Source organism: Eptatretus burgeri, chromosome 6 (genome assembly GCF_056783735.1).
Source record: "Eptatretus burgeri isolate ZD-2024b chromosome 6, Ebu_testis_v1, whole genome shotgun sequence".
In the NCBI taxonomy this organism is placed as follows: Eukaryota; Metazoa; Chordata; class Myxini; order Myxiniformes; family Myxinidae; genus Eptatretus; species Eptatretus burgeri.
Window position 1 is genome coordinate 38409869 of NC_140966.1, and position 140000 is coordinate 38549868.

At 43.8% G+C, this 140000-nt stretch overlaps 2 protein-coding genes and 1 pseudogene across 2 annotated transcripts in view; 1 reads left to right on the forward strand and 2 right to left on the reverse strand.

Annotated features, from left to right (window-relative positions):
• Positions 1-1597: 1597 nt before the first annotated feature.
• On the reverse strand, positions 1598-71012 carry P4HB (prolyl 4-hydroxylase subunit beta). Its single transcript, XM_085884624.1, has 11 exons — positions 70554-71012; positions 69208-69414; positions 43935-44068; positions 43689-43829; positions 34609-34713; positions 28837-28962; positions 28456-28656; positions 10768-10888; positions 4425-4606; positions 4227-4313; positions 1598-2434 (listed from the first exon to the last, which is right to left on the reverse strand). Exons 1-11 carry the CDS (start codon positions 70711-70713, stop codon positions 2348-2350), a joined length of 1551 nt encoding a protein of 516 aa, XP_085740750.1. The 5' UTR covers positions 70714-71012; the 3' UTR covers positions 1598-2347.
• Positions 71013-97045: 26033 nt separating this feature from the next.
• Positions 97046-99112, forward strand: LOC147024579 (uncharacterized; annotated as a pseudogene).
• Positions 99113-102973: 3861 nt separating this feature from the next.
• The window catches only part of LOC147024580 (uncharacterized), a 239846-nt gene continuing 202819 nt past the window's right edge, over positions 102974-140000 (reverse strand). Inside the window, exons 5-6 of the mRNA XM_085884625.1 lie at positions 126075-126388; positions 102974-105944 (exon numbers count right to left, since the gene is read on the reverse strand). Coding sequence (XP_085740751.1) covers positions 105117-105944; positions 126075-126388 — 1142 coding nt within the window. The 3' untranslated portion in view covers positions 102974-105116. The remainder of the gene's footprint in view (positions 105945-126074; positions 126389-140000) is intronic.

Here is a 140000-nt window from a genome sequence, read left to right on the forward strand (position 1 = left end):
CGTTATTGCCAAGATCCTGAAGCTTCAAATTCCAACCTCTTTCAATTGAACACCAGACAGGCCAAAAACCTTCACAAGAGCATAGGTTGATATGATGCAAACATATCTCTAACTCCTCCAGCAGATCCCATGAGGTGTGACTAATTGGAGGTTATTAGTGTAATGTGAAAAGAGAGAGAAAACAAAGAATACTATCGTACTCGTGGTAATAGGAGATGGAATGGTCACACTTTCTCAGAGAGAAAGGTGTAGAAAATCACTATAAGCCAAGTGTTTGTTTCATGTACATGATAGGACACGAGCGACTCAAATTCCAGTTTGCAGTATTTTGTTTGAGAAACCTCATTTTTGAATTTGCAATGGTCTTACATTTCTCGTTGTACCAGGGCAGGTGGGTAGAGCAATCAGGGACCAGGCTGATAGGTGGAGAAAACGCCGCTAATGTTTTGTGCGGACCGAGCCAGAAAAAAACATTTTGTACTTCAAAGGTTTGCCAACAATTGCAGCAAGTTTCAGGTGCAAGTCCTTGGCCAGCTGCATTTATGCTTGAGATTCCTCACGTACAATTCTACATCTGAAGTGTCATTCAGAATTAGGGCAGATAGAGAGAGGGAAAGAATCCACAATCGAAAATCATTGCCGAGATGATTTTCACCAAGGGTTTTTCTTAATCCTCTGTTCAATGGGAAAATCAGTTATAAAGTAATGCAGCATTACATTTGAGCTGTTACACCTCAATGTTTCGCAGGTTACGTGCCACACTCAGTGATATCTAAGCCAAACACCATGTTGACTTGCATCCTTTTCTGCCTGATCCATTTGATAAGGTCACGTCATCACCACCACTACTAGTAACTCCAGTCCCCCCCCCACCACACTCCATTCCCCCAATTGAGATACATTTGACAACAAAAAAAACAAGGCAAAAGAAGATAAGCCAAGAGTGAAGTCTATGGTCCGCATTTGTAAATCCTCACGCTTCCCACTGAGAGCAAAGTTGAAAGATGGGAAAATTTCCATGAGGATGACATATCAAATTTTGAGTTCAATCTTTCTTCCCTTTTGACCCGTGTGACCCCAAGTCCCTACTACCCCCCCCTACTACCGGGGGTCAAATCCAAAACTACTACTACTACTACGTCGACTCAGGCCTATAGGGCCAGCATCAGGCACTTCTCCAAAAACTCCATACATATTCCATGCATCCTCCCAATGTTGATGCCATATACAAAGTCTCATTAAAAAAATGTTTTAAATGTGCCTGTAATTGCATTTTTTTGTTATTTGATTGTCGGACTCCACCCCAAGGAGCAGGGACTAAAAGGATACTGCTCTCACACATTCTTGCCATGTAGTAATCACAACCACCAAGTTTGATCAACTTCTGCACAATCGATTAGGAGACAACGTGACGGACAGGAGCCGATCACAATATTCCCCTGTTTTTCCCAAAAGGCATGGGGATAACTATCAGACATAAGGGGTTATGGAGCTAAGACCAGGCCATCTTGTAATGGACAAATGCAGAGCACAATTATGATCAATCATCATCAGCAATCCCATAAAACTGCAATGAAAAACCAGGACGTGTCAAAAATTCATTATTTTTTTTTTAATCAAAAGACTTGTACATCCTTTTCTCTTTCCCTTTTTTTGCTCCTTTGAGACAGAAAAAAAACAAACAAAAAAAAAACAGGCAACAATGACGCTTCTCGCATTTTATCCCAAATGTAGGTGGGGGAAAGTGGGAGGAAGGAGGGGGGGTGGGGGGATTTTGAAGACAACCAAAGATCAGACAGAAAGAGGAGGTTGAAGGAGAAAAAGAAAACAGGAGGTGGGAAAACCAGAAGAAAAGAGAAAAGCAAAGAAATATATATATTTGGTGAAGTGAAGACAGAAACGAAAACACTGCAGCGAAAACGACAATGACCACAATCTTGTTTCCTCGACGAGTTGCTCCCTTAGCCACGAAGCTTCACAGTCGACTATCCAATTGGAATAAAATAAAGTAAAAACACGATCACCATTAGAGAGGGAAATTCCTCACCAGAGCATGGAAGCGACCACATTCTGAAGTTGGCCAAGACCGAGTGGCAGCGACATTCAACCTGGAGGCCTCATGAGCTCATCTACACTTTGTCATTACGAGACAATGTACATGCGGTACAGCCGTGTGTGGGACGCAGGGATGAAGAAAATAGAGAAAGACCACGGTTGGAAAAGAAAATAGAACTGAAAGCATGATTGTTAGCACAGGAAGTGGGTGGGGTGGGGGAAGGGGAGGATGTGGAGGGTGGGGCAAATAAAGGAGGAGGGGAGGTAGGATTTGTCGAAGGTGGTTAGGGACTTAGAGCTCGTCCCTTTGGTGATCATCTTCTTTGTCCGAATCACTATCATCAGTGCCATCTTCTGTCTCATCCACGTCCTCCAGCTCCTGCAGGAGAATGGGTGACAGATTAAGAGGTTGCCAACCCCAAGCTTTACCAGTGGAAGCATGGAAGCAACAACTTTAAGTTTGGGCAATTGGAGGCCGACAAAAGCCCAATAAAAATCAGCTGTGCACACCTTCCCTTCACACCACACCCACATACATACATACTTTTACTCTTATGCATTAACTGAAAATGTTTTGGGAGGAGGGAAGTGGGATGGGGGAGGGAGGTAAAAGCCAAACATAAATCCTCACTACCATGTGACCTAAGTTGCAAAGCATGCAACCAAATACGGGTCAAGCAAAAGCCACAGTGGCCAGGCATATATTTCATTTCACACACCCCCTGACAGCCCCTTTGCTCCCTACCCCCAATAGCTAAACCATGGAGAATGTGAGAGGGTAGGCCAAAGGGAACTGCACCAACAAGAGAAAAAGAATAAACACATCAGGTAGTATCCCGGGGGAGGTGGGTGGAGGGAGAGACCATGGGCGTGGAGAGTACAAAACACACCGAGTGCGAGTTAGTTGGTCGAGACCATGATGCCAAAGTGTAATCGACCTGAAAGTCACTTGACAACATCTTGCTTTCAGCCACAGCTTCTCACCTTTGCGAAATCTTTCTCCCATATCAACTATAGTAAGTATGAGCAAGCTCCATTACCAGAAAGCAAGGCTTGAGACAAAACATCCTCTGAAATTCTTTCTCCACTGCAGTTTCAAGGAACCAAACAACCACGATCACAAATTGTAGGGTTGTATCGATATGCCTCCAAACACCTTGATTTTTGCAATCCCACTCATCAATCATGTTGGTACTTCTACCAGCAACGGTTACAGGAGACCTTGTTAATACAGCATGACACATCACACCTGACAAAACATTACATCTACCTGTGTTAGCTGTCATGACTCAAAGTGGACAAACACCATCCAAGGTTTATTACCTCCCTCTGCCACAGAAGGTGGACTGAGGTTATGTTTCCAACTATCTGTCTGTCTGTCTGTGAGTAGGATATCTCAAAAAGTTGACAGATTCAGACGAAATTTGGTGGACAGGTTGGCTACGTGGCAAGGACGAATCGATAAGATTTGGATCTGGATACAATAATTTTTAATTGATTCTTCCCCATTGAGAGATTGCGCCAAAAACGATATATAGCATGACATTTCAAAAAAGTTGGGTACGAGTTATGACAAAAACTTAGTGGATGAGTGGGTAAGTGACAAGACCAGGCCAATTTGATTTTGGTTCAGGTCCAGATCCAGATCTAGATCCGGCCTCTCAGTGGGATACAAAACGTCAACTGTTCAGCCTGGCGGAGGTATGTGCGCTAGCGAGTGACGTGGCAGTTCAATTTGTGAGAAACACGAGCTTTTGAGTCATGCAGGAACACGTTGGCAAGTTGAATACCATCCCATGACATGTACCATATGTCGCATGTGACAGAAAAGGATTTTTTTTTTTCACCAAGAAGCTGTATTCTATTTAACTGCATGTCTGTACCTTTAGTCAGTGGGTAAACATGATCAGCCAATTGGAGAGGGGAGGGGAGGAAGGAAAGGAGGTAGAATGCGACTACATGGGAGTTAAGTGGGCAGACACATTGTTGTGAAGATATGCAGGCTATTTTGCAGAAAACAAAAATTATACACAGCCCAAAGAGATATGTTCTATACACTGTGTTGGCCAGCATAATACAACTTTTCGAAAAAGAGAAACATTTACACAAGACGGGAAATACTCAAGATAGATTTAAATTTTTCATTCTACATTCGAGAGCTGTGGACAGACCTCATCAGCATCGGCTCCCTCCTGGCCCCCACTATCCAAGAACCGGATGAATGCATCAAACGTCCTCTCCCCGTTATAGTCGATGACCTGAGAAAATGGGCAGTGGCTTAAAATAGTCTTGGGATATGAACACATGTTTGTTGAAACCAAACGGTGTTAACAACTATGCAACAGAAGAAGCAAATTATGTGACAGTACCTTGCGGTCCACTCCAGCTGGGAAGAACTTGAGCGTTGGGAAGCTTTGAATCTTGATCGCCTCCAGTTCATTGGCGGTGGCATCAACCTTCGTTATAACAATATCTTTGTGGTCCTTGTAGTGTGTGCCCAGCTCGTCCCATATAGGTGCCAGCTGCTTGCAGTGTCCACACCATGGTGCATCTGCACATAATACAATTAGACAAGATAAATAAACCTAAACAAATAAATGCACATCAGAAAGGAATACAAATATTCAATGAAAGTGCCAGCCAGACCAAAAAGTAAGATTTCTCTCCCTTGTACCCAAACCTGGGATCCTCTTGTACCCAAACCTGGGATCCACACTACACCATAAAGAAATTGTAACAATTTCGATGTTGCAAACCTCAATGTGTGCGAATCAGGCAATCAAGTAAAATTTCAGGTTGTCGGAGGTTGCATTTGGGACGAATAAATTTAGGAACTAGAATGACAGTCTTCGACTTTGCGACTTCGACAGATATGCTTCGGTCCACATAATTACATCCTTTTACATACCTGTACCAAGTTTAATTTAAATCACTGAATCCATATTAAAAACATTAAATAATTCTGGCTGCCAGACAATGCCACCAATAAGGTTCACACTTAAAACATATATTCCCCATGACTACAAGATCATAATTGTGAAGTTTCACGTCAATTGATGAAGCGGTTCAACATAATTTTTCAAGATTTTCACTCAATCCAATATGGCTGTCAGACCATGTGACCTATTCATTATTTGTGAACATCCTGGTATTCCCAAGGCTTGGGGAATGGGGAATATGTGGGTGAAGTTTCCCCTCGATCTGTCTAGCCATTCTGGAGAAGATGATTTTTAAAGGTTTGGTCTTCAAAACAAAAAACATAGCTGCCAAACCATGTGACCGATGACATGATAATAATCATTAAAGTATTCAACATGAGTAGTCACACCGATGTTGAAAAGTTTGTATCAATCGGATAAGCGATTGCAGAAAAAAAACCAGAAAATTAGCACGAACGGATGTACGTATGGACAACCTGAAAACATAACGCCTCTGGCGACTTCGTCAGCAGAGGCATAAAAACTATAAGGGCACTCACTCTTCGACGTCACCTCCACCCACATTATTATTACATCATTATAATACTTGCACCACGTTTTATTTAAATTTCTTCAGCTGTTATCAAATATCACATTTTTACCTGACATGACCCTTTGACCTCTTGTCCCCATAGTCTAACCAGTTCATGTATACATCATTATACATACCTGTACCAAGTTTGACTTGGATTCCTTCAGCCGTCCTTAAGTTATCGCGGAAACAAAAACCTATCACGGACTCAAACCTTTGACCGCTTGATGCCGCCATATAATCAGTTCATCTTTGTATCTTACTGTATACTTCTACCTACTTTGGGCAAAATCCCATCACTGGTTCACAAATCAGCACGGAAACTATTTTTTACCCAACATGACCTCTGATCTTCAATGACGTCATCAATCCCCCCCCCCCATACAATTTAGCCCGAGATGACAATCAAACATTTTCATTCTGATCAGATAAAGTGTTTGACATACAATCATGACATCATAACAAAGCCACCCATGACAACACAAAAAAAAAAAAAACTTGTTTCCCATGGGGAGAACTTCACATGTGCAAAGTTTCAATTTTTTTTTTCAAATTAGGCAGTTTCAGAGATAGAGGTTCAAAGTTTTTCAACATAGTAGTTTTTTTTTTCAACTTTTTTTTCCCACATGACCTATGACATCATAATAAAGACCAATTACTGCACCGTAGTCCGAAAAAGGAAGCCAGACATAACACACACACACACACACACACACACACACACACACACACACACACACACACACACACACACACACACACACACACACACACACACACACACACACACACACACACACACACACAAAGGCTATATTATTCGCACTGACGGTGAAAATTTGGTGTGAATCGGACAAGCAGTTGAAGAGAAAACAGAAAATTAGCATGGACAGACGCAAGAAACCACTAAATGCCTATTCCACTCTTTGCAATTCCTGAAGAAATCTAGGGTAGCACTTCCAATACACCGTTACGGATCTGGGCCAAAGGTAAAATTGGGGATACATGAGAATAGTTATTTCATAATACAGGTTAGCGCAACTGAGGGGTAGTTCCTGTGAAGGATAGAATGTGTCAAGCATGTGTTTTCGAAAGAGTTCCTGGATATTCGGGTTTGTGGGGAAAGTCGTGGTTCATGGGAAGCTGGTGCAATGGGAACGTGGTTGGTACTGGCATGCAAGGTGCAGCATGGAGAAGCCTCTCACCAGTCTGCTGTACCCAAATAATGACAGGACCCACATCACGTGCGTGAGTATTGCTGCGCGGAACAGGTTTCTTCGTCTCATCATCTCTTTTCTCTGTCCCACGTTGTCTGAGTGAATGATTAAGGCGTACGTGTTAAGGCCATCATGGTACCAGGGACACATTGTTTGATTTATTTATTACCATCTGCGATCGCCGCTGGGTGGCTGTGTTCTTCCTCCACATTTTTCCCTGTAATAAATCCCTCTTTTTGACAACTTATGTGGTGATCAGGAGTGGGCGTTCCACATTGGGGGCTCCATAGGACTTAGTGAGAATTGGTTTGTTAATCTGTTAGATGGGTCCCAGGCAAAAATACTACAGTTAGAACTATAGTATAACTGGAGTTGTACTCTCATATACTATAGTTGGTAACAGGTCCGACTGCAGTAATCTGCAGAGAATTACTGCAGGAAAGGAATGCTATTTTTGCCTGGTGTAGCTGGGGTCCGTACTCAAGCGCCCCAACGCAGAACGCTGGCGAGCTTCGCTCGGCTATCTTGTCTACGTCGCGTCGCAGTTATGTTTGGTGACAATGATTCACCCTAAATGTGGAGATATTTTCGTCTCATACCCGCGAACAATATCGCACAACTAATAACACCATCATTACTTGACAGTGCCGAAAATGTAATCAGTTTTGTATCGGCATCAGATACAAGAAAATAAAAGAAAAATTCCTTGCTTGACTGAGGATTCAAGTAATCATGCAGACAAGACAGCCAGAGGTAAAAACATCCTGTAAGATGTCTTACAAAAAAAAAATAATAATAATAATGCTTTCAGCAAAACTATGAGGTCCCTTGTCATATCTGCCTTTGTTCTACACTGGGCTGTTCTAGTCTTCTGTCTGATTGTGTTGGTTTACTTGGTGCTCAAAGAAAGCTACAAAGCTTACCCTGGATAATATTGTTACGGATTTGGAAACCTTGTGCACACAGACAGCCAGAGTCCCCATAGTTCAGTTATTTCAATAAGTATGTGTTTATAGTTAGACTCCATTCCCTATGTCTAATGGGAATTTCGTGTGTGCATTACGAGTCATTTTATAGTTAGGTTTTTACATCGACAACAACAACATCAAAAACAACTACAACAACGCCACCGTCCCTCCCTCATTCAACCCGGTCGCCATTGCCCACGTGTTTTTGGCTGAAGGCGTGGGCGGAGCCTCCATCGCTTCAGATCGAGGCTCCGCTCCAAGGAAGGGCATGGACCGTTTCCTCCAGCCAATCAGCGGAGGAGCGAGCACCACACGCGTGCCCCAACCAATCGGGAGGCTGACCATGAGTCGTCCGATAACCCCTCGTCCAATCAGGAGGTGAGGAGCGAGAAAAGAAACCCCTCCCACTTCGAGAGAGAAAGACGAGAGGACGGCAGACAGGAGTGTTCGTGGCGATTGCAGCGCGGTCTGTGGTCATGGTTGAGCGGTCTGCAGTCCTGGTGGCGATTGCGGTGCGGTCTGTGGTTGTTGAGCGGTCTGCAGTCCTGGTGGCGATTGCGGTGCGGTCTGTGGTTGTTGTTGAGCGGTCTGCAGTCGTGGGGCTGACAACGCCAAGGTCGTGGGTTCGAGTCCCACCGTGGTGGTTTGCGGTCAGTGTAACCGCACGAGGCGGGACAGGTACCCCAGCCCAGCTCTACCAAAGATCCACGGGGTCCAGTTTCTTGTGTGAGTGAGTGAGAGTGAGTGAGTGAGTGAGTGAGTGTGACTGAGTGTGAGTGTGTCCGTGGGCCCAGTCTAAGTAGAATTGTATAAGTGTTTTCCCTTCCTTGTAAATTACATTTCCTTATTCGGATAACTCTGCTCTTTGTGTGCTCCCCCCTCCCTGATTATTGTTATAAATAAACCCCCTGTTAAATGTTTCAGTTCGTTGTTCGTGTTTTCTTTCATTGGCCGAGCAAGGTGCGCATTGAGAAATAGTAAGGCCGCTCGGGCCGGTAAATTGTTCATTTGGACTGATGGATCTTGGTAATCCCCGCTCGGTTTACACCCGGTAAACGGTCCGTTCCACCCAAGGTCCGTCAAGGGTGTGGTTTTCCCCGGTAGTTGAACGACGTGGGTATTTAGGTATATTGGAATTAGGCAATTAAACCTACCCCACGCCGTCAAAATATTGGCGACCACGGTCCGCTAAGGGACCTGTGAACTCTCGGACTTATCCAAGAGTCACGACCTAAATTCCAGGTGTTGTTGGGAGACGACTCCACTGCTCCACCTAGTGGTCGTTTATCGCCACCGACCCCTGGCCCACAACAATATAACTATCTTTGGTAAACTTACAATTCAGTCGAAACAACTAAATTCTCTCAAATTATTGAGGAGCAAGTAAGAAGTAACTTGTGTAAGTGGGATCAGCCAATCAGCCCTTCGATTTAGTCCAAACGTTTTTACTCCTTTAAACGTTAATCCAAATGTTTTTAGAACTCCTGTAAAAGTTCAGAAAACTGTTGATATCGTGCCATTACATCTGAGCATACACAGGATGCAATGTTAAAGTGTGATGGCCAAATCAGGGAAGATAACATTTGCAGTGAACCATGGTCTTCCTTACAATTAAAAGTAGCACAAGTTTGCAGTACAAAATACTCCTTCAGTTGGTGCAAGGCAGTACTCAATGGAAAGCAGAGTGGAGGGGCTTTAACTGCCCGGCAAGTTACAAAGAAATGCCAGGATCGGCCTCGAGGAAATACGAGTGAAAAATGCTTTCACGGTGTCACTACGAGAAAGACAGACGGTGCTGCAAAATTGAAACAATGGAAGAGTCATTTCCATTAGGTCATGAAATCTGACATTGGAAATCTTATCCACTAACACTAGACGAGTAGTATGGGGTGGGGACAGAGATGAAGTCAGGCTTAAATTTGTGTGCAGTCACATGCAGGGGAAGAGGGGGGGGGGTGGTCCAAAAAATAGGTCAGATAAGGTTTTCAGGAGAAAAAAAAAATACCCAGGGTTGGTGCTGAATGGTGGATGCCAAATTTGGTGTTCCTTCCTATCTAGAACTGGATCAGGGCCGAGTGGGCTTGCAATGCAAGATGGTGGCATGTGTGTGTGCTTCATGCAGCAAGGATGCGGCATCAGGCTGGTGATTGGCTCTCCAGCGGGCCCTGACAACCATCTTGTGATTGGTAAAGGTAAGCGGCTCTGTAAGCCAAGCCTATATGGGCTCTGGCACCCCCAGTATGCACACACGCGCGCGCACGCACGCACGCACGCACGCACGCACGCACACACACACACACACACACACACACACACACACACACACACACACACACACACACACACACACACACACACACACACACACACACACACACACACACACACACACACACACACACACACACACACACACAACGTCCAGGATTGGTTGTGGCCACTCCCCAAGGTTATCGTGCTTGAACAGCACCTCAGAGGAGGCAAGTTGTAGACCTGAATCAGGATGTGGTGCTCATAAAATATTCTTATTCGTTAAGAGCATGAGCACACCTACCACATTTTGATAAAGCCATTTCGGTCCATTGGCCGTTTTCTGTGGGATCCAAATTGGATCTAACAAATTAATTGGATGAATAACCAACATAGTGGCTGACTGTGTTCAGTCATGAGGTGGTGGTGGTGGTACAATTCACTCGACATTCAACTTGTTAGTTTGGCTATCCACAAAATGACTGTTTCAGTGTTTTACAACTTCGCATCCAACTGGCTTGTAGTTGTGATGAAGACCTGTGAACACAATGCTATGCATTAAGTTTTTACCCTTTAAATTTAAACTTCACCCCCTCTCCCTTAAAACAAAAATCCATATCCAAAGAAAATTTCCAAATATATCATTTATAGCTGGAGTCATCAATCACAAATTGCTTTAGGATAGTGACTAAGTGGCCCCAGTCCGACCGAACAAAGGGACACCAAACTCTCGGCCAAAAAAAAAAAAAATCCCACAGGCAACGTACAGAACTCCACAAAGACGTTCTTGGTTTCATCGAAGACAACTTCCTCAAAGTTCTTCCCAACAACCACCTTGACTGGGTTGCTGTTCCAGTCGTCAGGAATCTCTTGGGTCATCAGGTGAGGCTGAAGGGCCAGGGGTAGGGGTGCAAAGTGATAGATAGTGATAAATCCATTCATATACAACTGTAAATTAATTCCAGTTTCACAATATTACCACAAAGGATGAACCAAGCCAACTCGAGGTGGTTGTAGATAAGTGTATCCTTATGCATCCATGCAATGTCTTGGGAGTGGCAATAACGTACGGCTTGAAAGATTCCATTTTTTTTCTTTCTTTACAAGATCGAAGAACAACAGGGTTGGTCCCAGGACATAACCTTGACCTTGACAGACACCAGCATGTCCATGTAGCACATTGGAGAGAACTCCATCCCAAGTTACCAGTTGCTTGCAAGTTCTCAGGCAATCTGAAAGCCAGTCTAGAATGGAAAAATACCTGCTGCTTCTTTCCCTGTTGACTGGACACCCTCAAACTCAAACCTGACACTGCACACCTCCTGTTGCATTTGATGGTTTGGAATGCTGCTCTGATTTCCAAAATGCCAGCTAATCATATCAAAGTTTCCTTCCTAGACTTACTATTATAATTCCTATGAACTGGGAAGGAATGGGTTACTTTGGATTGCGCCATCTCCCATGCACTGCCGCTTGATACTGGTGTCCATAAAGGTGAGGTTCTGGGACAAACGCTGTTCTTTTTTACAGATCAATGACCTGTCTGTCCCTGGGAAAATCCAATGCGTCGCTTGGCAGACGATGCCAATAACAGAGCCCCTCACTCCTCCCACCAAGCAGGTTGCAGCAGCATTCATCTTTGTAGATTTGAGAAAAGAAGCAACTAATCATTTACCTGGACCGTATCTGTTAATACAAGAGAGACAATCTCACTTTCTCCTTTCAAAAGGATTGGCTGGCAATTCTCCCAAGTTATTCAAGTGGTCAGCCTCGGGGAAAAGTACAGTCATGAGGGTGCCTGGACGTCACTTGTAGCAACAACTTATTTTTGGAAGATTAACTATCCAAACTGGCCGCCACCTTGGAATTCTCTGCAGGTCCAAGCCTTCCCTTTGCTATTCTCAGCTTACAACGGGATACAAGGTCTTCATCCAAAGTGTCATTTAAAATGGAGTATGCAAAGCCAATGATTTTCTTAAAAAAAAAAAAACAAAGCCTTTTCAGTTTCTAAAAACAAGCAAAAAAAAAAAACAAATTCCATTTTGTTTAACAATGGAAAAAGCAGCTCATGTATTTGTGAACTTGCATTGGGAATGATTCCCCCCCTCCCCCTCAAGTTTCCACACTCAAAACCCACCAGGATGCCCCTGGGTGGTGTATTTTGCCACCAGGGTGACAAGAAATGAGGGGAATAATAAAAAAAATTTTAATAATAAAGGGCAGGTCGGAGAAACGTGGAAACCAGATCCATCGGATGCAGCACTTGAAACCAAATTAATGTTGGTTATGACGAATATGTATGTACATTAAAATAAACACACCAGGGTTAACAAAAAAAAAGAAAGAAAAAAATAACATGTTTTTGATGATCATTTATGGCAACAATCTCATCTGCATTTCGACGATTGAAAAAAGTTTGTTCAAAGTTGCACACACGCGCATGTGACATCTGCCATTTTATTTTCACCGGAGATCGTATTCAAATTTCACTTTGACAGAGCTCTGCAGATTATCAGATGGAATTTTATTCAGCATCTCGTGCCAACAATAAAGATCGAGATTCACAGCGCTACTCATCTGAAGCAGCTGTGATTGACGCGCGTGGGGCACGAGCTGTGCTGTCAGATTCAGTTTCCTGTTTCTTTCAAGCCACTGATTCTGTGAATTGTGTCCATTTTCTACGATCGTGGAAAATCACTAGCCCTAAATATGGAACCTACACCCTAACATCTCTGCACAACCACAAATCCTTTAGGTCACATGGCTCTGCTGCTTCCCATAGAATGTAAGGCCCATGTCGTTAGGCGAAGAAAAAGAAAGAAAGAAAAATCTCTCGTTTTCGGTTTCCAGACCAAACTCGATTTTAGAAGAATCACCCACAGGGTTGGTGCTGAAATGTATATTTATTTTTAGTCAGTTACTTCGCTGCAGCACATTCAAAATGGCAGCAGTCACAACAGTGTCATGCTTGGTGTTGGTGAAAGATGTCTTCAGGACAGAATAAAATGAGAGTCTATGACTATTTTAGAGCTTTGCCACATTGTGCATACACTTATTCGGTCCTGTGTGAGTCACACCTTCAGACATCTTCCTTGTATGAGGTGTCCAAAAACCAATGTGTAATGTCGTGTGGATCCACATCGATCCGTTTAGTATATTTTTCTCTTTCAATCTAGTTTCTAAAAGTAGAAGGCTCTCATCCAAATCAGAGCCTGGGATATCAGACATGGGGGGGGGGGGGAATAAAACCTTGTGCTCCAATAAATGCTTTAAAACAGACACAAGCACATTCTGATGTCACCAAAATTTACCAGGTGCATGTGGGATACTAACCACGTTGCATGCAATATATATATATATATATATATATATATATATATATATATATATATATATATATATATATATATATATATATATATATATATATATATATATACATATATATATATATATATATATATATATATATACATATATATATATATATATATATATATATATACATATATATATATATATATATATACATATATATATATATACATATATATATATATACATATATATATATATATATACATATATATATATATATATATATATATACATATATATATATATATATACATATATATATAATATATATATATATACATATATATATATACATATATATATAATATATATATATATACATATATATATATATAAATATATATATATATATATATATATATATATATATATATATATATATATATATATATATATATATATACATATATATATATATATATACATATATATATATATATACACATATATATATATATATACATATATATATATATATATACATATATATATACATATATATATATATATACATATATATACATATATATATATATATACATATATATATATATATATATATATATATATATATATATATATATATATATATATATATATATATATATATATACATATTTTTTTTAAACAAAGTTGTGTCCATTGAATGACCACACGAGATATAATTTACGGAGTGTGTGCGTTTGTTTGCTACAAACCTTTCCACCGCTGGATGGATAGAGTTGAAAATTGTTGGTTGTACTTGGGGTGTTACTGGTAAGGTTTTAGATGGTAGAATAAATTCATAGCCACCCATGTCTGTGGAGTGGAGAGCATGCAAATTCCCTCTCTGTAAAAGTGTATTGGGCAGTGCCTCTCCCAGAGTGAGCAGGTACTTTGAGAATGCTGACATGGCAAATTCCCAACTCATAAATATCACCTGAACGAGACACCTTCATGAGAGAAGGATCTTTGAAAAATAATTTTAGTTTTAAAATTTAACCCTTTGAACCCTGAGCTCCTTGGACTTTCAGCTCCTCCACCCTGGGCTTCCTGGAGAAAAATCTGGCCGCTCGGATAGATGGAGGATTGAATAGCGGCTGGTAAAACGGTTGCTAGGTTTCAAAAAAATCTCCTACTGACCCTATTTTGTTGCGGCTGGTAACCAGAAACAATTTCTTTTTTTTGGCCTCAGCATATTGATACAGGAGACCGAGTCTCACAGTTTGCCTCTTGCTCACCGCAGGCAGGTTTGTGGCCATGCAGTTATTTTTACCAACTCTATTCTGGTCTTACTCATACTATACTTCCAAAGCTCTCTGCACAACTACGAATCCTCAAAGTCACATATATTCTGTAAGAAAGCCTTAGCTTGTTAACCTCCCCAAATACAAACTTTCGCCCCCTCCTTTCATTCATTCCCCTCTTTTCACATTTGGAATGGTCTTCCTGAGTCTCGCGCTCTTCTCTACGTCAACCTCAAGATTTAAAGTCTGTTGCCCATAGATTTCCTGTTCCTCATGGTCTTCCCATTTCTACATGAGCTTTACGATACCCACTGAAACCCATTCCCACCGTTCACCCACGATTTCTTCTCTTGTGCTAATGAAGGCATTGCAGATCATTGAGTGCACAGTAAACCTGTCTGCTGGCATTAATTACTGGTGGACATTAAAGATCCATTTGGGTCTTTCGATGAAGAGTGCACAAGTTAATGCCAGCACACTCTGGTAAAATTCCAAATTTATATCCTGGCTAAATTACAACTCTGCTCCAACTTCTTGTGTTCTGGGGGCAAGCAACTCCCCACTCCGAGGATAAATCATAACAGCCAACCCTCAATCAAATGTACATGACGATTAGGCTTGGTTGATTCTTAAAATTTGAGAACAGATTCTGATTCTTCACCAAAATCTAATCAATTCGTCCTTGCCACACAGGCAACCTGATCAACTGGTTTCATGCGAAACCGTCAATAACCTTTTGAGATATCCTGCATAGGGCCCTGTCACACCTTGACGTTTTAGCCAGCGTATGGCAACGTAACAAAATGTATGCAAAACGCTGGCATACAGTGAACTTTTTTTTTCTTCAGTTTTGGGCGTATTCATAACGAGTTCGACGTATGAATAACGTATTAGTAACGTACACAGATCGTTTCGATAACTTATACCAACGAATGCTTAGCGTGTTGTCAGCGTTCACAACTTATGCCCAACGATAGTCTAACTTATGCATAGCGTGGCAGCATATCGCCGACGATCACGTGGCGTAGCCTATTAAAAGGCTGCCGCTCGACGATTTAAATCATAACCGCACTAGAAATCGAAGTGTCAACATCACCGTCATGCCGTCACACCTTGACGTTTTAGCCAGCGTATGCCAACGTATGAAAAATTTGCCGAATACGCTGGCACATGTCGAATACGTTATGGGTAAGTTTTGTATACGTTAAGAGCACGCTGAAGCACGCTGGCATACGTCGTAGTATGCTGAGCTCGTCGACAAATTTTAAACATGCTCAAAATTTGTCGACGTATGCCAGCATATGACGCACACGTTCCGCATACGCTGGCCATAAGTTGTAGGCACGTTATGCGATCGTTGACACACGTCGACACACATTACTTGTAAGTTACTCATAAGTCGAAACACGTCGAGGTAATGTTTAGCGTACTCGAAACTTATTTCTAACCTATGAGTAACGTGCTTTGAACCTATATGTAACGTATCTCCAATGCATATTGACGTATTTTATTGACATCTTCCGGACGACCACAGAACTTACTGAACATGTTTCTTACTTACAGCTACCGTATAATAGGATATTGGTATATAAAAATGGGCTTCACAGGAGGAACCCGTCAGTGTTTCAGACTCTATGTTGAGTAGATGTCCATGTCAGTAGTATCAGTAGTAGTACTAGGTGAGCATGTCAGTAGTAGTAGTAGTATAGTAGTAGTAGGTGAGCGTGATGGGGAGGGTGTGGGTGATGATGGATCCTCCTTGCGTCCGCGTCCACGGCCACGGCCAGGAGACTTCTTTGCAGCATTCTTCAAAATTTTCTTCGGCATTTTTTTTTTTAATGTTTTTCTACGCTGAACTAATGATGTTTTTTTCAGTTTTGGGCGTATTCATAACGAGTTGGACGTATGCATAACGTATTAGTAACGTACACAGAACGTTTCGACAACATATAGATAACTTATACCAACGAATGCTTAGCGTGTTCTCGGCGTTCACAACGTATGCCCAACGATAGTCTAACGTATGCATAGCGTGCAGCAGCGTATCGCTGACGATCACATGGCGTAGGCTATGAATAGGCTGCCGCTCGACTATTAAAATGGACGCTGCCGCTCGACGATTTTAATCATAACCAAGATCGACATCGAAGCGTCAACATCATCGTCATGCCGAAGAAAACTTCAAAGAATGCTGCCAAGAGGTCTCCTGGCCGTGGCCGTGGACGCAAGGAGGATCCATCATCACCCACACCCTCCCCTACTACTACAACTGACACGCTCACCTACTACTACGACTGATATGGACATCTACTCAACATGGAGTCTGGAACACTGACAGGTTCCTCCTGTGAAGCCCATTTTTATATACCTATTCCCCTAAACGCTGCCAATACGCCATTATACGGTAGCTGTAAGTTAGAAACACGTTCAGTAAGGTCTGTGGTCGTACGGAAGACGTCAATATGCGTTGGAGATACGTTACACATAGGTTCAAAGCACGTTACTCATAGGTTAGAAATAAATTCCGGGTACGCTAAACATTACCTCGACGTGTTTCGACTTATGAGTAACTTACAAGTAACGTGTGTCGACATGTGTCAACGATAGCATAACGTACCTACAACTTATGGCCAGCGTATGCGGAACGTGTGAGTCATATGCCGAGCACGTTGGAAAATTTTGAGCATGCTTAAAATTTGTCGACGAGCTCGGCGTACTACGACGTATGCCAGCGTGCTTCAGCGTGCTCTTAACGAATACAAAACTTACCCATAACGTATTTGACGTGTGCCAGCGTTTTAGACAAATTTTTCATACGTCGGCATACGCTGGCTAAATCCTCAAGGTGTGACAGGGTCTATACAGACAAAGAGGGGTGAAAAACACAACCTCCATCTATCTTTGGTGGCAGAGGGAATATCGAGAAATAAATTAAGTGTAAAATTTATGTTCATGAGTAAACAAAATTATTGGCATGATTTATATTATATCAATCAGGCCAAATAAGTAAAAGTTGCTTCAAATTAATCCAAACCTCCAGTAAAATTGCAATTTTCTCAATCAGATTAAAAATAAATAATTGAACCCAGTTTACCAGGGCAGTGCATAAGGCAACTGACTGCTCCTCCATCGCTCCCGACTTTTCTTCTTCCATTTCCTGTTCATAAAAATGCCACGATATCTTTTCTGTTAAGAATTATGATGGTTTTGGAATTTCACATCCTCTGTACAGTACAGTACATTTACAATGGGCTAATGCTGTCTGTCAGATCCTGGAAGGAGAAGGCCGACGACCGACACACGAGAACTGTACGTCATGTCCATTTCTTCACAACTTGAACAAACTGGATGCAGAAAAATGGACTTGTCTTTGTCTGGTTTGTAAAGAATGACAGGAGCTTTTGATATAATTTGCTGAACCAATGAACCGATTCTCGATGGATGAGGTGAAATTAGGAAATGGAGGAATTGAGTCTCATTGAGACTAGGCACCGTGACAAGTGGGTAATCGGCTCTGTCGATGTTCAGGTTTGATTCCCGGTTCTGATTGAGGGAATCTTTTCCAACTGGGTTATCAATTATTTCGCCCAAGCCAAATGAGGATACAAACAAGTAACGCTACATTCAAAGCACATCGCCCCCATGCCAAATAAATAAATAACAAATCCTACGGTGCCCGACAATGCCACCTTGCAGCACATGGAGTAGGAATTGTGAGGGGGCGCTGTATAATAATTGATCGATTAATTGCATAATTAAAATGAATAAATAATAATCGTAAAATAATTGACCTCTTAATCAATTGGCTAATAGTATACCTAAACCACCACCGTTTCATCCGAATCTGTAACTTTCAGAAAATCAAGTAATTAATCAAAAAAATTAATTGATTAATCGATAAATCAAAAATACTGTTACGAATCTGGAAAACATGTGCACTCAACATTCAGGTCCCAAAGTTAGTTATGCCGGTAAGTACGTGTGGAGTCAGGACCCCGTCCCTTTGTTTAGCGGGAGGATTAAATGTGTGCGTTGTGACGTCTTTAGTTAGGTTTTACATCCAACGAGCCATCCCAAACCTCCCCATCACGCTCCATCACCACCCGCTGGCTGCTCGTACCTCGACTTGCCGAGAGGGGGGCCTCAGGCCCTCCCGAGGTTCCGGTCCTCGGGCCCCACAAACGATAGTTTTTGTACGGTGGGCCTTTCAGGGCAGACCCTCTTCCTCTGCGTGAGCGAGGCCATGTGGAGAATATGGGGTCTCCGAACAGGGGCCCCGGTAGGGTGCGGCCGTAGGCCAATGAGGGATGGACAGCGAGATGATTCTCGCCAAGGCCCCTCCCCATGTGGGAGGAGATACAGGGTGTCCCAAAAAAAATACAACTTTTCATCTGCAAAGAGGATGGTCATAACATATACTTTTTAAAAAGATATATGGCTGGATAGAAAGCTGAAAGGTTGAAGTTTATTGTACCAATGCCAAAATTGCCACCAAAATTTAAATTTTGGAATAGAATCGTCGTTTTTTAGACTACATGTTCGACGTAGGCTCCACATTGTCCGATCACTGCCTGCAAACGCGTTGTCATGTTCTCCATCACTTTGGGAAACGTTTCCTGAGGAATGTTCTGGATTTCTCGGTGGATGTTTTGCTTCAGCTGATCAAGAGTCTGAGGCCTAGGGTTTCCATAGATCCTGCCCTTGAGATAGCCCCACAAGAAGAAGTCTGGAGGAGTAAGGTCAGGGGAATACGGTGGCCACTCAACATCTTCGTAGAGGGAGATAAAGCGGCCCTCAAAATGTTGGTTGAGAAAACGCCTTGTTTCCCTGGCTGTATGGGGCGGTGCCCCATCTTGCTGGAACCACTGGGTTCTCATCTGGATCGGGTTGTTTCTCCTACGGGCCTGAGTACGTAGCTCAGGCAGATAGAATTCCTGAATCATTTCGTGATAGTTCCTCTGGTTTACCGTGCAAGTGCGTCCCTGGTCATATTCAAAGAAGTATGGACCAAACAACCGTCACGTGGTGACTTTGAGAACAGATCGAGGCACGAGTTCAGTTGATGCATTACCAGGATTTTCAGTTCCCCAGTACCGAAAGTTTTGCTTGTTTACTTCCCCGGACAAGTGAGCATGGCATTCGTCCATCATGTGAAGTTTTTTGAGGAAGTCTGCATCTTCCTCCAACTTTCCTGAGAACCAATTTGCAGTCTTGTCATTTGCATTTCTGTTTGAATTTTGTATGGAAAGGCATGAATGTCTTGGTGAAGGATCCTCTGAACGGTGCTCTTATGAATGTTTGTCTCGGCAGAAAGTTGTCGAATCGATTTTTTTTGGACTCTGAACGACCGCCTGTCTCACCATTTCCACATTTTCTTCACTACGACCTGTCCTCTTCCGACCACTATGACCCTTGTGAAGGTCACAGATGGTTCCCACGTTGGTAAACTTTGTGATGGTGCACTTTATGTCCGAAAGTTTGGTGCATGGCGCAAGTGGATACCGAAATGTCTCGAGAAAAGACGTTGCACCTGCATGACACTTTTCGTCTGGTGCCAAAGTTCAACAATTTTCGTCCGTTGTTGTACGGTCAGTCTTGGCATTTTTCTGGCGCTTGCTTGGTATCAAAATAAGCTTCAGGGTCTCTGCAACAAGAAATGAAGCATTAGTGACAAAATTACTGCTTTTTTAGGGTCAAACGAAGCATTTTAAAAGTTGTATATTTTTTGGGGGCACCCTATAAACCCCGAGTAGACTCGGTTGTCGTTGTCGTTGGCGCTGGAAGATCTGGAGTACTTGAGTGGTTACAAGTTGGTTGACTGTGGTTGGGCTGGAGAGAGTAAACCAGCCTGTTTGTAGAGCCTTGGTGGGTCCCGTCCACGACCCTGATATCCGGCCCGGAGCTCCGATTGCTCCACGCGGCTGCCGCCACGAGCACGAGCTGCCCACACGTGTGGCTGGGACCTTCGACAACCCACAAGTGCCCATCCGAACTCTGACCCCCAGCTCGTCTCTCTCATCGGCTGGAGGGTCCAATAAAAACTCCGGGGTTTCTTTTCTTTTTGTGTGTGTGACTGCATGGGGGCCTGTCTATAAGTAGAATTGAGTGAGTGCTTTGAATCATTGTAAATTCCTGCTCTGCATATTCGCTTCAAGTCTTTCCTCCTTGTCTTTTATTGTAAATAAATTATTAGAAATGTTCCCAGCTCGTTTCCGTCCTTTCTTTATTTGGTCCGGGTCTGAGTTCAGACGGGGTTTCATCCACGATAATCCGTTAATCCGAGCCGGCACGGCTTTGGCAGTTTCCGCTCGGCTGCAACCGAACCAGAGTTGGTAGTCCGTAGTTGGAATTCTACCGCAGTCGGTAGAGTGACCCGGTTCGAGAAAGACGTGCCGAGGGCATGAATCCCCAGTAGCCAAGACTGCGTGGTTATTTAGGTATATTGGGATCGAGACAATTACCCCTACGCCACGCGGTTGAGATATTGGCGTTTCACGGTTGATTAATCGACCCGCCGGCTCCGGAGTTATCCAGAGCGACGGCCAATAATTCCGGGGAGACGGCGTAAACTTCCCCACCGAGTGGTCATTCTCGCCACCGACCCCTGGCCCACAACAATACTCTTTATAGCCAAATCACTTGTTCACCGTCATGTCAAAATATCAGCTTCTTCGCTCAAAAGGTGCCCAAATATTGCCAGGAAGAGAAATAAAATAAATAACTAATAAATCAATAATACGATAATTGTATATGGAAAAATTACAGGCCCAGATCCGGACTTGAAACCAAGTCTTCTGGCAAACCGTACCAGTGTTCTGCCATCTGAATTATCTGGGCAACCTACCAGCTGGGCAACGGAATTCTTCCACATATACAAGTGCCACTCTTTCCCCCACTGCTTGTTTTAACTTTACAAACACCTTGGTTCAACGTGGCACCACTGCTGCATGTTCAGCGGTAAACATTGAGGAACGTATCATACACCATTTCACATATCTGACAAAATGTTTGATGGTAATTTAAGTAAAAAATAAAAACAAGCAAGCACGTAATCAGCTGATGTCTGTAAAGAAATTATGAATTAAGTTGGAGGAGTGAGAAAAATCAATGTTGAAGTCAAAAGTTTTCCCTCCCATAAAGGACTCCCCATCCCCTCTTTCCGATCCTTCTATTTTCTTCAGATCACTGCTCCCTTTATAGCCACTCTTCCCTCCCTCTTCTGTTTTTCAAAATCCTCTATTTAACTTCTCTCTCCCTCCACTCCATGTGCAACATAATACACGAGAGTTCATAGAACACCTTATCCCACGCAGGCTTGAGAAACAAGGACATGGGCAGGGTCGATGAGCGGAAAATTCCATTGGTCATGATGATGTTAAATGCTGTAATATTTTGTCCAAGTACTGCTAAACGGAAGGGTTTTAAAAGTGCCAATGAGATGATTTGTGTTCTCCATTGTTCAAGTATATAATTCAATTGAAATAAAATAAAGATTTTAAAAGTTATAGAAAAAAAAAAAATTCCAGAAGTTTGCCACCATTGATGTAGTGTCTTTGACACCACCTTATTGAATATGTTACATTAGCTCTTCGTGCCCATTTGTGTTCTTCACAACATCCTCAAAAACAGTAAGTTTCCTGTTTGGAATGATTTTCAATTTTGTTTAACTGTCACATAATAAATAAAATTGACATAATAAAAAAAGGCAGACAGAATGAAATAATAAAACACCCAAGCGGGTTTGACCGTCAGCTTGGATACAAAACGTGATGCAACCGAGTGTTAAATCAACCTTAGCGACTACTTAAAGCGAAACAGAATTAAAATTGAATTTAAAATAAATGCATGAAGCCGCTCGAAGCAAAAATCTCCATATTCTAGGAATAATTCCCAACATCATTATAAAATTATAAAACCCGCGTTTATGGCCGTGAAATAAATACTCCAAGTGTGTGCATTTAATGGCTATATCCAGGACAGAGCTGGACCCCAACTAAAAAGGACCCTCGGGCCACCGAGAAGCTCAATCACTCGCTGCCTGCACGTCTGCACGGCGTCACGTGACCAGCCAGCTCGCCGTTGGATGACATGCCCTAACAAAATCTTAAAACATCCGTTTTTCACCGGAATTATTTCAGATACTTGTACAGCACATCCCCAAACCATCTAAAATATAAACATTAATCTCACAGACGCTACGAATAAGCAGTCCCTCAGGAGGACAGGTTACGAGGTGAAGCAGTGAACAGAAAGCATGTGGTGTCCCTTCCAGAGTCTCACGGTTATTTGAATTGAATATATTTATTTTCCTCATGAAAAGTGTATTTCTGAGCAGATTTGCACGAAAATTATCTTCATTAAATGTGTAGCTACACCAGACGGTCCCAAAAGTGAAAACAGAAATCAACTAGAACTTAAGACACCCTCGTTATATGGCATGGAAATGGATTGCAGCCCATGGAAACTACCCGTCGCTGCAATGCATTCCACACAGACCGAGGATATAAACATTCAATTTTCACAAAACTTGATGCAACCGAGTGTTAACCTTAGCGACTATGAAAAGTGAAAACAGAATTGAAATTGAACTTAAAATAACTGCGCGAAGCCGTGTTGAAGTCAGCGGACCTTGTGTTGCCCAATAAACAAGGCCAGATGACAGAGGTAACGAGAAACTAGTTGGTCAAATTATATCTTCTTAATAATCCCTATGAAACCCATTATGCATTATAGCCGTCCGACCAATCGGTCATTTTGCACTTGACGCTGTAACCTTGACCCCGAGGCGAAAATGCGAAAAAGGGCTCAGATGATCTGTAGAGAGCAACTAGTATTATCATGGTGTCAAGTTAGAACTCAATCGGCCGAGACGTCTAGAAGGAGATAGAAAAATTAAAATTGTTGACAGACGGACAGACAGAGACATCGAACGGCTATATTAGGTCAGCGAGCTGACCTAAAAATTATCTAACTCCTCTCTACACATGTACGATCGGGCCGAATTCAGAGCCAAAGTACTGTAAAACTACGGGTTTGTTTTCTGTCTCGTGTTCAAAATATAACATTCAATTGAAAATCAAGTTGCTCCTTGATCAAAAACCGAGGTTTGGAGATGGACAGAAAGGCCCACAAAGTGACCCAATTGCTTAACCCCACTTTTCACGTCGTGTGTGCAGGGTAATAAATAGCCATTCCTGACATTAAAGGTACAGCATGGACTTCAAACAATACAATTCCCACAACCAATTACCAGCAATCATAAAGATAATGGAGGATGAACCTCCGATATCACAACGCTACATTTGTTGCAAAAGTACAAAGCATCTTAAACCAAAAAAAAAAGGCAGGCACAGTTGGTTATAGTCACATATGCGTGCTATAAAGAGGTGAACTCCAGAGCAAAGATGATGGAAATGGAAAGTGAGAATCTCAGCTGTTGGGACGAGGCAGCTGAAGGATACAGTCTGCCATGTGTGGGCTGACAGTAAATGATGCAACAGCTATTATCGCAATCTGTAGCAAATGGCGCACACCCACTCCCTGCACATCTGTCTATTTCGACCATATTCCCTCCTAAACACATCAATGGAGATTTCACTTGATCTCCAATCTACTCTGTAGGCAAGTCACTTTGCTTCTGCAGTATATCCTCATTCCAGTCTTTTAAATATTGCAATAAAAATGCATGCCAATCCACATTACAGACGAGCAAGTCAAAGCAACCAAAGGTTACCCAATGTATTCTTGTAAGCAGAATAAAAAACACCTCGTGCAGTACAACCAGCTTTTACAAGCACAACTTGCTACAATCACAAATATTTATATATTGAAACGAGATTTTTTTTTTGAGGGAGGTTATCATCATTTAAAAACTTTAATCACTGCTCAGAGCATCGTGGTAGTCTCTGAAAGAAGCAAATATTAAACTGCCGCATAACCAGCTCCTCCTGAACCTTATTTTTTATGTTCAATTAGTCTGTCTACACTTTTCTTCAACTGCTGTTCCTTTTCAAATTCATCCATTTTTTACATTCCTCTATCAACTTGCATACTGCCTCATTCTTCATATTTTCCTCCTTCGTGATTGCTTGTTCCTCACTGCCTTGTTTTTCCACGATGTCTCAGCTGTTTGTATTTGTTTCTGCATGCCAAAGGGGGTTGCATGATTTCATTTCTCTTTTTAAACATTCAGTCTCCACTTCTTTCCACAAAACTTCTGAGTTATATTAATGTTTGGCTAATTCTGGATGTTGTTGTCTTTCACAATCCCAAGACTCTCCTGCTCTTCTTCTATTTCCTTATTGACTTGCACACAATTTTTCTCTATCTCCTCCACCTGTACCAGTGCCTCATATATTTTGTTTTCCAGTTCCCTTTTTCAAACTTCTGTTCAAATTCCCATTCTAGTTTCAAAGGGGTTCCCCCCATTTGTTGCCCTCGCCAAAGGAGAGGGTATTGCATTTGGGTCCGTTTGTTTGTCTGTCTGTCTGTGTTTATCCACACAGAACTTTTGTATTTTTCTCTGCAACCGCTTGGCGGATTGAGACAAAATTTTCAACATTGGTGTGACGACTCATGCAGAATGTTTTCATGATAATTATGACGGCATCGGTCATTTGATTTGGCAGCCATATTGTTTAAAAAAAAATAATCTTCTCTGAAGTGGATGAACAAATCGAGGCGAAACTTTACACGTATGACCACCTGTCCATGAGGAACAAAAGGTACACACATGTATCATATCATTGGGTCACATGGTTTGGCAACCATATTGGATTTACCCAAAAAACATATTAAAAAAAAAAAAACTTCTCCAGAATGGCTGGACAAATTGAGGAGAAACTTCACACAAGTGTTCCCCAAACCATTGGTGTACAAGTTCGTTGAGGAATAATTGATAGGTCACAATGTTTGGCAGCCATATTGGATTGAAGAAAAATATTAAATAATGGTTTTCTCTGGAACTGCTTAAATTAAAGTGAAACTTCACATTTATGATCTCATGGTGATAGGTAATACACATTTTAAATTTCAACTTGATCAGACACATGGGCTGGCAACCAGACTTATTTAATTTTTTGATTTGGGTTTTATTTGTTTTTATTTATTTATTTATTTATTTATTGAATAAGGCTCACTTGGCTGTGCCTGGATGGGTTTGAGAGTAGAGGAGTCGCAGCTGAATTGCAAATCCTATCCAGGTTCCTCCTGATGACTCCATCTTTGTTTTTTTTTTCTTGTTTGGGTTTCTTCTGATTACTCAAATGCAGGACTGTACCTATTAAATAATGAATAATAATAAGCCGGTAGGCGACGAGGGATCAGCTAGGATCGAAGCGCTGGATACAATGCTTTTCATTCTGACCGATCCACCGACGAAGAATCATTGCCAAGACGTATTGGTTCACATACAATTGTTCCTCTGCCTGGCAAGATTTTTCCTATTGCGTATTTTGCCAACTGGCACTCCTCAGAGTGGAGATGGAGGAAAGTGTAAATGACCAAAAAAAAAATGTTCAACCAACCATGTTCTATCACCATGCCAAGACGCCTTCGTTTACATCTAACCGTTTCGCCTTCATGATATTAATTTATAAGGGACAAGTATTGAAAATGGTGAACGTAGGTCGAGAAAAAGTATTTTTTCGAATTTTGTGTATTTCAGCCCTGACACCCTTGGTGATCGAATCTGGAAAAATGCTGCGGTTCAATTTTGTAGTAGATATTAAACTCTATCCATACACCGAATTTGAACGTTCCGCCATCGACTGTTTCCGAGGTCAAGGTCACTTAACATATTCCCTGGTTCACCACCTTTCCGCATTCGGAGGGCTGCCATTCGGAAACTATGAGAGATAGAGGAACGTTATGCTGTCGCGATAACTAGATGGGGATGCAAGGAATAGGCACGAGTTGGTCCGGTCGCTCTACCTATCATAGAAGCCACGCTACGTCAGTTACCGTTTGGGTTCTTAAAACGCGGTTTTTCAGCCGCTGCATAGCAATGGGTGGTTACTTAGCAACGAAACTCAAACGCGCACACTCCCAGTCCATATGGCACCTGTTCGCCAAGTTTCATCGAAATCGGTTTGCTGGTTAACCTCCGCCATCGAAGATGGACGGAGGTTACTGTTTTCACCCCTGTCTGTTTCTTTGTTTGTTTGTTTGTGAACAGTATTACGGAAAAACTCCTGGACGGATTTTGACGAAACTTGGTGGGGGGATTAGGTATGGTCCAAGGATTATGCCATTAGATTTTGGACTTGTTCCAAAGTCCAATATGGCCGCTATGGCGGCCATTTTGAAAAAATATTTGAATTTTTGTTTTTGCATTTCTACATGTTTTAAGTGATTTCCAACCCCCCCCAAAAAATAATTTGTTCGAGAAAAAAACCCAGAAATTTTGCACCTTTTTTTTCAAAAAATTGATTTTTTTTTTTGGGGCATTTCTACATGCGCGTCGATCTAGTTTAGTTTATTCAATCGTGGTTCAGTAGAGTCTGATCCGTTTTGACCTACAATGAATAGGATATCAGGTTCACTGAAGTGACCCAGCAGTATTGGCGGAGGAGGTTTTGCACTCTACCGAGTGCTCCCCCTCAAGTTTGTGCTGTGGAGCCTCGCGTTGCAGACACACACACACACACACACACACACACACACACACACACACACACACACACACACACACACACACACACACACACACACACACACACACACACACACACACACACACACACACACACACAATAACGGATATCTAGCGAATCCCAATAAACGTCATGGGTCAGGGTCAGGTGTTCGATCAAAGCGGGACGTCTTGGTACCCGGTCATCACTGCCAGCAGTTAATAAAGTGGCACTTGTAATTATGTAACACACCAGTACACAAATGCCACACAAAATACACCACACAAAAGCAGTCCTGGTGAGGGTCTGCAATTGTTCTTTTTCTTGTTTGAACTGCAGCCATGCCAAATCCCTGCCCGTTTTGATATCAATGTAAATTCCTCCATGGAAGCCACTGCTTCACCCACTTGCTGGTCGTGGAACAGCTGGCTTACGACAGCTGCAACATCAGAATAATCTGGCCTCAAATCATCGAACATCCCTCTGACTTCATGACACTCCTGTTCTGTCCAATAGGAGTGTGCGAATAAGTGCCCTTGACCTTCATACCAATCATTACCTGCTGTCAGCTCATCATATCCCCTGTTGGTGCCATTCAAGAAGCCCTCCTGCTATGCACCAAAATAATTAAAAAAAACATTTTTACTCGTGCCACACACCTGCTGCTCCTTTTATTTTGGTCACATTCGTCCTCCGTGTGCTTTCAACATATAATAATTTTTTTTTTAAACGATTACCCCGATCAATAAAATAATGTCACCAAATGCCACTCAATTTGGAATTTAAATTTCGTCTCCTCAAACTCTCTTATACAGGTTTATTGAATTGTATTGTTAACCCACCCCTCAAATCCCTCCACTCAACCACGTCCCTCATCCCCTCTTCTTTCCACGTGCATCCAGCTCCCTCGTCCCTTTCCGTGTTTCAAGATCCCTCATCATCCCCACCCCATGCGTCATCCCCTTGACATTTGTCCACCCACATCAGTTTTAATTTGCTCTTCCACGAGCCTCTCGACTGCAAAGAAAATAAATATCTATACAAATAAGGAGTGCATTGCTCTATTGATCGACATAAAGCGTTGGCATGGGGGGAAAAAAGTGATCAAAAACAAAAATCAATACAAATCACACATTGATACACACTCAAAAATATGTTGCAGAATAATGTGGGTAATGGAAGGAGGCATGGATTTTTCAGGTGTGTTGCCATAGATTACCTTGAGCTTCCCATCAAGGAAGTCCTGACAGAAGGAACGAATGTTTTCTGTGCTGAGCTCCTCTTGCTCCATGCGGTACTTGGTCATGTCCTCTTCCAGCGTGATGAGCCGAAGTGCAGGGCATTCCTCCTGTTTAAGGCCAAAGAACTCCAGGATGCGCAGATTCTCTTCACTGTCCACATCAATATAAATGAACAGGATCTTGGAAGAGAGGTATTGTGGGGGAAAAAAAAAAGAATTAAAAATAAAATAAAAAAAAATAAAGGAAAGGTTTGTGGAGCAACCTTGTACAGTATATAAATTGCAAAAGATGTCAGAAGTGTTCTGAGGTGATGGGTCAAACAGAAGAAGATAATGACATCATGCATCTTAAAAAAGTACCTTCCCCTTGTAATCTGTGGCTGCTGCCTTGAACTGATCAAGTCTCTCCTGAAACTCAATGGAGGATTTGCTCACAAACAACAATATGTGATTCTTGATACTGCCACCAAAAACCTTGGGTGCTGACTGAAGGGAATGAGGGAGAAAACAAAAACATGAGGCAACTATGGGTTTCAACATCAAGCTAGATTAAAATAAATTAATAAAAATAATGATATATACAGATATGTATATGTATATGCCTGGTGTTGGCTTAATGGTTAGGGTGGTGAGCTTGGGTGATGTGTGTGTGTGTGTGTGTGTGTACACACACACACACACACACACACACACACACACACACACACACACACACACACACACACACACACACACACACACACACAGTGATGAGCCAAAACATGATGACCACTGACAGATGAAGTGAATAACATTATCTTGTTACAATGGCACCTGTCAAGCGGTGGAATATATTAGGCAGCAAGTGAACGGTCAGTTCTTGAAGTTGATGTGTTGGATGCAGGAGAAATGGGCAGGAGTAAAGACCTGAGCGTCTTTGACAAGGGACAAATTGTTATGGCCAGACGACTGGGTCAGAGCATCTCTGGAACAGCAAGGCTTGTGGGGTGCTCCCGGTCAGCAGTGGTAAGTAACTACCGACAGTGGTCCGAGGAGGGACAAACCACAAACCGGCGACAGGGTGTTTGGTGCCCAAGGCTCATCGTTGTGAGAGGGCAACGAAGGCTATCCCGTCTGGTCCGAACCGACAGAAGGTCGACTGTGGCACAAGTCAGAAAATTTTAATGGTGGTCACGGGAGGGATGTGTCACAATCCACAGTGCATCGCACCCTGCTGCATATAGGGCTGCGTAGCCACAGACCGGTAAGAGTGCCCATGATGACCCCTGTCCACCGTCGAAAGCGCCTACAATGGGCACACGGGCGTTGGAAGAAGGTCGCCTGGTCCAATAAGTCCCGTTTTCTTTCATATCATGTGGATGGCCGGGGACGTGTGTGCCGTTTACCTGGGGAAGTGATGGCACCAGGATGCACTGTGGGAATACGACAAGCCGGTGGAGGGAGTGTGATGCGCTGGGCAATGTTCTGCTGGGAAACCCTGGGTCTGGCCATTCATGTGGATGTCAATTTGACACGTGTCACCTCCCTAAACATCATTGCAGACCAGGTACACCACCAGTGTGACCACTCATTTTCATAAATGCTAAGGTGAGCCAATGAAAAAAGCAAAGAATTCACAAGGTTTCGGAAAAGCGATGATAATAGAAAACCTATACGCCAAGAAAACCTATAGAAAACCAAGACGCCAAGGTGAACAACGAATAGCCAAGATCTTGTGAAAAAAGCCAAGGAGTGGTCACACTGTACACCCCTTCATGGCAATAGTATTCCCTGATGGCAGTGGCCTCTTTCAGCAGGATAATGCACCCTGCCACACTGAACACATTGTTCGGGAATAGTTTGAGGAACATGAAGTGCTCACGGTGTTGCTCTGGCCTTCGAATTCTCCAGATCTCAATCCGATTGAGCATCTGTGGGATGTGCTGGACCGACAAGTCCGATCCACAGCGGCTTCATCTCGCAACTTACAGGACTTGAAGGATCTGCTGCTTATGTTTTGGTGCCAGATACCACAGGACACCTTCAGGGGTCTTGTAGAGTCCAAGCCTCGGCGGGTCAGCGCTGTTTTGGCAGCACACGGAGGACCAACAGCATATTAGGCAGGTGGTCATAATGTTTTGGCTCATGTGTGTGTGTGTGTGTGTGTGTGTGTGTGTGTGTGTGTGTGTGTGTGTGTGTGTGTGTGTGTGTGTGTGTGTGTGTGTGTGTGTGTGTGTGTGTGTGTGTGTGTGTGTGTGTTAAATATATATATATACATACATATTATAAATACATACACTCCTCCCATGCTCTTCTCGCTGAAGAAAATAGCAAATAAACTTGCTCTCCAAATAAACAAATAAACTTTCTTTCAAAGAAACTTGCTCTCCCTCATGCACAGATTTATCCCCTCTCGTGTTCAGTTGTCTTACCCTTCCTCCCGCCCTTGGTTTACTGAAGCTTGTGGCGAGGCAGTTGTCCTGAAACAACTTGCCTTTGCCTCATGGAAAGCAAACCCAACTGAGGGCAATCTCAGTTCTTTCCACAAAGCTCGGAACAAGTGTGTATCTACCCTCAGGAGAGCCAGAAAACAACATCTTTCTCATCTCAAGTCTGAACTCTCAAACCTCTCTCCCTCCTCAAAATCCTGGTGGCGTTTAATCAAATCTGTTTCTGGTGTATGTTCCCCCTCCATCCCCTCCCTTACCTCAAATGGCCGCACTGCTGATTCCACACGTGATAAAGCTGAATGTCTAAACTCGGTGTTTGCAGCTAAATCTTGTGTCCTAAACCCATCACTATCTCTACCCACTTTACCCAGTCGCACCCAACTGTCCCTGGACTCTGTATCCTTTTCTCCTGACAAGGTGGAGAGCTTGCTTTCAAACCTCGAGTCAGATTCTGCAACCGGTCCAGACGGCATCAGCCCACGTGTCCTCAAAGCCTGCTCTTCTGCTCTTGCTCACCCTCTCTCTGTTCTATTCACCCTCTCATTTGCCCAAGGTCATCTGCCATCTGCTTGGAAATCTGCTAACATCACTGCCCTGCATAAAAAAGGTGCAAAAACAGATCCCTGTAACTACAGACCAATCAGCCTTCTCCCAATCATAAGCAAGGTGATGGAATCCATCATCGCCTCAGATATGAAATCCTTCCTCTTCTCCAATGGCTTGATTTCCAATCATCAATTTGGTTTCAGACCAGGTCACTCTACCCTGGATATGCTGCTTTTGCTCTCCCATCAATGGATGGAGGTCCTCAATGCCAGACAGGAAATCCGAGCCGTATCTCTGGACATATCACGTGCTTTTGACACAGTCTGGCACCCTGCCCTACTCACCAAACTCTCTTCCCATGGTATTCAAGGCCATCTCCACTCATGGCTCGCAGACTTCCTCTCCTGTCGCAGTCAACGTGTGGCCCTAAATGGAGTTCTTTCATCCCCTCTTCCTGTGCAGGCTGGAGTTCCTCAAGGTAGCGTTCTGGGCCCTGTTCTTTTTCTGGTTTTCATCAATGATCTCTCGGACTCTCTGGAAAATCCTCTATTTCTCTTTGCCGACGACTCCACCCTCTGCCGTACCATCTGTCATCCCTCAGACCGGCAAGCAGCAGCTTCTTCACTCACTGCAGATCTGGATAAAATCACAAACTGGTCCAACACGTGGAACATGTCTTTCAATCCAGACAAATCTCACACTCTCACCATGTCTCTTCGAAAGGACCGTTTACAAAACCCCCCCATCCACTTTCTCAACAATCCTCTGGAAGAAGTCTTTTCTTTCAAGCTTCTAGGTCTCACTATCTGCCATGACCTTTCCTGGGAAAGTCACATTTCCAACCTCGCCTCAAAAGCCTGTCACCGACTGGGAATCCTCCGTCGTGCTAAGTCCTTCCTCGGCCCTCTTGAGCTCCAGACCACTTACAAAGCTTTTGTCCGTAGCCTGATGGAGTACTGCTCTCCCCTCTGGGCTGGTGCGCCTGCCTCCCACCTTTCTCGGCTTCACGCTGTCGAAACCAGGGCATTTAAGATCATCGGCATCTCCCGCAATGAAGCTGAGTCTTTGGGCCTCTCACTCAATCACCGCAGGTTGGTCGGTGGTCTTTCTGTCTTCTACCGACTCCTCTCCAGCCTTGCCCCCCCTGCTCTCTCTGCGATTTGTCCCCACCACATTTCCACAGGGCACTCAAGGTCCGCCAACAACCCCCTTCTGGTAAAACTACCAAAATCACGAATCACTGCTCATCTTCACTCCTTCATTCCTCTTTTTTCCCGCCTTTGGAATAAACTTCCTCACTCTATTCTTTCCCATTCTTCCCTCCAGGCTTTCAAAACAGCTGTTCACCACCACCTCTTATCTTCCCCCATCCAAATCCTCGATCTTTTCTACCCCCGATAATCCACCCAAGCCCACTTCCTTCATTTCTCCTGCTTTCCTTCCTGAAAGTCCCTGAAATGTCTATCTTCTCTTCGCCATGTTCCCCGTCCCATCCCCATCCCTCTCCCTTTCACAGTTCACCTAATGTGTCTGTTCCCCACTGTTTTGTCCCTTCCACTCCCGCCCCTCTTGTCTCATGCCTCCTTGCTGTGAGTTGTGTGTTAGCTCTCATACGAGCCTCGACCAAGGTATACAAAAAAAAAAAAAAAAAAAAAATTAAGCAACCATGAAAGGCAACACAAGGTAAGCTGTGTAGACATTCACAAATAGTACATACTGTATATGCTGTGGAGGAGATTGGGACCATACTCTGTGCAGAGTGTTGGTGCTGCTTAAGCAGTCTCCTTGACTATTGGGCACAATCCTGGACGGGTCGCCACTCCGACAGTATACCAGCATGCTGGCACTCATTTTGCCAACCTCGGAAGGATGACAGGTCGAGTTAACCCCACCTGGTATCAATTCAACAGCTGAGTGGGATTTTAACTCAGGACCCAAGGATCCAAAGCCCACCACCCTAACCATTAAGCCAACACCAGGCATATACGTTGTGGAGGAACTCAGGGAAGGGTTTTAAACAGCGGAGGGCTTACCTTGAGTAGCCTTTCATGGTTGCTTTATGCATCTTTCTTTGGCGAGAAAAGCATGGGAGGAGTTGATTCATTTATTTAATGCTATCCACCCAACTTTAATTGATTAGGTGAGAGCGATTTGGTTATTCCCTCCATTCACAAGTAACATGGTAGTGGGTTATTTATTTTTATTAATTATACAAACACACATGAGAAGTGCTCATTCCCAAGTGTGAGGCAGATTTGACTAATGAGATGTTACAATTCAACAAAATGATACCAAAAATACTTTAATGACAAGTAATTACCATACATCATGGTAGAGAATAAAATTTGTCTGAATCTGAGGGGGAAAAGGTGAAGAGAATCAACTAACGAAATAAATGACAGCAACAAATCTCTTCTAGGACCAATTTTTGTTTGCTACACAAACATAACGATGTTTTAACAGAAAATAAAGACAGATCATAGATGCAACACCATTTCACACATTTTCAAAGCAAACTCAATCTAAATAATTCTTGGTTTTACTATTTAAAAATTAATTTCTAAAGAAATTCAAATTTTTGAAATGCAGTTAGACTTCAGGGCCTGAGCAGATCTCAGCTACTGTACCAAACCAGTTCAGCTATTTATATCATTGTGAGCAAATCTGGGGCTCAGTGGGGCTTAACCAGGAACGTTGGAAGTCGAAAAGGGAAAGCAGTGGATGGGTGGGGGGGGGAAGAGGGTTGAACTGTTGGCAGGAAGATTAAAACAAGTGGCTGAGAGATTCAACAATCTGAGAATTCTGCTATGGCCATGCTAAGCAACTCCAGTCAACATCAGGCCCACAATTCCCAGGATAGCCCAGTGGTGTTAGCCTGAGTTGGGTTTGGATTTACCTGTTGCTAGGGAGCTATTTTGGTTATCATATTGTTAGTTCCAGTTACAATCATGGCAAAACACAAGTTAATCCAACCTATATTTACAATATTATCATTGTATTCGATTATCACTTTAAATACTCCTGCCTCAAGGTCATGATGGTTATGTTGTCATCTTCTAGATGGGGGAGAGACAGGAAGGATCTAAAGACAAGTTAATGAAGAGCTGTGGTAACATGTGATAATTGTTTGGACCAGGTAAGAGTTGAGAAAACATACCTGTTCTGTGAACTCAATGACAAGAGGCAGCTCATTGGCTCTGACAAAGTTCTGCAGCTCATCCCTTTGCATCGGGCCAGAATACACACTCTGCCCTTCGTCAAACTGCAAAGAGAAACAAATAGAATCAACAGGTAAAGCAATTTGTTGTTGGTCTTGTCAGTAAGCTGTTACCAATACAATAAGTACAAAGAGCAATCAGAGATTACAGAAACGGTTCAGATGGATTGTAAGGAATTTCTGGCCTCTCAAATAAAACTCCCCTAACTGGAGTTACTCCCCCGAAAAAAATTTTCGCCAAGTAATAATGCACAAGACCAACCGGTATACTTGAAAAATCTTCGATTTTCGCAAGTAACAAAGATAAGACAAACAACAAAAGGGAGAGAGTACAAAACCTCTGGTCACTTTAGATGGCAGAGGTAATAAAATACATAAACGAGAAACTCAAGTTCTTGACAGCCAACTTGTAATGAAAAAGTAGGGCAGGTCAGCCAGGGCAGTGCTGCTGATTGATGACGTGAATGTCTCAAATCATCCAAGATGGTCCAAGCTCTGTCAGGAGGGCAGTGATTCAGATGCGAGGTCCGGCTAGAATCTAGATAGTTTGAATGTGGGATCAAAATGGGGGGGGGGAGGAGGGGTCAAAGTGGTGGAGATGATGCAGAGGAGTTCGGAAGTGTTGTGTGTAGGAGGAGACCATATGGAGAGGTGACAGGGCGAGGAGGTTGGTAGGAGGATTATAAGCTGTTGCACATGGGTGGGGATGGAAGGAGTAACGGTGTGGGAATAATAGTATCAGAAGAAATCAGCAAGCAGGTGGTCAGAGTGGAAAGGAGGGAGGGATGGATAGTTATGGCATGGGTAGTGATACAGAGGCAAATAGTGTGTGTGTGTGTTATGTCGGTATATGGGCCACAAATGGGAAGGACTGGGGCAGAGAAGCAGGAATTCAGGGATGCACTGGAGAGGATGATGGGAATGGTTGAGCTGGAGGTGATGCTGTGGATTGCGGGGGACTTTAACATGCATGTGGGAGTAGCAGAGCACAGCGAAGAGGAATGTGTTGGTCCATTTGGGTGGGGAACAAGGAAGAGAGGGTCAAGAGCTGGTGGAACCTTGTGGCAAGTAATGGGATGACAATAGCCAATTCATTCTTTCAAAAGCATAGAAGCCATACCTTTAGGAGTGGCCAAAATAGAACAGAATTGGATTCGGTGGTGGTAAGGAAGCCACAGTTGTGGAAGGTTAAGGATTGTAAGGCAGTGGCAGGAGAGCATGTTACCACCAAGCACAAGTCTGTGGTGTTTGTGGTACGGATGAAGAAAAAGAGTGTTTAAGAGCAGGGGTTGGAAGATTATTAGGTGGGGGAGTGGAGGGGAAATGTTCTCAGAGTACAAGGAGAGGTTGAGGACTAGGTATGAGCAACTTAATGAAGAAGTGGAAGGTTTGGAGGAGGAATGGAAGAAGTACAGAAAGGCATTTAGGGGAATTGCAGAAGTTTTGTGTGGAAGGATGTCAGGAAAGGGTGCATCGGCGAGGGATAGAAACCAGGTATGGTGGAGAGAGGAGGTCGCGAAGTCAGTTGATGAAAAGCAGGACGTTTGGAAGAGGATAGAGACGATCAAGGATAGGGGGAGACAGCCGGATGCAGGGTTGCTGCACCTGTATGGGCAGAAGAAAGCAGCAAGAAGAGCTGTGGATAAGGGGAGGAATGGTATGGAAAAGGATGGCGTGAGGAAGATGATGTATAAATTGGATCATGACAGGGAGGAGGATGGTGAGGACATGAGGGGGGTGGGGCAGTGATCAAGGATGGTGGCGGAAGGCTAGTGACAGGGAGGCGGGCAGTATTGAAGGTGTGGAAAGGATATTTCAAAGAGCTGTTGAACTGAGAAGAAAGCAACAGCGAGCTGGCGCTCCCGTATTCGGTAGAGGGGGAAGTGGAGTTGGCGGAGATCACAGAGGAAGAAATGCGGACGGCATTGAAAAGGATGAGGGGAAGAGCGCCAGGCATTAATGAGGTGTGTACAGAGATAATTGTAGCGGAAGAAGTCAGAGTCAGTTGGATGAAGAGGCTGTTCAATATATGTATGAGCGAGGGGTCAATTCTGGAGGATTGGAAGACAGGGTTAATTGCGCCGATATGGAAGGGGAAGGGCAATGTTAAAGATGTGGGGGGGATCCAAGAGCATTACACTCCGAAGTCATGTAATGAAAGTGCTGGAGAGGATTCTGGATGGGAGTATAAAGAAGGAGTGTAGAGATCAGAGAAGAGCAGCAAGGGTTTGGAAAGGGTCAGGGGACGACGGATGTGAAGTTCGTCCTGAGACAGTTGGTGGAGAGAGGTTGGAGGTGCAAGGTGAGATGGCATGACAGGATAGCTTACAGGTTTGTGCAGTTTCATCTGGGTATGAATCTCGATGCAGTTAGCAAGCTTAACCTTGTGCTTCAAATGCAGGGCAAGGCGTTAATGTGTGCGCCGTCCATTGGATACACGTTGAGCCAGAGGACCCGTCTGCCAGAACTTGTCACTGATGGACATTAAAGATCGCATGGTGCCGTTTGTGACAAGCAGGCAAGTTGTGCATCGCAAGCACCCAAAATAAATTCCAAAAATCATACCCTGACAAATGGGAAATGCAAGGTCAAATCACCAAACATAACCTTTGCCAAGAGATTGCTTCAGCAGAACCAAAGTTGCATCAAGTATGGTGCAGCGATGATTATACTTTATGTGTATAAATGTGCAAATAAAGCAACCATTTTTAACATTCTTGGTGTGTAATGTATACAAATCACAGTGGATCCCATCTGGAGAGACCCCTGGAATGAGGGACCACTTCATTAATTGCACCGATGTATTCTCCTTTGACAATCACCTGAAAAGAGTGACGACGTGTTAATTGTGAGGGACAGCCACAAAATCTGGTCAATGCTATGACCAGTGACAACAAAATGGTCAATTTCACGACAGCAGGTTTTGGTAAACCTGCTTGCCAGAGGACAAGTATAAAAGGATGCCAGCCAGCTATAATCAAAAATAGGACCACACATCCTGAAACTCACCTGAATCATGAGCAACATTCACTCAAACTGCCCGCAGACCACCTCAGAGCCCGAGTTATTTTAAATGCTGTGAACAAAATTTTGGTACATCAAGGTTGTGATCAAGTTGCATTGAAAGAGTGTGTGTAGTTTCAGAGAAGAGAACAAATACCTATTTTGAGAGATCAACACCCCACACCTCCCCCCTTTATTAGTCAATAAACTTTGGGACATCATGGATGATGAAGGTTGTGGTCAAGTTTCATCGAAGCCGTGTGTGTTGTTTCAGAGAGGAGGAACCAAAACCGATTTTTTTTGGGGGGGTGGGGTCAAACACTGCCCCGTAAAACCCCTTAATGAGTGCAGATTTTGATGCAGTCAACACACTTTGGGATGTCATTAGTGATGAAGGTTGCAGTCAACTTTCATCAAAATTGTGTCTGTAGTTTCAGAAAAGAGAACAAATACCTATTTGGGGGGGGGGGAGTCAACCCTCTCCCATCAAACCCTTTATGAAGCGCAGATTTTGCTGCAATTGATACACTTTGGTACATCATTGATGATGAAGGTTGTGGTCAAGTTTCATTGAAATTGTGTGTGCAGTTTCGGAGAAAAGAGCAAATACATATTTTTGGGGATCAAACTCGCCCCCCCCCACAACCCCTTCAATGAGTGCAGATTTTGAGACAGTCAATACACCTTCGTTAGGTGTCAGGTATGAGGCTTGTTGCCAAATTTCATCAAAATCGTGCGTTTTCTTCAAGCAATAATGTCTGAACTGACTGAATGACTGACTCACTCACTCACTCACTCACTCCCCGACGGACATTGCTCGATCGCACAAGCTCATCTGACAAAAGCCCAGGTGAGCTCAAAACACCTCTGCCAGATGGGCAAGTCATTTGTTGTGACGAGCAATACCAGATCCCTCTGGGAGTGAGAGGATTTGTTTGCAGAATTGACATAGTTTCACACCCTCAATACCGCCTCCTTCAGGCAGGGGTCAGTCGCAAAACCACTTGCACTATTCCATGGGTGCAGGTGAAAATTGTTGGTCATCTCCCCAAACTCAAAAGGGGAGGGAAGATTTATTTAATGCCCATGACCTGACCCTGGGTACCACAAACACGAGTACAAAATTTAATGGTTCATTTTACGATGGTACCATTTTTATTATTCTACAACAGCAGGAAACACGACATTAAAACACGAGGTTCTGCTTCTTTATCACACAACGGATGGATGGACAAGTAAGGTCAGGTCAGTTATGGGAGCATGTGCCGGAGCAGTGCGCTGCTGCATCCACTTTGTGCCAGGACTCCAAGGGCCTCCGTCTGGCCATCTCCCGGGGAGATACATGCCTGACCCAACCCCATCTCTTCAAGATGCTGATCAATCTGCTGCAACGACGAGGTACGTGGTCAACCCATTGGCCACCTCCACTAACGAGGATCCCTCACTGAGAGAATCTTGTGAGCAGGATCAGCATCAGGAAAACGAGCCACATGTCCACAGAGCTGCAGCTGACAATCACAGACTGTACAGGAAACAAATCTCATTTGAGTCTCTTTCAGAAACCGCTCGTTGGACACAAAATCCAACCAGCGATAGCCATAGCCAAGGATTCTCCGAAGAGAACTGATACCAAAGGAATTAAATCTCCATCTCAGGTCCCTGGTCAGAGTCCAAGTCTCACAATCCGTGGAGCAAGACTGGAAGCACCAAGGACCTAAAGACTCAGACTTTCTCGGCCTCTTGCACAGGTACTGATAGCGCCACACCCCGTGATCCAGTGAAATACAGATGTCTATTGACCGCTGGCTCACAGCCAGCAGAGACGTGAATATCATTGCCAAGGAAAGTGAATCTCTCCATGACCTCAACATCCTCACCACAAACAGGTACAGACAAGATAGCAGCATCCAAGATGTCATTGAAAGCCTGGATTTAGTTTTGACTCAGGAAACCCGTAATCCCAGCGGCTCAGACTCCTCATTCAGCACATCGAGAGCCCCGAAAAAGATATCCAGAGTCTCCGCAAAGATGAATGCAACAACTGCGAAATCAAGTTCAGAGATCTTGACATTCCCAAACGATGCACCACAGCTTGATCTGGCCCACATCCTCCATACAAGTGCTGAAAAGTGTGGGGTGCAGTGCACACCCATGACGAACTCCAGTATCAACTGGAAATAAGTCAGAGATGGTATCACCACATCTCACAGTACTCTCAGTTCCAGAGTAAAGATCAGACATCAGATTGATCAGTTTTGGTGGTACCCCACGAAGACTAACAATCCTCCAGAGGGCATCCTCATTCACTGACTCAAATGTTTTGCAGCAGAGATCAACATAGGCTGCAAGCAGCCCCTGCCAAAACTCTCGTCTGCGTTTGATGAGGACCAGAAAGGCAAGGATACAGTCCAATCGTTGACCTCTTTGGTGCAAAGCATGACTGCTCTGGGTGCTGGTGCTCAAGCAGATGGTGGCGAACTCTCCCAAGAATTATCAGAGCAAAGACCTTGCCCGGCACTCAGAGGAGCATCACCCCTCGGTAGACGTCGCAGTCATGGCGATCACACTTCCCTTTCCAGAGAGGGACAACAAGGTCCTTCTTCCAGTCAGTTGGGATGATGCTTGTGTGCCAGGCAGAGCACAAATTGCACACAACGACATGAGTACAGCATTTCCATCAGCCTTGCGATATTCAGCATTGATGCCACAGACCCCAGGAGCTTTACCCCTTTTAACAGCAGCCTGTGTTTCCACAAACGAAGGTGGACCACAATTGATTGGTGGGTCAGCAATTTGGATAGTAACAGCCCTGCCATCCAACTCAACAGCTGGTGGATCAGCCTGGTGAAGCCGTTCAAAGTAACCAGCCTGGCGGGCCTTCACTTTAAACTCCTCTGTCAAGAGGACTCCCCACCACCCTCCGCTCTAACTGCAGTACACCGAGGGACAGGCTTGGGGGAACTAATATGCACAAATTCCCCTGCAAGCAAGATGACAATCACTTGACCACAGGTGATGCTCTATCCCCTCACAGATTCCTCGCACATAGGCCTCCTTGTCCACCCTCAGCACACGTACAGTTTTACGCTTCAACTCACTGAACAGCTCAGCTCTGCCATTAAGCCTGACCCTGCGACTCTGGGCAATGGTATCCAGTGTCCTTGAGAGAAAATTCTTCTTTGCTCTTCGGTGAGTTCCAAGATATCCATCGGCAACATCAAGTATGGTGGTCTTGAAGGCACACCACAACTCTTCAGGATTCCCCCAAACTCCCACTCAGCCTGCTTGCAAACTTCTCAGCTACCCTCTCATCCTTGAGCTTGCAACATCCAGCCTAGGCTGGGATGGTACCATTCTCCCGGATTTACGCTGCAACTTCAGAATCACTTCCACAAGCCTGTGGTCGGTATTGAGGAATTGAGCACTCCGGTGGTCTCTGCAGTTCTGAATCATACTCCAGCGACCACATGGTCAATCTCCTTTGCCACACCAACGTTGGAATACCAAATTCAGCAAAGAGCCTGTGGGCACTGAAGCCATGAACCAGCCACCTTAAGTCCATGACTTCTTGCAAAGTCAAGGAGGTTAGTGCTTTTCTGGTTCACATTTCCAGACTCATGGGGACCAACACACGTCTCATAACCATCCCTATCAATTCCAGTTGGTGCATAGAAATTTTGCAAGATTAGAAAAGTATCTCGCCTGGGGCACTGATCAACCACAGACTCGAGCGTGGCATAAAATGCGTCCTTCACGGTGAGATCACTCGCCTCAGTCGAAGCAGAAAACAGAAATTAAACAAAGAAAAGGTACAAATTTGTTTTGGTGCAGGCTTTTCCAGAATACAGTATGAATTACTAGCAACACTAAAATTTGGCTTTATGCTCTCAATTTATTTCACCCAATATTTCTTCAGACCAAACATTTTGTTGACATTGCTTTTCCCATTAATCAGAGCAGGATTTTGGAACATATTTAGGGTGCCTGCGATAGATAACTTGCTGACTTGTCACGAACGGCACCGCAATCTTTAATGTCCACCGATGACAAGTTCTGACAGACGGGTCCTCCGGCTCAACATGTATCCAATGGACGATGTACACATTGATACATTGCCCTGGATGAGAGAGCAATATATTGTATATTATAAAAACTGAAACAAACGTTAGAGTTATTATGCAATGAGTAACACAGATGTATCACAATAAAGCGTATGGCGTCGAGTGTCTCTCCAACGAAAGACCACTTGTTGAGAGACCAACTTGGGTTTGGCACTTGGGAGCAACAGCTTGCATACTGGATTTGAATGGTTATTGAAAGAAACTTGCTTTGATTTTTGCAAAACGATGCAAGCATTTGGAATCCAGTCATGCTCCATTGAGCGATTGGAGAGAAAAGGAACGAGACAATAGAATCTGATGCAAATGCAGATGCCTCTGCCCACGTTAGATGGCAACCCATAACAGTGGGTTGACATCACAATTAAAGGTCACATGAGAGTGCATGCAAGACAGATAAGTAGAAGAGAAAACATCAGATGCTTCTAACTGGAGTTTTGATCTGCAAAATAATTTTTTAAGGGCACATGATCTTTGACCTGTTGAACCCAAATTCAATCGGTTCATCTTTGTATTGCAGCCAAAACTTGTGCCAAGTTCAGTCAAAATCCCTTTGGTGGTTCAGAAGTTGTAGTAACAAAGATTTTCAATTAATGGTAGCATGACCATTGACCTCTGGAACCCAGAATCTAATTGGTTGATCTTTGTATTGCAGTTCATACTTTTGCCAAGTTTGATTGGAATCCTTTTATCGGTTCACAAGTTATCGCGGTAACGAAAGTCTGTTACGCACGCAGAGACGGATGGACAATCCAAAAACATTCTGACCAATTATGATTTTGTCAATTTGTATGATCTTCAGAATGGATCTATTCTCGTTGGCAAGACGATTTTGGAAGAAGGATTTTAGTTGGATATATTTATGCAGGATGGTAGCATGCTTTCCAAAAGAGACATTTTGTCTGGATTCATTTATAGTGTCAAATTTATTCACACAAAACGGCCCTGCATTTCAGAGCTCGGAATCCTTTGGAGAGTGGTGCAAATTCAGCTGATCAAACTTCTTCCCCATTCTTTTGGACACTAAATAATCAACGAATACTTGACAATAGCAAGCCTTTGTGTGACCAAATGCACCACGAGGAGGTTTCAACGTATTGACATTACCTGAAACAGGTCAGATGATGGGTGTGTGGATATGGCACAAGCATTATGGGCCTTTACAACCACTGCAATTACCTTGTGGCAAGGCCTTAATAAGGAAATGGTTCGAAAGAATTATTACATCCACCACTGAAGGTGCACGGAGGTTTGTTTTATTTTTCACCCGTCTGTCTATCGCAGCATGTCTTCAAAAGTTGTGGACGGATTCAGACGAAACTTGGTGGACAGGCTGGGTATGTACAAAGGACAAATAGATTTGATTTCGGTGAAGATCGTGATCCGCATCCGGATACTAGAATTAAATTTTTTATATTTAAGTGATGATTCACCATTGAGAGATGAGGCCAAAATGATGCATCGCACAATATTTCACAAAGTTGTAGACGGATAATGATAAAACTCGGGTGGATGAGTTGGGTTGGTGACAAGACAAGCCGATTAGATTTTGATGTGCGATAAGGATTCAATGGCCTGGATGCAGATCTAGCCCATCAGTGGTATATAAAACGCAAACTGTTCAACCTGATGGAGGTATGCACTCAACCGAGTGCCGTTCTAGTTACATTTGATTCCACTGCAAAAAGCAATGTAAAGACAGTGTAAAGGACAGGAGGGGAAAAAAAAAGTTCATACAAAGTTGGCAATCTGTGATTAGCAACTTGTCAGCCTTTGTTCTCTGCCATCACCACATTGTCCAACACATTTTGACCTGAGATTTCATCTCGGACAGGCTACACATTTTTCGAATCAAACCTCGCCACAATCTGTTTTTTTTTTTTAACCACACAGCAGCACCTTCTTGAAAAGGACCACAGCAGTGTCCATCTTCAAATCAAAGTGGGGAAAGATGTCTTTGCTGGTGACAATGCCAAAGGGAATGTCATCTGTCGCATCTGCCACTTGCATGAAAGTCTTAGCTGCTTCCATCCCTGCATCCTGCAAGGATAATAAAATTAATCAAAATAAAATATAAAAACATAACATGTAACATTAATCCAACGACACTAGAATAAAATACTGCACTGCAGGTTACTGTGTTACCTCGAAAAAGCCAATGACCACAACATCAGCAGACTCGGAAAACGCTTTTGCTGAATCAACATCATCTAGTGACACAGCAGGTGGGCCGCTTCGTTTTTTCAACCATGTCACGATGTCAGCTGCTTGTCGGCCAGCTTTAAAAACAAGATGCAAAATGAAGCACAGGTTGAAACAGCATTCAACAGTAAATGTGAATGTAAACAAATTTAAGCTGCAGATACATGATGGTACATCTGTTCACAAATAAATAAACTACCAGTCAGTTTTCACTTAAGAGGGTTTTTATTAGACCAAAAAATAATAATAATAATAATAATAAAAGTCCTTTCTCAAGATCTCCAGCAAAACATTCACTCATCAGGATATTTTAATCCTCCAAGCTTTTAGAAAAAAAAACAAATGCGGGTGGGGGGGGGGTCGGGGGGAGTCTGTCAGTCCGTCCATCAGTCTCCGAAACAACTGTGCAAAACTTAACTTGGTAGTTATGATCATTAGTCACCACATGGCAAGAATGTGTGGGAGTAGTCATTTTTAGCCCCACTTCCTGGGACAGGGTCAAAAGGTCAAATACCCCCAAAATGCAATTACAGGCACATTTTAAATGAAGCGGTGTTTCTGCAATCAGCAATGGGGATGCATAAAACATGTAACCATTTCTTGGATTTGACATCTGGTTCATGTGCCAAGGAGACTTAGGGTCACAAGGGTCAACTCAACATTTAATATTGGGTATCCTGATGGAACTGCAATCTTTCAGCTTTGCTTTAAGTTGGAAGCGTGGGGTTTTGTGATGGCACACCATCAACTTAGCTTGAGTTTCGTTTGGTTTCAATTCAGAACAGTGTGAACGTTTCAACAACATGACATGACTCGTGTGGAATGGAACTGGCTATTGGAGATGCTGCCACTTACCAGTATTTGTCACAAATTATTAATGAAGCAGTTCTTTTGCAGATAAGTGCTCGGAAAAAGGAAAACAAAAAGAAGGACAAGTTCCATAAGAGGCAGGCATACTCACAAAATTGAAAATTGATATGCTCTTCGATTAAATTCCAAGTTAAGCATGAATTGCTAATACATTTCCCCATAATCATTGTGGGAACCACCAAGTTGTGCTAAGTCTCAGGCTTGTTTGCGTATGATCATAAAATGGATCGTGCACAAAATAAAGAAATAAATAAAATAGAACGGCACTCGGTAGAGCGCATACCTCCACCACGTAATGTCTGATCCACGAGAACATATCGGGCCCAATACATTTTGGAAATATCATGGTCTATATTGTTTTGGCCCCATCTCTCAATGGTGAAGAATCACTGGAAAAATTAACCACTGCAATTACCTTGTGGCAAGGACTTAATAAAGAAATAGTTTCAAATAATTATTAACATCCACCACTGAAGGTGGACTGAGGATTTTTTTTCACCCATCTGGTGCAGCACATCATATAAAGTGATACACGGATTCGGACGAAACTTGGTGGACACGCTGTGTGTGTGACAAAGAAGTATTGATTCAATTTCGGTGAAGATCCGAATCCAGATCTGGATGAGAGTATTTTTTCGTTTTTAAAGTGATTCTTCACCATTGAGAGATGGGGTCAAAAACGATGCATCACATGACATTTCAAAAAAGTTATTGGGCCTGATATGCTCTTCTGGATCAGGCATTGCATGGCAGAGGTATGCACTATACCAAGTACCCTTCTAGTTGATATTGTGTTGTCTTTGCCATCCAGCTCTAACTGATAATTTAATATATATATAAATTTGTGCTCAGTTCCTTTTTTGAATACGTGTTGGGTTCTGACTTCTCATTTACAGTATATATTCAGTCAGAGCACAAAATATAGTTGGCCGACCTCCTCCCACCATCCCTCAGCACAATCCCCCCACCCCCCCCACAACCCATAATCCACAATCACCCCCACTAACCCACACTCACCATTCCCCCTTCCCTCCCTCCCGGAGAAAGAAGGCATGGTCAAAGACGCCTATGCCTATGCCTCTGCAGTGACATGTGGTAAGGCACGTGAAGCATGCGGATCCACACGAGTTCTCGTAATTAGGGTTTGTTGAAATTTAATGACAAAAGCTCAAATGGGAAAAAACATTACAACCTGGACAGACAGACAATATCATTATGTACCATAATCATTATGGGTTGACAGGATAGTCAAGATGAGAGGTAAACACCATGAACAAATTCCAAATTCCTGCCCTAAAGGCCCAGTCACACCTTGACGTTTTAGCCAGCAATGGCAACATATCAAAATGTATGTAAAACGCTGGCTTATGCTGAACTTTTGATGTATTTTTTTTTTAAGATTCGGACGTATTCATAACGAGTTGGTCGTATGCATAACATATTAGTAACGGACACAGAACGTTTCGTTGTCTTATAGATAACTTATACCAACGAATGCTTAGCCTGTTGTCGGCGTTCACAACCTATGCCCAACGATAGTCTAACTTATGCATAGCGTGCTGCACGTATCGCCGACGATCATGTGGCGTAGCCAATTAAAAGGCTGCCGCACAATGATTCAAATCATAACAGCCGGAGAAATGGAAGTGTCAACATCGCAGTCACACCTTGACGATCCTGCCAGCGTATGCCGACCTCTGAAAAATGCGTCTAAAACGCTGGCGCACGTCAAATATGGTATGGATAAGTTTGGTACACGTGAATAGAACGCTAAAGTACGCTATCATACGCCGTAGTAAGTGGAGCATGTCTTGAAATTTTAAACGTCTTAAAAATTTTACGACGTACTTGCCGTATGCCTCACACGTTCCGCATGCGATGGGAATAAGTTGTATGCACGATATGCGATCGTTGGCACACGTCGACAAAAGTTACTTGTAAGTCACTCATAAATCGAAGCACGTCGAGGTAATGGTTAGAGTCAGCGTTCCAGACTCCCTAGTTTTTTTTTTTTCTTCTGTATGACGGTGATGTTGACACTTCGATTTCTAGTGCGGTTATAATATAATATAATTAATAGGCTGCCGCCAACATCACAGTCATACCGAAGAAAAAAAACCAAAAAACAGGGTGTCTGGAACGCTGACGCTAACCATTACCTCGACGTGTTTCGACTTATGAGTAACTTACAAGTAACGCGCCTACAACACGTTACTCATAGGTTAGAAATAAGTTTCGGGTACACTAAACATTACCTTGACGTGTTTTGACTTATGATTAACTTACAAGTAATGTGTGTCGACGTGTGTCAACGATCGCATAACGTGCCTACAACTTATGGCCAGTGTAGTGGAACTTGTGAGTCATACGCTGGCATAAGTCTAACAAATTTCAAGCATGCTAAAATTTGAGGACAACCGCAAAGTACAACGATGAAAGCCAGCGTACTACGATGTATGGCAGTGTTTTTCAGCATGCTCTCAATGTTTCAAAAACTTACCCATAACGTATTTGACGCATGCCAGCGTTTTAAACAATTTTCAAAAATCGGCATAAGCTGGCTAAAACGTCAAGGTGTGACTGGGCCTTAACCTACAGAGGGTATTAAATCAGCGGCACAGCCACACCCTCAGCCATTGATCTTGTGCTGCATACAAACAAAAACTACCATGATGTACCATTTTCACTATCATTCTGCACTACTATCATCATTTTGTACCATAACCATGATCACCATCACCATCATCAAGTGCCATTATCATTATGTACCATAATCATTATGAATGGTTATCGAAGAAGCCCTGAGCACTTTTGATCATTATACCTGCCAAGAAAACAGTTTACAAGGAGGAGCCTCCATGTTACAGGCTTTTCCACACTCCTGAAATTTGTCTCCAAGAGGGGGAGGGGAAATAATCTAAACAACACCACCAATACATACTCTGGGTCAAGCGCTTGATGCATTCATTGATCGAGTCAGTAGTGTGTGTGTGTGTGTGTGTGTGTGTGTGTGTGTGTGTGTGTGTGTGTGTGTGTGTGTGTGTGTGTGTGTGTGTGTGTGTGTGTGTGTGTGTGTGTGTGTGTGTGTGTGTGTGTGTGTGTGTGTGAGACCCTATAGTAATAAAAACATTTCCCAAAATATTTAAATTGCCTGGTTTAAATCAACAATTAATTTATTCACTACTAGAAGCATCCGCTCCGTACAGGAGCCGTCAAGGGGGTCATGTTATTATATTTTTTATGCCTATTTTACTCCAAGGGGTCCAAGGATTACAAACCTAAAAATTGGTTGCAATCGGTTCAGCCGTTTTTGCGGTACCTGGGAACAGACGGACAGACGGTGAATTATAGTAATATTCTCTCCCTTTTCCATTTTTTTTTTTGTTCCAAGAAAATGGGTAATACAAATCCAAATGGGTTACCTGAATTTATTTTTTTTGCACAACCCATTTTTAGCTCACCTGTCCATAGGTTAGTGAGTAAGTCAGTCTTTAAACACTTCAGTCATTATCGCTTGAACCACACACACGATAATAATGAACTTGGCCACAAGCTTCATATCTGATGCCGAACAAAGGTGTGTTGACTGCATCAAAATCTGCGCTCATTAAGGGGGCCTACAAGGGAGTGGTTTGACCCACCAAAATAGGTCCTGCATTTGCTCTCTTCTCCAAAATTACACACACAATTTCAATGAAGCTTGACCACAACCTTCATCATTTATGATGTACCAAAGTATTGATCACAGCAAAATCTGCGCTTAATAAAGGGGTCGATGGGGGGGGGGGGTTGAACATATAGGTAAGATAATTTACAAACAGACTTGGATCACATGACATGGCTGAGATATCACCCAGACAAACAAGAAAGCAAGAAAGAAAACAAACAGAGTAAAAACTAAGTACTCCCTCCCTTTGGTGCCCGGTGATGTCACGCATCTCCTGGCTGTGTGGAATTGGGAAGGAGCGGTGTACAATGATGGTCAAAGATTAGTCAGACCATTTGAAAAAAAAACTAGAAGTGGTACACGGTGAAAAAAAATTTACCCTTTAAAAAATGTGAATAAATTATTGAAATATTACCAGGTTTTATATACAGGTAGTCGTCGACTTACGACCGATGTGACTTATGACTGTTCGACTTTACGACCACGTAAAGTGGCCCCCCCAAAAAAATGTTTTTTTTTTGTCTGTAAAATATACGTTGTTCGACTTACGACCGATTGGTCGGAACCAATTGCGGTCGCAAGTCGACGACGACCTGTATATCCTTTTCTCGCCTGTGTTGCAAGTAGAGCGAAAGACTGTGTATAATCAAAAATAGTTTGATCAGGCGCTATATTACTGCGATATGAATAAAATGGAAACGTTGAAAGAAAAAAAAAAATTTAATATAGCAAGCATTTTCTGAATCTAATCAATCTAAGAAAAGGGATTGAATGAGAGTCACCATTGTTACAGGTGAAGAAAAAGATGAAGCATAAGAAATTTTGTTTTAATGTAAATTGAAACTGGCCTATCTGTCCTCACCTCATTCAGCTCTATCATAACATTTGCAGATTGGACTTTATTAGTGGACAATTATAGACAATAGTGGCAGGGACGGACAAACGGACTGATGCAGGAACGCGGAGACCGAGCTCCTTTTACAGTGCCTTCAGAAAGTATTCACACCCATCGACTTTTCACATTTTGTTGGGTTACAGCCTGAACTTAAAAAGGATTAAATTTTTTTTTTAAATTGTCACTGATCGACACAAAATACCCCATAATGAAAGTGAAAGCATATTTTTCGAAATGTTTACAAATTAATTAAAAATGAAAAGCTGAAATGTCTGAGGTCAACAAGTATTCATCCCCTTGCTACAATACTCAAAATTGATCTCAGGTGCATCCAATTTCCTTTGATTATCCTTGAGATGTCTCCACAACTTGATTGCAGTCCACCTGTGGCTAATTCAATTGATTGGACATGGTTTCAAAAGAAACACACCTTTCTAGACAAGGTACCACAGTTTTCAGTGCATATCAGAGCAGAAACTCTTCCATGAAATCCAAGGAACTGTCCGTAGAACTCCGAGATATAATTGTGAGAAGGCATAGATCTGCGGAAGGATAAAAACAATTTCTAGAGGTTGAAAGTTCCCAAGAGCACAGGGAGCTCAATCACTTGGAAATGGAAAGAATATGGAACCACCCAGACTCTTCCTAGAGTTAGCCGTCCGACCAAACTGAGCAAGAAGGACCTTGGTCAGGGAGGTGACCAAGAACCCTATGATCACTGACAGAACTACAGAGTTTCTTGGAGGAGATGGGAGAACCTGCCAGAAGGACAACAGTCTTCACAGCACTTCACAAATCTAGGCTTTATGGGAGCATGGCCATATGGAAACCACTCCTGAGAAAAAGACACATGACAGCACTCCTGGAGGTTGCAAAAAGGCACGTGCAAGACTCAGAGCATAAGGCAAAAGATTCTATGTTGTGACGAGACGAAAATTGAACTCTTTGGCCTGAATACAAAGCGCTACATTCGGTGGAAACTCATCAGTCATCTAATACCATACCTACCATGAAACATGGTGCTTCGCTATCCATAAATGCCGGCAGCATACACACACCTTTTTAAAGTAGTACAGCCAGCTATTTTTGTATATTACCGAAAAAAAATTAGTATTTTACCATTTTGCAATTGTAATTGAATGACTTACTACAAAGTGGTGTTGTACCACTTCTCACCAATACTGTAATATCAGGTTGTATATGAATAGATGTTTGTCATTACAAAATGTCATCTCAAAACTGCAGAATTTGCTGGGTTCACAGGGCATTGGTATATTGCGCTTCTTCTTATTGCCTCATTGGGCACATGTAGCCATTTGGAGTGTGCAGGACAACAGAGTTGCTTGTTCGCCCGACTTCCGGTGAAAGCACAGCACTCCTAAACTGGCCCAAATGCCTACCTTACATTGGCGAACAAAATGAAGTTCGCTCAGCAAATTTATTTCGCAGAAAGCGGAAACAACAGCTGCGACAAGTAGTGATACGGGGCTTCAGCTTGAACTTAAAGGGTTTAATTATCGTTAATTTACAATCGCTCTTCTTAAAAAAAATAGATCATATATAATTTGGCATGGGTGGTGTGGGTTTTGATTTGTACGCAGTCTTAAACCGACGGACAGAATGAGGTGAAATTTAGTGGTTGTACTTCAGATGCGCCTGGGACAGGTCGAGGTATTAAAAAAAAATACAATGCGTTGGAACCTGTGTCGGTTTGTTTTGTTGGAAGAAATGAATTGAAACTTGGTGGTTGTACTCAGGGTGTTCATGGAAATGTTCTTACTTGGGATGGCCAAAGGAAGAGCAATTGTGACAAATAGAATGGCAGTGCTTTGTTATTGTATATGAATAATAAAAACCTGAAATTGAGAAAACCAACTTCTTAAATAAATCAAATGGCCTACAACCTCACCACTGTTAGTGGTGGTGTAAAAGCATCCAGGGTGTTTTTGTGACCGCTTTGGAATGTGGTTATGGTGTAGACAAAAAAGGATGTGCTTTAGAAAGCCTTCACCGATTACCGACACGGCAATCCACGGTAGTCATACCGGTACAGCGGGCAATCTGCAATCGCGAGACTAGCCTGTGCTAATTACCAATACTGATCTCACTTTCAAACAAAATCATTTTAAATAAAAGTTGAAGTTGAAAGTAAAATAACTGTTCTCATCATGAGGGGAAAAAAAAGCCCCATGTGGAAACACTTTGAAAAATTACCATGTGTCAATATGTACGTCATGAATAATGGACCATGACATATTTTTGGAACCTGCTTAAAATTTTATATATATATATATTTTTTTATATTGATACAGGGGGTGAATACACGGCGTACATGGAGGGTCTTCCGCAGCTTGCATACGATTGTCTTAGTTGGGTGATAAGCTCGTGCTTCCATTTCGTGGACATTATTGGTGGGGGGGGGTCAATACCGACAGCCTTGTGATATTGTTTAGTTTAATCCATTTTTAATTCAGTTGCTGTAACACAACAAAATGTGAAAAATTCAAGGGGTGTGAATACTTTCTGGAGGTACTGTGCACATGCACGCACGTCTCTGCTGTGCCTCTGGGCGGTGTAGTTTGCCACAAGGGTAGCACAAAAACACAGGGAATAATGAAATGTACACAATGTTATAAAGGCCAGGTGAGAAAAAAATGTGGAAAAATGTATCCATGGTACATGGCACACCAAACCAAATTAAACGTGACAAGCAAAGGAACCCCAATATTAGTTATTTTCCCTTGGAGTGCAGACAGGTTAATTCACCCAGAAGTTTTGTGTATTTTAACAAGACCTGTAATTCCGGGAGAGGCACGATACGATATACATTTACACAGAGATAATTGGGGTGCTTCCCCCACGCTGAACCCTGGGACATCATTTTTTTTTTAACCGCCTAAAATCTTCCTGTGCTCAAAGTACAATCACCAGTTTTCAACTCATTCCATCCAGCAGTTTTGGAGTACTGCAAGTTGAAGTCAAACAAACAAACAGACACTGCACAAATTATAGAAAGTATGATTACCATATCCATTATTATGAAATACCAACATCAACACGACACACATTTCTATCCTTGAGGATGGACTTCTCCACTGGTCAAAATAAACACTGTTTATGGAAGATGGAGCTCCATGCCACACTGGAAAAAAAGACCAAAGAATGGCAGGACAAATGGGATCAAGCGACTTTCACGGCCAAGTCAATCTCCTGACATGAATCCCATTGAACACCTCTGGGCCATATTGGATCGAGCATTGCGGAAAAAGTCCAGGAAACCAACATCATGAGCAGAATTGCTGAACCTTTTGCGTGAAGCCCGGGCAGAAATCCCACAAGAGAAAATTTCGGAACTCATTAGTTCTGTGCCTGAAAGAGTAAAAGCATTGAAATCTGCAAATGGCAAGCCAACAAAATTCTAGTGAATGAATTAAAATGGATCAAATGTTCTTCAAATGTTAAATAAATAAATTCTTTTAAAATCATGGTGTCTATTTGCTTTTGTCATGTCTCTGTAGTGCCAGCCATTGAGAATCATGAGGATGATCGGGATTGAGGAGATGGCATCCCTTGTGCATTAAATTGCGGTATTTCTTTTTTTTTTACTACTGTATGTAAATTTTACAGTGTGGGAATAAAGTCCATAGACAATCACACACACAAAACCAGACAATTTAATATTATATTTAAAATTCGACCTAATTTTCAATTTATTTTCTTCAATTTACGACATTCCATTTTTTTTTTTCAGTGTCAGATTCCGTGTTCTGTTTTAAGCCACAGATTCCGTGAATTCCATCCATTTTCCGCGACTGCAGAAAATTACTGGCTCGACACTCCATGGCTGGTGGCCATGGGCCATACTGCGTGGTTGGCGCAGACCCCTGACCAGGTTCCACACTGGAGAGAACACAAGGAAAACAAACCCTCAACCTCTCCAACATTCAAAATAAACAAGTCCTGTCTCTCCCATCGACATATGCAAGCCAACCTCACCATGAGGGTCCTTGTACACAATTCAAAACATTCTATGAACTGGAGAGTTCATAGAACACGATATCCCCCGCACAGTGTCACTTCAATTTTAACGATCATTAAAAAAAAAAAACCTGAAAGTTTAATGCATTCAAGTCATCCAGAAGCAGTCTTGTTTACCACCCTTGTATACTTTTCCCCCATTGAAGCACGATTAAAGTTGTACTGCAAAACTGGAGGTTCTTGGAAGTATTATGACAGGTGATTTATGTTCTGCAGTACTCAAGTATCAAACTCAATTTAAATAAAAGTTTAAAAGAAAAAAAAAAGACATAAAATGTCACAGCCCCTGTTGTTTCAGTAATTTTGCTGTACGGAGTGAAAGGGCTCGCCCATATTTATGTGGAACTAAAATGGCCACCAGTCTCCCAGTCGGCCATCTTTGATCAGATCACAAAATAAAGTGAGGGGCACGTGTATGCCATCATGTAATGTGATTATGCCAAGTTTGAACAGAGTCAGACTATGCATAATCTGAGAAATGCTGGGGACACATTTAAGTAACAAAATGGCCACCAGTCTGCCATCTTGGATCTGACCTCTAAAAAGAAATGACGTGCATATGTAAGCCATCATTCTTCATCTGTGTGCAAAGTTTGAACACCATCATTAAATGCATGTCCGAGAAATGGTTGACGACGTGTTCAAAACTGGGGTTTTTTTTTTCTTTTACAATCAAAATTGCCGCCAGTCAGCCATAACCTTTGATCATGTTGCGAAACAAAATTATGTGCATATGTATACTATCATGTGTTGTCTTTGTGCCAAGTACAAATAAAATTGGTCCAGACATGCCTGAGATATGGTTGTGGGTGCACACACACACACACACACACACACACACACACACACACACACACACACACACACACACACACACACAAAAATCGAGACCAAATCCATAAGCCACCCGTTTCGGACTAAATCCAATGGGGGCGAATAAAGCTTGAAGTCGTACAAACAAATAATTTCTGGGGTTAATTTATTCCAGTGTGCGTGGGGTAACTCAAGTAATAAACACGTTTCACTCTAAGTGGTGGTTGAACTGCTGTGAATGACACGAGCAAGTATAAGCTTTGAATAGATTTTCAATGTGCTGATAATACGCACTTCTCAAAAAAATATTGTGCCTTCATCAAAACAACCACTCTGCGCAGAGAAGTCACTTTAAAGGCGGCACATGCAATACAGTAATTATTTTGCTTCTCAGAAAGCAGCTCCAGGAACAGAATGAGATCTGATGCCTCAGACAATTCAAAACCCCAAAGTTTCACCGTTGATTACTTGCCAGGTTTCACAAAATAAGCAAGAAGGAAAATAAGAGGAACAAGAAAAAGAGCAATCAGAGATTGCAGAACCTCGCCAGGACCTTTGTGTGCTATTTGTGTACTGGTGTGTTTCATAATTAACAAGGAAAAAAGCTAAGATGGAGTCATCAGGAGGAAACTGGATCAGATTTATGTTACAGCTGCTGCTCCCCCACCCTTAAACCCACTCAGGCACAGTTTCTGTGTCAAGTTTCCTCTCCATCTGTCCAGCCGTTCTGGAGATGATTTTTATAGGTTTTAGGCTAAATCCAACACGGCTGCCAAACCATGTGACCTATGATGTCACATTTGTGAACCTTGTGTTCCTCATGGATAGGCGGTCATATTTATAAAGGTTCGCCTCGATCTGTTCAGCCACTTCAGAGAAGCAGATTTCTGATTTTTTTTTTTTTAAACAATATGGCTGCCAAATCACATGACCGATGACATCAAACCTGCACAAATTTTCCTCCCGATTAGATATGGCTTTCTACATATGCAATATCATCACAACGAAGGCACCAATGATGTCATCAAAATATATATGTATATATTATTCCCCATGATGAGTACTTGCCGTGTGCCAAGTTTCAATTTTTTTTCCTTAGTGCGGTTTCAGATATAGAGGTCCAAAGTTTTTCGGTTTTTCCAACATGGCTGCCAAACCACCTGACTTATGACATCATAATCATCAATAAAACATTCTACATGAGTAGTCGCTCATGTGATGAAAATCGTCTGAATCCGGCAGGCAGTTGCGGAGAAAAACACGAAAGTTCTATGCGGACAAACAGAGACACAGACAGACAGACAAACAGACGAACGAACGGACCCAAATGCAATGTGCTCTCCTGCGGCGATGGAAAATAAAAGGAAGCAAAATGAGGGGCATATTGTATGCCGTCCATTGATTACCACACTCAACTCAAAATTACTTGACCATGAATATGTTTCTGCAAGACTTTAACCATTATGGACAGTTGTTCATGACAACAGAAAACATCATTCTCCCTGGGGATTTCTACATCCACAAGGGCAAGGACGACTGTGGAACCAGCCAATTTACTACCATGTCCGATGATGCTGGCTTTGTTTAGCATGTCAACCGCCAACCACAGATGGCAGGACATATATTATTGTCCTTATCATTACTCAGCAGCGTTGTGACATCAGCAACGTGCAATTGCACTCATCATTTTCAGACCACACGACCATTCACTTCAGTTGTCGTTTTAACAAACCACCACCACAAATTAAGTGTGAAATACAGGAAGCTACCGTAAATTAACAAGGAACTGTTCTGTGACGATGACACATCCCCAGCCGAGTGTCAGCGTGACATAACCAAGATTGCTGATGTCAAACAACTGGTTAGTGTATACAATGCTGTTATCAGGGACACTGTGAATAAGCACTTATGTATGTATACCTGAAAAGTGCAAGATTATTATTCATAATCAGGAAATGATCTGGTACACCAGTGACATTCTTTTCCAGAAAGTGTTGTAGAGATGTGGAGAGGTGCTGGAGTCAGGATTATGGTACGACAGTTGTAACTTCAAGTAATGGAATAAACTAAAAGGCCATGATGGATTGAGAAAAAAAAAAAACTGATTATCTGAGTAGTGAAATTTCCAAGTGCAAATGGTGGAAAGGTCACCAGAAGCTAATTATTTCATCTTGTGAATAATCTGCTGGGAAGAACTAAATCAAGATACTAGCCTGTTCATGAAGATCAATGCCATGGACATGGCTAATAGTTTTACGATTCTCTTTATGCAGAAGATTCAGAGAATTGGCGAGTTCAGACAGACCTGGCTACGCGCCAAGCCACAATGAAACACCGGCCTCTTGGCTGAAAGCTGAACCATTTTTCACCCGACAAACTTGAATGAGATCGGGACAATCATCCGACAGTAATGTTGAAAATCGTGTCTTCCCGATCAGATATCAATCTGAATGATCAAGCCGTTATTAGGTTCTACATTTGCTCCTTGCATCACGCAAGTTGGCAATACAGTAATTCATTGACCACAGCTATGGTACCAGACTGCAAGAATTATTTATAACTGAACAAATAAATATAATTTAAAAACCCGCTTGGATCCTCGTGAAGATGAGCATGTCTCCCATCAGCGAATACAGGTCTGTATGAGGTAGATGCAACTATGGACGAGAAGAAATTTACTGAGATTAAAGTGTGAAAAAAAAATGAACGCAAATTTACTGACACTAAAGTCTTTGGTTCTTGCCATACAATCTGGTCAAGATGTGCCGTACATCTTGTCTCACCAAGCCTCACTTTTAACGGACACAGGATTCCTCCATCGGACTGTCCGTAAGGCCAAAAAAAAAAAAAAATGTTGCATTGGCGTAACGGGTCACTGAAAAATAGGGTAGGTCGGTCGGGATCTTTTATTATTTTTTTTCCTAATAAATCCCTCCCAAAATCTCCCCCGGCTCGAGTACCACCCTTTTTGTCGGCGGGTTCTGTCCGAAACACTTCCGGGTTTATGCGATCGCGATCGCAATCAACAAGATACTTGAAAACGATAGCAAAACAACAAAAATAGCAATAAAATAGGGTCGGCAAAATTTTTCGATAGCAAAAAAACAAAAACAAAAAAAAACGTAGGGTCGGCGGAATTTTTAGGGTCGGGCGGGTTACGCCAATGCAACATTTTTTTTTTTGGCCTAATCTTGGCACCATATTCATAGCAATTTCAACATGGAAGCTCACATTTCTGGTAGATGTAAGAGTGTGTGCTTCCAATTGCATAATATCAACGAAATCTGCAAATACATCTCGAAAGGTGATGCAGACAAAACAAACAAACAAATAAATAAATATCTGTTATGCCTTTGTGACATTCCGCAGTGATGGCTGCAATGATCTTCTGACTGAAATGACTATCTACTTTAAGACTGTAATCTGTAAAGAGTGCTCAGTTATGCTGCTCATTATGGTACAAGGTGACAATAAATATGACCATACATCCAGCCGACACTGAAAGCTTTACATTGGTGACAAGTTGACAAGAGGACAATAATATTCTTACACTAGTCCTCAAAACAGTTTATGACTTGAGATCTTCACGCTTCTGAACTTTTAAGAACCAGACAATGCAATTATAGTCTCAGTCGAGTCATTCTATTATCATCATTGTCCTCCCCCCAAATTGAGAACAACCTGCAAATTGGAGTAGGGGGGCGTGCCTTCGCTCAAATCGGACTAACTGTCTGGAATGAACCCGGAGAAAATCCGAGATGCTGTTACGCTTGATAGTTGAAAAAAGCAAATAAAGACCATAAACTATTTTTGTACTGTATTGTAAATGTGCCACAAGGAAGATTACTCTTCGAATGTGCACCACACAAATCAACATTACTTTTATTATTATATAATGCACTTGTTTGAGGCTATGTAGATGTTGCTCGTGTACATGGCAAAGTGTCCTAAAGGAAGATACAAAGGTAGTGCACTTGCCTATAAGCAGTCCAATCTCAGTTGGATTCTCGAGCAGTCCATAAACCTGTCCACCCTGTGTCCTTTCCTCTCTCCACCCCCCCCCCATCCCTCCACCAATTCCTCTCCACACCCATGGCTTGTCAAAGTCTCCCTCCATTTCATTTTGTATACATAGTCAAGGCTTGTGGGAGATAGAACAGAGTAGATCAGGACGAAACGTAACAATAGGAACAGCAGCAGAAGGGGTAAATGCAAGCAGTAGGACTGAGGGAAATAAGTGGAAGTCAGCGGTGATTCTGGGAGTTTTATGAGAATGAGCGCTGGTGGACTATGTGGACCACACAGATACCTGGAGAAGTGGTGGGGGGGTGGAGGTCCACTTTTCACCAGTACTTTAGGGGCCTCCGTCTGGCCATCCCCCAGACAGATGCCTGGCCCATCCCCATATCCTTGAAATACTGATCAACCTGCTGCAACCATGAAGAATGTGGTCGGCACGTTGGCATCACCCACTCACGAAGCTCCCTCGCCGAGAATCTGGTGAGCAGGATCAGCATCAAGAAAACGAGCCACATGTCCATACAGCCACGGCTGACGCTCACGGACTATGCAGGTAACAAATCTCATTTGAGTCTCTCTCAGCAACCGCTTGTTGGACACAAAGTCCGACCAGCAATAGCCAAGGATTCTCCGAAGAGACCTGGTACCAAAGGAATCAAGTCTCCATCTCAGATCCCTGGTCAGAGTCCAAGTCTCATAACCGTAGAACAAGACTCGAAGCACCAAGCACCTGAAGACTCGGACTTTCATCCGACTGCACAGGTACCGACAGTGCCACACCCCATTTTCCAGTGAAACCGTGACTCCCCAGGCCCGACCCAGATATTTATTGACCTTTGGCTCACAGCCAGCAGAGACATGAAATCACTGCCAAAGGAAGTGATTCTTTCTGTGACCTCAACATCCTCACCACAAACAGGTACAGACAAGATGGCAGCATCCAAGATGTCAATGAAAGCCTGAATCTTCGTCTTGATCCAGGAAACCCATAATCCCAGCGGATCAGACTCTTCATTCAGCACCTCGAGGGCCCCCAAAAATATGACCGCATCATCTGCAAAATCAAGGTCAGAGACCTTGACATTACCAAACGAAGCACCGCAGCTTGATCTCCCCAACATCTTCCCCAGAATCCAGTCCATACGAGCACTGAAAAGTGTGGGGGCTCGTACACACCCCTGACTAACTCCAGTAACAACTGGAAATAAGTCGGAGATGTAACCACCACATCTCACAGCAATCTCAGTACCAGAGTATAGTTCAGACATCAAATTGATCAGTTTTGGTGACACCCCACGAAGACTAACAATCCTCCAGAGGGCATTAGTCTCGAAGCCAAAATCTGTAGCTAGCCTAGAAAATAGGTTCGCTGCTGATTTCATGTTAGAATGGTGCAACTGGTGTTTTTGAAGAGTCTAGGCATGACCAAGTCTAGTTCCACTTGTTGCCAAGTCTGCATCTGAATATTATGGCCGCCATGACAGTAATCAAAATGGCCGCCATCAGATTTAGTCTTTTTCTTACTGCAAATTGTACTAGCCAGAAATTTGTCATGATTGTGAAATACTATGTAATCTGACACGAGGAACACTATTTTGTGCTTTATTTTTGTACTGGATCACAACTTTTCACATAATTGACAACTTAAAGACGAAATTGAAAATGCACATACGAGCAACAAATGTGAAAAAGAAAATGTTTAGCACTATTGATGGAGATGGGTTTACAGTCAGTCAAAGGTTATTTCAACAGCTGTCAGATTCTTTCTAACACAAAATTACGTTGCTTTGCAGAAGAGAAAAGTGTTGTGAGAACACCCAAGTACAATTTTCAGAGCTATTGATCAGCTTGTACACTGAACGGGTTCCCACAAAGGGCTTTGCATCCACATGCTTTCGTGCAAGGCAGTCCATTCCGTGTACATTTGCACCGTCGAGTTGAGCATGACCCACGGCATTTGCATGTCGTCAGTTCGACAGAGTAAGCAGTAATAGGCTGTGCAGTCATGAGTCGCGGCTGAAATGTCTCGTTGCCATCTTTGACGACCTGTTCCCACCCACATTTCTCAGGTGCAGGTAGATGTGGTTCAGATTCCAAGGCTCTTCTCCACACAAAAGTCTGGTAGTGCGCTCGCTTGATGTGTAGAATCAGAGCATCGCGAGTTGGAGGCAGATTCTCAATAGCTTTGGTCAGACTGAGAAACAGATCACATCTTACTCGCTGAATTGAGTTATCTTGGCCATGAGGGTCATAAAGCCTGCAGACAAATGACTCAGCATCTGCAATCACACTCTCATCAGGAATTTCCTCTTTGCCTAGGTTATTCAACAGGTGGGAGTTGTTTTGAAAGACAGCCCATGCAGAGCGCTTCGCAATTCCAGCAAACTGGCTTGTGCTGTCTGAACCTGTCACTGCATGAAATGCCAGAAGTGACTCCCTCTGCGAATCTGGGATATTGATGGAGTCAATGGGAATGTAGTGTTGCTTTTTGGGTGTCCCTGCATTCATCCAGAGAAAGGGACTGAGATGCGGCTGATAGGCAACAAGGAGAATGAGGACATCAGTGTCCCGGCTAACAACAACAGTTTGCATGTACCCCTGTTCATATGCTTCCTTGGCATGGAGAAGAATGCGAGTATCAGCCTCTTCGTGCTCAGGAGATGACAAGTGTGAGACATCTCTCCCTGACGACGTCCACACTTTTGCAGGATCTGTGAAGCCTCCATTCAGTACCAGCTCCTGTTCGTGATTCTGGAACTTGTTTGCTAACTCTGTGCATAGAAAATTTGCTAAGCTAGCTTTGTTTTCATCGAGGCAGATGAGTGTATTCCATTGCCCCATGGACTGGCTTCTTGTTTGCACGTCTCTTCTGATTGCTTTCTTGCCCCGTATCCTCTGACTTCGAGCTGTTGATTTGATCGTTTTCTTCCTATACTGATCAAAGGCAAGATCAACCCTGGAGCAATAGTTGGAAAAAACATGACTAATATGATCTGCAACAGAATCTGCCCATTCACCAAGCGTTTTAGCGTTCATCCTGTTCCTGAGTGCCTGGATCAGTGCCATGCCATCGATGATAGTGCATGTCGGTAACGGTTCTGGAGCAACGTTTGGCAAGCCTTGCTGGAGAATCTTGCCAAGGTCAGCTTTGTTCAGAGGTAGACGTAATCTGCCATTAGGCATTGCCAATGACAGAGGAATTGCACATATCTCTTGCTCCAACATTTTGTTCATGTCAACGTCTCGGCCTGCCTGCATTGCTGTCACCACACGTGTCAGAAGTTTTCTGTCTGCCTTTAGTGTGACCATTTTTTCCTTTCCCACTTTGACTTCAACAGTGTACATGCTCTCGAAAGTGTGCAGATTCTTAGACTTGATTCTGTCATGAAACCTTGTTGTCTTATTGATCAACCGGTCCTCCACGAAGTCTATGACGAGCTGCTTTCCAGTGATTTCAGCATTCAAGAGATCACTTGTCACAACATCACTGGCAATGTCCCCTGTCGTAATTGAGACTAATTCTGGGGAAGTGCGATCAAATGGATTGTGGGTCTTGAATAGGTCAATGAGCTTTAGCACATACTCTTGGTCTTGGATCATTCTCTTGGGACCAAAATCTTTATGCGCACAGTCATGCTCATCATCGTCGTCTTCCTCACTGCCAGCGAGTGTGAACATGTTTTTTGTGTCTCTGGTAAGCTGAGCTCTTTCGTTGAAAGAGAGAGCCCATCTGTCACGGGCGGAGTCTGTTTTTGTTATTCCAACAAAACCTCCAGCTACTTTGCCGGCTTTGTTCACATGTTCAATTGCCTGGTCATCAGGTATTTCATTGAACTTCTGCTTTGTTTCTTTTGTGACAAAGTCTCCTGCAAGGAAACCTCTGTGCACTTCTGGAGCTGTTGTCGGCAACATGTGCATGTCAGCAAGGAAGACAGCTCCCCAGCGAGAGTAATGGAAATGATCAAATGCTGCAAACCAGGGAAGCATTTCAGCAAATTATGTCAGGAACAGGATCCAGTCTCCTTCACGAAGAGCATGTGTGAACCTCAAGAGGATGGAGATCAACTTCATGTATGTTCTCCAGAATCTAAAGGTGGCATTTTCTGAACAAGTAGCTTCAAACTCTTGAAACAGGACCTGCACCTCTTCCACCTCAGACAAAAGTTCTCCAAAAGAGGAATTCATTCCTCTATCATCTTTGTTGGCAAAGGCATCTGAAACTCTTCCAGCTACACCTTTAAGTCATCCCGGATGAGCTTATCATTTTCTTTGGCCCATGCTGTGAAGCATGCCCAGAGAACGGACCAAAGTGCCTCGAAAGTCAACTTGTGAACGCGGATGACACGGTTCCACCCTTTCCCTTTGATTACTTGTTCACATGCCTTTCCACCAAGGACTCCACTTTCCATCCAAATGTTCTCAAGGCCTGACGAATCCATGTACTGTCCGAGTACTTTCGTGAAATTCAATTGGATATGAAATCCTCCAAGCATGATGACCAGATCCTGACAGCAGTTCTTATCCCATTGCAGCATCTTTGCTTTGCAGTAAAGCTGTTCATCAAAAGTGATGACAGTGTACTTCTCCCCAATCTTCTTTGTCATTGCCTGGAATTTCTGCAGAACCGTCCACAGCGTGTCAAAGTCATGTGCTGGGGCATTCAGAATCGGCATTGGCCCGATGACTGTCACTGGTGGCTCAACTGTGGACATCTTCTGGTTAAAGCCACTCCAGCCTGGAACGGCCTGATCATTTTGTTGATGCAATCTGGCCAAGATCCAGGCAAGCTCCTGAGTGTTGGCTGCTTTGATTTTCTGTTCAACGGATGAGTACCATGTATGCTGCAGTGGTTCAGAGAAAACAGGTTCTGGCTTCAAGTTGGTCATATTGGCCTCTTGGACGCTTGTCATTTCAGGAGGGGCACTGAGAACTTTGGAGCGGCCAGGTTTAATCTGAATGTCCATCACTGGCTCTTGTTCTCCCTTGCGTCTGAGGGCCACGCACTGACTTGCATGAAAAGTGCCAGACCCAGTCAGCGTCTCCTCAATTATGTCAATGTTGTCATTAGAATATCTCAAATATCCTGTGGTAGTTGGGATGTTGAGAAAGTTCCTTGGGATCATGACATTTCCATTATCTCGGAAGCATTGTATAACATCATTGGCAATTGCTGTGTCAATGCGCCTCACTGTATCGTACCCAACTGTGTGTGCAGCTGCATGAAAAAGATTGACAAGCTCTTTTGAGCGTGTAGCCTGGTGAAGAGCAAGGCCAAGGCCCAGGTGTTTGGGGGTCAGTTTTTTGCCTCCTGAAGCCACATGAATAATGTCTTGGCAGATGCTCAGAACTTTGTTCTTGGTATTTGTCTCATCCGCTTCTTCATTGTCCATCTTGTCAGTGCTGTCACCACCACAAAGAAGCTTTACAAGCATGTACAGGGTTTCAGGTACAATTCGCTCTGCATTTTCTGTGTTCAGTCCACCGATAATGCTATGCCCTGGAGAGTGTTTTACGTCACTGTAAATCTTTATGCCCACTCTGAAGATCCAGTTAAGGATTTCGTTCTCATGATGAGGCAGACTGCACTGGGCCAATTCATCTTCTTCAGATAAATCATTCACGGCGGTTCTCATGGCAAACTTTGTCACAGTTGAGGACGCAACTATGAGGGGTTTTGTGACATCCAATGGCTGCACGAATGTCACCTTGTCACTACCAAAGTGAACCTCCACTTTCTGCTTGAAATTGTAGCTTTTGTAGGCTTCAGCCTCAATTCCAAAATCATTCAATAACAGCATGCTGTAGTGTTCCCAGATGTTTTTCAGGGTAAACACATGTCCCTTCGGCAGCTCTTTCTCAAGCTGGTTCATCACATTTCTGAAACAGATGCTTTCAGGAGACTGGTTTTTCTCTCCACTCTCCTTTTTATACTTTCTGCGAAAAGAAACATAACACTTGAGGTGATATTTACCTTCAGCTGCCATCAAGTCTGAAACACCTGCAAACCTGTGACGCATGGTGGGGTCAAATTGGGCCAAACTAAGCATCCTGGATGATGTGTGATCAAATTCAACATTTGTCAGGACACCAGCTTTTCCAGGAATGTCAGTCTGGCAGAAAGCGCATTTTGACCAATCCATTGCGCTGTGCGCGGATCTTAGTGACTTTGGGACATGGTATTTCTCTGAGGAACCTGATGTTGTGGGTATCTCTTCTGCGTAAGTCACAGATTGTGGCAGAATCCTTGACTTCAGTCTGTTTATTTTTTTGTGCGTGAGTAAAGTCACTATAGCAGAATTTGTGCCATTGAATCTTTTCGACATGCTCCGGTACAGAATATTTTCTGATTCTTGAGAACGAGTCAACATATTTAGCGTCATTATATTTCTCTCTTTCTTTGCAACATTCAGCTACAGTTTTCACACCAACGATTGTAGTCTTTCGAAGTGGCGTTGACTTGCTAGTTTTTGAACTGTCCAGGCAAATAAAGCATTTATTCCAGTCTACATGCTCTTCTTCTTCTCGATCCCTTGAACCCCCTGTGAGAAATCTTGCGGCTTTCATTTTTCAGTTAGTCCTGGGTAACAGAAAAACACACAGTTATGTAGTTTAGGTTCATTTTATAGCAAAGTTGTAAAATTCATTGATTGTGGTTTGTATAATCAGACATTCTAATTCGAGTCTGAACATTTCTTTAAAAATAATATAGTGAAAAACAAGTCATATTATTTTTAGAAAATGGATGGAGCAATGTTTTTTTCTATACTCCCATCAGCTCAGGCATGCTCAAAAACATGGAAATCGACCCTAATTTTGTAATTTCATGTCAATTTGCGGCTGAAATATGACGAAAAGTGTATTTAATGGCAACCATTTTGTAAACTGTCATGGCGGCCATACTATCCATATCCAGAGTTGGCAACAAGTTGATTCACGTTTCTGTGTGTCTGGACAGTCAATTTACACCTGTTGCACTATTCTAACACAGAATCAGCAGGGTCGTACACTATTCTGCATTGGGCCTCCTGACTACATCTGGATTCACTGAATCAAACACTTTGCAGAGAACAACATAGGCTGCAAGCAGCCCCTGCCGAAACGCTCATCTGCATTCGGTGAGAGCCCAAAGGGCAAGGAAATGGTCAATAGTTGACCTCTTTGGTGTAAAGCGTGACTGCTCTAGGCGCTGGTGCTCAAGGAGATGAGGAACCCTATCAATAATTATCCGAGCAAAGACCTTGCCTGGCACTGAGAGCATGTGTTACCCCCCTGTAGTTGTTGCAGTCCTGATGATCACCCTTCCCTTTCTAAAGAGGGACAAAATGCCCCTCTCCCAGTCAGTTGGGATGATGCCTGTTCCATGCAGAGAACAGAACTGCATTGAACGACATGAATACAGCATTTCGACCAGCCTTGAGAAGTTCAGCACGGATGACACAGATCCCAGGAGGAGCTTTACCTCATTTCAACTGGTTCAACGCAGCCGGTTTCTACACAAACGAAGGTGGATCACAGTTGATTGGTGGGTCAGCAAACAGGATAGCAACATCCTTGACATCCAACTCAACAGCTGGTGGATCAGCCTGGTACAGCCTCTCAAAGTAACCGGCCCACTGGGCCTTGACTTCGGACACCTCTATCAAGAGCCCGCCACCCTCCGCCCTAATTGTAGTGCACCGAGGGACGGGCTTGAATGAACGCAATGTGTGAATTCCCCTGAAAGCGGGATGAGAATCACCTGTCCACAGGTGATGCTCTACCCCCTCACAGATTCCTCGCACATGGGCCTCCTTGTCCACCCTCAGCACACGTTCAGTTTTACGCCTCAACTCTCTAAATAGCTCAGCTCTGCCATTAAGGCTGGCCCTGCGACTCCGGTCAATGGTATCAAGGTCCCCTTGGAGAAAAGGAAGGTTTTCATATCAATTGCAATAAGGGATTTCATGCCCTTGCTGATGATTGGAAGAAAGCTGATAGATCTGTAGTTGAAGGGAGTCAGTCTTTGCACCCTTTTCATGTAATGCTGTGATGTATGATTTCCAAGCAGATGGAAGATGACCAAGGGCAAATGAGAGGGTGAAAAGGGCAGAGAGAAAGTGCAAGAGCAGCATAACAGGTTTTTAGGACTCATGAGCTGATGCCATCTGGTCCAGTTGCCAAAAACTTCTCTACCTTCTCAGGTGCAAAAGGCACAGAGAGTGCAGGAGCAGTTGGGTATGGTGGGGGAAGGGTCAGTACAGAGAGAGGGGGGTTGGGGATACAGATTTGGCAAAAAAAAACACATAATTGAGGCATTCGGCCTTCTCATGAGCAGAGTTGACTGTGGTGCCATTTGAAGTGCAGGGATGGAAAGGGAGCATACACCAGACACAGACTTGACATTCCCCACCATTTTTTAGAGGAGGGAGACAAGAGTGAAAGTTTAAGATATTTCGTGGCTCTCCTGAGAGTAGACACAAACTTGCAGCAGGCTTTGTGGAATGATCTGAGGTTCCCTTCAGTTGGATTTGCTTTCCGGGAGGAGAACGCAAGTTGTTTCAAGGCAATTGCCTCACCACAGGATTCAATGTACAAAGTGCGGGAGGATGGGTAAGATAACTGAAGACGAGATGGGATGCATTTATGCACAAGGGAGAACAGATGTCTGTGGAAGAATTTCCAGGCAGAGTTAATATCAGGGGAGGTAGATATAGGAGACAAGTCTTGAAGTGTGATGGCTGCTTGCAGTCCCTGCCAGTGTGCCCGAGTGAACTGCCAGACTCAACAGCACTGACGCTGCTCTCCGAGAATGGCTAGAGAGATGTTGACCTTCACTAGAACATGATCATATGAATCAACTGGGGCAGAGGAAGAACCAGATACATTTGCAGGGAAGTTGGTCAGCACCAAATCCATAAAATAAGATTTTTAGTGTCAGTCCCATGGAGTCACATAGCTATTTGCTGAAGTGCCATGGCTGGTGAGACAGGCACCAACACCCAGCCAATCAGCATGGTGACAATTTAAATCACCACATATGAGGAAATGGGAGTTGGGATAAATGGTTAATCACCAGGGAGAGACACGAAGGAGCCAGGACCATCCTGTGTGAGGAAGGATTCGTGAAACAGATGATGTCTGGTTTATCAGCAGCAACCTGGATTGAGAGATCCGTCAGGCTAGAGCAAGAGACCTCAGATGTTTGATGTTCAGACCCATTAAAGACAGGGGATGATGAGCTGCTGATACAATGTAGGGCTGTAGAAAGGAGCAAGGAGAGGGTGTAGGACGGGGGGAAGGCAGGAAGAGGAGGGCGAGAGCTCTCTTGCAGAGAGCAGGACAAGGTAGAAGCTGAAAAGAGGGGGATAAGGGGGGAGCAGATGGGGGTGGGGAGGATACCGACATGGAGGGGTTTGACACCATGAATGGATGTGAAGGGGAAATTATTGTCATTTGCACACAACCTCTGCAAAATGGATGCCCCAATATTTCCAGACTGGATAACGTGCGACAGACTTCATGGGTGGTGTCGGTGAGAATGTTTTTGGTTCTTCTTTTTTGTATAGACTGCAGAGGCTCGTATGAGAACTAACACACAGAACATGTAAGGGGAGCAGGAGACAAGAGGGGGGGAGAGGGGGAGGGAAGGAAAAAACAGTGTGGAACAGATCTGTGGAAGGGAGAGGAATGAGGCAGGGTACACAGGGTAAACAAGATGGACACGACAGGGACTTTCAAGAAGGAAAGCAGGGAATTTGAAGGAGGTGGGTTTGGAGTGGATTAGCGTGGGTAGAAAAGATCGTGGTTTTGGATGGGGGAAGATAAGAGATGGTGGTGAACAGCTGTTTTGAAGACCTGGAGGGAAGAGTGGGATTGAAGAGAGTGTGGGAGTTTGTTCCAACGACAGGAAAAAAGAGGAATGAAAGAGTGAAGGTGAGCAGTGATTCTTGATTTTGGTAGTTTTATCAGGAGGGGGTTGCTAGCGGACCTTGAGCGCCCTGCGGAAATATGGGGGGGGGGAGACATATCTCAGACAGAGCTGGGGGGGGCGAGGCCAGGGAGGAGACGGTAGAAGACAGACAGACCACTTATCTGCCTGCGGTGAGAGAGTGAGGGTCCTGAAGGTTGAAGGCATGGAGGAAAATTTAGCTGCAAGTGAAAGAGGTGGCTGGATGAACGAGGCATTTAGGAGTGAAGAGGTTGTGGGAAATACACCTGGTCAAGGAGAAAAGGAAGAATGAATGGGTTTTTCCTGATGGAGTAAAAAGCAGAGCAAGACATTTTAAAATATATCATTTCCTTCAACTTGTCCTTTTAAAATCCATCTTGTCCTTTAACTCCACTGTTGATGCCCCACTCCCTTTCTCTAATGTTCTTTTTATTCTGTTGCGTCCTGTTCCATTCAATGTTCACGTTTTAACATGAGCCCAGATTTAGTGTACAAAAATAAATAAATAAACTGTCAGAATGAGACTTCCCAGGGAGGGCGTTGCTGTCCTTCGGTGGGACATTAATCTCGATTCAGTGCACGTCACTCACCCACGAAGGCAGCTGCAGCCATGGTCAATTACGCCCACCATTTACATGTTATTGTTAAGTGGTGAATAAGTCAGCAAGCATTTGCTGCCGGTGGAGTCGGGGTCTCTTGATAAAGAGCAGGGGAGGTCTTGCTGACACCATGACAAATTCCAACCACGACCCCTACTGGGAAGTCATGGCAAGCCTCCCAGTACATTTATTCCTTGTATTCCAGTACATTTATACACAACATTGCTCTGGCAAGCAACGATGCCCTTGGACATAACAATGATGATGGATAGAAGAAAAGTTAAGGTTGGCAAGATGAATATTGGGTTGGGGGTGGGATTAGGGGGAAGGTGGGGGAACCTTGAGAAAGATGATTAGATTTGTAAAGTTAGTGACAAATTCCTTACCACTGTAATCTTTTGCTGCAGCACGGTCACCATTGCGAATGAATTTGATGGTTGGGTAACCCTTGACTCCAAACTCCTTTGCCAGCTCGGGCTGTTCGGTTGCGTCCACCTTTGCAAGCCGGACGGTAGAGCCGTCGGTCTCCAGCTCTCGTGCAGCTTTGGAATACTCCGGAGCTAACGCCTTGCAATGGCCGCACCATGGCGCATCTACAGGTAAAACACAACAAAACAAACAAAGAGCAACCTTTCAAAGTTGTTGGCATTCTGGCCTCTCAAAGCAGATACCGACAAATCTTTTTAACAGCCACAATGATTCCAATGTTCTTGTGGGGTTGGTCAGGGGGAAGCTTAGCCCAAGACTTTCATGAACCGGCTGGCAAAGACTGACAGTCGAGGAAGGTTTGGGCAGGAATTTGGAATTTGTTCATGCCGGCGATAGCTCGCCTACTCTTCACGAAGGACACCGTGGGATCATTAAAAAAAAAAATCTACCAACTAATGCGGGCAGACACGATGGCCCGGTCCAACGGCACACATTGATTGAAAACAGTTTATAGCTGGATGGGGATTCGAACCCATGCGAGACAGCGACGAGGCGAGTGTGTGTTATACCTGCAAGTCCAGAACATCGTGTCAGTCCTAACACACAATGACAAATGTTGGAGCAAATTGAATGTTCATTAAACTTCATGTTATATTCTCTATAGAAAACAAGACTCGAGTTAGGGGAGCCAAGGCCACCATTACGGACAACTATAAGTTCTGTCTGTCTCTGTCTCTGTCTCTGTCTCTGTCTCTCTCAAGGTAACAGTTGGTTTGTGTGCATTTACACACAGAGCAAGGATCGATCGAAGAGAAGTGAAGATCACACGTCATGTTATCTGGAACAAGGGCTGGTAAATCACAGAACAGAAACAACCCTTGGGCCAAGTAACAGGACTCAGAGCCATTGTAACCCAACAGATCTGTAAAATGACATGGGTACCGAACGTGAGGACGTGCCTCTGCCTCTGCGCCTCGAGACAGCCACATGCTCATGACGTCAAAACACTTGGTGGCTCTATTAATCACCCCACTACTACTACTACTACCACCTCCACTACTACTACCACCACTATCGCATCAACTACTACTACCACCTCTAATACTACCACTACTACTACCACCTCCACTACTCCGACTACTACCTCTACCAACACCACCTCCACTACTACTACTACCACTACTATCACCTCCACTACTACTACTACCACTACTATCACCTCCACTACTACCACATCAACTACTACTACTACTACTACTACTACTACTACTACTACTACCACCGCCCCATCCTGAAAACTCACAGAATTCCACCAGGAGGTCGGGATGTGTGCTCAAAGCCTCGTCGAAGTTTGCTTTGCTCAAAACCAGCACGTCGTCCTCCTCGGGCAGTTCGGCCCAAACCAAGGCCGCGATGAACAGAACAAGCGTAACAAGCAGTACTGGGAACTCCATCCTCAACATGCGTCGTCCGTCCACCGGATCTTGACGATTTGCCGTGTTGTTTTTTTTTTTTCTGAGCCTTGTGTTCAGGTTATGGATGCAGCCCCCCCTAAAAAAAAATTAATTAAATAAAAAATTACCTCGAGGCCTTTCAAGTACGAAACCTGTTCCAACCTTTCTCGATAACACTCTACTTGTCTCTTTATGTAACTATCTTCAAGTCTGTTGGGTAAATTCCTTGGCCCCGACGAGCACGTTGTTCTCTCAACCGCCAAAGACGTGGCAAAGGGAGGGGGTGTCCTCCTCCGCCTCTCACATTCCTGCCTGCCTTCCTTCCTCCCCCCCCCTCATCCTGTCTTTTTATTTTCATGACGTGTCAATCTTTTTGTATCGTTGCGTTCATTTGAGTTTTCATACAATCCGTGAACTCCACAAATCTTATGCTTTTCCACACATTATCCATCCACCTTTAAATAAATAAATAAAACAACAACAACAATTAAAAAAAAAAAAATCAAATACATCAGCGCAGGGAAAAGGGGGAATGCCATCTTTACTGCTGAAAAATAAAACGATACACCACAAATAGGAGTCCGATCGTGGTTTCTCTTTTTCATCAACGACCATTAAAATCCGATTGCGCGCGCAATGTGTACACAAATAAAGGGAGAAATCGGGATTGAGCAGAGGAAAAGTGTTCAGGGTACACAATTTGACCAAACTGGTTAAAACGTCTCGTCTGAGTCTGGGAGTCACCGGTCCGAACCCGAACCCGAACCGAACCCGAACCGAACCCGAACTTCATTTGTTTTGTTTTTTTCTATGTGTCCATGGAGAGTCGAACTCTTGTAAATCGTTTTTGTGAGGCTCACTTCGCTGTGCCTGAACGTGTTTGTTTGAGAGTGGAGCAGCCAGAACCTGAATCCTGTCCACGTTGCTCCTGGTGACTCCATCTTTCCCGACTCGGGGTCCTCCTGATGACCCCGACGTTGTATTTGATCTTTTAATTTGATTTGGTTTTCGGAGTCGGAATAACAAACCCTGAAAGTGACACGTGATGCTTCCTTGCTTCACGCTCTGCAGTTACACGAGTAGAGAGCGCGGACAACCGTCAAGCAGCCATTTCACAGGCCTCATGGGCCTCATGGCCTCCTCGTCCTCTTTCGGAGAGGTTTCTGGTGAAGGAGCCATTATTATCAAGCTTTCCCTCAATGCGCACGGGCACCTCCACGTGTCTCAAGTTCGCACAACAAACAATGACGGCTCACGAAGTTAAATGGACGTGGAAGTTTAGAAATTCCATCCTCAATCACAATTCCTCGATATCTCTTCCTCCCAAACTTCAACTTTAGGTTTTTTAATTTATTTATTATATTATGACATCTAAACTTGGGCTTCATCATCATGAGAACAATAAAAAAACGAGCAAAAACTACAACGTTTGTTTGTATCAATTTAAATGACGTCATGTGTGATGAAACAGGTGAAGTTGGGATGTGGGTGGAAAACTTCCAAGGATGAAGTGGGTTGAGAAAACAGCATTTACAACAAATAATACTGGGTCGTGTTAACGCTTCGACATGTTCATATGAAGCTAAAAACAAACAAAAACTCGAGTAATTGGACTTCGCGCAGTCGACGGGTAAGCCTCCGCCCTCCCGCACAAACACTTGAGTATTGACATATTTGACCCTTGACCTTTATCACATCTGGCCCAAAATCTAACCAGTTAATTGCCCTGTCTAACTTCACCTTTGTACCAAGTTTGATGAAATTCTGTCCAATATTTCTTGAGTTAGGGCATAAACAGTAAAAAATTTCAGAGTTTGACCTTGACCTTTGACCCTTGACTTTTATCACATTTGGCCCAAAATCTAATCACTTAATTGCCCTGTCTTGCTTTACCTTTTTTTTTTTTAACCAAGTTTGATGAAATTCTGTCCAATATTTCTTGAGTTATGGCAAAAACAGTAAAAAATTCAGTTTGACCTTGACCTTTGACCCTTGACCTTTATCACATCTGGCACAAAATCTAACCAGTTAATTGCCTTGTCTTACTTTACCTTTTTACCAAGTTTGATGAAATTCTACAATTTGCTTCTTGAGTTATCGCATAAACGGACAGACAGACGGACACATAATGCCTCCGGCACCATTGGTGAGGAGGCATAAAAATTAATTCGTAAATTTCGATCGCATTTTAAACAATTAAAATATTGATGCAAATTAGGCGAAAATAAATGGTCTCTTTCAGTTATATAAAAACAATTATTCGACACGTGTACCTGAGATAAGCCGAAGGGAGTGTCAAAAAGACAGACGGCTTGATTCGTCAGTGAGTACTCCTACAGTGTAGGATGGTAGGCTTTAATCAGGAAGAATAGGAGAACCTGCACTAACATGGATCAGAGTTTCCAACATCGAGAGAACAAAAAGGGGTAAGATTGGAAGGTTGACGGGGAGGGGGACGAGGTGGGGGGTTAAGGGTCTGGGTGGGAGGTCAGAAAGTGTCTGGGTCGGGTGGGGTTGGAGTGTCTGAAAGAGGAATTTTCTCCCTCCTATGGGAAGGAAATATTCTGAGACACTCCTTTATACAAAACTAGTCGCGTACCCGTCCTATGGGCCATTTTGTTCCAAACATACATCTTCTTCTGATGCATACCTTTATTTGGGCGATGTATAGAAAACTGACAGCTCAGTGTAGGCAAAAAAGGCAATAACCTGGGTTATGTGCAAGAAGCCAAAACATACCTTCTGCTCATAATTCAAAACACCGCGCTGCGCTGGAAAATGTGGGACAGGAATACTGCACTGGAAATGGAGAAGATGTGCAATACCCTTCCCCACCTGGAGGCGGCGCTACACGATACACATTTACATAGAGAATTTGCGTCTCCACCCTCCTCCCAGGAATGGGGACCCCCATTCCTTGATGAGAGGAGGAAAAGCAAGAGGTAAACTTCTTGGGTCAGATTGCGGTGATGTGTGTCGGAGTAGTGCTGAGATGTAGTCCACCAGACGGCGGTCTCCTCGGGTTAACCTGAAGCTGTCCCTTCGGATGGGTGCCTGGAATGTCCTTTCAATCAGAGAGGATGATCACCTGTGTCTCTGATCATCTGAGCTCCAGCGTTTGAACATCGGTATTGCAGCACTATCTGAGGTTCGGAGACCGCATAGTGGTGAGATCATGGCGGGTGGTTACACCAACTTCTGGTCTGGTTGCTCTGATGGTTACTGTGACGTATCAGTAGTTTATACAAATGTATACATGGGTGCACCGGGGCATGGTTAAGGAGAGTCACGTGATCTGGATTTTGGGGAGGATGTCGGAGAGATCAAGCTGCAGTGCATCGTTTGGGAATGTCAAGATCTCTGACCTTGATTTCACAGATGATTCAGTCATCTTTGCAGAGACTCTAGATATCCTTTTGGGGGCCATCGAGGTGCTGAATGAGGAGCCGGAGCCGCTGGGTTTACGGATTTCCTGGGTAAAAACTAAGGTCCAGGCTTTCAATGACATCTTGGATGCCAGTATTTTGTTTGTACCTGTTTGTGGTGAGGATGTTGATGTCATGGAGAGATTCACTTGCCTTGACAGTGATTTTCATATTTCTGCTGGCTGTGAGCCAGAGATCAATAGACGTCTGGGTCGGGCTAGGGAGTCATGGATTCATTGGATCATGGGGTATGGTGCTGTCCCTGCAGGAGGATGAAAGTCCGAGTCTTCAGGTCCTTGGTGCTTCCAGTCTTGCTCTATGGATGTGAGACTTGCACTCTGACCACGGATCTGAGACGGAGACTTAATTCCTTCAGCACTAGGACTCTTCAGAGAATCCTTGGCTATCGCTGGTCGGATTTTGTGTCCAACGAGCAGTTGCTGAGAGAGACTCAGGTGAGATTTGTTACCTGCATCGTCCATGAGCATCAACTGCGGCTGTATGGACTTGTGGTTCGTTTTCCTGACGCTGATCCTGCTCATCAGATTCTCTCAGTGAGGGATCCTCGTGAGTGGAGGAGGCCAGTCGGCCGACCACGTGCCTCGTGGTTGCAGCGGGTTGACTTGAACAGCGGTAGACTTGGCAACTCTGCACAGAGAGTGTGGAAGGGAGTGTCGAAAAAATAGACTTGATTTGTTCGTATTCGTACACCGTCGGCTTTAACAAGCAAGAACAGGACAACTTGTAACAACACAGATGTATAGATAAGTCCGACGTATAATACAACAATAATATGCAAAATACACAAAGCTTAACAATATCCATAATACAACAAGAAAGGATAACATTTAGTAGGCCTACGCAGTTGATTTGGCAACTGTTTAACCAGAAACCACACAAGACCATACAGTATCCATCTTGAATATCGCAATGAACAATGGGGGCAATGGAAGGATCTGGAATTCCAACCTATGATGGTACGCGGGACCTGGAGTGACAATCTATGACAATAGCATAAGAAACCAGACGAGGTGGCATTATGATGAGGGCATCCACTCTGAGTCTGGGAGATTGGTGGTTCAAATCCCGGCCAAGCAGTCTGTGCTGCTTCTTTGCTCAGCATTTCGAGCACAGACAAGCGACCATAAATTGGTCATACCACCACGGCCTTTGATGGGCTGAATGGCCTCCACCTGCAATGAAGTACTCACTTTCTTTGTTAGGGAAGTCAGATTATGATTCTTTTGAAGAGCTTGGTGACAGCTGCTGTTGCACCGAAAAATATTGACAGTGCAGAAAATTATAATCAGAGTCAAACGGAGATATTATTTGTATCAGCATTCAAGGGCAGAGTACAGTTACAAACTCAAGGGTAACAATTTTTTTTTTGGGGGGGGTGGGGTTGGAAATCACTTAAAACATGTAAAAATGCAAAAAAAAAAGATTCTTAAACAATTTTTTTTGGGGGGGGGGGTTGGAAATCATTTAAAATGTAGAAATGCAAAAAAACATAAATTTTTTTCTCTATTTTTTTTGGGGGGGGGGTAACAATTTTTTTAGGGGGGGGTTGGAAATCACTTAAAACATGTAGAAATGCAAATAAATTTTCTCTTTTTTGGGGGGGGGTAACAATTTTTTTGGGGGGTTGGAAATCACTTAAAACATGTAAAAATTCAAAAAAAATTTTTTGCAACGTGCAACTCCAACTGTGCATTGAAGGGCTTGGAGGCTGGAGGCCATGCAATTGGTTCATGTAGATATGAAATGAGGTTTTGGTCCAGCTGACCAGGTGATGCAGGTGACATCCACTGGGATGAGTAGAGGTTTCGGAATGGGGTAACTTCGATTGGATGTTGTTTGGAAATATTAAATTTTCATGAATGGTTGAACCACCTTCTCTTCCTGCCCCAGTAACACCTAGTTAAGACCTGAAGAGGGCGGGGGACCTGAAATTGTTGAAACGTTTCTTTGTTTGTTGTAGATATCGGATTTTATATTTTGAAACCATGTGGTTAGAACGATAAGTCCAGACTAAGTAATTTGGGTTCGATCTGGCCTCGTCCTCCAACAGCCTCCTTTGATTTATTGGGTAAGATAATTGTATAATGAATGTAAGGTCTAGGCTTGGTGACCCTGTGTGGATGCTAAGGTCCAGGAGAGGGGGTTGTGTTTCATTCATGGGAAGGGGACTGGGGAGGAGGGTGAGGTAAGGTGGTCAGGGATGCAAGATGGTAAGAGATTTACCTGTATTAAGGAGTAAAGTCAATTCATACGAAGTCATCCTTTGGACGACCACTGGGGGACGGTGTTGTCTAATTTAAGGCTTGGTTCATAATATTATTAATAATGATAATAATAATGATAATAATATTAACAAGCAAAAGATGTCATGCCAATCACAATACTTGCAAAATCCATAAATCAAATTAGACCTCAAAAATAATTTGTGGTTGAATTCAATGACCAAATATGCAAATCCTTTTCAAATTTCAAGTTAATCAGACGAAAATTGACAATTGCATAAATTTGGTCGATGTTGACCTCAAAAATAATTGGCTGGTTGAAGTCAGTGACCTGAAATATAAATCATCTTCAAATTTCAAGCCAATCGGATGAAACTTGAGGATTTTAGAAATCTCACCTAAGTTGCTGACCTTTGGCCTATGTTGACCTTTTGGCCGAGGTTGACCTCAAAAATAATTGGTAGTTGAATTCAGTAAGCTCATTTGAAAATCTTTTTCAAATTTCTAGTCAATCAGATGAAAATTGAGGATTTTAGAAATCTCACCTAAGTTGCTGACCTTTGGCCTATGTTGACCTCTTGGCCGAGGTTGACCTCAAAAATAATTGGTGGTTGAATTCAGTAAGCTCATTTGAAAATCCTTTTCAAATTTCTCGTCAATCAGATGAAAATTGAGGATTTTAGAAATCTCGCCGAAGTTGTTGACCTTTGGCCTATGTTGACCTTTTGGCCGAGGTTGACCTCAAAAATAATTGGCGGTTGAATTCAGTAAGCTCATTTGAAAATCCTTTTCAAATTTCTAGTCAATCAGATGAAAATTGAGGATATTAGAAATCTCGTCTAAGTTGCTGACCTATGGCCTATGTTGACCCTTTGGTCGAGGTTGACCTCAAAAATAATTGGTAGTTGAATTCAGTAAGCTCATTTGAAAATCTTTTTCAAATTTCTAGTCAATCAGATGAAAATTGAGGATTTTAGAAATTTGACAGATTTGTTGACCTTTGGCCTATGTTGACATTTTGACCTTTTGACCTCAAAAACACTAGAGGCTTCTTGCTTATGACAATCTCTATCATGTGGTGAAGTTTCGTGAAGGTCGGTTCAAAAGTGTGACCGGTAGGCGATTGGCAGACAGACAGACAGACACACAGACAGACAAGCCGGGAGGCGACATGGGTGGTCGCTACATAATTGCATACTAGTCATACAGTTTCTGACGAATCGGGCTGAAAATTTTTGACAAAAAGGTTGATTATAGTGCGCATAAAAGCGCGGAAGCAGATTTTTGATTTTCGAAAAAAAAAAATATATAAATATTTTTCGGATTTTTTCAAAAATTTTCATTTATTTATTTATTTATTTATTTATTCATAATTCTCTTTATTCATTCTAATTTTTGCTATTTCATCTCTTTCATATTTTTTACTCCCTATTACTCTCTTTCGTTATCTATTTCACTGAGGAGGAGTGAATTATTGCAGAATTTTTTTCTCTAAGGCTTGTGGAGTAAGGGCTGAAACATTAATACAATCCAGGTTCCTCCTGATGACTCCAGCTTTGCTCTTTACTTCTTCGGGTTCCTTCTTGGTCTTCCACTTCACCATGGATGTTTGTCCATGCTCCATCCTTTTTAAATTCTGAGTGTCAAGCAACAAAGGGCCCGAACCATTTTTAATTCTTCACTACTCGTGGGCACTGTTGCCACCCTTCTCAGCCCACATTCCGTGCTGCGGTACGTTCTTGGAAATGCGTTTTGTAATTTTTGTCTATTTTGAAAGTTTTATTGATCACAACGTATCGTACTCAAGATCATAATTTTGAAAAGGTTTCCTTATATTATGAAAAAGATAAAGGAAGATGATTTGGAATACCGACTGCGACATTCGCTTCACAACACGTCGCTTTTGAGAAACAGGCTTGTTTTAACTAAAATACTTCAAATGTAAAACTTCAAAGGTGTTTATTCACCCTCTCATTTCCTCAAGGTCATCTGCCATCTGCTTGGAAATCAGCAAACATCACCGATCTGCACAAAAAAGGTGCAAAAACAGATCCCTGCAACTACAGACCAATCAGCCTTCTCCCAATCATCAGCAAGGTGGTGGAATCCATCATTGCTTCAGACATCAAATCCTTCCTCTTCTCCAATGGCTTGATTTCTGATAATCAATATGGTTTCAGACCAGGTCATTCTACCCTGGATATGCTGCTTCTGCTCTCCCAACAATCGATGGAGGTCCTTAATGCCAGACATGAAATTAGAGCCATCTCCCTAGACATATCACGTGCTTTTGACACGGTCTGGCACTTTGCCCTGCTCACCAAACTCTCTTCCCATGGTATCCAAGGCCATCTCCACTCATGGCTCGCAGACTTCCTCTCCTGTCACAGTCAATGTGTGGCCGTAAATGGAGTTCTTTCATCCCCTCTTCCTGTCCAGGCTGGAGTTCCTCAAGGTAGCGCCCTGGGCCCTGTTCTTTGTCTGGTTTTCATCAATGATCTCTCCGACTCTCTGGAAAATCCTCTTTGCTGATGATTCCACCCTCTGCCGTACCATCTGTCATCCCTCAGCTTGGCGAGCAGCAGCCTCTTCATTTCTGTAGATCTGGATAAAAAAACTGGTCCAACACTTGGAACATGTCTTTCAATCGTGACAAATCTCACACTCTCACTATATCTCTCCGAAAGGACCGTCTGAAAAGCACCCACCCCCATCTACTTTTTCAACAATCCTCTGGAAAAATTCCTTGCATTCAAGCTTCTGGGTCTCACTATCTGCCATGACCTTTCCTGGGAAAGCCACATTTCCAACCTCGCCTCCAAAGCCAGTCGCCGAATGGGAATCCTCTGTCGTGCAAAGTCCTTCCTCGGCCCACCTGAGCTCCTGACCACTTACAAAGCTTTCGACCACAGCCTGATGGAGTACTGCTCTCCCCTCTGGGCTGGTGCTCCCGCCTCTCACCTTTCTTGGCTTCACACTGTGGAAACCAAGGCATTTAGGATCATTGGTATCTCCTGCGATTAGGCTGAGTCTTTGGGCCTCTCACTCTCTCACCGAAGGCAGGTCGGTGGTCTTTCTGTCTTCTACCATCTCCTCTCTGGTCTCGAACCCCCCCCTGCTCTCTCTGTGATATGTCCCCTCCCCCCCCCCACATATTTCCGCGGGGCACCATCTTTCAATTCTGCCAACAACCCCCTTCTGGTAAAACTACCAAAATCACGAATCACTGTTCACCTTCACTCTGTCATTCCACTTTTTCCCACCTTTGGAAGAAACTCCCACACTCTCTTCAATCCCACTTTTCCCTCCAGGTCCTCAAAACGGCTGTTCACCACCACCTCTTATCTTCCCCCATCCAAAACCTCGATCTTTTCTACCCCAGCTTATCCACCCCAAATCCACCTCCTTCAAATTCCCTGCTCTCCTTCCTGAAAGTCCCTGTGGTGTCCATCTTCTTTACCCTGCGTACCCCACCCCATCCCTCTCCCTTCCACAGATCTTTTCATGTCTCTGTTCCACACTGATTTGTCCTTCCCTCTCCTGCTCCTCTTGTCCCTGCCCCCCCCCTTGTTGTACATTCTGTGTGTTAGCTCTCATACGAGCCTCGATAATGTAACACAATTTTTTTTTGAAACACCAGGATATTTCTCACCCTTTTTCCCCAGACCTCTTGCGTGTACACACAGGAGAGGGAGGAAAATAATTTCCAAAGAAATTGCAATCGAAACCACGAACACATACACGGCAGGGGAGGTGCACACCGGAAGTTTGGTACGATTTCACAAATGTTTCAGGGAGTAAGTAGTTGTGACAACACAACACTGATACTGCTCACATCGTATGTATATATATTCTAAGATACCAGTTCCTGTGCATCATTTACACCGATGTGAAAAAAGAAATGAAAACTAGAAGGGCACTCGGTAGAGTGTATTCCTCCGCCACGCAATGCCTGATCCACGAGAACATATCTGGCCCAACACATTTTTGAAATTTCATGCTATACATCGTTTTTGGCCCTATCTCTGAATGGTGAAGAATCACTTTAAGAATTAAATAATTATTGTATCCAGATCCGGATTCGGATCTTCACCAAAATTGAATTAATTATTTTCGTGGTTACACACCCAACATGTCCACGAAGTTTCATTCGAATCCGTCCACAATTTTTTGAGATATCGTGCTATATATCGTTTTTATGCCTGGTCCTGATTTCATGGTTTGGGTGGTGGGCTTGGGATCCCATTGGGATGTTGAATTAATACCAGGTGGGGTTGACTCTGCCTGTCATCCTTCCGAGGTCGACAAAATGAGTGCCAACATTCTGGTATCCTGCGTCGGAGTGGCGACCTGTCCAGGATTGTGTCCAACAGCCAAGGAGACTGTTTTAGCAGCACCAACGGTCTGAACAGAATATGGTCCTGATGGAATGGAGCAGGATATCGTTTTGTTTGGCCCTATCTCTCAATGGTAAAGAATCACTTCAAAGATTATCAGATCCATGGCCAGATTTTAAGGAAAATATAATCAGTTGGTTCTTGTCACACACCGAACCTGTCCAAAAAATTTCATCCAAATCCGTCCTGCACACAGACGACAGACAAACAAACAAACAGACAGAAAGGGGTGAAAACATAACCTCCTTCCACCTTCGGTGGCGGAGGTAACAAACACATCATGTTGTTTGGTCATATCAATGTGTAGTGCTTGATAAGCATGAAATCGACGTGAGAACGTCAACACATTGTGCAAGACGTGTCTCCAGAGGCTCGAAGACGGGTGTTGCCAAAAGTCAGTTGACAGCTCACAAAATGGCGTGACCACCATTTGCGTTGACACGCGCTTGGAAGCGGCACCTCATTGAAGACACAAGATGGTTGAAGAAGGCTTGATGGATGTCATTCCAGATCTGGACCAAAGCCTTCCGCGGTTGGGCCAATGTTGCCAGCTGGTTATGAAGAGGCCACAATCGTCATTCCATTTCATCCCACACATGTTCTATGGGAGATCAGGGGAAACAGATGGCCAGGGAAGTGTGGGAATGTTGTGCGATGGAGTCGGTGACCACTCGTGCGACGTGACGTGAGGACATGCGCTATCCCGTTGCAGTGTGATTTGACTTCTGCGAACCTGCAGGAACGGGAGGACGTGAGGATGGAGAACTTAATCACAGGACCATCCATCCATTCTTTGGGACCATACTCTGTACAGTGCGTAGGTGCGGCCAAAGCAGTCTCCTAGGTTATTGGGCACAATCCTTGATGGGTCGCCACAGGCAGAATACTCGAATGGCTCAATCATCCCAACAAGCTGATACTCACTTTGCCAACCTCGGAAGGATGACAGGCTGAGTCAACCCCACCTGGTATGAATTCAACAGAAAAGCAGGATTTGAACTCAGGACCCTCGGATCCCAAGCCTGCCACCCTAACCATTACGCCAACGGCAGTACCGAATACCTGTCAAATTACCATTGGTGACCTCCAGCTGGGTTCCATGATGTGCGGTGATGCATCCCAGTACCAAAACGCTTCCACCACCGAACAATGAACGTTGCACATCACATGCATCAGCGAAACATTCTCCTTCCCATTGATAAACGTGATAACGGCTATCACTACTGTCAAGATGGAACCTCGACTGATCTGTCAAGAGGATAGCATCCCAATCCTGTTTCCTGATCCTCAGACGTTGTCCACACCAAGATAGGCATGCGTGTCAATGACTTGACATCAAAATCGGACGTACTGTTGGTCCTCGTGGCCGGATGTTATACTCGCGTCACCGATTCCTGACATTTCTGGCACTGATTGGTCACAAGCCAGGGATGCTGCGAGCTGTCAAACTTGCTGCCGGAAACCGATTCCCCAGGTGCACCAACCGGATATGGTTGTCCTGCCGACGTGACGACTCGTGGTCGCCCAGAATGTGGACAATCTCTGATGTTGCCAGTTTGTTGATAACTTCCCTCGAGTGACTGTATTGTGTTCCGATGAACACCTAAATGTCTAGCCACAGCGTTTTGTGGCATTCCTGTCTCAAGCATGACAATAGCACATAGACGTTCATTTTCGGAAAGGTGAACCATCAATGTTTACACATAGTCGAGGCTCATGGAAGAGTTAGCACACGCAACGGATAATGATGGAACAGACAAAAACAGGACGCAAAACACAAAGGCATGTAGAAGGAAACTCCAAGGAGGACAAAACGAAAAAATTAGGAGGGATTTGGTTAGTGTTAACAAGGGTAGAAAAGGTAACGGTTTTGGATTGGGGACGATCGGAGGTGGTGGTGAACAGCTGTCTTGAAGACTTAAAGGGAACAATGAGATTGAATAGGATGTGGAAGTTGATTCCACAGGTGGGGAAAAAGAGGAACAAATCAGTGTAGGTGAGCAGTGATCCTGGATTCAAGTATTTTTTCACCACAAGAAGGTTGATGGTGGACAATGTAAGCCCTGCAGAAACCGGGGGTGGGACAAAACATGGACAGATCAGAGGGTGCAAGACCAGAAAGGAGGCAGTAGAAGACAGAGAGACCACTGACCTGTCTGCATTGCTAAAGTGATAAGCCCATAGACTCAATTTCATCATGGGAGATTCCAATGATCTTGAAAGCCTTGGGTTTCCACGGCATCAAGCTAAGCAGGATGTGAGGCAGGGGAGCCAGCCCAGAGTGGAGAGCAGTACTCCATCAATCTGTGGATGAAGGCCTTGAGGTGGATAGGAGTTAATGTATGCCAGGGATGGACTTTGTACGACGCACGATGCCAAGTTTGGCTTTGGAGGCCAACTTTTATATGGGGTTTGCCCAAGAAAGATCGTGGCTGATAGTGAGAAGTAGGAGTTTGAATGACTGAACTTCCTCAAAAGGTGTGTTAAGAAAGTAGATAGGGGGTGGGATAGTTGGTTAGTTGTGAGACAGTCCTTTCAGAGAGAGATTGTGATAGTGTGAGATTTTTCACGGTTGAAGGACATATTCTAAGTGTTTGACGAGCTTGTGATTTTTTTTTTTCAAGGTCTGAAGAGAAGGAAGAGGCTGTCGACTGCCTGTCTGAAGGATGAGGGATGTCAGGGCAGAGGGTGGAGTCATCAGCAAATAGATAAAGAGGATTTTCCAGAGTCAGAGAGATCTCTGATGAAGATCAAGAATAGGACTGGGCCCAGAACCCTGCCTTGGCGCACTCCAGCCTTGACAGGAGAGGAGATGAAAGGAAGGTTAGCTGTGGTCAAAGATGATGAGGTCAAAGGAAGGAAGAGAAGGCAAGTTGTTTCAGAGCAACCCCCTCACCACATGTTTCAGTGTACCCCGGGTGGGAGGAGGGGAAGGAGAGAGAGAGAGAGGGAGAGAGAGGGAGAGAGAGAGAGAGAGAGAGAGAGAGAGAGAGAGAGAGAGAGAGAGAGAGAGAGAGAGAGAGAGAGAGAGAGAGAGAGAGAGAGAGAGAGAGAGAGAGAGAGAGATGGAGATGGAGATGGAGATGGAGATGGAGATGGAGATGGAGTCATCACTGTTATCAGGACAGTACAACACAAAGATAATAAGTGGGGGCGGAGGGGAAGTCGCAGCCAGAGGTACACTTGGGGGGTGGGGTGGGGTGTGTGGGTTGGGAGGTGTAAGGTCAGTCCAGGGACAGTTAGAAATAGAGTTTTTGATGTAAAGTGCAACTCCACCGCCGGGGCATGGTTCAGACCGATCAAATCGGAGGAGACAGTAACCAGGAAGAGATACTAAGGAGTTGGGGATATCCTGAGGGAGGAAGGATTATGTTAAACAGATGATGACTGGTTTATCGACAGTGCCTGGGGTTGAGAGATCTGTCAGGTTAAAGGAGAGACCTTGGACGTTTGAGGTCCACACAGGGAGAGATAGGGGGGGGGGGGGGGGGGGGGGGAGGCATTGGGATGGTGCAGGGTGGGGGTGGCTTTGTGGGGGGAGAGGTGAGGCTTTGGGAGGGAGTGGGGTGAGGGGGAATGTTTGAGTTTGTGTGTGGGGGGGGGGCGAGGGAGGTTTGAGTGTGTGGAGTGTGAGGGAAGGTTTGTTTGAGTGAAGAGTGCAGGGGAGAGATTGTGTGTGAGGTGTGAGGGAAGGTTTGAGTGTGTGGGTGTGGGAGAAGGTTTTAGTGTGCAGGGTGCATGGGAATGTGAAGGTTTGAGTGTGTATGGTATGGGTGAGGTCTATTGCGGGTTATGGTGGTGGTGGTGGTATTTGAGTAGCCTGATTAAGTGGTGCTCACTTCTGAACTGGAGCTCCACCCCTACATCATATCTGTAAGGTATAAACTTACTCTGAATGACCTGGGAAGCTGAGGAACAATGTGTGATTGATTCAGTGACTGAATGGAAAAGTATCCAAATTGGATCAACTCCTTGTGGTTCCGTGATGAAACACACTTTCATTTAAATGGGGCTTCTCAACAATCACACCAACATCTTCCAGGATGCTGAGCCTCCTGAGGAGGTGCCTGAGATGTCTCTCAAGGGCCCCATGTCCACTTGACTGTGCTTTGAATACCAGATGGGGTATTCTGGGACCATGTTTGTTCAAGGACGCCAATGGTAAGACGGTGACAGTCAATGGTGAGCGGTACCGCAACGTCTTATGCTGATCTCACTCAACTATTGTCTCCAAACCAAGTCAGACTTGTATGGTTCATGCAGGATGGCGCCCACCACACACTGAAGGTGAAACCATCGACTTGATCCACCAGCTGTTTGGAAATCGTGTCATCAGCCTGGGCAGAGTGCATGAGTGGACGCCCCACAGCCAGGGATTTGAATCCATTTGAATTTATTTTTATTTTTGGGTCCTACCAAAGGTCAAGTTTACGTCAACAAACCTCGAACCCTGGCTGTCCTGAAGCAGGAGGTGGATGACTCCCATCAGGTTATCACTCCAGCTACTTGTAGATGAGTTGCGGAGAATTTTGGAGTCAGGATGATTATAGCCTGCGAGAACAGAGGTGGAGCACATATTGGATGTCAATTACCAGCAGTATATTGAGTGATTTGAAAATGGCATGGTGTATGCTTTCCATCAATGTATCACTGAACTTGATACCTTTTGTAAAAATTTTTTACAATAAAACGTTCAAATAGTTCACTTTTTTTGAAACACCCTGTACATCACGGTGAAGAAGCAGAACAAGTGCAACATTGTGAAGGAGAAACAAGGGTTGAAATGCATCCTTAAAATGATTTTTTGTTTAACGAAGAAGCTTTTATATTTCATGTAGATTCTATTTGGAGAGAAGAGGGAGGTGGGGATGTAGAACCAGTAGCAGAAGGAAATGTTGGGAGCGATGACTCCATCGATGAACAATAAGGTGTCTTGCTCGAGAAACCTTATTCCAAATGGCCTTGTCGTGCTTTTTTTTTTTAAATCAGATTTTTGTTCCCCATTTGTCCTTTGTGGTGTAAACTTAAGAGCTTTTTCACGCATACTCTGGTGCGGGATGAATAATGGTCGTGGTATGCATACCTGTATGCTTTTTGGGGAAACTTTCCCATTATCTCAATTTTATATTGCATGAGGCATTGCAAAGGCTCATGCAATAGAAAATTACATGGTCCTAGAGCTTTTTGTATGACCAAGCTGTAGGGCCATTAGGGCCAAGTTTCCCCAAAAAGCCTACTAATGGCCCTACAGCTTTAATTTGATTCTACGCCGAGTTGACTGATCTTCATATTTTCCACCATGCTCTTATAAGATATTTGTTTATCAATAAAAGATGACTCGTACAGTTCTGTTGTTGGTGTATTCGTGAAAAAGTCTCGTACCCCTTTAAGTTTAACTCAAGCCAATCGGGCAAACTTTCGAGGGTGCTTTGCCCTCATTTTGGAAAACAACACAGGAAGCATTCCTGCTTCCAATACTGAAGTAGCATTATAGATGCCTACTGGAATTATAAAAGTAATTTTTGAATTCACTACATTGGGTGCCTTCAGAAAATAATGTATTCTAGCACAGGCTAAATTTTCAATGCCATAGGTCATGTGGTTTGGCAGCCATGTTAGTTTGAAAACCCCAAAAAAACTTTAAAACCCTTTTATCCAAAACTGCTTAATGGATTGATGTGAAACATGTTGCTTTACATGGAGCAAGGACAGTGGATCACAAGTGCAAAGTTTCGCATCAATTGCTGTAGCGGTTTCCTAAATATAATTTATTTTTTATTTTCCTTGAAACCAATGTGGCTGCCACACTAGGTGACTGATGATGTCATTTTAAGTCAAGTGTATGCAGCAACGGCATTGGATCATAACTGCAAAGTCTAGTATTGATTGGTTGAACAGTTTCAGAGAAATAATTACTTAATTATTCCCTTAAAGCCAACGTGGCTGCCACATCATGTGACCGATGAGGTCATTGGTAAATAAAATATTTGTAGCAACAGTAGTGGATCATCACTGCAAAGTCTCGCATCAAAAGGCAAAGCAGTTTCAGAGAAATTTTTTTTTCATATGATCCACTCGGCACGGGGAATATTGGTTGAAAATTTCAACATCATCGGGTCACATGGTCTCGCAGCCATGTTGGACAAAAGGCCTAATCCGATCAACGTGAAACTCCAAAGACGTAATCAGTCACCCATTCCAAATTTGATTTGGTAAAGAGGACGGCACGGGTCAGGTGTCCAATCGAAGAGGGGGTTGTATCGTAGCGGGGCCGCATGGTTTGTGTTTTTTCCACCATAGAAATTTCACGAAATTTTCACCGTTGATGTGACTACTCATGTAGAATGTTTTTGTGATAACGATGACATCATAGGTCACGTGGTGTGGCAGCTATGATTTTTTTTGAAGAATAAATATTTTAAAATCTTCTTCTCTGGGACAGCTTGACAGATTGAGGGGAAACTTCACTTACATGTTCCCCAAGCCTTGGGGATACCAGGGTGTTCACGAATATAATTAGTCGGTCACATGGTCTGGGAGCCATATTGGTTTGAACAAAATTATTTTAAAAACATCTTTCTCTTGAACTGCTTCATCAATCGATGTGAAACATCACAGTTATGATCTCGTACACATGTGGAATGCATGTTTCAAATTTCAACCTGATCGTCTGCATCGTCTGGCAGTCAGAATTATTTAATATTTTATATCTGGGTTCATGGATTTAAATCAAACTTGGGACAAGTATATAATATAATGATGTAATAATGTGGGCGGAGGCACATCTGGCGATGTCGTTCCGTCGAAGATTGTCATTCTAGTTCTCTTTTTCTACTTCTTCAGCCACTCCATTGTGGCATTAGCTTTGTGCGTGCTTCAGATCATTGTCCTGCAGAAATGAATCTCCTACCTAGTTCCAGATTAATGGCTGACTCAAGCAGTTTTTCATCAATGATTCTTCTGTACTTTGTACCGTCCATTGTCCCTTCTATCCTGACAAGCTTGCCAGATGCTGCTACAACCATGCTTGGCAGTAGGAAATCGTTTTGACCGGGTTAGGTTAGGTCAATGTTGGGCTTGTGCCAGATGTAATGCTTCGAATTTAAAACAAAATGTTCATTTTTTGACTTGTCTGACCACAAAACATTTCTCCACATGACTGCATTATCAGGAAGATGCTTTTTCACAAACTCCATACAAGCTTTTAGATGTGTCTTTTCAGTAATGGTTTCTTTCTTGCAACCTCATCTGGCAGCCAAAGGCCAAATTTCCCCCTAACCCCAAAATGTCTGATATAGTTTTTTCTCTGCTGATTATTTATCATTGGGGTGTACATAATGAGATCTAGGGTGCTGTGGACCGGTCACCCTTGAGCAATTTTAAATATTCAAGATGGCGTCCAAGATAGCTGCGGCAAACGACCAAAATTCGAAAATTCCCATTATTCCAATGTTTTCTGCCAGAGATCAATGATTTTATGCCAAGATATACATTTTGGGGTCCAATAATTTCGATAGAAAGGGATTGAGAAGTATTGGATGTACCGTTGCTATTGGATGTACCGTTCACGCGACACAGCAGCGCTGCGCCTCCAGCCCGCGTCTCCTTTGCGACGCCCGGACCTCCACCGACCGACCGCTCCAAGATCCTGACTCGGACATGAGCCCAGATCCTCACGCAGCTCCGGCAGAAGCAGCACAGCTCCTTCCACGGTGTCCAGCGGCAGCAACACCACCATCAACGACAGAGCGAGATTCAGCAACGACAGCAAGAGAGATTCTCCTCAGCACAACTCCAGAGAGAGATTCTCCTCAGCACAACTCCAGAGAGAGATTCAGCAATGACTGAGAGAGCTCCAGTAATGACAGCGAGAGAGCGGCAGCAACCCCAGAGAGAGAGAGAATGAACGCTCCTTGCGCGCTTTTTATTACCCATGCTCCGCCCCTCCGCTCTCGCCCCGCCCTCCTTCCAGAACCTGCGGGAAACTTCCAGAACATGCGGGAACCTTCTCAAAGGAAGCGTTTTCCCACCAAATCGGGGATGCTCCCTCGCCGCTGTATTTGACTTCTTCCACACGCTGGATGGAATTCACCGTGAAGACGCCATTCTTCCGGGGGAGGGGGGGAACGGGGGCCACCTGCTTTCCTTCGATGAAGGCCAGGCCTCTGGCAACCATGTGCCGAGGTGGAAACGCGGTGGTGTGGTTATGAGGGTTGTGGTTAAGGTGGTTGTGTGAAGCGGTTGGTCCAAAATAATGAGAGTAAAGAAAAACGGCCACCTGAAGATCACAGCCCTGTCCACACGGATAAATCCCATTAAACAACGGTGGGGAAATCTAACTGAACACAGACTTATCGGCATAACTAACTAAGGACCTATGTGGTGTTCTGCGAATTTCCACAACCGTAACACTACCCCCTCCCCGTTTTACAGACTCGTACCGAGTCGCCGAATTTTCATGTGTCATCATGTGTAAGTTCCCCTCATACATTTTATCTTCGGATCCCTGAGTGCGACATTTCGTGTATTCGTGTCCCAAAAATAAATAACCTTTGGGCTGAGTAACTAACGAAACAAACCCACCCATACAGACGACTTAAATAAATTGCCGGCGCAAAGACACACATGCAGGCGGAAGCAACTCATTTACAATTTTAACTTAACCTTATCCTTATAATTTTACACTAAACCATGGCCCAGGACTGATGGACTCTGTGGGAAAAGAAGTAGGGAGCCAGGCTGTCTCTGGTTCTCGCACGCAGTCTCTGGCTCATGAAACAATTGCAGGTTTGTACAGCGATTGTGGCAGCTGCCCAATGCAGTCTTAGGGCTCCCCCTTGAAATGAGCGCAGTGAACACAAAATGGTGCATGGGCCGCCAATGCAGTCCCGTGATGCGGCTGCCTATAGGGCAGTCCCTGCAGCACGCGCGATGATTCTGGCGCACATGGTAATGAATGGATGGGGAAAATGCAACAAGGGCTAGCAGGCATGGGGTCAAGGCAAAGACAAGCAGGCAAGGCATGGCAAGGCATGGCAAGGCGAAACAAGGCCGTTGTAGCAAAAACAGCCAGCAGATGAACTGACCGGCACAGGCCTTGAAGCAAAACAGCCGGCAGATGATCCGACCGGCACAGGCCTTGCAGCAAAACAGCCGGCAGATGAATGACCGGCACAGGCCTTGCAGCAAAACAGCTGGCAGATGATCCGACCAGCACAGGCCTTGCAGTAATAAGGTTCGTGGAGCGAGTGCGGTGGTGCTGGCCACTCGGAAGGCGGGCTCGGACCTACCCTACTGTCTCCCTCCCAACCTATCGCCTTTGCCTGTCTCTGTTCATACCCATTCCCTTAATTTGTCAAAAATACAATTTAGCCCCAACTTATTTCTTTGTTTTATTTTTATTTCCCTTCTATAATTTCGTCTGCCTAACCCCCTTTATGGTCTTTGTTCGGCTAACCTATTGTCGTCTGGCCTACGCCCAACCCATACGTTCCCTTCCTGGAGGGGAATGAGGGTGAGCTCGCGTCCTGTGTCGAGGCCCAATCCAAGCCTCAGAACGGCCTCCTCAGATTTCAGCGATCTCAACCCAAGGTGGGTCTAGCAGCCCACAATGAGAGCGAAGGGATGGATGGTGCGGAGGGGTACACTTCCTATCCACCCTAACCATTTAACTGTTAACTACCCTGGGGCTTTCCAAAAGCACCTCTCGCTTAAACTATCGGTTCTAACAACCAAGATTCCCGTCGCCTGTGTTGGTGTCCTCACAAATTTGGGCCTTGCCCTCCAATTTTCCTCCCGTGCCCTCACACGGTCTCATGGCTGGGACGCGTGGCTCCCTTGGCAGGAACTACCCTCTGCCGATTCTCCAACGATGGCACCCCCAGGCACTACGACTGTCTCCGAGCCTACCAGCTCCCTCAACACTGGGGAGTGCCCTCCCTGGCGACTCCCCTGAAATGCTCACGTGGCAGGCTGATGCCCTGGGCCCCTTCCCTGGGTGCCCGTGCCCAATGCACTGCCCACGTGGCCAATGGCGCCCCGGGCCCCGCATCATGCGGGCCCACCCGTGCCCACTACGCTATCCCGGCCCCCACTGAACCCTTGGCCTACCATGGCCGAATAGCCCGGTGCCCGGGGTACCCACTAAGCGATACTCACCGTTCGTAGCCATGCTCCCAGCCCGTCAATAGGGCTCCTGCACCCCTCCAAACGGGTTTCGAGCCTAATTCCCCACCAACAGCAAAACGACCTCCATTTTGTCAATTTGACTAACCCACTAACTCACTTTACACTGACCCTGGGGTCCCTTGGGTGGGAATCACTCCTCCCCCCAATCACTCCTCCCCCCAATCACTCATCGCACCATGCATTCCACATTCACTCCATACACACAGACCCACTGGCCTCACTCACTCATCACGTACATTTTCCATTCTCTTTCACTCCATCGCTGATCACTGCCATTCCTCTATCTAAAACCCTCAACTACCTCGTGTCCCTCGTCATCCCTTACAATATAGCATGTTCCATTTAACACTACGTAGCTAAGCTACGTCCCCTCCACACATCCAAAGTCTGTCCGTGTCTCCAAATATTATTCCCCATTTCCCCTCCTAAATCTGAACTAAAATCCCTCTAACTAATCCATTCCACAGGCTCCATGAGGACTTATCCCTGCCCCATGGAGCCGGTCAAGCAAAGCTAAACATTCCCCCTAACTAGTTCCATCCCTGTGCCCGAGCAGGGGGGGTCTTCCACCCCTTGCCTGGGAATCCTGTTCACCCGAAGGGAGGCTTGCTTTTTTTTTTTTTTAATGCGTGAACCAGCACGGCAACTGGCAACTTGCGCTTTCTCCCCGTGACGTCATGGCAGCTGTTTGCGCTTCGCGCACCTTGTCCCTCCTCGGACGGTACCATCCAGCAGGGATTTTCCTCCTGCCGGATTCCGACCATGCAACCACGACGTCACCCTGCGCATCAAAAACAAGCCTCGCGTTTTGAGGGGTTCCCCATGCAAACACATGTGCTCTGCTCATCGGAGCTTCACACACGCTCGCCTGGAGAACCCATCCGGTCCAAATCCATATCCAGCCTACCTTCTGTCTGTCCACGTGATCGGCAAATCGACCACGTGCGTTTACGGACCGGGCTTCACTCCTGCAGGCGCGCACGTGGCGGCTTCGTGCGACGCACAGCATGGACCCCGCGTGCGCTGCCGTGCAACCCGGCACGGTCCCCAATGCAGCTACAGCCGCTACTCGGCCTTTGTCCCTCATCTGGTCCCGTCGTCTTCGCACTCTCACACCCAAACTCCCACGTGCCACGACGCTTACACACCTCGACATAACACTCGGACATGCGTTTGCGTGTTCCCGCATGCCGACCGCCATCTCCCTTACATACAGCGAACTCACACACGTGGTCTCACTCATGCATGCCCTTTCACTCGCACACGTGGTTTCACTCACATACGGTGCTTTATCCAGACACGGTGTGCTGGGAGGAACGCATTTCGGCTAATTCGCAACCTCGCACACCATTTTACTCACACACGCGGTGCCTTTCACACAACACCTTTCACCCACACTATGCGCGTTTTACAGCACACATTTCACCACACTTGTGAACACACACACCGGGACATTCACATTGGGAATTTGTGCCACCACAAGGGGTTCTGGGGCCTTCAAACCCCCAAGCTTCACGTACACCCGTCCACAGCACTCGCCCCCTCTACCTCACAAAGCTCGACCGGACCCTCCTGGTCGAGATCCGCTTCAAGGGAGCATAGCGTCTCCCTCCATTCCTGAAGGAGGCTATCCGGCTGCTTGCACCGGGTCACGAGACATTCTGCCAGCTCGCCCCCATTGTCCTCCACTACCTCCATGTGTGTGTGCTCGTCTTTCACTTTCATTTCTTTATTGTTTCGTCTCTCCTCTACTTTTTCTATCTCCCGCGTCTCTATACATTTTATTTCTGTTGTCTCTTCATGTCTATTTAATTCAGTCTCGACTCGGTCTATCTCCCGTATCTCTGGCAATACTTCCATTTCCTTCTTTGTCTGTGTTATTTCCCTCTTCTCCAGTTTTATTTGTGTCTCCTTTATTCGGGTTGGTCCTAATTGTTCTTTCATCCGACGAGTGGTGTCAATCAAGTCCTGCACCACTAACATTACTCCCTGTGGGCTGTGGTGATATCAGACGTCCCACATTATTGTGCTGTTCTACTTCCTGGTTCCTCTCTGAGCCCCCTAAGCTGTTCATTATCTTTCCGGAGTTTTTCCATCTCTGTGGACTCAAATTTTGCTCTCTCCTCGAGTTGGTTAATTACAAATTCATAAAGTTTTTGTTTTCTCTCGCACTGTTCCTCATGCTTTTCAGTCTCCAATCTCATCATTTCTTTCAATTGGCTTCGTTCCTTTTCCTGTTTCATTCCTTGTTCTGTCACTATCTCCTTGTACTCCAACCTCGCCTTTTCTTTCAATTGGTCAACCTCAAATTCATGTTCTTTTTGTTTTCTATTCCACTGTCTCTCTTGTTCCTCATGTTTTTCATTCTGCAATCTCGTTGTTTCCTTCAATTGGCTGATTTCCCTTTCCTGGTTCATTCCTTGTTCTTTCAGTACCCTTTCTTGCATCTCATTCGTTAATCTGGCCTTGGCTTCTAACTGTTCGATCTGCACAGCGTGGTTCCTTAACGTTTCATTCTCCGTTCTCTTTCTTTCCTCTCTCAACATCCTCAGCTCGTTTTGTAATCCTCTCTCTCTTTGTTTTGGTGTTTCTGTAACTCAGAAGGTTTCTTTTCTAATTCGGTCCTCATCTCCACACCTCTTTCACATTCTTTCTTCCTCATTTCATCCATTCTCTTCCTCATCTCCTTTAGTTGGTGAATTTCCAATTTGTGTTCCTTTTGTTTCTTATTCCACTGTCTCTCTTGTTCCTCATTCTGCAATCTCGTTGTTTCCTTCCCTACTCTTTCTTGCATCTCCGCACACTCCAATGCTTCCATCCTCAATTCGTTCATTTTCTTACCGTATTCCTTGTTAATTTCTAGCCATTCCTCTCCTCTTTTTATCTTCCGTTCTGGGCTTTCTCTTTCCTGATTGCCTGTTCTTACCTCTTCCTTCAGTTGTTTCGATTCCCAATCGTGTTTCCGTTTTTCCTCTTCCAGCTTTGTTTTTTTCCGTTTTTCCTTTTCCCGTCTTTCCTTTTCCAGCCTTGTTTTTTTCCGTTTTTCCTTTTCCCGCCTTTCCTTTTCCAGCTTTGTTTTTTTCCGTTTTTCCTTTTCCAGCCTTGTTTTTTTTTACGTTTTTCCTTTTCCAGTTTTCTTTTCCATTCTTCTTCCAAGGTCTTCCTATCTCGAGAATTACTAATTTGCTCTTCCTCTATTCTTTCGTTCATTTTGTTCTTCTCTTGTTCCAACTCATGGGTACTCCCCTCTACTTCCCTCATTTCTCCCTGTAGTTCTTTGAACTGTCTTGACTTTTCCAACAATTCTTCCTTCCTTTCCTCCAGATATTTCTCTCCTCTTTTAATCTTCTGTTCGAGGCTTTCTTTTTTCCTATTGCCTTCTTTCACCTCTCCCTTCAGTTTTTTTAATTCAAAATCGTGTTTCCATTTTTCCTCTTCTAGCTTTGTTTGCCTTTGTTCTTCCTCCCTCCTTTCTTCCTGTACATTGGCCCATCGTTGTGACTCCGTTCGCACGTAATCCTCATGAACCCTGTCTACGCGCCACCGTGCCTCGTCCAATTCAAAGGAAAACGAATGCAATTCCCCTATACAGTTGTCACCATTCCTCCACCGCTGCAAGGACTTCGACACTTGTCTCCAAAGCCCGTCAATGCTTGCTCCAGCATCCTGCCACGCCTGCCATGACCCCATGGTTTGAAACGGTGGGTGGGAGCACCCGCCTCGTCTCGTGCCGTTAGTTGTGCTATTAATAGCAGCCCGCTCCGTGTTGCGCTGAGATGCGGCAGCGCCGCTATTTTGCAAGTTTGGGTTCGTTTGCAGGCAAAGTTCATGCTCAGTCTATGAGGGTGAGCTCCCGCACTGATTAAAATTAGTGGTAGGGTCATTTAAAAGAAGAACCATCCGGGGCCATGGATCCGACATCAATACACATTTCTAAACCACCCTGCACCCTGTTCGCCTTGAACCGCCATCTTGCTTATCGGATAATTTTTAAATGCTCGCAATTTGATGGGAATCGAGGGTCGCTCCACACACCACTGATCCGATTCCCGTTAATTAAGTTAGAGGCGGGATGGATTTGAATCCCACTCCTGACACCAGTGTTATGAATCTACGCCGCCTGGCGTGCGAACGACTGCTTTTCACTAATAGCAGCCGCACGCCCACCGGGCGAGCAATTCAGTCGTGACTTCCGAGAACAACGCCGAGAACCAGTCACGGGTATGCCTTCAACCCACACCATTGCCCAGTCCATATTCTACCCGCGTGCGACAGGGTCAATCGCCGAATATCGATATACCTAAGTATTCGCGCGGGTAACCTACCGAGGGACCGGACCTCGGCAAACCACATAAGCAGTTCGTTGCATTCTAGGATAACCGAGCGGGTATTATCGCCAGACCTTGCCGGACCCGATTCTATTTATCGGTATTCTAAAACCAACTAGTATTCCAAAAAACAATATGGAACTTCAATGGGGGAAAATGACACGACAAATGGGGTACATTTAAACAAGCACATTTATTTACTACACACGTATACAGGCAAGGAATTCAAAAACACGCATGCAGTTGCTTTACGAAGACTGCGGGACGGGACAAAGACATGAGCAAGGCGAAAACACGACAACCGACTATTGTTTATCATTAATGTACACTTAAGCAGGTTTTACTTAACGGACCCGGCGTCACAACATGCATTCAAAGAAACACCCCAGGAAAAAGACCACCCTCATAGACAAGGGAGTCAGACTGGGCCCGTGGGCCTTTATACCATGGGGCTTTGGTGACCGAAAGGGCCCCACGAGACCGTTGCATGTTACCTGCACCCTCGTGGTGCCTTGCTGGGGCGAGTTGCGACGTCCCGTCCCCACGGCAGGTAGCATAGCCGCGGTTGCGCCCAGGCCTTGCCAAGCAGCAGGGGAGCTCTCTCCGGCTCTCCCCACACGCACGCGCAGGTTCGCGCAACACAGCAGCGTTGCTCCTCCAGCCCGCGTATCCTTTGTGATGCCCGGACCTCCAGCGACCGACCAGTCCAAGCTCCTGACTCGGACACGAGCCCAGATCCTCATGCAGCTCCGGCAGAAGCAGCACAGCTCCTTCCATGGCGTCCAGCGGCAGCAACAACACCAGCAATGACAGAGCGAGATTCAGCAACGACCGAGGGAGATTCTCCTCAGCACAACTCCAGAGAGAGATTCAGCGACGACAGCAAGAGAGTGGCAGCAACCCCAGAGAGAGAGAGAACGAATGCTCCGTGCGTGCTTTTTATTACCCACGCTCCGCCCCTCCGCTCTCGCCCTGCCCTCCTTCCAGAACCTGCGGGAAGCTTCCAGAACATGCGCGAACCTTCTCAAAGGAAGCGTTTTCCCACCAAATCGGGGACGCTCCCTTGCCGCTGTATTTGTCTTCTTCCACACGCCGGGTGGAATTCACCGTGGAGACGCCATTCGTCTGGGGTAGGGGGGGAATGGGGGCCGCCTGCTTTCCCTCGACGAAGGCCAGGCCTCTGGCAACCGTGTGCCAAGGTGGAAACGCGGTGGTGCAGTTATGAGGGTTGTGGTTAAGGTGGTTGTGTGAAGCGGTTGGTCCAAAATAACGATAGTAAAGAAAAACGGCTACGTGAAGATCACAGCCCTGTCCACATGGATAATTCCCATTAAACAACGGTGGGGAAATCTTCCTGAACACGGACTTATTGGCATAACTAACAAAGGACCTATATGGTGTTGTGCGAATTTCCACAACCGTAACAATATATAACATAAAACCGTACATTTTTGGCCTTAGTTAAATGTTTTCTAACCCTTAGATCATGATGGGATGGATATGGTAAATAAACTGTTTGATGTTGCCATGGTGACCACAAAGATGCTACCATAATGGGTACTGTAACGTTTTGATAAACATGTTTTTTCTGCTAATATCACATTGATTACCATTACGTTTCAGATATTCTGATGACAACAGGAGTCTAAAGTTGGAATAACATGATGTGACGAGTACAGAGCATTCTTTCCCTCCCTAAAATTGTCAACATTAATACTTAATTAATATTTTCTTTCTTTGTTTTAATCTCGAGCTAAACCATGGAGCAGGGCTGTGTCGTTAAGTTCCGGTATGGCACTGAGTGTGATGCGAAGACATCGCTCTCAGAGACTACTGGTGTGGCACGAATAGAAACGATTATCAATGCGAGAAAAGTTTATGGGGACACCTTGCATGTGGAACTTGAAACACAGCTTGCTGAAAATGAGAACTTGAAGATCTACTTCCATAGAAACTGCGTGTCTCGGTATACATCAAAAACCAACCTTGCCAAGTCTAAGAATAATGAGGGTGCCCCTCCAGCCAAAAGATTACGACGGTCATCGTCAGTGTTTGACTTCAAGCTTCATTGCCTGTACTGTGACAAAGCCTGTGAAATAAACAAGGATCCAAAGAATCCTCAAAGATGGAGACCAGCCTTCCTGTGTTGTTCAACCCATACTGAGTATGGTGGTAAGCCCTACAAAGAATATCTTCTTGACAAATGTAATTCGCGTAACAACCACTTGGCAAATGAAGTCCAAAGTCGCATTGAAGGTGCCGTCAGTGACTTGCATGCAGTTGACGGTCGTTATCACAAGGACTGCATGAGCTTGTTCTCACTAGAAGTGACCCTGTGCCAGCTGAGATTAATAGTGGTGTCATCATCAAGTGCCAGGACATGAAAACAATGCAGAAGGAGGCGGATACCATGATTGTTCGACAAGTAGCAGAGGTGAAGGCTAAGAAAGTGCTTGTGGTTGCAGACGACACTGATATCTTTGTTCTTCTGCTTCACTTCTGTTGCCAAGGTGGCATACCAGCTTCAACCTCTGTCTTGATGGTTTCGCCAATTCATGGTCGTGCAGTGATTGATATCAATGCCACCGTTGACCAGCATCGTGAAATCATCCCAGACCTGTTAGCAACACATGCACTCACTGGTTGCGATACAGTGGCAACATACTTCGGAATTGGAAAGGCTGTGGCACTCAGAGTCCTGAGAGCTGGCGTTCATGCCCTAAGCTATATAGGTGACACAAGTCGCATTCTGTCGGAGGTCACCTCACAGGCAACACCATTCACTCTGGCCTGTTATGGCCAGACTAAATGTACGTCATTGACAGAGGCACGCCAGAAAATGTGGGTAAGCAAAGTGGGCCGGAGTGTGGTTGGTGCACCAAAGCTGGCTACCTTGCCTCCAACAAATGAGGCATTCAAGGAAAATGTGGCCTGCGTTCACCTTCAGGTAGCAGTCTGGAGGAATGCACTGCAACCAGATCCACCTAGAATGCATCCAACAGCATTTGGATGGTCACGGGAAGATGGCTCCAAAACATTTTCCCAACAACTCTTTCCAGTGACATCCCCCTAGCACCAGATGATTTACTGAAACTCGTCAAATGTTCTTGCAGTAGTGAGATCCCATGCAAGACACAAAGATGTGGTTGCAACAGTGCAAACCTTGCCTGCTCAGTGTTCTGTGCATGTCAGGATGGCCAGAGTTGTTTCAACGAAAGAACAAAGCAGGTTCTACAGGCAGACGACGATGACGAAAATGACTAGATGTCTCTCAACTGAACCCAGGGACGTATACACATCTGTTTCCATCTGCAAATACCCAATGACCCATTGTGTCAGAACATTAATTTTGTGACACCACTCGAAACTGAAATGCCTGCAAGCCAAATCTTGAACCTGTGCAGATAATGAGGGCTAAGATACATGTAGATACATCTTGACTCCTCTGACAGCTGAAGATAGATTGTTTTCTAACATGAACATTCGTGTGTGCTCACGTAGTTTCTTTAATGGTAGTTGTCACCGACATGTAATCTATGGTATTCTCGATGCAATTCCATTTTTGATATTCCTTGCAATCTCTGTGGTCAATTTGGTAGCATTTCCTGCGGTCATCTTGTATGGCCCTAAATGATAATATCCAGGAACAAATCGTACTGCTCTTTGTTGTTCATCTTTGTTGTTTAGTTTCGGCCATCAAAGCGGTTGTTTTGGAAGCTATTTGAGGTGGTTACCATGGCAACAGAAAATCTTAAACTCATTCATCCTTTTTTATCTAATTTATTGTCGTCAATGTTATATTGCTAGGAAATACAAAGAATGTTCTATTCATGTTATCTTGGACGTTATGGTAGTTTTGTCATTTTTACCGCCTTTATGATAGCCATATTGCTTATTTATCATAGCAACAGTACATCCAATACTTCTCAAACCCTTTCTATTGAATCCATTTGACACAAAAACATATATCTTGGCCAAAACATCATTGCTTTATGGCAGAAAACATACAAATAATCGGCATTTTCGAATTTTAGTCCTTTGTGGCAGCTATCTTGGAAACCATCTTGAATATTTAAAATTACTCAAGGGTGACAGGTCCACACCACCCGAGATCTCATTATATACACCCCAAAGATGAATCATCAGCAGAGAAAAAAAAAACTATATCAGAGAATTAGGGGTCACTCCCCTTGGCTGCCGGACTAACCTGTCCATAGAGGCCACCTTTGTGAAGAGAACGGGATATTGTTGATTAATGAACACTGACTCTCATCTCAGACATAGAGCCTTGCAGATCTTTCAAAGTCATTGCTGGATTTACAGGGACATCCCAAACCAGTTTCAATTTGGAAGGTCAACCTGATCTGGGTAGAGTCTCGGTGGTATGATACGTCTTCCCCTTCTTAATGATAGATTTCACCGCACTCAAAGGAATAATGAGTGATTTTGATATGTTCTTACAACCCTCTCCTGAACGGTGCTTCTCCACCATTTTATGTCTGACTTCTTTGGAAAGCTCCTTGGTCTTCATGGTGACCAAGTGAGTTTCACCTTTAAAACTCGTAAGATATGTGAGGGAGCTTAATTTTTAAGTTAAACGACTGATTACATTCAAGTGAAGCCTCTACACTTATTCTGTAACCTTTCAAACCAATCATTTGTTGCTGAGTGATTTTGGGTTAATTCGACAAAGTGTTTGAATACATTCAAAAATGGAGAATCATCTGATTTTCTCTGTTAATTTAACTTGTTCACATTTTATGTAATTAAAAAAAAAGTTTTATCACTTTGGAGTAGTTTGTGAAGACTCTATATATTAAGTTTGATTTGAAAGCATCATGAAATAAGCTCCAGTGGCTTCAAAATGTGAAAACTTTGGTCAGGGGTGAATACTGTACTTTTGCAGGCCACTGTACATTCACATCTCAGGCAGGTCTGTGGCCTCTCTGTATTCGACCACCTCCTTTTCGGTCTGGCCCCCTCTGACCTCTCTTCGCTTTGTCCCTCCCAGATTTCTGTCGGGTACACATGGTCTGCCAGTAATCCTCTCGTTAAACTCCCAAAAACCAGGCTCACTTGTATTCTCCATTCATTTATTCCTCTTTTCTTCCCCCTGTGTAACCAACTTCCCCAATCTGTTCAGTCCCATTCTTTCCTCCAGAGCTTCAAGACAGGTTTTCAGCACTACCTCTGGTCATCCCACATCCATACTGATGTTCTCTTCTCTCACCTCTTTTGTTTGTTAGTTGATTTGTTCCCTTTCTGTTTCATCCCCGTTTCCCCCTTCCTTGTCTTGTTGTGTTTCATTCAGCTTGTTCATCCCATGTGTTTTTCTCTCTGCTCCCCCTCCCCTTGATCTCTCACCTCTCTTCTGCTGTCGGTGTTCCCCCTTACCATTCCGTTCTGCTCGAGCTCTTGCATGAGCCTCGACCATGCATACAAAAAAAAAAAACAATTTGGAACGTGATATAAATCAACAATGAATGGTGACCTGTTTTTGTGACACAAGCATTTAAGAGCAACAAGTGGCAAGGGAATGAGTCAAAACTAACCTTTATTAGTCCGTTTATCAAAGTCATGTTGCAGGAGTGAAAATAAAGAAGCCATCAAGAGACATTAGGATTGGGACTGAAACGGGGTATGGGAATGGTCTATACAGAGAGAGAGAGAAAGAGAAAGAGAAAGAGAAAGAGAAAGAGAAAGAGAAAGAGAAAGAGAAAGAGAAAGAGAAAGAGTCTGAAGAATTCCTTCAATTTAATGACTGCCTGATTCATTGGCCATCCGGATTATTGGAACAGTCCATCATCGAGGTTTCAACCCTTCAATCCAGAACCCCCCTGAACAGCGGGTCTACAAACATTATTCGTGGCCAAAGGCCATCCAACCTGGAAGAGAGAGGATGGTGGGGGGGGGTTGGGTGGGTGAGAGGATGAGGAGAGATGGAGATAGAAGGCGAGAGAGAGAGAGAGAGAGAGAGAGAGAGAGAGAGAGAGAGAGAGAGAGAGAGAGAGAGAGAGAGAGAGAGAGAGAGAGAGAGAGAGAGAGAGAGAGAGAGAGAGAGAGACCCCTTCTCTCCACCACAGCAGTGCTGGAATGGACACCCTGTGTTTATGAGCACCTTTCACCTATAACCTCATTGTCCTCGCTCTAGGAGCTCATGACACTTTGTATTCGGTCCTATGGCCTGTTACACAGATGCTACAAGGTGGAGTTACAAAGTCCCAAGAATGTACACTGACATATAGCATTGTCAAGGTTTTGAGAAACATCACTGGTCACGTCCAAACTAAATGCTATACATCATCATAGACCATCTGAGCGACTTTACATTTTCATCATGATTCATACCCTTCATGATAGCAGCTGCTTTCAATCACTGGAAATGGTATTTAGACCACTCCATTGTTCAGTTGATGTAATGACTGTTTCTATTACCTATTATCAGAATAAATTTCATTTCAAAAGCACAACTCGATTCAGAACTGTTTTCCATCACCCACCAATTACATCTTTCCTTCCTGATTAAAAAATGTCTTCACCACAAAAAAATTACAAATGAATATCAAATATCTACCGAATACCACAACGTAATTCATTATATACCAAAGCATCAAACACAGAGTTCCTGGAAAATATACTTGAGATGAGTGTTTTTTTTTTTCTGACCGTTTTTTTTTTTACATTTTTTCTGTAAAATCCTTTACCTCTGTGGAGTCACCAAATTTGGACACCGCAAGATACAAACACACATGTTATAAGATAGACAGAGAGAGAGAGAGAGAGAGAGAGAGAGAGAGAGAGAGAGAGAGAGAGAGAGAGAGAGAGAGAGAGAGAGAGAGAGAGAGAGAGAGAGTGGCAGGAGAGCATAAGGCTTTGCAAGATTTTGAATTTACAATGCCATTGCATGTGTGTATCTGAAAAGATGAGTGAGTGTGACAGCTTGTTTGTGTCTTTACCTGATACCTTGTCCATTGGAACAAAATTTCAGTAGCCATGCAAAGGCTGCGGGAAATCAGATTGCCAGCTCTTCCTTATAGCATTGGGAAGTTCCAAAAGGTGGCAAATAGAGATGTTCCGGTGTGACAGTGTCCCACAGGGAATCAGGTTGAAAGTGTTTGTGGCAGAAACTCATCAAATTGTGAATGATGATGTGGCTAGCTCAGATGACCCTGCAAACGAATGCCCACTGTGCCAGAAGCCCTTTGGCACTAATTGTGGTCTGGACTAGTTCACAGCCCAGCGCAAATGAAGACTTCAATGTCACACAGTGACAAAATGGCAGTAACGATTAACAAGTGACCAGTAACAAGCTTGCTGGTACCTGTGACTACAAAAAATGTAAATAGGTTACTGTATAATCGGGTTCATGGCTTAGCTGTGACGCGACCGACCGGTATCGTAGACTTCACCTGCACGCCTTTTTGCCCATGTTTCAACTGTCAACCACCCACATTTGCATTGAATGTGAGTGCGGAAGACTGGAAAAAAAGGAAGAGCAGAGGCAAAGAGCCAATGAGAAAGCAACACCTCTAACCGGAGCATGTCCATTCTGCTCTGCGATGAAGCCTGATCAGTGGAATATATATATATGTATATATATATATATATATATATATATATATATATATATATATATATATATATATATATATATATATATATATATATATATATATATGAAACGAACAAACAACAAAAATGTAGTTTTTCTCAGGACATATATAAAATGGAAACCTTGAAATTAAAAACAGACTAAATAAATAAATAAATAAATAAATAAATAAATGCCTTTCCTTTCACCGGCAAACAATTTGACCGCAAAGTCATGTCTGCACACTATAATTCTTGATATTTGGCAGTGTATCCAAATCACCGCATGGCAAGCTTGTTTGGTATTACAAGTGGCAAGTATGTGGCTGGTTTAAGAAGATTCCAGAATGACACAACAGCGGGCACCTTTCGGGTGAACCGAAACAAAACATGATGCGAGCACTCTGATATGCATCAAACACAAGGATTTAACAAACAAATGAAGAACTGGTTCCTTTTTAGGCTTGCGAAGAGTTTCACCTCTTGCAGAGGAATTGATGCATTGAGAGTAAATGTATGAGATAATGTAACCATCGTCAAGGTAGTGAATTAGCGGAGGAAGGATTTAAACGAATATTTCTCATATAATACCAATTGGTTATTTAATATTTTTATATATCTTTTTCAAGTAAAGTGCTCGTTAAGGACTGGACAAATGCTAGGAGAGAAGAAACTGTAGTTTTGGCCTTGAAGATGCCTTCATCAGGGTCTAACGCGATCAGTTATGTCAGGAATTCATGTACTTCCACTTCAGGAGGTTTCATGATTGGCAGGGTATTGTGGGAAAATCTCCAGCTGTATTCATGACTGATCTAACCAAGGATATACAGGATATCTTTTTTTTTGGCCATTAAATGCTTTTAATGCCAAAGAAAAAAGGGTAACTGAAGAGGTACGTCAGTTTCTTCATTCATCTGACGGCTGCTGTTCTCTTGGCAAATTCATGTGGGCTTGACAAATATTAAACTCTGATCTCGTATGCACACATACAGTGTCAACGGAAACAAAACCCACCCAAACATGCACCCCACATAATCAACACAATGTGTGAGCCAATAAACTGTCTAGTAAAATAAAACAAAACGAATGTCATGAAGGAAAGAAGAAAACCAAACCAATGCCCAGTTGATGCAATTTTCTTCCTGCTTATCAGGCCAGGGTAGTGGAGTGAAGACATTAAATGAGCCTGGGGACTCTTCTCAAACCTTGTAAGTGGAAAATAAGGAATACATTGTAAACTTGTAATTGCAGCACAGTGGATGTGAAATAAATTCCCTCTTTTAAGGAAGAGAAAAGTGCAAGGACATATTGGAAACATAGCTCCAAATAAATAACAAAGAAAAATCTTTTCTTTCTTTTTTTTTTAAATCGAATGATAGATTCCATTGTGATTTCTGACGGTGAGGTCATTCCACCGCCGATGAACAAACAAATGGAGTTCTGGGAACCTGCCACACGTAATGCGCAACTGAGGACAGGTGTGAAACTTAGATATTACCAAATCAAAGACTTCTCATGTTCGTGACACAGAGTGGCAGGGCAGTCAGACAAAGGCAAATCCGCCGTCTGTGTTGTAAGTGTTCCGTTAACTAACTTGATTGACGATCTTCCATCATGGTTCCTGCATGACTGCATTCATTCCATGGCACAATTTCCTGCTGCCACTTTTGGCATTCGTCTATCTCCACCACTACTCTGAAAATAAGTACCTCATCGAGGAATGATGATTTTTCTTTTTCAGCTTCTTGTCTCACTTGAAAGAAACCGAGGGGCAGGGTAAAGGGGGGAGGGGGAGGAAAACCAGGAGATTCTATATCCTGATAGCAGCTGAAGCTTTGGTGCTGGTTGAGTGCCAAATGAGGTGTTTGGAGGAATCATAATGATCGAGGTGAAGATTAGAGGTGGCAGGTACTCATTATGAAATGGACCTGTGTTCGCGAAGCACTAAATTCTGGTATGACCTTGATCCATCTTGGCGGTCTTTGTATTCTCTCCATTTCTTTTCTTGTATCTGGGACATTAATCTTTGTTGAACTCACTTCAATGCTTGAACAATGTTTGTCTTGAGGAACAGCAAGCTCAAACCACAGGTAGCTTCTATCAGGTTATAGCAAACCAACTCTGGTTGTCAATTTGTATCCTCTCCGACGTTAATGGCTTTTTCTCCAATACTCAACGTTTGGGTCATGACAATGATCTCAAGTTTGTATCTTTCTGTAAGGTCCTTTGGTTTTAAGGTCTTCACACAGTTACTTCATTTCGACTCTTCGTGGGAAAGACCTGAGGCCGACTTACTACAGGCAGACTCTGCTGCTCTTGTGTCATGTGACGGCGGCCAGCAAAAGCCTGTCTCTTAGCTAGTGTGGTTGCTGCATTCCATGTCCGCCCAGGCTCGGCATCTGAGCTGTCAGTGACACTTGCCTTCCTTGGTGGGAGAGCACGATAACCTGGGGTTCGAACCCCAGTTCCCCGTGGAAGCGTAGGAATCTCACCATGGTTGCGCCACGCTGACGATGGTCGGTCAGGGGTCAAGGTTCCAGACCCAGATGAGGGTGGCCTGGAGGGCTGAGCAGCACGAGTGCGTAATCGGCTTGGAAGGGTCGCCAAGGCAACCTGGCTCCCATCATCCTCTTCAAACGAGCGTTTATGCCCATGATGATGCCCACGCCTTGGTCGAGATAATGTTGCTGGAAGTGGCTCATAGTCCTCTGATGATTCACCGGTAAGATAGTCACTGTGTTGTGATGGTGGTGGCAGTTGCTGTGCCTGAGACCTGAGTGGCCATCCCATCTGTCCGGGAGGCCCACGCCCTGCTCGGTTGAGCGCAGGTGTAGAGCCAAATGCCTGTGACCTGGAAATCCCAGTACGTGCTGTTGTGGCATATAGCTGTTCTTGCGGGCGGCGTGGTGTGCCAAGATGTGCCGCTGGGTGGCGAGCACAGCGCCGAGATGTGCAGTACCAGTCCAGAAAGTCATCATTGGGGTAGTGGGGCAGCTGTTGGTTTAGTGCTCGCGATTCTTTGTTCAATGTCGGAGTTGAGCCATAGACATCAGCGCGGTAACGAAAATCCTGCAACGAAAAGGAGGATGAGACAATATTCTTGTTTGCTTGTGCATTGAACACCTTTAAATGATTTACCAAAAGGGAAAAATCCAAAGTGTAACTCAGATGTAGCTCATGATTTAGAGTTATGTAGTTTGGATTCGATTTCCATAGAAATAGTACTCATCTAAAAATATCTGCCGATTTTCAATTTGAAGTACTGTACAGGATGTAGTATCATAGAATCTATGCCTGGCGTTGGCTTAATGGTTTGGGTGTTGTGCTTGGGATCTGAGAATCCTGAGTTCAAATCCCACTTGGCAATTGAATAAATAGCAGGTGGGGTTGACCCAGCCTGTCATCCTTCTGAGGTTGGCAAAATGAGTACCAGCTTGCTGGTGTCCTCTATTGGAGTGGTGACCTGTCTGGGATTGTGCCCAATAGCCCAGCAGACTGCTTTAGCAGCATCATTGCTCTGCACAGAGGATGGTCTGGATGGATGGCTCATGGAGTCTGAGTCTGGCATCTTTTTGGAGAGGACATCAAGTTGGCTCTTGCCTGTAGGTGGTATTTTCTGCACATCTCCATTTTGAGTGAATTCACAGATATTTTTTTTGAGAATATCAAGTGGTATTATGGCAAGTCTTGGAAAGAATCTTTCCCATATGATCAAAACCTTAACACAAACTCAGATACTTGATTTCAACTGACAAAAAAAAACTGCCTTCATGTTGAAATCAAATTATGATTTCAATCCACTCCTATCTCCAGATGCTGAAGCAATCTCATGGCAAGGAATACAACAGGTGGTTTGCCTTTGCCATTCTCAGAAATATTCAGTGTAGGAATTTGAAATTTGGCCAGAGTGCTTGTACACACTCATTGTCCTGCGGTCGTGAAGGACACCACGGGGTCTTTAATGTCAATGAGCGAATCAAAGCAGATGGGACACCCACCTTAATGCCCTTCCAAAGTATGTCAGCCTCGTTAATTAATGCAACACCCTCTCATGTGGCTTGGGAATGAACTGCAGACAAGAAAGCTCAAAGCCAAGTTTGCTATCTAGGAGCCATCTTGCAAACTTCAGATTTGTGAGTACTTTTCGTTGAAGGTATAGTTATAAAAGGACGAGCTAAAATTAATGCTTCTGGTCTTATTTGTCAAAAGCCTTCAAGAGCTACCTTAAAAATATCTTTCGTTCGGACATCCTGTAGATATAAAATCTTTCAGCTATATTGAAGTGTTTGCTTGTGTGTGTATATACACGTTACTCTTTCACAGCCGAACCGTAGCACCGAGAGGCCACAAATTTTGGATGTAGGTCCTTCCGAATCTAGGCAATGTTTTAAGCTTCCACACGTTGGCCTTGACGTCCGTTTTGAGACCACCAAAGGTCGCTATAAAGTGTATATTGGGATGTGGGGTCAGGCAGTGCTGCCGCCAACAGGCAAAAGGTAACCACCTCGAGGCCAATAACTCAATAGCTTTTCAATGTCCAAACCCCTGCCAGGAAAAGCTCACCAGGCTGGGCAGCAGGGCCGGAACCTCTTCCCCGGGCAGCACCAAGTACCACCTCCAGTATAAATATAAATGACATTTGCTTCGGTGCCATGTTTGGGCACTGCTTACTGATAACTATAGGAAAAATCATAGAATTGGGGCTTTCCTGTTTTTCAAACAGCCTGATCACTGACAAACAGCTTGGATTCTGTCCCGGTCACTCAACTCTGGACATACTGCTGCTCCTCCCTTATCAATGGCTGGCGGCCCTAAATATCAAACAATCGACCAGAACCGTCTCTCTGAACATATCTCGGTCATTCAATAGTCTAGCATTCTGCTTGGCTTGCCAATCTTTTGCCCCTGTCCATGCTCTATCCTTTTGAAATGCTGAGCATCAAGCAACAATTATTTTTAATCCATTGTACCATTTTAAAGTCATATGGGGTGACTCAGCTGAGTTTTGAACTACAGACCTCCCAGACAGAGCAGATGCTCTAACCATGATGCCACAGATTAAGGCTGGTTAAACTCCCTCCTGCTCTATCCTTTTGGTTAAAACTTCCAAAAGCAAACTGACTGAATACCTCAATCCATTTGTTCCGAGCTTCTCCCATCTGTGGAGTTGCCTTCCAGAGGCCATTCTTTCCCACTCTTCCCACCAGGCAGTCTCATGCCACCCACAATCATTACCCATAATATTTATTGTCCCCATTAATCCTTCCTCACCCAACCCTCCTCCTTCATGTTGCAGTGTTGCTTTCCTTTCCTCTCCCTCTCTCTCTCCTTTTCTTAGTTGTTCGTTCTCTTGCTTGTGTCCAAAAGCTGCTCCGCCGCCCCGCCGTCAGTTCATACCCTCCATCACCTTGCTCTTCCATGAGCTTGGGTACCAAAAGAGTTTCTCACACCCTCAGGCTCAATTTTTTCCTCGTGTTCTCATTGATATTCCTATACTCCTCTGGGTATGCCTACGACAGGTTGTAAATGTTTTTGTTGCTGATAATTTACCCTGAACAGGCCACTGCTCCACAAAAGATGCAGCTGAAGCAGCTAGATATTTCCTTCATATCCTCCTACTATTAATTTGCAATTGGTTACTGGCTTTGACACCAAAACAATTTTTTTTATTTCAGACCCTAGACATCAAAAAGCTACATATGTCGAGCAAACAGTTTAAGATGGAGCACCTCACAGCAATTAGAGCATTTAAATTACATAAGATGCGGCAATAAATGTGAATCGTTGCCTCCAGCTTGCTGGTTTGGTGACAGAAGATTCCATTTGCATTTTTGCTTCCTCCATCCTTAAACCCGGTTGGAATCTCGTGCGAGCACGAGTAAGTTGTTCGTATAAATAAATTCAAGGAAGCCTTTATTGACATGGGAATAGCAATTTCCCCCCAATCAAACATGTGTTACATCACATTCACAAATCGGTCTATTTATTTTTCAATAAACACCTTAATCCCTGAACTGAAAGGAAAAATCCTTCAGCAAAACATCTAAATAACTAGAAAACATTGCAAAATGCAAAGAACATCCACATCTGCTTTGTATTCAAACAAAAGTTGATGAAAACAACAGCTAAAAAAAAGATTTTAAAAAAGTAACGTTTATTAATTAGTGTTCCACATACTCTCATAATTAAGCTTTGTTGAAAATTTGATGACAAAAGCTCAAATGGTAAAAACAGAACAAACAAAAAAAAAAACAGTATGGCCTGGACAGAGACAGACAGACAGACACAAGTGATTGCAAAACCCTGTCTCCTGCTGCACCGGTAGACGTATTAATAATATCCAGAGTCTGTATGTCATTTTTGTATCTCCTCCAAATCCACTCGTCACCACAGCGTGAAGCCGAGAAAAGTGGGAGGCAGGAGCACCAGCCAGAGGGGAGAGCAGTATTCCACAAGGCTGTCGAGAAAAGCTTTGTATGTGGTCAGGAGCTCAAGAGGGCCGATGAAGGACTTTGCATGAAGGAGGATTCCCAGTCGGTGACTGGCTTTGGAGGCGAGGTTTGAAATGTGGCTTTCCCAGGAAAGGTCATGGCAGATAGTGAGACCCAGAAGCTTGAAAGAAAGGACTTCTTCCAGAGGATTGTTGAGAAAGTGGATGGGGTGTGGGGGGGGAGGGGGTTCCAAACAGTCCTTTCAGAGAGACAAAGTCAGAGTGTGAGATTTGTCCGGATTGAAAGACATGTTCCACGTGTTGGACCAGTTTGTGATTTTACCCAGATCTGCAGAGAGCGATGAAGCTGCTGCATTCTGGTCTGAGGGATGACAGATGGTACGGCAGAGGGTGGAGTCATCAGCAAAGAGACAAAGAGGATTTCCCAGAGAGTCCGAGAGATCATTGGTGAAAACCAGAAAAAGAACAAGGCCCAGAACGCTACCTTGAGGAACTTCAGCCTGGACAGGAAGAGGGGATGAAAGAAATCCATTTAGGGCCACAGTGCGGTGACGTGACAGGAGAGGAAGTCTGCGAGCCATGAGTGGAGATGGCCTTGGATACCATGGGAAGAGAGTTTGGTGAGCAGGGCAGGGTGACTGACTGTGTCAAAAGCACGTGATATGTCGAGGGATATGGCTCTGATTTCATGTCCGGCATTGAGCACCTCCATCCATTGTTGGGAAAGAACTCCATTTAGGGACAAATTAGGGCCATTTAGGGCCTGAAACCAAATTGATGATCAGAAATCAAGCCATTGGAGAAGAGGAAGGATTTCATGTCTGAAGCGATGATGGATTCCACAACCTTGCTGATGATTGGGAGAAGGCTGATTGGTCTGGAGTTGCAGGGATCTGTTTTTGCGCCTTCTTATGCAGGGCGGTAATGTTTGCTAATTTCCAAGTAGATGGCAGATGACCTTGAGCAAATGAGAGGGTGAATAGAACAGAGAGAGGGTGAGCAAGAGCAGAGGAGCAGGTTTTTAGGACACGTGGGCTGATGCCGTCTGGACCGGTTGCAGAATCTGAGTCGAGGTTTGACAGCAAGCTCTCCACCTTGTCAGGAGAAAGGACACAGAGTCCAGGGACAGTTGGGTGCGACTGGGTAAGGTGGGTAGAGAAAGTGATGGGTTTCGAACAGAAGATTTCGATGCAAACACCAAGTTTAGGCATTCAGCCTTTTCACGTGTAGTGTCAGCAGTGCGGCCATTTGAGGTAAGGGAGGGGATGGAGGGGTAACATACACCAGAAACAGACTTGATTAGACGCCACCAGGATTTGGATGAGGGAGAGAGAGGTTTCAGAGTTTAGATTTGAGCTGAGAAAGCTGTTGTTTTCTGGCTCTTCTGAGGGTGGATACACACTTGTTCAGAGCTTTCTGGAAGGAACCGAGATTACCCTCATTTGGGTTTGCTATCCATGACATCCCAAATGTGTCTTTCGACCATCAGATCTGTTCCATTCTTATATTTATCACATCTTATCCTTCCATATCCCCATCCATATACGTTTACAATGAAATATTTATTTCGAAGAAGCATCGTCCCACCTTTTGCCTTCGCGCGTGCTGACAACCGTCAGTCTCGGCTATATTTGCACGATCCTTGGGGGATCGTAACTTGTTGAATGGTCAATTCTGATTGCAGTAAATTAAAACATTGTTTTGAGCATTCGCGGAGGTACATGGACCTCAAGCTCATCGAGACTACGTTATCTGGGCCTCTGACACGACATCTGATCCTGCCGACAACTGAATCCCATCCTGTTGACAATTGGTATCAGGAGTGTGGGATTTGTCCTGATATTTCCCAGAATATATTCTCAAATTCAAATTAGTGCACAAAAGCATGATTGGCAGTCAGAATTTAAAAGATTGTATTTTCAAATTTGGCGCTCGTGAAACAATGGACAAAATGGCAGATGTCCATGAAAAGGAGGAGGATGTGGAACACGTGCTTGGAGGTGAGCCGGGAGCGGGGCCTATTGTGGAGGAGTACAGGCTTGGAACTTCCCCCACTCCTGAGCGGTCCAGCCAGGAGGCCAACACGACGGACTTACAGGCCATGTTATGATGAATATGATGTCTTACAGACCATACAATAGACTTACAGGCCAAGATATGATGTGGACAATTAAATTTTTGGGCACAGGCGCAGGCACAAATTAAAAGTGCAATGGCGGTGTGGACTTGGTTTGAAGAGAGGAAGGAAAATGCAAAAGGGATGCGTTTCATGGATAATGGCCTGGACCAACATTGTGCCACTGTGGAAGTCGTTCTGTTCCAGAAAACAGATGTCAGTCCTGAGATGAAGCATCTCGGCTTGGGAGTTTAGAGGGGGCAAAGCCGGTCGACCCGTGGTGTGTCGTACGGTGCTCACAGTTGTGTGGTTAGACCCTGCAGGCGTCTTTCGGACTTCGCTCAGGACTAACAGGATGTGACCCAATGCCAATTCTGGTGTACGCGCAGGTGACCGAACCTGAGCCGGTGAGCCAGGTGTTCGAGTCTGTGACCTGTGGGATGGTGGAAGCACCTGCACAGTGTGCGAGCGAGGTTGAACCTATGCTGGTGAGCGAGGCCGGACATACGTCAGTGAGCGAGGCTGCGTCCATCGAAGGTTGTGAGCAGGCATTCGAGAAGGTTGTGCCAAGACCAGGGGATGTTTGAGACGGATGCTGTGGGGGTCGACTCAGCACCCGGAGTCATTGATTTGCTGCCCATGGGGTGTGTGTTAACAGTCGTGGGGCACGGGTTAAAAGAAGGTTGTCATGCCATTAGAAAAAGACAGGCCATTGAAGGACAAAGTCAGATTGAGCCCCATTTCACCATAAAATGCTTTTGCTTTCGTGAAGTAAGTGTTTTGAGTCATGAGCAGCTGGTCATTCATGGCAATAGGGAAGGGTTGATGCCTGATGGAGCTGGAGACTCAAGGCCAGCAGTGGCTGCAGTAAGGGGGGGGGTGGGCAAGACCCGAGGTCCCCAGGGTCTTTGCCTGCAGCAATAATTGGGAACACAGGGCTGGGAAATGTAAAAAAACATTGAAAAGCCTTGAAGGGACTTGGTTCCGGTCTGCAAGATTCAGACCTGGGGGGGGGGGGAGGGTAGCATGGCTGGCCTTATTGGAAATTGCTCCCCTGGGAAATTGCGAAGCGCCAGGCACCTAGAGAGCTGCCCTAGCAGGATATGGACATGGGGTCCAACCATGGGTGTAGTACAACTCCGGCCTCACGAGCAGGTCTGATGGTGTTGTGAGGCGTTACTTGTCCATCACGATGCCCCCGAATGGCAGTCAAAGCCAGGTGGGAACACCAGACCCCAGAGCAGGGTGAGACATCCGGGGGACTGAGGTGGTCCTTCCCCCCAGGCACCTGTAACTGTGCCACATCAGGATCACTAAGGAGAGAGGTGTTGCAATGCCGTGCCTTGTTGGCGGCATCTCCAAGGGTCAATAGGGTCCTGAAGAGGTGAGCGCTCAAGCATGCAGTCCAGCAGCCTCTCCCTGAGGCACTGGGACAGCCAGCATGTGGTGTCCTGCCATGGTGGGCTGGTCAATGGATGTGGATCCCTCTTGCGAGGACCGGGGTTCAAGTACCTCCAACTGGACAATCAACAGGAGCATCTGGGGAAAGTTATGCTGTTAAAGTGAATTGATTTGGAAAGGCCAAGAGAGGCTCGCAGAGCTTTCCATGGATTTTCCACCATGATTTAATGGGCTCTCAGTTTGGGAAGAGATCCCTGGGTTTAATTGGCATTTTGGTGAAAATGAGAATAATGGCTGCAGCAGGAGCTACTGACATTGAAACGAGGTTCCTGGTGGTAATTGGAAAAGCTAAATTTACATTTCCTATTGTTACGACTCGCCATGCTTTACTTTTGGGATATGCAAGTGAGTTGGTGAATTGGTATGGATGACAGGCAAGAGTGGCGGTGAGGGCTACCACATGGACCGAGTGGAAATGGTTAAAGGTGTTGTGGTTTTGACTAAAGGAATTTTCACTTGTGAGTTTTTTTGGTATTGTTATTGTAATTACAATGTATATAGGCCATGGCAGGTAAGGATGGCATGACAACCTTTGGCATGACCTGCAAGTGTAGGTAAAATGGATGCCAGGTAGGGATGGGATACTGTCTGTAAGATTTGTCGGTGGGGAAGTTGTGCGAATTGTCCCCACCATATTTCCGCAGGGCGCTCAAGGTCCGCCAACAACCCCCTTCTGGTAAAACGACCAAAATCACGAATCACTGCTCACCTTCACTCTTTCATTCCTCTTTTTTTCCTGCCTTTGGAATAAACTCCCTCACTCTATTCATTCCCATTCGTCCCTCCAGGTCTTCAAAACAGCTGTTCACCACCACCTCTTATCATCCCCCATCCAAATCCTCGATCTTTTCTACCCCCGTTAATCCACCCCAAACCCACCTCCCCCAAATTCCCTGCTTTCCTTACTGAAAGTCTCTGTGGCGTCCATCTTGTATACCCCATGTTCCCCACCCCATCCCTCTCCCTTCCACAGATCTCCTAATGTCTCTGTTCCCCACTGTTTTGTCCTTCGCACTCCCACCCCTCGCGTCTCATGCCCCCCTTGCTGTGTGTTGTGTATTAGCTCTTATATGATACGTATACCTTGACAAGGTACACAAAAAACAAAAAATGGGAGAAAACACAGGCAGTTATATACAAAATAAATTGGAAAGTCACTCGCTTGCGCGCACACCTCCGCCAGGCTGAGCACACCTCCGCCAGGCTGAACGGTTTACGTTTTGTATCTCACTGATAGGCCCAATCTGAATCGGGACCTGAACCAAAATTGAATCAGCTTGTTCTTGTCACCTAACCAACTCATCCACCAAGTTTTGTCAAAACTCATTCACAACGTTTGGAAATATCATGCTATATATCGTTTTTGGCCCCCATCTCTCAATGGCGAAGAATCACTTTTGGAATTAGAATTGATTCGTCCATGTCACACAACCAACATGCCCACCAAGTTTTGTCCAAATCCGTTCCTAACTTTTTGAGATATAGTGCTCTATATATTGGATTTAGCCCTCTCACTCAATGGTGAAGAATCACTTTAAAATTCTTGAATCCAAATCCGGATTCGGGTCTTCACCAAATTTTGAATCATTTCTTCCATGTCATACACACCCAACCTGTCCACCAAGTTTCATCCGAATCCGTCCATAACTTTTTGAGATATCCTGTTCACAGACAGGCAGACAAACAGACAGAGGTGAAAACATAACCCCTGTCCGCCTTCGGTGATGGGGGTAAATAACCTCTCTCATGGCACCAACAATACCAAATTCAGACCACGAAAGGGAACACAAGATGCAGTGACTTGTGCAGCACGAGCTGGTTGTGGCGGCAGGATGATTATGTCGTGCAGACAGGCGCGGCACAGGGAAAAGGGTGGCTTGGGGTGGAAGAAGAGAGGATGGCGTGTTGGTGGGGAAATGCCATCTGCGTTTCTCGATTGGTCCATCTTGGATGAACCACGAGACAGAGAGAGCTGAAATGTCTTCTTCCAAAGGTCTAAACTCACTCGCACATGAGCATACATGGCTTACACCACCCCAGGACCACTTTCATGCACAGAGGGGTTCTCTCATTGGCCGCACAGTGCCAGTGGACAACTCAAAAACGTTTGCCCCCCTCCAAGGCTCCTCAGCTCACGTCACCATCCTGGCTTAATGTTCTCTGGCCAAACAATCTGTGATGATGTCAATTTAGTTATGTGCCGTTCTGTTGTCTTTTACGACACATCCACCAACTAGCCTCACCTGCACAGGAGATTTTATATGATGTAACCTTACCCGATTCTTCTCTAAGGTTTCCAATCACTGCTTCCTTGGTGCACGTTTTATCATACAACTTATCGCTGACAGATCCCTGATAATATAACCTACTCAAACACACACACACACACACACACACACACACACACACACACACACACACACACACACACACACACACACACAGACACACACACACACACACACACACACACACACACACACACACACACACTGAGCTATTCGCAGCACAATCTATCGACCGATTCCCTTCCTACCGCCCCCCCCCCCATGTAACAATATGTACTTAATAGATGTACTCACTTACAAATTGTATGTACTTCATGGATATACTCACCTCAAATAGTATGTGCTTGATAGACGTACACATAATCGACGCAATGAACTCCATTCTGGTTCAGAAGGTCGTGGAGTTGCAGTTTATGTCAAGAACTCCATTTCCCACTGTCTTTGTACAACCTTTCCTCCTCTGAACCCAAAGGAGTACCTTTGGCTGTGCTTTCCCCTCTGAAAATACCGACTGTTTGTCTCTGTGCCATACCGTCCTCCTAACAGGGATACTCTATTTATATCCCGCTCTCTGCCAACACGGACCATCGTATTACCACCCATCCCAACACTCTTCCTCATGTGCGGTGAGTTCACCTGTCACTATGCCATTTGGCTGGGTGTTGGTAACTCTTTAATCAGCCATGGCATTGCAGCAAAGGACTTCTGTGACCCCATTGACCTCACGCAATCCGTAAACTTTCTGACCTGGATTTTTTCCCAAAGGCACATCCTCCCTTCTGGAGTTGGAATTATGATGAATTTTCCTTCGATTCAATGTCTCATGTTCCTCTTCTGCTCCAATAGGTTAATCTGATCATGTGCTTGTGAGAGTCAACGTCTCTCTGGTTATTGGCGGAGAGCTAAGAGTCTGGCAGTTCACCCAAGCTGACTGGCAGGGACTGAAAGCTACCCTCTCAGATTAAGAATGGTCCATCATTTCCACCTCCCCTGATATTAATACAGCCTGGGAATCCTTCCACACAAGCTTGCTTGCACTTATGTACAGATTTATAGCACCTCATCTGCAGTTATCATACCTATCATCTCGCCCCTGGTACACAGAATCCTGCGGTGAGGCAGTTACCTTCAAACAACCTGCCTTCTTTTCCTGGATAGCAAATTCGACTGAAAGCAACCTCAGATCATTCCATAAAGCCTGGAACAAGTGTGTATCCACTCTTGTTGGAAAGCCAGAGAACAACCTCGGGTGGATAATTTACACATTTTATTCACATTTTTTTCATATAATATGATAAATAAAGTGCATAAATTTATAGAGTCAACGAAATTAATTGATAGAGTTTTTGTACACCACTCCTTTCAAATTCCATATCTAGGCGATGCACGGCGTCATCACCGGGCGCCCAAGGAAGGGAGTACTCAGTTTTTACTCCGTTTTCTTGTTTGTTTGTTTGTTTGTTTGTTTGCCCTACCAATGTCGATTCAGTGCTAAAAAAAAATAGTTCTACCAGATAGCAGCTCGTACCTGGCTTACGGAATTGAAAATCTTGTCCCACTACTTGCTACGACTTTTCTCATAACGTGGGGGTTTCCCAGCAATGGATAAGAAATTAACTTCGATTTGCTCAAAGAATGGCAAGATTAAAAAAAAAAAAGTTCATGTACATACATACTTGGCTTGGCAAATGGGAGTGGAGTATACGATAAGAGTTGACAGTCAACGTGTTAAAGATCGTTAAAAACAATCCAAAAACTTAGCATTACTGAAGAAGTCTTATACATCACATGTACACTTGAATAAGAGGACATTGAGTCACAGTTTCGGAGATGGAGGCATTATTGATCACCATGGATGTGCGTAGCCATGCGGCAGCTTATTCTTCACCCCCGATATTGCACTATCTCACATGCCCCACTCTCTCTCATGATATATATATATATATATATATATATATATATATATATATATATATATATATATATATATATATATATATATATATATATATATATATATATATATATATATATATATATATACATCGATATATTGCATGGTTCTTGGAAGTACAATGAAGGCAATTTGTGCTCAAGGAAATAATTCAACATAAATAAAGGTTTAAAGAGGTTTAAAAGCATAAAGATAAAAAAATTATGGGTTCTACAGCTATTTTCCCCAGCGTCGATCACATCACCCTTTCTAACCTATCCATTTGTTATTCATGCCTGTTGTATGTGTCCATTATGATGTCGTTAAAAACAGTAAGTTTCCTCTTTGGAATGAATTTCAATTTTGTTTGAAAAGTGAAAAAGAAGACAGTAAAATGATTATTTCACTGTTTCTTTCTGTCTCTCTCTCTCTCTGTCTCTGTTTCTCTCTGTCTCTCTGTCGCTCTGTCTGTCTGTCTCTCTGTCTCTCCCTCTCTCTCACTCTCACACATTCTTTCTCCCTCTGAAACGAAAGACTTGTCTTTTTTTTTCTATTCATGTTACAATTTGTGTTCAAAATCTAACATTCAATTAAAAGAAGCAGTTCCTCGATCATAAACTGATAATATGGACAGACATGAACCAATTGCTCAACTCTACTTTTAACTTTGTCTGCACGAGGTAAGTCCAGGGCAGTGAAGCGTACCTGTTCAGTTAGTAAAGTCATGGAAACCATCATTGCATTCAGTATCCTCTTTCTTATTCTCTGTTTACCTAATCTGATCATCAGTTTGGATTAATGGCTGGTGATTGAATATTGGGGATGCTGTTGCCTCAATATTAACAATTGATGGAGGCTCTGGATCTTAAACAATAGGTCAGGGCTGGGTCTCTGTACGTGCCCAGGTCAATACTTAGTCAAGACTTCACATTCAAAGGAATCCTTTCATTTCCTCTGTCAGTGGAGGCTGATGTGCCCAAGACAGTATCTTGGGCACAGTTGTGTTCCTCATATATATTGCTTAATGATCCTTTTAATTCCTTCGAAACTCTTCCACTTTGTAGATTATTCCACATTATTCTGTATGGTACCACAACCTAAAAACTCACCAGCACGTGCAACATCCGTCTCAGCACATATACTGGGTGGGGCATTTATATCTGACACATTTGTCATCGTTTTGGCGTGAAGCAGTAAGGGCGTAGCCATTGGTGTACCTAAGGTATGGCAGGTATGGCACATGCCCTGGGTACCACTTGAAGGAGGGGGGGGGGTGCCACTGAGCAGGACTCGGTCTCTGTCAAGAATGGGATATTGAAATTGAAAGATGTCAGAAACGAAAGAAACGAATGGCTGATGAGAACTCGAGAGATGCTGGGTTAACAGCCAAGGAGGAAATGGAAAGAGTCATGAAGGGAACACTCGACCGTCTTCACAAGAAATGGACAGAAGGTTCGCTCGTTTGCACGACAATGACACCAAGTTTTGGTTCCTCCTCGATGTCGAGGGACTGTGTTACGGCGCCGACAGTAACAACCTAAAGAAGAAGTGTGAAAATTTGGGCGAATTGTATGGCTCTGATGTTGATGGACAGCAGCTATATGAAGAAATTTTGGATTGCAGAATGTTGCTGTCAAGTCGGGCCAACATGAGAATATCAAGACCTGAAGGGTTTCTCAAATTTATTGTTCAGTATGAAGATGAGAGCGTCTTCCCCGATCTTCGCATTGCTATTCAGATAATGCTAACCATCGCCGTTTGCATTGCCAGCTGTGAGAGATCATTCAGCAAGTTAAAACTAATACGTTCGTATTTGAGAGCCTCCATGGGTCAAGGCAGACTCTGCTGAGTGTAGAAAGAGAAGAAATTGAAAAAATTGACTTGGAGCACATCATAAACCAATTTGCATCATTGAAAGCAAGAAAGGTGCAGTTGTAATTTTCATGAAGTGCCATAATTAGTTAATTAAAAGATTAACGAGCTTGGGTTGTATTTTTGAGCTGATATTATGGTAAAGTTATCCAAAAGATGGGTGTCAGATGTTTGGACAGGGGCGCAATTTCAGTGCTTGCCATAGGTGCTATTTTCCATAGATACGCCCCTGGGTATAGCTAATAATTTTTTTTAAATCCAGTGTTGCAGGTGATGCCTGAAAGTTTTGAATGATGGAATGCTATGACCTACAGACAAGAACTCTCATCCGCATGTATGGAAGAATTGAAGGCAAACATCACTGCAACCATCCACACGATCGCTCAAGACACATTGCATGCAGTCATGAACAATATGTTGATTCGTGAATACAACAATTCCAATGGGGCCCATTTATCAAATGTAATTTTTAAGCAGCAGTGTTATGTCTCAGCATAATCTTTGATTTGTATGCTTTACAACCATGTTCTGAATGCAATATTTATGATGTTCATTAATTTTTACAGCAGTAATAAATGTTAGATATAAATGCCCCACCCTGTAGAACTAAAACAACTGTTGTAAAGTGCATACCTCTGCCAGGCTGAACAGTTTACGTTTTGTATCCCACTGATAGGCCGGATCTGTTTCCGGACCTGAACCAAAATTTGATCAGCTTGTTCTTGTCACTGAACCAACTCATCCACCTAGTTTCGTTCGAATCCATCAACAACTTTTTTAGATACCCTGTTCACAGACAAAGACAGACATACAGACAGACAGACAGACAGACAGACAGACAGACAGACAGACAGACAGACAGAGGTGAAAACATAGAACCTCCTCCTAACTTCGGTGGCAGAGGTAATTAGGACCAGATGGTTGACTGATGAATGCAACATGTCATTGAAGAAGGAAGGTCTCACACTTTCACCTTGTTCAGTTTCTCCAGTAAACCGATCTATTCAATTCCTTGATCAATCACTGGAAGATGTTCAATGCTTTAAACTTGTGGACCTCCGATTGATAGCCACCAGAATTTGTCACCCCCTGTCGAAATTTCCTCCTACAATTTTCTTTACTCTAAATTTCCATGTCACAGCATAGGGAACACAATATATTAATTTGTTTTAAGCACATGTTCAAATTATAGTTGACTCGAGTCAATGACTCGGACTCAAGTGCGACCAGAGTCACTTTTCTTTTGACTCGTGACTTGACTTGACTTGGATTTGGAAAAAATAAAAAGACTTGGAACTTGACGAGATTTGGTGTTTGTGACTTGAGACTTACTTGTGATGACCAATTTTTTTTGGACAATTTACATTTTTCCCCTCAAAAATGCCATCTGAATGTTTTTTTTTTTAATCCAGGTAACGGTGCCACATCATACTACGTATAGCACGTACACACAGATATTACATGTAGGCCTATCGTGGTCTGCCGCCACTCCTCGCATTTCCATGGAGATCGGTGGATATCTTGCCTGCTTCACCGCCTAATTGCTTATGGGTACACAGTACTGCGTACACGGTATGCGGTGAACAAAATGCATGGATACAGTGCATTGCATTGATACCATCACACCGACTTTTATTCTTCTGAACAACCCATCAAGAAAATAGCCAAGAGAGTCGGAAGTATATGTGTAAACACGTCACAAATTAATGAAGTATTTTATAAAAGTGACTGGAAAAAGAGATTCATGTAATATTTGACATGGAAAGGATTCAGCTGAGAGTTGGAATAAAAATTTTTTTTTGCTGAAACAAAGAATTTAAACACAATTTATTTGAATTGTTATATTTAATTACCGTATTTCACTAATTATAATATGGTTTATAAAGATAATATTTCTCACTAACTGTAATAATTTTATATCAGATCAAACAGCTATCCACTTTTAACCTATTTATTCACGAATTAGATGCAAGTGCACCCAATGTTCTTAAATCTCATATCTTGGTGACAATGAAATGAAGAGAACAAATTGAACATTTTCCAAAATTCAACAAATTGAACATTTTCCAAAATTCAACAAATTGAAAATTTTCCACAATTCCACAAATTGAACATTTTCCAAAATTCAACAAATTGAACATTTTCCAAAATTCAACAAATTGAACATTTTCCAAAATTCAACAAATTGAACATTTTCCAAAATTTAACAAATTTAACATTTTCCAAAATTCAACAAATTGAAATTTTTCTACAATTCAACAAATTGAACATTTTCCAAAATTTAACAATTGATCATTTTCCAAAATTCAACATCTGAGTGATTTTAATTGAAAGTTTGGCTCCTTTTGTAAAACGAAGTTACTTTCTCGACCCACATTTTGACTTGCAATCAATATCTTAACTGTTGGACCAATGTTATTTCCACAGAACACACAGGCTAATCATTCCTAGGCTTATCATTTGACCAAACAAAAGTCTGACACAAAGCTATGTGCACACTCTTCAGCTCTTCCAGGAATGTGTTTAGTTAGGGTTAGTTTAGTTTAGTTGTGTCACTTTTAACCGATTTAAATAAAGAATTGTGTGTTATTTTGATAGTAAATGAAATGTTCATTGTGTAATGGTTTATTTGCCCATTTTCTTCATTTTTAAAAGTATACCACACATGTACAAGTGGGGGAGGGGGAGCAGGTAGAGGATACAACCTGTGCGTTAATTTTCAGACAGTAAAAATAATAATTTTAATCTGTTTTTTAACATATGCTTTTGGGTGGGGGAGGGGATGGTTATGGAAAAAAAGAGTACGTTTTGTACACTCAACAAAATAAAGAAAACAAATGGATAACCCCGGAGCATATTTATAGGACTGTACAGTGAAAATGAAGTCATTTGAGATTTGACGTGAGACTTGACTTGTACTTGGAATTAATGACTTGGGACTTTTTTGTATACATGGTCAAGGCTCATGGAAGAGTCAGAGCAGAATGGAAGGCAACAAAATATGGAAATGGGAAAACACCAACAGCAGAGCAGAGAGTGATGGAGCGGGAGAAGGACACATGGGGATGGACAGGCTGCACACAAGCTGAATGAAACACAGCAACAACAGAGGGTCAGGTCAGGTCAGGTATGGGAGCATGTGCCAGAACAGCGCGTCGCTGCGTCCACTTTCCGCCGGTACTCCAGGGGCCTCCGTCTGGCCATCCCCCAGGCAGATGCCAGGCCCATCCCCATCTCCTTGAGATGATGGTCAACCTGCTGCAACCATGAGGCATGTGGTCGGCCCACTGGCCTCCTCCACTCATGAGACTCCCTCGCTGAGAGAATCTGGTGAGCAGGATCAGCATCAGGAAAACGAGCCACATGTCCATACAGCCGCAACTGACGCTCACGGACTATGCAGGTAACAAATCTCATCCGAGTCTCTCTCAGCAACCGCTTGTTGGACACAAAATCCGACCAGCGATAGCCAAGGATTCTCCGAAGACACCTGGTACCAAAGGAATTAAGTCTCCGTCTCAGATCCTTGGTCAGAGTCCAAGTCTCGCACCCATAGAGCAAGACTGGAAGTACCAAGGACCTGAAGACTCGGACTTTCGTCCTCCCGCACAGGTACCGGCAGCGCCACACCCCATGATCCAGTGAATCCATGACTCCCCAGGCCCGACCCAGACGTCTATTGACCTCTGACTCGCAGCCAGCAGAGACATGAATATCACTGCCAAGGTAAGTGAATCTCTCCACGACCTCAACATCCTCACCACAAACAGACACAGACAGGACAGCAGCATCCAAGATGTCACCGAAAGCCTGGATCTTAGTTTTGACCCAAGAAACCCGTAATCCCAGCGGCTCCGACTCCTCATTCAGCACTTCGAGGGCCCCCAAGAGGATGTCTAAAGTCTCCGCAAAGATGACTGCATCGTCTGCAAAATCAAGGTCCGAGATCTTGACATTCCCAAACAATGCACCGCAACTTGATCTCTCCGACATCCTCCCTAAAATCCAGTCCATACAAGTGCTGAAAAGTGTGGGGGCAAGCACACATCCCTGACGAACTCCAGTAACTGGAAATAAGTCAGAGGTGGTACCACCACACTTCACAGCACTCTCAGAACCAGAGTAGAGTTCAGACATCAGATCAATCAGTTTTGGTGGCACCCCACGAAGACCAAGAATCCTACAGAGGACATCCCGATTCACTGAATCGAATGCTTTACAGAGGTCAACATAGGCTGCAAGCAGCCCCTGCCGAAACTCTCGTCTGCGTTCGGTGAGGACACGAAGGGCAAGGATACGGTCAATCGTTGACCTCTTTGGTGTAAAGCCTGACTGCTCTGGACGCTGGTGCTCAAGCAGATGGTGGCGAACCCTATTAAGAATTATCCGAGCAAAGACCTTGCCCGGCACTGAGAGCAGCGTCACCCCTCGGTAGTTGTTGCAGTCTTGGCGATCACCCTTCCCTTTCCAGAGAGGGAGAACAAGGCCCCTCTTCCAGTCAGTTGGGATGATGCCTGTGTTCCAGGCAGAGCACAAAACTGCATGCAACGACACGAGTGGAGCATTTCCACCAGCCTTGAGAAGTTCAGCATGGATGCCACAAATCCCTGGAGCTTTGTCCCGTTTCAACTGGTTCACCGCAGCCCGTGTTTCCACAAGCGTAGGTGGACCACAGTTGATTCGTGGGTCAGCAACAGGGATTGTAACACCCTTGACGTCCAACTCGACAGCTGGGGGATCAGCCTGGTACAACTGCTCAAAGTAACCGGCCCAGCGGGCCTTCACTTCAGACACCTCTGTCAAGAGCCTACCACTCTCTGCTCGAACTGCAGTGCTCCGAGGGATGGGCTTGGATGAACGTAATGCGCGAATTCCCCTGTAAGCGGGACGAGAATCACCTGTCCACAGGTGATGCTCTACCCCCTCACAGATTCCTCGCACATAGGCCTCCTTGTCCACCCTCAGTGCACGTACAGTTTTACGCCTCAGCTCTCTGAACATCTCAGCTCTGCCATTCAGCCTGGCCCTGCGACTCTGGTCAATGGTATCCAGTGTCCCTTGAGAGACAAAATTCTTCTTTGCCCTGTGGTGAGTTCCAAGACATCCACCGGCAACATCAAGGACGGTGGTCTTGAAGGCGCTCCACAACTCTTCAGGACCCCCCAAAGCACCCAGACCCCCCAAGTGTCCACTCAGCCTGTTCGCAAACTCCTCAGCTACTCTCTCATCCCTGAGCTTGGCAACATCCAGCCGAGGCTGGGATGGTACCATTCTCCAGGATTTAAGGTGCAGCTTTAGAGTTGCTACAACAAGCCTGTGGTCAGTATTGAGGAACTGAGCACTCCGGTAGACCCTGCAGTTCTGGATCATCCTCCAACGACCATCAATGAGGACATGGTCAATCTCCTTTGCCACACCGCCAGCGTTGGAATACCAAGTCCAGCGATGAGCTTGTGGGCGCTGAAACCATGAACCAGCCACCCTTAGTCCATGACTTCTTGCAAAGTCAAGGAACTTAGTGCTATTCTGGTTCATAGTTCCTGACCCATGGGGACCAACACACACCTCATAACCATCCCTATCAGTTCCCGTCGATGCATTGAAATCCCCCAAGACTAGAAGTGTATCTCGTCTGGGGCACTGATCAACCACAGACTCGAGTGTAGCGTAGAATGCATCCTTCACGGTGAGATCACTCGTCTCAGTCGGAGTATAAACAGAGACCAGGGAAATGACACCTAAGGAGTGACGAATCCTTAATCTCATAATACGCTCGTTGAGCGGTGTTACCTCAATTATCATTGGTGTCAGCTTATTGGACACAGCTACAGCAACTCCTTGGGTATGTTAACCATCAGAGCGACCAGACCAATAGTAGGTGTAACCACCCACCATTATCTCGCCGCAATCCGGTCTCCGAACCTCAGAGAGAGCTGCAATCCCGATGTCCAAACGCTTGAGCTCAGATGATAACAGAGACAGGTGATCATCCTCTCTTAGGGATAGGACATTCCAGGCACCCACCCGAAGGGACCGCCTCAGGTTAACCCAAGGAGACCGCCGTCTGGTGGACGACACCTCAGCACCACTCTGACACACTCTCCCGCAATCTGACCCAGGAATGTTACCCCGTGGTTTCCCTCCTATCAAATATTGGGGGTCCCGAAGGCTTTGCCCCAATCCCGTCATCCGGTGAGCTGCCCTGAGAAGGGAAGCTGCACAGGAGGTACTCCCACGGAGTGGGTTTTCAGATTTTTTTTGCGTTTTGCGGAATGAAGCGTTTTACGGTGGCCGGAGTGCAAATCCTGCCAACAACCTCCTAATAAGAAGTAACCCAACTGCAGGAGGACGTCCGCAGACACAGTTGGGCACTAAATATGGATGGCCGTTGGCTCACAAGGAGCTCTTCCGCCCTTTGACAGGTTTTGTTTTTAATCCTGCTGGGTGTCCATATCCAAACACCCTCCTCACCAGAAAACCTGGTGGGGGAGACGGTTTAGTCGCCGACAACCCGACCATGGAACAGGTTAGTACAGGTTTACATGGTACCTGTAGCAGGTCACAGATCGAACCTGACCTGACAAAAAAAGGGGAACAACAGAGGGGAAAGCAGGGATAAGACAAAAAAGGAACAAACCAACCGCCAACTAGCAAACTAAAATAGGTGAGAGAGAGAGGGGGGAAATCACCATAACCTCGAAAAAGTGCTTGGGAATAGGGGTCATTTTGGGGTTGAAGAAGTCATGAGTATGGATGAGGGATGACTTGAGGTAGTGGTGAACAGCTGTGTTGAAGCACTGTAGGGAAAATGTGACTGAACAGACTGGGGAAGTTGGTTCTACAGCTGAGAGAAAAGAAGAACAAAAGATGAGTGGAGATGAGCAGTGAGCCTGGACTTGACTTGAGACTTTCTTGTGACTTGGAAAAGGACAACTTGGTGACTTACAACTCTGGTTAAAATAAAAACCATTAGAAAACAAATGTGCAAAAACAGCTTTTCTTCCACCATCAAAAAATGACGCCTCTGGTATTTCCAGAAAAAAAAAACATCTCTTGGTCCATTACAATTGGACCTTACCTGCTCAATAGCATGTCTCCATCTTCCTAGATCACCAACTCCTACATTCTGCACTGTTGGCCCATCGTGTCGTGTTCGTCCCAGCGTTGGGTACACTTGTATAGCCCCATTGACTCCCCGAGGCACAACCGCGATCCGTGGTTCATCAAGTGCTGGTGTCGAACCATATGCTTTGTGCCGGCGATCTCGTGCTGGGCTCTGTCGTGTTCCGCTCGGTGGGATGGGATTGGTGATAGACACTGGAAGCGTGCCGCAGGCTGCTAGTTCTGCCAGATGCCGCTTTTGTGTATAATAATCATTCAACTCCTTATCTCCTGCATGGAATAGCAAAGGTGAAGATGCAATTATCAAGAACGAATATTTCAGACATAGCTTTATTTCAGAGTTGGCATCATTAAAAATGTATAAATATGTTATGGAGACCAAGCTTGTAGGACTTTGAGCGAAGAAGTAGGGGATCAAAGATTGCTCACCCCTTTTAATCACTCATCTCCACCCTTTTCACTGTTAAACCAGCACAAAGTGGCTCACATTACCAGGAGGAGGAACATTGTAATAATATAGGTCATGGAGAAAGCATCCCAAGGTTTTTGCACCTTGTGGGGCTTTTCAGCATGAAGTCAATTGTTAGAATATTCTAGCGTTTCAGTTATTGCCAGCGGTTTTTCTTTTTTTTTTTTTTTAGACGTGAGCATACTTTTAGATTTGGAGAAGGAAAGCTTTTGTGGTCATGATGTACAAACAAGCAGTTTGCTCAGTTTAAAATATCAGGATTCTGTGGATTTTTTCATCACAAGATAGGAAACATTATCAAAACGGCAAAATACATGGCCTTATGATAATATATAGCCTTGTATTGCAAGCAAGTGTGCGGCTTTTAAGCACTCGAATGCAGGAAAGTTGTTTTATACGATAATAATTCAAACAAGATAACAGGCCACTTTAAGACATGGAAACATTGTAACATTAAAGGTTACAATGTAACACAACACGTAAATACAAATGTTAGAGAGAGAAAACAAAATAAACTAGAATAGTACTCGGTCGAGCACATACCTCCGCCCCATAATACCTGATCCACGAGAACATACCTGGCCCAATACATTTTTGAGATATCGTGCTATATATCATCTTTGGCCCCATCTCTCAATGGTTAAGAATCACTTTTAAAAATTCTAGTAGTCGGATCCAGATCCGGATCTTCACCAAAATCGAATCCGTTTGTCCTTGTCACACACCCAACGTGTCTACCAAATTTAATCCGGATCTGTCCACAACTTTTTGAGATATCCTGTTCATAAACAGACAAACAAACAAACAAGCCGGTAGGCGGCGATGGGTCACCGAGCATGCAAACTATAAGATATAGAGCAAAATGGATGTCATATAGCGGATAGGGAATCACCTTAAGATTATGCATACCAAATCTCATCCAGTTCCATCTACTGATAACTACTCACTATCCATTTTAATGAAAAGTACCGAAAATGCGGTTTGAAATCGGAAATCCCCAAAGTTCGAGGGGGTGCTGTGGGTGAACAAAGATCTAAATCGAAAATCCGGCTCAATCGTTTGTGCACAATGTATTCCAGACGATGAGTGTGAATTTTCATGACCATCCAATCATGACCCGAGGAGGAGTAGCATTTGGCGTGAAGTCACCTCCAGCTCTCGCATGTTATCGATTTTTGCACTAATTGACCTTTGACCCCTGACCTAAGCGAAATCAGTCAATATGTCCTGAGGCAAAGTTGTAGTACTCATTGAGTACCATGAACCTGCAAAGTTTCATTCGTATCGATGCACTCACCTGGTCGCGAGGGGACCTTCAATTTTCACCAATTTTCGCGCATACCCTAATTGTAGGGGGCGCTGCGGGTAAAGTATTCCATATATCACAAAAAACAGAATATATTTGATAGAGCATCATCTGTAGATCATTTGTGCCAAATTTCATTACCCTACGTGGGATAATGGTTTTCGGAATTGATTTTGCATGAACGGTACCGATTTTGAAGGTTTTTCGGTTGTTGCTAGGGAACCAAAGCGCCCATAGCAACCATTACAATTTCCAAAGCACAAGGTCATAAGATGTACCTACCACCCAAGTTTGGTCAAAATCCGCCCACTTTTACTACCAATTAGGCTGATGACAAACGAACAAACATCCAAACAAACAGACAGAATTACTGACAATAAGGGTCACCTATTTCGGTGACCCAACAAGAAGATGACACCGTGTAGAGCACGATACTTGCAAAATCCATAAAACAAATTTGACCTCAAAAATAATTTAGTGGTTGAATTCAATGACGTAATATTCAACTTCTCTTCAAATTTCAAGTGAATCGGATGAAAATTGACAATTTTAGAAATACCACCTTTGTTGTTGACTTTTGTCCTATGTTGACCTTTTGGTCCATGTTGACTTTAAAAATAATCGGTTGTTTGTACTCAGTGACCAAATATGCAACTCCTCTTTAAATTTTAAGTCAATTGGATGACAATAATTGACAATTTCAGAAATTCAGCCAATGTTGACCTCAAAAATAATTGGTTGTTGAATTCAGTGACCTGATCTGCAAATCCTCTTCAAATTTCAAGTCAATGGGATGAAAATTGAGGATTTTAGAAATCTCACCTAAGTAGTTGACCTTTGGCCTATGTTGACCTTTTGACCTCAAAAACAATAGTTTTTTTTCCTTATGACAAACTCTACCATGTGGTGAAGTTTCGTGAAGATCGGTTTAAAATTGCGACCTGTAGGCGATAAACAGACAGACAGACAGAATAACAAAATCGATTGACAAATATACTTGAAAAATCTTCGATTTTGCAAGTAACAAACAACTCGACAGACAGGAGTGAAAACATAACCTCCTTCACCTTCGGTGGCGGAGGTGGTTAAGAAACAGCAGCACATTAGAACAATCATCGCACTGTAATAACAATTGTTTACTGTGTAAGTGCAATTTAGTTCAAAATAAATTATGTGTTGGATTTGTGTAATATTTGCATTTATTAAGTCAATTATTTCTGTGAATGATTGATTGTTGAAAATAATTTTTAAAGTGATTTCCCCTTTAACACTGTTAGTAACCATTATGAACAAGCATAATAATCTTGGGCCAGCTACAAACTGCTATCCTGGTATTTCACAGGCAGGATGATTCATAAATGTGTGTACCGTCCCTCGGATGGACGTTAAACTGGGCATCCCGTGTGCAGGCATTAGTTGGTGGGCGTTAAAGATATCACGGTGTTCTTCGTGTGGAGTCGGCGAGCTGTCGCCGGCACCCTGAACAAATTCTGCACTGTCACTCGAGCATCCTGTGTCAGGGCGGTGACCTGTCCAGGAATGTAAGAACAGGGCGGTGACCTGTTCAGGAGCCAAGAAACTGCTTGAGCAACATCGAATGATGATGATGATGATGATGATGATGATGATGATGATGATGATGATCGCAGCACAGTGAGTGATAGCACATGGCTTTACACTTTACAGGAATAAGGCTTATGGAAGTAAAAACATGAATTTACATCTCGATATTTTTTGGAAATCTTCCCCATTTTGAATCTGCTTTGTGTCTATCCAAAATTGACATGCTTCTACCTTGAAGATTTTTCATTGTGGATACCCTCGACATGAAGAACAAAGTCACGCCACAATCACAAACTAAAGTAGGCACTGATGGGGCTCATCCTGCCTCTACTGCATCCACACCCATGGTGTGAATTTGGTCGAGGCCATTTATTCCTGATATGTGAAACACCCTGCAACCAAAGCCTGCAGGAAAAGGAATTTTCTGGAATGCCGGCCACATTTTCCATCCAACAATCGTTTAACTTTGTAAATAAAATAAAATAATAATTCCAGGGTAGGCGCTGCTCTGTTGAAAGTTTCGTATTCATCGCTCAGGCGGTTGCGGAGAAAATGAACCTAAAAGCGAATAAAGGTGAAAAAGTGAGGGCGGAAGATAAAAAAACAAAAGTCAGGGAATCGGGTCGATGTTGCACAACATCATCACACCAAGCAGGGTATTTAGCAAGGGTATCAGTGTACGTTGGCGTACTCTTACCGAAAGGCACTGTGGGAACTTTAGAGTTCATCGCCCTTGCTGGAGGAGAGGGTATTACGTTTGGGTGCGTTGGTCTGTCTACTTGGTACTTGCAATGTCGAAGATTTTTCAACTATATTCTGTCTGTCTGTCTGTCTGTCTGTCTGTTTATTGCCTACAGGTCACAATTTTAAACCGATCTTCACGAAACTTCACCACATGGTCGAGTTTGTCATAAGGAAGAAGCCTGTTGTTTTTGAGGTCAAAAGGTCAAAAGATCAACATCAGCCCAAAGTCAACAACTTCGGTGAGATTTCTAAAACCCTCAATTTTCATCCGATTCACTTGAAATTTAAAGAGGATTTATATTTCAGGTCACTGAATTCAACCAGCCAATTATTTTGACGTCAACATCGACCAAAAGGTCAACATAGTCCCAAGGTCAATAGCTAAGGTGGTATTTTTAAAATCCTCAATTTTCATCCGATTCACTTGAAATTTGAAGTGGATTTATATTTCAGGTCATTGAATTAAAGCAGCCAATTATTTTTGAGGTCAACATGGACCAAAAGGTCAACATAGTCCCAAGGTCAATAGCTAAGGTGGTATTTTTAAAATCCTCAATTTTCATCCGATTCACTTGAAATTTGAAGTGGATTTATATTTCAGGTCATTGAATTAAAGCAGCCAATTATTTTTGAGGTCAACAGAGACCAAAAGGTCAACATAGGCCCAAGGTCAACAACTAAGGTGGTATTTCGAAAATCCTCAATTTTATTTCTCTTGTTTAATTTTGTATTTTATTTCTCTCAATTAATTTTTTTTTATTTCTCTTGAACTTCTAATCATTCGATGTGAAACTTTACAATCATGATCTAGTGTTGATGGGGAATACATGTTATAAATTTCAACATGATCGGACACATGGTCTGACAGCCAGAATGTGTTGATTTTTTTTTAAATCTGGGTTTGTTTAGATTTTTTTATAATTTTCATATTTTTTTGAATAAGGCTCACTTGATTCTGCCTGGATGGGTTTGAGGGTAGAGGAGTAGCAGCTGAAATGTGAATCTGATCCAGGTTCCTCCTGATGACTATCTTTGCTTTTTTGGGTTCCTTCTGATGACCCCAATGAAGGACTGTCCCTCTTTGGTCTTCCATTTGATTTGAACTGAATTTATTTTAATCTAATTCTACATTCAATTGAATAACTAGAAGGGCACTCGGTAGAGTGCAGACCTCTGCCTGATCCAACAGAACATATCAGGCCGAATAAATATATCGTTTTTGGCCCCATCTCTCAATGGTGAAGAATCACTATAAAAATTAAATAAACCGCGTATCCAGATCCGAATTCGGATCTTCACCAAAATCGAATGAATTCGTACTTGCCACACACCCAACGTGTTCACCAAGTTTCATCCAAATCCGTGCATAACTTTTTGAGATATCCTGTACACAAACAAACGGACAGACAGACAGACAGTGGTGAAAACATAACCTCCTTCACCTTCGGTGGTTGAGGTGTCTCTTATTAATTACATAACACACCAGTACACAAACACCACACAAAATACACCACCCAAAACTACACAAAAACCACACAAAACAAGTCCTGGCGAGGGTCTGCAATCTCGGATTGCTCTTTTTCTTGTTATCTAAATGTTAAAGAGACAACCAAATTATGACCCCTATCCAAAGAACGACATGCTCTTTGATGCAGCACCCTCTGTTGCTATAAAACCAGAATGGGAATTTTTATTTAAGTCTGAACCCAGACTAGACAATTCAAAGGCAAGCATCCAACCAATTTAGCTCTGCTCATAATTACTAATGGATATCTTTTCTCTTATACATTATTTTGTGAATCCTCATATACACACACGATCCATGATGTAGGCTCATAATGAAATGACAGTGGGAAAAGATTCCACACAAGCAAGCAAGGGAATGAATGTCCAGGAAAAGAGGGAAAGACACAGTGACCTCGAAGCGAGAGGGCTTGGTTAATGAGGGGCAACTATGTCATGGTTACGGATGTGCCATCTGCTTGAAGCCCCGGAGGGAAGAGTGCGATTGAACCATCTCAAGAAAGCAAGAAGAGAGAAACGAAGGAAGCATGGTGCAGAAATCCTGGATCTGGCAGAATAAAGCAAAGCTGCAGAAAGCCTGGATTGTGGGAGTTTAACCAGGAGCGGGTTCATGGAAGAAGGTGTGTATCACGCAGGAGGTAGGGAGTGTCGGAATATGGAGGAAGCGAGACCTTTCTGTACTTCTTATACTTATTAGTGAAAACGAGATAACAACAACAAGCTTTCGATAATTAATCAAACTTTTTTGAGGTATGAGCAAAATACTAAACGTGACATTTGCCTTTGTGATTTTTCCTTTTTGATTTGCATCAAATTTGATCTCTCATTTTTGTTCGATATACTGTATGAAGGTAAATCAGTGTTATAGAGTTTGTTTTGGCTTCCTGTGATGAACGAGCATTTTTTGAGGGACAAATAATATTGCCATGTTTGTTATTTATGTTTGCTGGTGCAACATTTTGTTTTCATTAACCAGAGTGCAATATTTTACAAAAGGCATGAGAAATGTCAGCCTAATGTGATTCATTGTTTTTGAGTTAAAAGACAAAAAACTAAGGTCTGCTTTTCCTTAATGACGTTTCCATATATAGTAGCCAAATTAAAATTAGAATAAGGAATGCCATTAGCAAGATGGAGGAAAATTTCCCAATATCTGTGACGTTGCACGTACAATGCCATTTGCTGTGACAGGATTATTTGTGCGGCGGATTATTCCAGTGTAACTGCTTGTGATGCCCACATGTCATATCCAAATGGCAATTACACCACGCACGCAGAGAAAAGCGGAGTCAGGATTTGGTTCACTTTGTCTGTCTGTCTGTCTGTTTGTCGACAAACGTCAATCTATAATCGAGGAACTACATAATTTCAATTGAATGGTACATTTTGAATACCGTAGGACAGGGTTTCTTAACCTTTTTAGTATTGTTTCCCCCTTTAAAATAGCTGAACAACGATATTTCCCCCCCACCACATTATCAACACTAAATTAATTAATCAACTAAAAATTATTTTAAAAAATTATTCCAATAAATGTTTTCATTAAAATATTGACAATTTATTGCATAACATTAACAGTGTTATTTTATTTTAACATTAGCATTCCTAAAATCAGCATTAATTTTTGTTCCGCTAGTTTTTCATCGTTTGGGAAGCGTATTTGGACGACGTATTCAACGCAATAAATAGTTTGAAAATTGTTCAACCTAAAAAAATAATTTCCCCCCTGAAATCCGAAAATTTCCCCCCAGGTTAAGAATTACTGCCGCAGAACATGAATCGGAACACAAACTGCAGGTGAGCAGTATATTGGCTCTGAATTTCGCAAATTGTACGGAATCTCATGCCGAGCACACGTGTACATAGGGAGTAAAGTTATTTTTTTTACTGTCTGTCAGTCCGTCTGTTCTGTTCTTGCATATGGCAGCTTGGCTGCCAGGTGGCTATCATTTATTGGAAGATGTGCCTCTGATGCTGTGCCCCTCTACCAGTACACTGGTATTCATTTCGCTGACCTCAGAAGGATGACAGGCTGAGTCAACCCCAGCTGGTGTTAATTCAGCGGCCAACAAGGCTCGAACTTCGGACCCTAGGATCCTTAAGCCAGCCACTCTTACCACTCAGCCAACACCAGGCTTTGTCCGGCAGTCAAACAAGATTGGAAATCATTCCAAACAGTAAACTTATTGTTTTTAGGACATCGTAAAGGACACAAACAACAGGCATGGATAATTAATTTAACATGTTAAATAAAGTGTGAAAGATATCAACAGTGGAAAACTTCCAGAAAAAGGTCCCCCCCCCACCAGCCATTAAGACCTGTATTTTATTAAAATTTAATTTCACTTGAACACTGTAGAACACAAACCGCCTTCTCGTCATTTCAAAAACCTCCAGTTTTGCAGTATTTGCACAAAATTTGTCATTTTATGCCATCTTGACCAATCAAATGTGCCACTCGAGCTCCCAGCTTTGGGGAATATCGAGATTCAGACACAATTGTGCATCGTAAGAAATATAGATCGTGCTTGTAAACACAAAGCAAGAGCTTAAAAGACCCTTTCGACCTCCTTTAAAAAAATTTTTTTAAGAATGCTTGGGGTATGGTGTTCCATGAACTCGTTTTCATCCATTATGCCTTTGGATTCAAGGCTGTTCAAATTTTTAGCTCTTATCTAACTGAGATTTTTTGAGTGGTGACAAACACAGACAAACAAAACGTCATGAGTGAACAACACGGCAGGACTTCCACATGAAATAAAATGTGATCGAAGGAGACTGTTTCAGGGAAAGCATTGATATTGTGTTTTGACGTCAATTTTGACAGCATTCGTGATTCAACAGTTTTTGAGAATCACCTTAACCAAATTCAACGTGATCACAAAAGGGAGAGCAGCTTTCTAAAAAAAAAGAGACCAGCTGGTTGACATGTGTTGGAACATGAACATTAGGCTTTGAAAGCAAAGAGAGAAACTTCATGGGATTGTGTGCCACATAAATAATACATTGTACCATCTTGTTTGAACAAGAATACATTTTATAGCACATGACACCGATCTAAGATATAATAGATATTATCTTGTTTCCATTTCCATTCCAAGCCCTGATTAAAGGAATATTTAAAGCAGTGACAGTTGCTTCATGGATGGGGAGCTCGTGATTTCCCTCGTGTTGGAACTTTGGTTGCACTGCAGGTACCACGCACTGCTACATCCCCCCCACCACCACCACCACCTCATCGTAGGACCTCCCGGTTACTGAGACTCGTTTGAGACAACACCTTGCAGATAAAAGTGAAACCATGGCCTTGCAGGGAAAATGTTTGTAATGTTTGCTGTGTTTGTGTGAATGCTCCACTCGGTCACATCTGTGATCTGGAGGGCATACAGCCTGTGAAATTGGTCATAGCATATTTCAAATTGGGATTTGGATCAACGGACCAGCTGGAGTAGGTGATATCTACTGGGGAGCATGATCAATTACTATGTGGATTGTTTTGAAAGATTAAATTGTCTGTAAGTTCGGCCTGGTTGTTCTTCTCTCCCCACGCTAGGAGAACCTGATCAAGGCATGGGGCGATGGATGAAATTGTTTATAGACTTTGTGTATGTACGAATTTTGTCATGTTTGGATTTTGAAAGTAAAGGCGGAAGCATGTTAGGTTTTTCGTTAGGCAAGGAAGATGTGGAGCCCCTCCTAATTTAATGGGTAAGATAATTAGAATGTGAATATATTCAAGTTTTAAAGGCTTGGTTTGGATTTGGCCCCCATCGAGTGACCTCAGGAGACTCGGGTCCAAAAATGGGATGGGGGCTCGAGGGAGGTGTTACTTTGAAATGAGGCATGGATTCGGCCGATTGTTAAGTCAGCATGGTCCATGTGTTCATGTAGGTTGGAACATTTTCTGTAACTCGGACCCATTAGAGTGAAGTTCTCCTGTTCTTACATACGCCGTGAGAGGTGGCATAGTTGACATGGGGATTAAGTAGGAACATGTAATTCGTACACGTCCTCTCTGTAAAACCAGGCAAGGCACCAGGCAAGACGAGAATGGGGTGGGAACGGAATGGAGATGGCTTTGTCTGCGTCCCATGTGTGGCTTTAAAAACATTCCCCACAACCCGTGATGGCTCGTGGGGCGCCGTGATGCCAGCCGGCCTGCATGATGTCACCGAGGTGCCAACTGTGTGCCACGTGATTGGAGGAGCCAGGCTGGGAGCAAGGGATGCTCAGCCGCTGTGGGCATGGCCAGAGGGAACGTAATAAAAGGGCTGCATATGGATGCTGGTACTTAGTAGGAGTTGAAGTAGAGTCGAGCGAGTCGAGGTGGGCCAGTCGTAGGCTCTCTGGACTTGGGGGGGGGGGGCTTTGCTCTCCCTGGCATCAAGGTGAGGTGATTTTGTCTTTGGCACCATTGGAGTAGAGATGACCAGTGCCTCCTTGGTTCCCTCCCATGCTGCCCATACTGGAGGCTGTCTGCTTCCACCTCCGTATACTTTAAGATCTTGTCTACTCACCCCCTCCCTTCCCCCCAATCGTATGTGAATGAGATGTGCTCATGGTGCCTTAGGTCTTGAATTCACTATAGTGTCTATTTATTCATTTATTTATCCAATTTGTTTCAGTCTGCGTTTCGTCCGACGTTTCTGTCATCCCGTGTGTCAAATAAACCTTCATTTCTTCAGGTAAATTCCTGGAGGAAACCCAAATAGGTAAACAAGCTCATTTGACGAGACCGGCAGAATAAAGATTCCATCTGGGGGAAGAAGCCGCGTTCTCCGCTTGAACGTAGCTCCATTTAATATGGCGGTTCGTGAAGCAAATTGCTTCAGTGCGGCATTACGCATCAGCAGCCGTACACGTACCGTGCCAACACGTGCACCTCATCACACTCAGAGAGTACAAGGAAATTGTATGCTGGAAAAAAGAAGAAAAAAAAAAACATCACAAAACTGACTGTAAACGTCGATACAACAAAGTTGGCCATTGGAGCTTCTCTCGCGCTCAGAGGGTCAGGTGACTAAAGACAATGAGATGTCATGTGATCTTGCACATACACGAGGTTTCCTAGAGGTTTTCTTGGCGTATAGGTTTTCTCTTATCATCGTTTTTTTCCAAAACCTTGTGAATTCTTGGCTTTTTTCATTGGTTCACCTTGGCATTTATGAAAATGAGGAGTGGTCACACTGATTAGAACGGCACTCAGGAGAGCGCATACTTCCGCCAGGCTGAACAGTTTACGATTTGTGTCCCACTGATAGGCTGGATCGAGATCCGGACTTGAACCAAAATGTCATCAGATAGTTCTTGTCGCCTACCCAACTCAATCATCAAGGTTTGTCATAATCTGTCCACAAAGCTTTGAGATATCGTGCGATATAATCGGTTTTAGTCCAATCTCTCAAAGGTGAAGAATCACTTAAAATTTTTAGTAACTGGATCTTCAACAAAATCGAATCAATTCATTTTTGTCACATACCCAACCTTTCCACTGAGTTTCATCCAAATTTTTCCATAACAAACAGACAGACAAACAGGGGTGACAACACAACCTCCATGCAGTGGCGGAGGTAAAAATCGGTGAAATACCAGTGAGATTACCCCAAAAATTTTTTTATCAGAGACATCAAAACAAACAATCGTTTTATTATTCCCTGCATTTTTGTTTCACCCCGGTGGCGAAATGCACCACCCAGGAAGAGGGATGAAGACACTCAGCTGGGATGACAATTGCTTCAAGGTGGTTATCCAGGGAACGCAGCGTTTATCATTGGGACGGGAATTGAATCCAGGTCAGACATACATTCGCTATCTCTCTCTCGCAGCATATTACACAAACATTACTAATCGAAGTTTAATCAACACATCTAAAAGTAAAGATGTTTACTTAACATGATGATAACTCAAATTGTCTCTGTTGTTAATGGCATGCAACGTGGGAACAGCTTGAACATATCAAAATCTCTGTTTCTACTTTGGTTTGTAAGTTTCAGGTGCATCCCTAAAATTTGTCTTCAACTTGGAATCGTAAACTGCACCTCTTAGCATCGCTCAATAACCCATTAGATTGTAAAGAATAGTTTTATGTAATTACTTTTGACCAATTTACGTTGGCATGACACTCCTATGACTGTAAACACTTAACTGAACAGCTCATTGTGATCAGTCACTCTTGATTTACTTTATTTATTTAGCTGCTTGCAAACATACGTTTTGAAGTCATCTTCACTCCATTTGTTCTCCTTTGGTTCTTCCATCAGAATCTCCTCCATAAGGACACCAAACTCTTCAATAATGGTGGAATCTTGTCGTCTCCTCCACCACCCTTTAAAGCACAGTGCCTTCAGAAAGTATTCGCACCCCTTGACTTTTGTCGCAGTTTGTTGTTGTTGTTACAGCCTGAATTTAAAATGGATTGAATTTAATTTTTTTTTGTCACCGATCCACACATAATACCCCATAATGACAAAGTGAAAACATGTTTTTCGATTATTTTTTTTTTACAAATTAATTAAAAATGAAAATCTGAAATGTGTGAGGTCAATAAATATTCAACCCCTTAGCGATGATGCTCCAAGTTGAGCTCAGGTGCATCCAATTTCCTTTGATCATCCTTGAGATGTCTCTACAACTTGATTGGAGTCCACCTGTGGCCAATTCGATTGATTGGACAAGATTTATAAACAAACACACCTTTTCTGTATGAGGTCCCACAGTTGACGGTGCATATCAGAGCAGAAAGTCTACCATGAAGTCCACGGAACTGTCCGTAGAAATCCAAGATAGAATTGTGAGGAGGCATAGATCTGGGGAAGGGTATAAAACAATTTTGGAGTGTTGAAAGTTCCCAAGAGCACGGGGAGCTCCATCACTCGGAAATCGAAAGAATATGAAACGACACAGACTCTTCCTTGAGCTGGTTGTCTGACCAAACTGAGAAACTGGGCAAAAAGGACCTTGGTCAGGGAGGTGGCCAAGAACCCAATGACCACTCTGACAGAACCACAGAGTTCCTTGGCTGAGATGGGAGAATCTGTCGGAAGGACAACAGTCTTGGCAGCACTTCACAAATCTAGGCTTCATGGGAGAATGGCCAGATGGAAACCACTCCTGAGAAAAAGGCACATGACAGCACACCTGGAGTTTGCAAAAAGGCACATGAAAGACTCTGAGAGCATGAGGAAATATATTCTGTGGTCTGATGAGACGAAAATTGAAATCTTTCACCTGGATGCAAAGCACTACGTCTGGCAGAAACCGAGCACAGCTCATCACCTATCTAACACCATCCCTACCATGAAGCACGGTGGTGGTAGCATAATGCTATGGGGATGCTTTTCATTGGCAGGGACTGGGAGACTTGTACGGAGAGAGGGAACAATGAATGGAGCCAAATACAGACAAATCCTTTCGGGGCTCCTGATTCAGAGTGCTCTCTTCAGAGGTTCTCTCTCTTGAGAGAACCTCAGATTGTGGTGCAGATTTATGTTCCAACAGGACAATGACCCCAAGCATACAGGCAAAGCAACACTGTAATGGCTTCAGAACGAGAACGTGAAAGTCCTTGAGTGGTCCAGCCAAAGCCCAGACTTGAATCCCATTGAGAATCTGTGAAAAGACTTGAATGTTGATGTTCATCGACTCTCCCTATCACATTTGACAGAGCTTGAGCAAATCTTCAAGGAGGAATGGGAGAAAATCCCCAAATCCTGATGTGCAAAGCTGATACAGACATACCCAAGAAGACGCGAAGCTGTAATCACTGCCAAAGGTGCTTCTTCAAAGTATTGACTCAAGAGTTTGAATACTTTTGTAAATGAGATATTTCAGGTTTTTTTTTCATTTTTAATAGATTTGTAAAAAAATCTCGCAAAAATGTTTTCAGTCATTATGGAGTATTTTGTGAAGATCAGCGCCAAATATTTAAATTTCATCCATTTTAAATTCAGACTGCAGCACAACAAAAATGTGGCAAGAGTCGAGGGGTGTGAATACTTTCTGAAGGCACTGTAGCTCAGAGGTAGCATACTTACTTTGGAGCCATGTAGTGTGGGTTTGATTTCCAGCCTGACTATAAACTGCCGTCCTCATGCTTCACAGGCAGAGTGTAGCATCAATGCGAGTACATCGTCCGACAGAATGGCGGTGAGCCATCTCTCTTGTCCACAGGAATTCGCTGATCTAGAGATGAAAGTCATATCTAAGATCCCACATTCTCTTATAACAAAGCTCAAATGAGCTAAGATCCTCGTCCTCTTAATGATGACGTCATAAAA

Bases quoted from the DNA above. Each gene is read 5' to 3' on its own strand.
- P4HB (XM_085884624.1), bottom strand. From the start codon at position 70,713: ATGTTGAGGATGGAGTTCCCAGTACTGCTTGTTACGCTTGTTCTGTTC. The intron at 43,830-43,934 runs GTAACACAGTAA...TTATCCTTGCAG, and splicing joins TGGTCATTGGCTTTTTCGAG to GATGCAGGGATGGAAGCAGC. The intron at 2,435-4,226 runs GTCTGTCCACAG...ATTCTCCTGCAG, and splicing joins AGGGAGCCGATGCTGATGAG to GAGCTGGAGGACGTGGATGA.